This window comes from Sciurus vulgaris, assembly GCF_902686455.1.
Source record: "Sciurus vulgaris genome assembly, chromosome: 8".
In the NCBI taxonomy this organism is placed as follows: Eukaryota; Metazoa; Chordata; class Mammalia; order Rodentia; family Sciuridae; genus Sciurus; species Sciurus vulgaris.
In genome coordinates this window covers 137897969-138000846 of record NC_136468.1, presented here as the reverse complement: position 1 = coordinate 138000846, position 102878 = coordinate 137897969, and the positions used below count along the sequence as shown (strand labels likewise).

The 102878-nt window shown below is 42.9% G+C and overlaps 6 protein-coding genes across 10 annotated transcripts; 3 read left to right on the top strand and 3 right to left on the bottom strand.

Moving 5' to 3' along the window:
• The first annotated feature begins 21092 nt into the window (after window positions 1-21092).
• On the top strand, window positions 21093-23471 carry COX6A1 (cytochrome c oxidase subunit 6A1). The gene is made up of 3 exons (XM_079150426.1): window positions 21093-21250; window positions 21383-21525; window positions 23205-23471. The coding sequence occupies exons 1-3, from the start codon at window positions 21142-21144 to the stop codon at window positions 23286-23288; spliced, it is 336 nt and encodes a 111-aa protein (XP_079006552.1). The 5' UTR covers window positions 21093-21141; the 3' UTR covers window positions 23289-23471.
• A 2928-nt stretch (window positions 23472-26399) lies between these two features.
• On the bottom strand, window positions 26400-28525 carry TRIAP1 (TP53 regulated inhibitor of apoptosis 1; the record flags this gene model as incomplete). Its single annotated transcript, XM_079151469.1, has 2 exons — window positions 26400-27362; window positions 28316-28525. 2 exons carry the CDS (start codon window positions 28523-28525, stop codon window positions 27279-27281), a joined length of 294 nt encoding a protein of 97 aa, XP_079007595.1. The 3' UTR covers window positions 26400-27278.
• GATC (glutamyl-tRNA amidotransferase subunit C) lies at window positions 28521-35982 on the top strand. Its single transcript, XM_079151466.1, has 4 exons — window positions 28521-28644; window positions 28724-28896; window positions 34691-34794; window positions 35808-35982. Exons 1-4 carry the CDS (start codon window positions 28564-28566, stop codon window positions 35858-35860), a joined length of 411 nt encoding a protein of 136 aa, XP_079007592.1. The 5' UTR covers window positions 28521-28563; the 3' UTR covers window positions 35861-35982.
• A 1347-nt stretch (window positions 35983-37329) lies between these two features.
• Window positions 37330-44248, bottom strand: SRSF9 (serine and arginine rich splicing factor 9). Its single transcript, XM_079151454.1, has 4 exons — window positions 43939-44248; window positions 40940-41100; window positions 39321-39493; window positions 37330-37823 (listed from the first exon to the last, which is right to left on the bottom strand). Exons 1-4 carry the CDS (start codon window positions 44124-44126, stop codon window positions 37680-37682), a joined length of 666 nt encoding a protein of 221 aa, XP_079007580.1. The 5' UTR covers window positions 44127-44248; the 3' UTR covers window positions 37330-37679.
• A 255-nt stretch (window positions 44249-44503) lies between these two features.
• On the top strand, window positions 44504-76282 carry DYNLL1 (dynein light chain LC8-type 1). Of its 2 annotated transcripts, none has more exons than XM_079151471.1 (3): window positions 44504-44660; window positions 74122-74259; window positions 75957-76282. In XM_079151471.1, exons 2-3 carry the CDS (start codon window positions 74128-74130, stop codon window positions 76092-76094), a joined length of 270 nt encoding a protein of 89 aa, XP_079007597.1. In that variant the 5' UTR covers window positions 44504-44660; window positions 74122-74127; the 3' UTR covers window positions 76095-76282. The 2 variants fall into 2 exon arrangements, with proteins under 2 accessions (XP_079007597.1, XP_079007596.1); XM_079151470.1 differs by lacking the exon at window positions 44504-44660 and adding an exon at window positions 73775-73918.
• COQ5 (coenzyme Q5, methyltransferase) lies at window positions 76049-101263 on the bottom strand. Of its 4 annotated transcripts, XM_079151426.1 has the most exons (8): window positions 101032-101250; window positions 95662-95811; window positions 92272-92493; window positions 84887-84993; window positions 82229-82317; window positions 80579-80690; window positions 80456-80497; window positions 76280-76507 (listed from the first exon to the last, which is right to left on the bottom strand). In XM_079151426.1, the coding sequence occupies exons 1-8, from the start codon at window positions 101231-101233 to the stop codon at window positions 76490-76492; spliced, it is 942 nt and encodes a 313-aa protein (XP_079007552.1). In that variant the 5' UTR covers window positions 101234-101250; the 3' UTR covers window positions 76280-76489. The 4 variants fall into 4 exon arrangements, with proteins under 4 accessions (XP_079007553.1, XP_079007552.1, XP_079007554.1 ...); XM_079151428.1 differs by lacking the exon at window positions 76280-76507 and having other exon boundaries at window positions 79112-80497; window positions 101032-101263; XM_079151425.1 differs by lacking the exon at window positions 76280-76507 and having other exon boundaries at window positions 79112-80497; window positions 80579-80672.
• Between the last annotated feature and the right edge of the window lie 1615 nt (window positions 101264-102878).

Below are 102878 nucleotides of genomic sequence, written 5' to 3'. Positions count from 1 at the left end.
CCTGGCTGTGTCCCCGTCTTTGCCTTGAGCATGCTCTGCATTACTTGGGGCTGCGTGTCCTTCATTCAAGATTTCCGTGGTAGGGGCTGTATCTGTTTGTTCATCTCTATGCATTCTAATGCCTGCTACACAGCAGGTAGAACGTCTGATAAATGAATGAATTAATGCATTTATGATTCATGGTCTCAGGTCCTTAAGTGAATCATGCTGGTGTCAGCTGGGGATGGGTGAGGATCCCAGGCAGCAGAAACAGGCCAGGGAACAGAACCAGTAGATCCCTGTGCAAATTAGTTGAAAGGTCTGGCTTCTGTGACTTCTAGAACCCTGAAAACAATCCTGCTGTGAGTGACCCCCACGGGAAATTTGGGGTGAGGAGGTGGACAGTCGACTCTGAGGGCAGATGGTTTCGGGGGAGCACAGGGGAATGGGCATCACCCTGCATGTGTGTGAGGCTGGAGTGGAGTAGGGCACATGGGTCGGGTCCCAGGGCTGCAACTCCCAAGCTGTCATTCAGGCTCCCTACCTCTCAGTCTTCATAGGGCCGTATCATCACGTGAACTTCTACCCTGACACATTTAATAGGAGGGCAAAGGAACACGATGAGGTCAGAGTGCCTGCTAGAATTATTCTGGGGGGAGGCTGTGGGTACCAGGGATTGAACTCAGGGGCACTGGACCACTGAGCCACATCCCCAGTCCTATTTTGTATTTTATTTAGAGACAGGGTCTCACTGAGTTGCTTAGGGCCTCACTTTTGCTGAGGCTGGCTTTGAACTCATGGTCCTCCTGACTCAGCCTCCTGAGCCACTGGGATGACAGACCTGTGCCACAGTACCTGGCCCTGCTAAAATATTTTAACCCCCAAACGACTTGACCCTTTTCTTCCAGGTGTTTTTCACCTTAATTAGAGCTGCCACTCAAGAGTTTTCTTAAAAAAAAAAGTAACAATTCCTAACATAGTGGGTTCCTGTTGTGTGTCAGGCATTGTACTAGGTACTTTACACAAACCATCTCATTTAATCTTCAAAATTACTCTGTAAGACAGGCTTGTTGTTCTTTTTTTCTTTTCTTCCTTCTTTCTTTCTTTCTTTCTTTCTTTCTTTCTTTCTTTCTTTCTTTCTTTCTTTCTTTCTTTCTTCTTTTCTTTTTTTTTTCACCAGGGATTGAACCCAGGGCACTCAACCAGGAAGCCACGTCCCCAGCCCTATTTTGTATTTTACTTAGAGACAGGGTCTCACTGAGTTGCTTATCACCTTGCTTTTGTTGAGGCTAGCTTTGAACCTGCAATCTTCCTGCCTCAGCCTCCCGGGTCACTGGGTCACTGGGATGACAGGTGTGCACCACTGTGCCCAACTTTATTTTCTATTTTGAGACAGTCTCACCAAGTTTCTTAGGGCCTCTCTAAATTGCTGAGACTGGCCTCCAATTTGCAATCCTCTTACCTCAGCCTCCTGAGTCGCTGGGATTACAGGTGTGTGCCTCCACAACTGGCATATAATTCTCATTTTCCAGAGTCAAAACAGGTTCAGAGAGGTGCAGTGACTTGTTTGAGATCACAAAGCCTCTAAGTGGTAAGTCAGCCTGACCTGTGAACATCTATTAACTTGAGGGAGCACCAAAACCCTCTGGAGGGCTTGTTGGAACACACATGACTGGGCCCCACCCCCCAAAGTGTCTGAGGCAGCCGGTCTGGGGTGGAGTCCAAGAATTTACATTTCTAACAAATTCCCAGGTCATGTTGCTGCTGTTGGTCCTGGGGCACACTTCTGAACTCCACTGCTTAATACCAAGATTTCTCCACTGTCATTATCCCAATTAAGCATGCTATGTCATGTCCAGTCTATTACAATAGGCTTGATTCATGGAATTTGAAGTTTAGTATAGTCCATTTAGCACTTAGCATATATAGTCTTATAGTCTTCATTAAGTTGAAAGAAAACGAAAGAGAGAGAGAGAGTGAGAAAGGAAGGAAGCAAGCAAATACTTTCATCCAGTGGTAGAGTGAATGCTCTGGACTCTGTCCCTTGCAACAAAAAACAAGCAACAACAACAAACTTTCATCTATTTTAAAGTCGAAGAAAAAAAAAACTCTAAAAAATATAAAGGAGCAAGAAGAGGGCGGAATCAGCCAGAAATGGTTTCTGTTTTTGTTTTAAATATTTTTTAGTTGTAGATGGACACAAAAGCTTTATTTTATTTATGTATTTATATGTGGTGCTGAGGATTGAACTCAGGGCTTCACACATGGCAGGCAAGTGCTCTACCACTAAGCCACAATCCCAGCTCGGTTTTTGGTTTTGTTTTTTAATTGAGAGATGACTTCTTGTTGGTGTTGTTATATGCGATTGTATAGTAACATTTTCTGGCTTAACCAACTCACTAGATTAAGAATTTACTGGAAGTCTGGGGTTGTGGCTCAGTGATAGAGCACTTGCCTAGCACATGTGAGGCCCTGGGTTTGATCCTCAGCACCACATAAAGATAGATAAATAAAAACAAAGGTATTGTGTCCATCCACAACCACTAAAAAAAAAAAAAAAAAAAAAAAAAAAAAAAGAATTCACTGGAGCCAGGAACAGTGGTGCACACCTGTAATCCCAATAATTTGGGAGGCTGAGGCTGGAGGATTCCAAGTTTGAGGCCAACCTCACCAATTTACCAACACCCTCAGCAACTTAGTGAGATCCTGTCTTAACTAAAGAATTAAAAAAGGGACTGGGGTTGTAGCTCAGTGGTGAGAGTACTTGCTTAGCACGTGTGAGGTACTGGGTTCAATCCCCAGCACCACATATAAATAAATAAAGGTATTGTGTCCGTCTACAACTAAAATTTTTTAAAATTTTTTTTAGTTGTCAATGGACCTTTATTTTATTGATTGATTCATTTATATGTGGTGCTGAGAATTGAACCCAGCACCTCATGCATGCTAGGCAAGCACTCTACCACTGAGCCACAACCCCAGCCTACAACTAAAAGTTCAAAAAAAAAAAAAGAAAAAAGAATAAAAAGGGCTGGGTACGGTGGTGCACACCTGTAATCCCAGCGATTCAGAAGGCTGAGGCAGGAGGATTACAAGTTCAAAATAAACCTCAGCAGAGGATGTGGGGAAAAAGGTACACTCATACATTGCTGGTGGGGCTGCAAATTAGTGCAGCCACTCTGGAAAGCAGTGTGGAGATTCCTTAGAAAACTTGGAATGGACCTACCATTTGACCCAGCTATCCCACTCCTTGGCCTACACCCAAAGGACTTAAAATCAACATACTACAGAGATACAGCCACATCAATGTTCATAGCTGCTCAATTCACAATAGCCAGACTATGGAACCAACCTAGATGCCCTTCAATTGATGAATGGATAAAGAAACTGTGGTATATATATATATATATATATATATATATATATATATATATATATATACACACACACACAATGGAATATTACTCAGCCATAAAGAATAATAAAATTATGGCATTTGCAGGCAAATGGATGAAATTGGAGAATATCATGCTAAGTGAGATAAGCCAATCTAAAAAATCCAAAAGACGTATGATCTCACTGATAAGCAGATGATGACACATGATGGGGGGGTGGGAGGGGGGCAAGAATGGAGGAAGGAGGGACTGTATAGAGGGAAAAGAGGGGTGGGAGGGGTGGGGGGTAAGGAAAAAAATAACGGAATGAATCAAACATCATTACTCTATGTAAATGTATGAATATGCAAATGGTATGCTGTTACTCCATGTACAAACAGAAACAACATGTATCCCATTTGTTTACAATAAAAAATAAATTAATTAATTTTTAAAAAAATAAAAAAATAAACCTCAGCAGTTTAGCGAGCTCCTAAAGACTTAGGGAGACCCTGTATCAAAATAAAACATTAAAAAAGGACTGCAGATGTGACTCAGCAGTTAAGCACACCTGGGTTCAATCTCCAGGACTGGGAGGTGGGGAAGAACTCAGTAGTGATGGCTCACTGAAATAACCAAAGTTTTCTCACCTTGTCTCCTGCAAAATCCAGAATGAAACAATGCCCACAGCAGCTGATGGATTTGTCTCTAATGTGACTAGCTGCTAACTCCTCCCAAGGACTTCGGATGTGACTGTGTTACAGTCTCCAATCAGTCACTCTTGTTATTAAATCACATAATTGTATATGAAAAGTGGTGATCTGGGAATAGACTCAGTGATAGAGCACTTGCCTAGCATGCACTAGGGCCCTGGGTTCCAGTACCACCACCAAAAAAAAAAAAAAACAAAACAAAACAATGATTCGGACTGGGCATGGTGGAACATGCCTGCAATCCCAGACGCTTGGGAAGCTGAGGCAGGAGGATCGCAAGTTCAAAGCCAGCCTCAGCAGAAGCGAAGCACTAAGCTATGCAACTCAGGGAGACTCTGTCTCTAAATAAAATACGAAACTGGGCTGGGGATGTGGCTCAGTGGTTCAGTAACCCTGAGTTCAATCCCTGGTACCCCTACTGCACCCCACTCCCCGCCTCCCCCTGCAATAAAACCCTAATGATTCTACAAATGAAGTTCAATGCTTCGGAAAAAGTCTAAAAAGTTCATTGGCACGTGTCATTATACATTTGTCCAACCCCACAGAATGCACAACACGAACTAACCCTAAAGTAAACTACACTTGGGGTGATAATGATGTGACAACGTGGATTGGTTCATCAAATGTATTAAGTGTACCACTCTGGTGGGGGATGTTGATAATGGGGAAGGCTATACATGTGTGGGTACAGGGAGGATACGGAATATCCCGGTACTTCTGCTTAATATTGCTGTGAACCTGAAACTGTTCCCCCAAAGGTAAAGCTTATTAACCACACAGGCACAGTGACATAGCCTGTAATCCCAGCCACTTGGAAGGCTGAGGCAGAAGGATTGTAAGTCTGAGGCCGGAATGGGCAATTTAGCATAAGCGTACCTCCAAATAAGAAATAAAAAAAGTTGGGGTTATGACTCAGTAGTAGAGCACTCCTGGATTCAATCCCGGCACACAAACACCCGCGCATTCATTGAAACAGGAAATGAGTTAAAAAATTATGATTACAGTATTTTGCTGCTTGTGGTACTAGGGATTGAACCCAGGGCTTCACATATGCTAAGCGAGCGCTCTACCACTGAGCTATATCCGCAGCCCTTTTTATTTATTTATTTATTTTTGAGGTACTGAGGACTGAACCCAGAACTATACTTTACAACTGAGCTATATCCCCAGTTCTTTTCTACTTTTTATTTTGAGACAAGGTCTTATTAAATTGCTGAGGCTTTCACTGAGCTGCTGAAACTGGGCTGGAACTTGTGAACCTCTGACTCAACCTTCCAAGTTGCTGGAACTACAGGCATATACCACGGAGCCTGTCTTCAATGGATTTTTTTTTTTTTTTTTTTGGTACTGGGGATGGAACCCAGGGGCACTCACCCACTGAGTCACATCCCTAGCCCCTTTTGTATTTTTTTAGAGACAGCATCTTGCTGAGTTGCTTAGGGCCTCGCTGATGCTGAGGCTGGCTTTGAACTCCAGATTTCCAGATTTTCCTGCCTCAGTCTCCCAAGCTGCTGGAATTACAGGCGTGCACCACCACACCCACTTCAGTGGATTTTTTTCAACAAATTTACCAACTGCCTTTCTGATTAGGTTAGGTAAGAGAAATATTCTGCTATATTCTGCCACATTTTTTTTTTTAATTTAAAGAAGAGGGAATTGTACAGCTATCATTTATTTATTGATTTTAGTTTCGTCTCTCTCTAATCAATAATATGTAATGTTGGCTCAGCACTTTACAATTTATAAGGCACTTTAAAGTTTATAAAATACCATCAATTTATTCCATTGAATTCTTACCACTCTGGGCAGTGGGCATTACTGTCCCTTTTTCTATAGATCGAGAAACTGAGGCTCATGGGGGAAGTGAAGGCTCCAAGCAACCAACAAGTACAGCATTCAAGTGGGGCAGGAATTTAGATTTATTAATGAAGAGGTTAATGATCCCTAGGGTCATAACTACCCCCAGGACATAACTACCACCAGACCCCGACTGGAGAAGGAGGATACCTAGGGTCAAGAGGGAGGTAAGGAGTAGACACGAAGATAATGACTGTGTCTAGTTCATCTCTGAATCCGGACACACTGTAGGCCCTCAGGAAATATTTGGTTCTTGGTTGAATAAATGAGAAGTTGAATGAATGAATAAATGTAATGAAAAACTTGCCTTCTCTCTGTATTTTTTCTTTTTTTTAAGCAGTGCTGGGAATTGAACCCAGGGTCTCATATATGTTACTAGGTAAGTGCTCTACTACTGAGCTACCTCCCCAGACGGGTTTTATTTTGACCCACGGTCTCATGGAATTCCCCAGGTTGACCTTGAACTTGTGATTCCCCTGCTCAGCCTCCGGAGTAGCTGGGATTTATGGGCAGCGTGTGCCACCATTACAAGTTCCTATTAGAGGACTCTTATCAGCTGACTAAGGGTGGATGCAGGACCGAATCAAGCTCTAATCCGAATGTTGTTTTCACCTCCATTATCAACAGCTAAGTCTTTGTTTATCTGAAATAAATCCTTGTGCCCCAGCAGTAACCAGTGCTGGGAATTTAACCCAGGGTCTCTAGCACACTGAAGTACTTTGCCGCTGAGCTAAGTGTCCGGTTCAGGTAGTGACATTTAAATAAGTGAAGAATTCCTTTGTAATAGGACCAGGAAAACACCCAAGAATTTCAGGACCTCTTCACTTCTAGGAATTACCCTCCTGGCTACCAATGATGATTAATCTTTTGGGGAACAGGATAACTTGACAGCCTGGATTCAAATCCTGTCATGGCCATTTTCTAATTATCTGAACTTAGACATGTTTCCTCTTCTTCTCCTTCTTTTTCTTTTGTTGAGGGGCAAGCAGGGAGGGGACTCCAGACACTTTACCACTCAGCTCCATCCTCAGTTCTTTTTAACTTTTATTTTGAGACAAGAGTCTGGGCAAATTGCTGAAGATCTTTCTAAGTTGCCCAGGCTGACCTCGAACTTGTGATTCTCCTGCCTCAGCATTGCAAGAGTGAGCTCTTTGACTCCAGGCTATGTTACTAAGTGCTTCAATTTCCTTCTCTGGCAAAGGAAACTAATAATATACTTACTATCTCCAAAGAGTTATTTTGAGAATGAAGCACAATTTCTTATGAAAAGCTTAGAAGTAGTGCCTGGCACACAGTAATACCTTCCTAAAATTTTAGGAAGGGCTGGGGATGTGACTGAGTGGTAGAGCGCTTGCCTGGCATTGTGAGGCACTGGGTTCGATCCTCAGCACCACATGTAAATAAATGAATAAAATAAAGGTCTATCAACATCTAAAAAACTATTTTAGATGTTAGGTACCAGGAACTGTGCAAAGTCTCGGGGATACGACAAAGGACAAGTTAAAAGTCCTCTTGGAATTCAACATTTTTCTTTTTCTTTTTTTCTTCTTCTTTCCTTCCTTCTGTTTTTTTGTTTTGTTTTGTTTTGTTTTTGTTTTTAACCAGAGATTGAATCCAGGGACATTTATCACTGAGTCACATCCCCATCCCTTTTTATTTTTCATTTGTAGACAGGGTCTCACTAAGTTGCTCAGGGCCTTGCTAAATTATTGGGGCTGGGTTTGAATTTGTGATCCTCCTGCCTCAGCCTCCTGAGCCTGCTGGGATTACAGGTGTGCACCACCACCCTCTGCTGGAATTCAAAATCCAATGGGAGAGATGATCAAGAAAGTGAACTAAAAAACAGATAACAGGCTGGAGGTGTGGTTTCGTAATAGAGCACTTGCCTAACAAATACAAAGTCCTGGGTTCCAGCACCAAAGGAAAAAAAAAAATTAAAAGAGAAAAGAACTGAGAGAGAGTCAGGCACTGTGGTGCACAGCTGTAATCCCAGTGACTCGGGAGGCTGAAGCAGGAGAATGACAGGTTCAAGGCCAACCTCTGTAATTTAGTGAGGCCCTAAGCAACTCAGCAAGACCCTGTCTTAAAATAAAAGAGAAAGAAAGAAAGAAAGAAAGAAAGAAAGAAAGCAAGAAAGAAAGGAAGGAAGGATGGAAGGAAGGAAGGAAGGAAGGAAGGAAGGAAGGAAGGAAGGAAGGAAGGAAGGAAGGAAGGAAGGAAGGAAGAGGGCTGGGGATGTGGCTCAGTGGCAAAAATGTCCTTGTATTCAATCCTTACTACCAAAAGAAAAAGAAAGAAAAAAAGAAGAAGAAGAAGGAGTAACCATGGAAAGCCTCGCTGAGAAGTCTGATATTTAAGGGGACACATGTCAAGCAGAGGTACAGCAACAGCACGGGTCCTGAGGAGGGAATGAAGTTGGCTTGTTCAAGGAACCAACAAGAAGTGAATATGGCTGGAGTGTGATTCTTTCCTTACTGTCACCCTTTTGAGGACGAAGAGAGGTTTGGAGAAAGCCAATGAGTTGCCCAAGGGCACAAAAAAGTGATGCAAGATTTGACCCTGGGTTCAGTTTAACCACAAATACAATTTTTTTTTTTTTTTCCTAGTACCAGGAATTGAACCCAGGGGCATTTTACCACTGAGCTACATCCCCAGTCCTTTTTATTTTCTATTTTGAGACAAGATCTTACTAAGTGACTCAGGGCCTTACTTAAGTTGCTGAGACTGGCTTTGAACTTCACAAACATTTTTATTAGTTGTTGATGAACCTTTATTTATTTGTATGTGGTGCTGAGATTCGAACCTGGTGCCTCACACATGCGAGGCAAGTGCTCTACCACTGAGCCACAACCCCAGCCCACAATACAATTTTTAAGTGTTTTAATTTCACCATTTCTCAGCAGGGTTCAAGTCCAATCAATGTTCACAAACTTGAGTGGAGACCTAATGTCTGATTTAAGTCTGGGAATGGTCACTACAGGCAAGGCTTAAATCGAGCTCCTCAGGCTGGGGATGTAACTCAGTGCTAGAGGTTCTGGCTGGGGACACTCCGGGGGATAAAGCAATTTCAAAAGATGGAGCAGATAAAAGAAGCTGGGAAGAAAACAGGACCCAGAGTTCAGATACCAAGGTGGTTGGGTAAGGTGGGTAGAGGTAGCAGTGTTCCCAGGAGGTCCTGAAAGCTAACCCAAGGAATCAGGGAAGAGAAATGACTTCCAGTTCTAGAAGATAACATGGCCTTTCCTATGTTTGAGAGAGTCAGTATGAGTGTATGAAGGGCAATAAAATAAAAAGGACTAGAAATATAACTCAGTGGTAGAACACTGAGTTCAATCCCCAGAGTGGGGTGTGGTGAGAACATCTCTAGATGAACACATCAGAAATCTCTGGGTGGAGATTGGAACAGGGCAGAAAGGAATACTGAAAGACTCCCCTTCCTCCACCAGGGTCTGGAAGACAGAAAAAACAGGCTATCTTGAAAATCTTCATAAACGTAACTTGTAACTCACGAGGTGCTGCCCTTGGCAGTACAGAATGGAACAGAGTGACTGGAGGGAGGACAGGGATGGGGATAGGTTTTTCATCCTTTATCCTTTGTTGGTTTGTTTGTGATCATTTGAATAAGTAGTACGTAGGGATGTATTACCTATTGAAATAATTAAATAATACCTAAATAATTATTAAGAACAAAGCAGCCAGGCATGATGGTGTGTGCTTATAATCCTAGGGACTCAGGAAGCTGAGGCGGGAGGATTCCAAGTTCCAGGCCAGCCTGGGAAACTTAGCAAGACCCTGAATTAAAAAAAAATAATAATAAAAAATAAAAAAGGACTGGGGATGTAGCTCTGTAGTAAAGCACTACTGGGTTTAATCCCCAATATCATACAAACAACAACAACAAAAACAAAACCACCAACAACAACAACAAACACCATCCTGGCAGAAAGCACAGACTTTGAGGATTTTATTTTTGGCCCAGTCAAGTTTGGGTCAACTTTTGCTTCCTTGAGGCGGTTTCCTCCTGTAAAACGGGGATGATAGTCAAATCTTACTTTGAGGAGTTGTTGGAAGGATTAAATGAAATAATACGTGCCAAGTGCCATCATCACAGTAATGGTAGGTTAAATAGGTGTTATTTGCATTAGTAAGGAAGAGGGGCCTCTGCAGGGGTGGTCTCCGCTGGACCTACAGGGTGCTTCCAGGGCAGAGATTTGGAGTTAGGCACAGCAGAGGTCTGTCTAAGTGTCTATCTCCACGGGTCACAGTGACCCTCTCCTGCAAAATGGGCACACCTCCCGCCCTCCTAAGAGCAAAGGAGCTACTGGATGGGGACAATGAATGAACTAGTTAAGGGCGGCACCCTGTGACTTATGAGTTATGACGATGAAGGCTTTTCAGGATAGCCTCTCCCTTTTTCTCTCTCAGGCCCAGGACAGAGTTTTTCCAGTGTGTCCTCTTGCCCTCGACCCATGTGGGAAGGGAAGATTTCTCTTCTTGTTCCAACCCTGGGAAGGTGCAGACGTTTCAGAGGGAAGGCCCTAAGAAGGCGTCCCTGAAGCTCAGGCGGGTCTCCCACTAACGCTCCCAGAGGTTCCACTTCTCTCCTTCCTTCAAAAGGATCCTGAGACCAGACAGCCACGTTGAAGGTCGCAGGCGGGACTCCCAAGCCTGGCTGGTGGGCGGCGCCGGCACATGCGGAGTCTGCCACCCACCGGGCGAGCCTCGTACTGCAGGCGCGGGTGCAGAGACGCCCCACCAGCACCGTGCTGCAAACCTTGCTTCCTCGCCAGGCCCGGCGGGTCCCCGCCCTCAAGCGGCTTACAGTCTAACTACACAATCTGCCTCATTGGTGAAAGCCTTTGTTTTCACAACGCAAGTAATTTATTACTTGCAGAATTTTCTCTCTCTCTCTCTCTTTTTTTTTTTTTTTTTTTTTGTACCAGGGATTGAATCCAGGGGCGCTTAACCACTGAGCCACATCCCCAATCCTTTCTAATATATATATTTTTTTCATTTTGAAACAGGGCCTCCCTAAATTATTGAGGCTGGCCTTGAACTTGGGATCATTCTGCCTCAGCTTTCGGATTCGCTGGAATTACAGGCCAGCCCCATGGCAGAAGTTTTAAAAAGAAAATTAAAGGCCAGACATAACTTTTGCTAATATGCCCTTGCGGTATTTTCCTATGCAATTTACAAAAAAGAAAGCAGACATTTTGTAATATCCTGTAGCCTGTTTGTTTGGTTTATTTAAACAGTTTTATTGAGATCTAATGTGGGAGGGATCAGTGCTAACACATTTCAATATACCACCTTTTCACATATACATATCCACTTTTGTGTGTGTGGTGGGGGGGGGGGCACTGGGGATCGAACCCAGGAGCACTGAACGACATCCCCAGCCCTCTTTTATTTTATTTTATTTATTTGTTTTTTATACATACCAGGGATTGAACCCAGGGGCACTCAACCACTGAGCCACATACCCAGCCCTTTTTCGTATCTTATTTAGAGACAGGGTCTCATTGAGTTGCCTAATGTGTCGCTGTTGCTGAGTCTGGCTTTGAACTTGTGATTCTCCTGCCTCAGCCTCCCAAACTGCTGGGTTTGCAGGTGTGGGCCACTGCACCCGACTCCCAGTCCTCTTTATTTTTTATTTTGAGATGAGTTCTCCCTAAATTACTGAGGCTGGCTGGCCTCAAGTTTGTGATCCTCCTGCCTTTGTCCTCCCAAGTTGCTGGAATTACAAGCTTGTGCCTCTGTACTTGGTCATCCACGTTTGTTTTGTTTTGTTTTGTTTTCAGTGGATCTTTATTTTATTTACATGCAGTGCTGAGAATGGAACACAGTGCATCTCACATGCTCGGCAAGAGCTCTACCACTAAGCTACAACCCCAGGTCCTTTCACTTTGTTTTGGTTGTTTGTTTGTAATGGTTGATTAATAATACTAATGCAAGTTTGTGGTCCCAGCTATTCCAGAGTTTGAAGCAGGAAATTTGCTTAAGCCCAGGAATTCCAGGCCAGCCTGGGCAATCTAAAAAAATAATAATAATAATAAAATAATATTAATAGTACCAACCAGGCGTTGTGGTGCACACCTGTAATCCCAGTGGCTCCGGAAGCTGAGGCAGGAGGATCACGAGTTCAAAGCCAACCTCAGCAACTTAGTGAGACCCTAAGCAACTCAGTGAGACCCTGTCTTTAAATAAAATACAAAAAAGAACTGGGGATGTGGCTCAGTGGCTAAGTGCTCCTGGGTTCAAAACCTAGTACTATAAAAACAAAAAACAACAAATAGTAATAATACCAATTGTTTACTATTTGTTCATTCAAATGCCAAGTGCTTTACACAAAAGTTCATATTCAGTTCTCCCAATAATCTTAATAGTAGGTACTATTATTTTCCCCATTTGACGAATGAAAAAACAGGCACAGAAAGATGAAACCATTTGTAGAGAAAAACCAACAGAACCAGGAAGACTTCAATGCAGTTTTGTCTGTGCATGGTGGCTCCTGCCTGTCATTCCAGCGACTGGGGAGGCTGAGGCAGGAGGATTGCAAGTTCAAAGCCAGCCTCAACAATTTAGCAAGACTCCAAGCAATTTAGCAAGGACCTTGGCTCAAAAAAAAAAAAAAAAAAAAAAAAAAAAAAAAAAAATTAAAAATTAAAAAATAAAAAATAAAAAAAATGAAAAGTCCTGGGGATGTGGCTTGGAGGTTCAACACCTCTCAGTTCAATCCAATCCCTGGTACAAGAAGAAAAAGAAAAAAATAATCCAGCTTTGGGGACCTGAGTTCCTAACCATTTTGTTATGCCAGCTCTGTGCCAGCCCTCAAGGAAATTCAGAGGAATGGGAGCAGGGGGGACAGGATCTCTTGGAACTCAAAGTGAAAAGGAGAAAATGGAATAGTTTTAGTACAAGGTACATTGAGCTTAAACATCACTGTGGGGCCAGGGGCCAGCGGGCAGGAGGTAACCAGGAAAGGCTGCCTATGGGAGGTGAGGACTGGGTGGGAAGTGCCCACAGAGGTGAGGAATGGAATGTGAAGTGCATTTCCACCCAGGGGACCCACCTGAGCAAAGCCTTGGATTCACACAAGTGTATCCACACCAATGACCACCAGGACAAAGAGGTAATTGAGCACCAAGTTCTACTGGGTTACAGGGAGGGATGATCCTGGAGTCTCCTCCAAAAGGTGACAATCTAGGTAGGCAGAGGTTTGGGAGGTGAACTGTAGAAAAAAAGCAATAACCACACCTCCCTGTGCGCTCTCCGCGTTCCAAGCTCTCTGTCTACACTATCACGTTAAGCTCACAATATCCCTGGAAGATGGTCCGTTATGAGCCCCACTAATAAATGAAGGAAAGAAAGCTCAGAGAGGTAAAGTGGATTGATTGCCCCAGGACCTCCTGGTAGGAAGGGGTAGGGCCAAGTCTCAAAGCCACTTGGCCCAGGGTCTGAATCTAGTGCCCTATTCTGCCTGCCAGGATGAACTGCCTGCCTCCTGTCCCTAGAAAATAGACTCTCACATCCATCCCTCTCTGCAGACCTCTAGGTATGCACAGTCAGGGACCTTTCTAAATTTTAAAGCTGATCTCCTGCCTCCCTGCCTAAAACCAAGGCTTCTTAGTACCCTTTGGATAAGATCCTAACTCAGAGGGCTGGGGGCATGGCTCAGTGACAGAGCACTTGCCCAGCACACAGGAGGGACTATATTGGATCCCCATCAACACAAGAAACATAGAGATCCTCACTCAGCAAGGCCCACAGGCCCCTGTGAGTTCCAGTCCTTGAACCCTTCATCCCCTCACATCTCCAGCCTGAAGGCATTGGTTGGGATTCTAGATTTAGTATTCACATTTTTTTTTTTTTCTTTTTCTGATGGTGTTTACATGGAAAAACTCTATCTCCCTCCCAACCCAAACTTACCCCTGACTCCTTGACTCGTGTGTGTGTGTGTGTGTGTGTGTGTGTGTGTGTAAAAGAGAGTTAGATGTCACCTCCCACAGGAAGCCTTCCTGACTGCCTGCTTCAAAGTCCATACCAAATGCCCCTCTGCTTTGCTTCCATACACCCTGTACCTTCCTCCCTTGAGCATGACAATATCAAGAATTAACCTTTTTTTTTTTTTTTTGACATATTATATTCTCACTCTGTGACCTGGCTGTCCTTGAAATCCTGGGCTCAAGCGATCCTCCTGCCTAAGTCTCCCAAGTACTAGAACAGGCATGTGCCCCCATTCCCAGATCCAACAGTTAACAATTATTAAGTATTCCTTTTTTTTTTTTTTTTGATGGTACTGGGGATTGAACCCAAGGGTGCTTACTACTGGGCCTCCTCCCCAACCCTTTTTATTTTTCATTTTGAGACAGAGTCTCACTAAGTTGCTCAGGGCCTAACCAAGTTGCTGAGGCTGGTTTTGAACTTGTGATCCTCCTGCCTCAGCTTCCTGAGTCACTGGAATTACAAGCATGCACTAGTACACCAGGCTTTTTTTTTTTTTTCTACATTGCTGAGGCTGTCCTTGAACTTGCCATGCTCCTGCCTCAGCCTCCCAAGTAGCTGGGATTACAGGCCTATGCCACTGTGCCTGGCGAAACTTTCACTTTGTGCCAGGCATTGTTAAGGTCACTTGTCTTAACGAAGCAGTTTCTTATAGTGGTTAAATGTGCCACTGAATTTAAATTTTGACTGTGTCACTAATAGGGCAAAACTTAGGCAAATGATTAAATCTTTTTGTGCCTCAGCTGCCTCATCCCTAAAATGGGGATATGAATATCACCTATTTCAGCGAAGTGGTGGTACACAGCTATAATCCCAGCAACTCAGGAGTCTAAGGCAGGAGGACCACAAGTTTAAGGTCAGCCTCAGCAACTTAGCAAGACTCTGTCTCAAAATAAAAAAGACTCGGGATGCTAAATGGTAAAGCACCCCAGGATCAATCCCCAGTAACAACAATGAAAAAGAATAGCATCTATCTCATAAGAGTGCTGTATGACTAAATCAATACAGGTGAAGACCCCATTGCACAGTGAGAGCTAAATAAACGTAATATTGATTACCCCAAGTCCTCACATATTCCAATTCATAAATAAGGCTTTCACTTGACTTACTTCTATAACTAGCAGATCTGGCACTTGAACTTGATGCCATACCCATGCCATTCTGCCTCCCCATTGCAGAACCTATTGCACTGGTTATAACAAACTGTTCACATGCCAGTCTCTCCTTTTAGACTAGGTACTCAACCAGCTGAGCACAGTGGTGCACACATGTAATCCCAGCAGCTCAGGAGGCTGAGGCAGGAGGATCATGAGTGCAAAGCCAGCTTCAGCAACTTATTGAGTCCCTAAACAATTTAGTGAGACCCTGTCTCTCAATAAAATATTTTTAAAAAGAGGGCTGGGGATGTGGCTCAGTGGTTAAGCACCCCAGGGTTCAATCCCCAGTACCAAAAAAAAAAAAAAAAAAAAAAAAAAAAAAAATTGGGAACTCACTCCATAAAGGCCACTGGTGTGTCCCAAGTCTAGGCACACAGTGGAGACCCCTAATTGTATGAATCAAAGATGCTGAGCAGGTCAGATGGAGCTGAAGAAGTGGTTCTTGTTGGAGAGCATTCGACTAGCATGCACAAGGACTCCGGTTCAAATCCCCGGCCCCTCAGAGGGGAGGGGAAAAAAAAGAAAAAAGAAAGATACTCTGAGCAGGTCAGACAAGGTATGGAGAGGGTGGAGGTGGTGGCCACAACTCTCTGGCTTCCCCTGAGCCTGCTGGAAAGATGCCTCAGGACCAGCGCCTTTTCCTAGGATCAGTTGCTTGGTGGACAAATATTTATTGGTCCAGGAATGAAAGGTGCTCTTAGCTGGGAGAAACCAGAATAGAAGGAGCATGTGGGAAACCAGAAAAATGTCCCCTCCAATAAGCCCTGTCCTTGGCTGGACAGCCCCTCCCATCTCACCCCAGCACCTCCCTTCACCACCAGCAGCTGTCCCAGCGTGGAGGTGTTCACCGTCAGCTCCCTGTTTCAAGGAAATAGGGCATCAGAGACAGCCTGAGCGGCCTCAGCCTGAGTGTAAACATCACCAGCTGCCAGAGAGGATGACGTCAAATCCTGGCCTGGCTGGTTATGGCCTTGGAGAGTCTCCTTACACAGAGAGGCTGGGTGTCCTGGGGAGAGTGGCTGGTGTGTCTCAGTGAAAGGTAGCACGTGCCACCTCAGCACCCCAAGAACACATTTGATGGTTCCACCCATTCTTGAGGATGTCTTGAAGTGTTTCTGCTTTCAAAACCTACTGAGGTCAGAAATTTCTAAATAATTTTATTTTTATCAACTTGTATTAATTCTGTATATGAATAGGGATCTGAGTGACATTTTCACACATCCGCCCTCCCCACCAAACACACATCCTTCCCAACCTCTAGTAAGCACTCTTCTCCATTCAGTCAGGGAACCAGAAATTAAGTTGTTCTTTTTCTCACTGATTCCTATTTAGAGCATCAGATCAGCATGAGCTAGACAGGGTGACCTCTTGGAGTTGGTGTGGTTCCTAAACCAAACCCTGTATGATTCTGAGGCTAAGAGAACTAGCTGGAGTTCTCAACTGCGTGGGTCTGCCATTTGCCTAACCTTGAACACTTTCCAGCACATCTCTGATATTTGAAAAAAATGGGGAAAACAGAATCTACCTCATAGGATCATGGTTAGTATTAATATATACTCAGTGAATGCCTATCATGCACCATGTGCCAGTGAATGAAACTGAGTCCCCACCCCTGTGGGGTGTTTGGTGGAGGAAGGCAGACAATAATTCCATGAATATTTAATATAGCAGATGGTGGTGAGCATGATGAAGATGGATAAGGCACCGCAAGGCGGATAGAGTGTCAGGGTGGGGAGGGGCTATTTCTCTTCCATCAGGAAAGATCTCTCGATAAGATGAATTTTAAGCAGAGACTTGAGTGCAATAAGAGAGTAATTCATAGGGCTATCTGGAAAGAAAACTCTGCCAGGCGGAGAAATAAATGTGTGTAAAAATCCTAAGGCAAGAGCGTGCCTGATGTGTTCAAGGAAAGGCAAAAGGGCCAATGTAGCTGGAGAAATGAAGACAGCAGGTGGCGGGGGAGGATGGGATGACGTCAGAGAGGTGATTAGGCCCAGGTTGACAGGGCCTGGTAGCCCACTTTAAGGACTTATTGTTTACTCTGAGGGAGATGGGAGCCATTGAGGACTGCAAGGAGGCAGGGAGTTGACCTGACTTAAAGGAGTCCTCTGACTTTGATGTAGAGAATGGGCAGCAGGGATCTGTTAGGAGGCTGTTGCAATTGTCCAGGTGGGAGATGAGAATGCCTTTGACCAAATGGGCAGCAGTGGGTGGTAAGGAGTCAGATTCTGAGAACAGCTGAAGGAAGAGATGGCAGAATTTGTTGAGGGGTTAGATATGGTGTTTTTTGTTTGTTTGTTTTGCGGTGCTGGGGATTAGAACCCAGGGCCTTGTGCTTGCAAGGCAAGCACTCTACCAACTGAGCTATATCCCCAGCCCAGATATGGTATGTTTGTGGTTGTGTATGTGTGTGTGTCGGGGGTTAGTTAAAGACTCAGATTTGGGCACAAAATAAGTGCTCAATAAATATTCATATTTTCTCCTGATGATTTTGGTTTTCTGGACTATCTAAATTCAGTCATTCAAGACTTTGCAAGTGCTGAGTACACCTGGCAATAACATCACACTTGTTGGGCTGGGGAGATAGCTCAGCTGGTAGAGTGCTTGCCTGGCAAGCACAAGGCCCTGAGTTCGATCCCCAGTACCAAGAAAAAACAAAAACATTACACTTACCATACCTGAGTACGTACTGTGTGCTCCAGCATGTGATGTGATAGGCAGACTCTTTGCTTGACGGTGTGCCTGCAAGGTGTAGGAAAGCCCTATGAGAGAATGAATCTTTTTTTTTTTTTTTTTTTTTTTTTTTTTTTTTGTACAGGGGATTGAACCCAGGGGCGCTTAACCACTGAGCCACATCCCCAATCCCTTTTTTTTTTTTTTTATTGTAAACAAATGGGATACATGTTGTTTCTCTGTTTGTACATGGCATAAAGGCATACCATTTGTGTAATCATAAATTTACATAGGGTAATGTTGTTTGATTCATTCTGTTATTTTTTTCCCTTCCCCCCACCCCTCCAACCCCTCTTTTCCCTCTATACAGTCCTTCCTTCCTCCATTCTTGCCCCCCTCCCGAACCCTAATCCTAACCCTTTTTAATATTTTATTTAGACACAGGGTCTCACTGAGTTGTTGAGGACCTTGCTAAGTTGCTGAGGTTGGCTTTGAACTCATGATCCTCCTGCCTCAGCCCCCTGAGCCGCTGGGATTACAGACATGCACCCCTGCACCTGGTTAGGAGAATGAACACTTTTTGGCAGTGCTCAGGATAGAACCTAGAGCCTTGTGCATGCCAGGCAAGTGTTCTACCACCGAGCTACATTTCTAGCCCACTTGTTGAATTTTTAACAAAGGATATTTTTTATTTAAAACTGTCTTCTCTACTTCATGCAAGCTGCATGAGAGCGATAAGAGCTCTTGTGGACTTCTGCACACCCTAGCACATAGTAGGCACTTTAGTTAACACTAAATGAACACCCTCATTACGTTGAGTAACTTCCCCGGGGTCTTTCATTGGAGGGGTCTCACTAAGTTCCTCACGCGGATCTTTTTTTTTTTTTTTTTTTTTTAATTTTTTTTAGTTGTCAATGGATATTTATTTATTTATTTATTTATTTATTTATATGTGGTGCTGAGAATTGAACCCAGTGCCTCACACATGCCAGGCAAGCGCTCCACCACTGAGCCACAACCCCAGCCCCGCTCTTGCAGATTTTGAAGGTGCCATCCTCCTTCCTGAGTTGCTGGGAATACAGGTGTGCACTACTGTACCAGGTGGAGCTGGGTTTTAATAAATATTTGTTGGACGAAGGGATGAAGAAATGCATACTACAGTCCCATTTTAAAGAGGAAATGTAGTTGGCAGCTGAGAGACCAGCGATTTCAACCTAGGATTCCTGATCCCTTTTGCTTGGACCTGACCTATGGTCAGGCTCTGTGCTTCATACACTCTTTGAGTTTAAGGATACCTAGTGAGTTGATGATTCTGATTACACCATGAAACTTAAAAAGGAAAGATATAATTCTGGATCAGATGGTAAAGCTCTAGTAATATGATCTTAAATGTTTGGGTTCATGAAACTGCATGACTTGAAAGCATTGGTTTCATCTAACTTGCCCCAGGAGATCACATAGGCTATAAGGGAAAAGATGTGAGCTGAGTCTTTGAACACTAAGGGTTCCTGTTTGTCTCCTACCCCAGGGATTCTTAATCTGAAGCACAAATATTCTCAGGAGATCTCCAGATGTACCTTTCCCCCAACATTGCTAAAATGGTGTGTGCTTCCATGCAGGTTAATTTTTTAAAAATTCTTTTGTTTGTTTTTGTGATATTGGGGATTGAATTCAGGGCCTTGGACATGCTAGGCAAGTACTGTACCTAGCTTCTCAAGCTAGCTTCTTTTGTGTGTGTGTGTGAAAAAGCTTCAGAGCTTTCATTACATCCCTAAAGGAGCCTACAATCAAAAAGTTTGCATTGGGTGGGAGGGAGGCAAGAATGGAGGAAGGAGGGACTGTATAGAGGGAAAAGAGGGGTGGGAAGGGGGGGAGGGAAAAATAACAGAATGAATCAAACACCATTACCCTATGTAAATGTATGATTACACGAATGGTATGCCTCTACTTCATGTACAAACAGAGAAACAAGATGTACCCCATTTGCTTACAATAAAAAAAGTTTGCAGTCATCATATATATATATATATATATATATGTATCTTTTTTTTTTTTTTCAGTACGGGGGATCAAATCCAGCTTTGCTCCCATACTTGGCAAGTACTCTGCCACTAAGCCACATCCCCAGCCCCTATACATATATTTTTAAACTTTTATTATCTTATTTATTAAAATTTTTGAGGTGCTGGGGATTGAACCTAGGGCCTGGAGAATTCTAGGCAGTTGCTCTACCACTGAGCCACACCCCCAACCCTACATTTATTTATTTTTTTTAAGCTGCATTTTAAAAACTATATATTTTGGTTGTGGATGGACCTTTATTTTTATTTATTTATTTTTATGTGGTGCTGAGAATGGAACCCAGTGCCTCACACATGCTGGGCACAGCTCTACCACTGAGCTCCAGCCTCCCTACGTTTATTTATTTATTTAATTTTTTTTTTAAATTTTTTAAATTTTTTTTTTAGTTGTAGATGGACACAATATCTTCATTTTTTTAATGTGGTGCCGAGGATCAAACCCAGTGCCTCACACGTGCAAGGCAAGCGCTTCTACCACTGAGCTACAACCCCAGCCACCTACATTTATTTGTAGAAGTGTTTTAGACATGTAGGAGGAAGGAAAAAGATAGAAGGAAAAAAAATGGTCTCTACAATTTTTATTTCTAGAATTCTAAGGGAGAGAAAGCCAGCGTGACCGGAGGGCAGAAGTTGAGGCTGTTGAGCCGGGATTAGAATCCAGATTTCCTGGAACCGATTCTGGTTTCAATCGCTATTCATTCATTCATTCAGCAAATTGTACTCAGCACCTGCTACGTGCCAGGCACGACTCCACATGACACCATTTCCAGACAGAATTGTGAGAATGCGGCGATGGCAAACGCCCGATAACACAGAAGTTGGATTCCGACGGGGGCGGCGAGTCAGAGAAAACACTGCTACAACGATGACAGTGATGATGGTGTCAGGTGCCACGAAAAAAACGCAGTCAGAAGAAGGCGAGGAAGAGGAATGGCACGTTGGCTACGGTGGTGCGCGCTTGGAACTTCCACCGCTGTCCATGGACTTCCATCGAGGGAGCTCCAAAGAGTTGTCGGTGCCCCCAACCCAGGTGGGACCACACGGAGACTGGAGGCAACACGCATGCGCTGGAAGAGAGGGCGAAGCCGGGAGGAACCCGCAGAGCGCATGCTCCCTTTAGCTCGACGACTCGGAGGATTTTGACACGGACTCCTTCGGTCGGGATGATAGCGCGCAGGCTCCGCCGTCTCGTTAATGCTATTGAGAAGGCGTGGTCCAATGGGAACTTCTATTTCAGGTCCTGGTCCCGCCCTCAGAGCTCTTTTCCACTTCCGCTTCCGCCGCTCTGGTGGTCCAGGTCAAAATGGTGGCGGCGGCGGTGTCTGCGTCCCGTCTTTCTAGGCTGCTAGGTCGGTCCCGCCCACAGGTGGGGCGGCCCATGTCGAGCGGCGCCCACGGCGAGGAGGGCTCAGGTACTGGGGCTGGGGTCGGCGGGACGTGTCGCATCCCCACGCTAGCGAGGCGGGGCGGGACTGTGACCTTGGGGGAGGGAGAATGAGATGCGGCAGGTCTGCTGGGGCTGAGTGGTTGTGGCCCCTCTGCAGCTCGCATGTGGAGAGCCCTCACGTACTTCGTCGCGCTCCCGGGGGTGGGAGTGAGCATGCTGAATGTTTTCCTCAAGTCGCACCACGGAGAGCACGAGAGACCCGAGTTCATCGCCTATCCCCATCTCCGCATCAGAACCAAGGTACGCCCTTGCGGTCCTTACGATTGTCCGTTCCCTTTTCATTGTGTATGCCCTAGTCCAAGTTCTTCAAGCTCCAAATGCGTGGGTGCCAGGCGTGTACAGTTTCTTGTTTAAATTTTCGCAGTCGGAATATTTATATGCCCCCATTTCATGGAAGAGAAATACATTTGGGGTCGTATCTTTTTCCCCCCAAGGTCATAACAGTGAATGCCCTTCAGGTTTCCTTTTTTCTGATTCATCCAATGTTCTGCCTTGTGATGCAGTTTTGAAACAGTTGTTTATTGCTATAAAACTTGGGAGATTTGGGAAACCTTTATGGAGTGACATGATCTGAGCATTTGCCAGGTACTAGCTACATAAAGAAGAGAGTGACAGCTTCCTCTACTCCCCAAAATACCTATCTCCTTTTCCCTGTGGCTATTCAGGTATGATAATCATTTGTTTAGTATTATCCTTGGACTCTATCCACTAGGTGGCAGTACTGTCCCCCCACCCCACCCCACCCCAAATGTCTCCAAATACTACCTCATGTACCCTGGAGGGGCAGAAATCACCTTGGGCTGGAAATCATTGCCCTAGAGCAATGCTTTTCAAATGCAGTGAGAAAAGTAATTGAGGGTGGGTTGTAGTTTCCCAGTACAGAGAGTGTTTTAGGTCTGGGATAGAGCCTAAAATCTTATTTAAATGAGTATCTTCTCCACTGTGTTTACTGATACCATTCTGGTGTAGGCGGTTTGAGAATTACACTTTTTTCCTTCTTTACTTTTCTGCAGTGCTGAGGCTGAACCCACAGTCTCACACATACTAGACAAGTGCTCTACCACTGAGCTATATCCCCAACCTGACTCCCTACCACCTCCCCCGCCCAGAGATGGTCTTCACTGGATTGCCCAGGCTGCTCTTGAATTCATGGGCTCAAAAAATCTTCCTGGCTGATTCCATTGGTACAGTTGGTAATCCCAGCAATTTGGGAGGCTGAGGCAGGAGAATTGCAAGTTTGATGCAAGCCTCAACAATTTAGCAAGGCCCTGTCTCAAAATAAAAAATAAAAGGGCTGAGGGATGTCGTTCAGTGGTAACAAACTCCTGGGTTCCAAAAGAAAGAAAGGGAGTGAGAGAAACGAAAGGAAAGGAAGAAGGCTTCCTGCCTCAGCCTCCTTAGTAGTGGGGGGATTACAGGCATGTACCACCATGGCTGGTTTAAGGATTACACTTTCACAAATATAACACTAGATATACTAGTTACCAGGGAGAGTCTTGTGAGTAACAACTAACTTGAGCTTTCTTTTCCTACTTCTACTTTAAGAATGGCCCCTGGGCCAGTGTGGTGGTGCACGCTTAAAATCCCAGCTACTCGGGAGACTGAGGCAGGATGATCTCAGGTTGGTTAGTGGCCATCCTGGGCACCTTGGACCTTATTTCAAAATAAAAAATTTAAAAAGGCCTGGGAATATATTTCAGGGGTAAATCACCAATACTGAAGGAAAAAAAAGAATGGCCCCCCCGGAAGGTAGTTATAGGAGCTCCCTTAAATTATGGGAAGGTTGGAATATGCCAAAAAAAGGATTTAGTTTCCATTTTGCTTTTGTTTTTTTATATATTACCCTTTGTAAGCAGTTCATGGCAATGTTCTTTCTGAACCGTTTTCTGGAAGTATTAACTGACATCTTCATTCCACAGCCCTTTCCCTGGGGAGATGGTAACCATACTCTATTCCATAACCCTCATGTGAATCCACTTCCAACTGGCTATGAAGATGAATAGAGAATCTGGACCATTACCCAGGCACCAGGGACCACAGCACTGGTTTGGACCATTACTCTGCAAGAAGACCAGAAAAGTATACGGGACCTTAAACTCACCTTACTTGTATCAAATGATGACCATTATACTGATCTTCCATCTCTTTGTGGCAGGAGATGGCTTAAATAAATAACTTAAACTTAAGATTGCATTGAGCTGAAAGTTGCTTTTTTTTGAGCGGGGTCGGGGGGCTTACTGGGAATTGAACTCAGGGGCACTCAACCACTGAGCCACATCCCCAGCCCTTTTTTGTATTTTATTTAGAGACAGGGTTTTGCTGTGTTGCTTAGCACCTCACTGTTGCTGAGGCTGGCTTGGAACTCATGATCCTTTTGCCTTAGCCTTCCAAGCTGCTGGGATTACAGGTGTGTGCCACCATATCCGACTGAAAATTGCATTCTTTAGTGTATTTTTCCTTAGAAATTAACATCGTTATTTCTATTTCTGTACTGAAGGTCTGTGCTTTTTTATAGTATTTAAGGTCCACCTCACAGAAAAACTATAACAGATCCTTGGTTTCTTGTGTCTAGGATGGGTAAAGCCAAAGGACCAGAGTACAGAGCAACAGATCTAATTAAGTATTAAGAGAGGCCCCTGACAGACTTGGGGTGCCAAAGACATTGAAGATTGGCTGCCGTTTACACCTGAGATACCTGTGATTCTCAGTAAGAGGTGCTTCCTCTGGATTTCAACTTTCTCATGTCCTAGTCCAGAAGCTTTTGGTGCAGAATCCTCTGCATAGTTGGAAAATTTTCTCCAGAGGAGTCAAGTTTTTAATCTTGGGGTTAAGATTTAGCATCTTCAAGGTTGGCAAGAAAACTTTAGAGAAATAAAGGCAGTGGGACACATTTCTGCTTAATAGTCTTGGTTTTATTTGTTTCTGAAATCAAAATTATCCCATAGCCATTAAGAATTAGGAGAAACAGGGCTGAGATTATAGCTCAGTGATGGAGCGCTTGCCTAGCATGTGTGAGGCACTGATTCTATCCTTTCAGCACGGCATAAAAATAAATAAAGGTATTGTGTCCATCTACAACTAAAAAAAATATTTATTAAAAAAAAAGAATTAGGAGAAACAGTATTAGTTACAAAATTATCCTGAAAGGGTGATAAATTTGTCATTAAAATTGAAAACTTTTTGGTCTGGAGTGTAGCTCAGTGGTAGAGTGCTTGCCTAAAAGTGTGAGGCACTGGGTTCAATTCTCAAAATAAAAATAAACAAAAATAACACTATTTTTAAAAAATTGAAAACAAAGCTGAGCTAGTTGGAGTCACTTTCTAGAGAGGATGAAGTCAAAGTAGGATGAAGAACAGTTGACATTTAAAAAAAAATTTTTTTTGTGGTTGTAGATGGACAGCATGCTTTTATTTTATTTTTTATGTGGTGCTAAGAATCGAACCCAGTGCCTCACAAGTGCTAGGCAGGCAGCTCTGCCACTAAGCGACAGCCCCAGCCCTGAAATTATTTTTTGAGTATCAATTTTAAATAGTCTTTTTGCCAGGATGTGAGAAGTCTATTAATATGTGGCCTTTTTAGGCTTAACTATAATTTAAATATGGTAAGCTTTTGTGTTTTTTTTTTGTATGTGGTGCTGGGAATTGAACCCAGAGCCCTGTGCATATAAGGCAAGCATTCTACCAACTGAGGTATACCCCCAGTCCTGAATATAGTAAGCTTTTAAATTATACATCAGAGAGGTTTCTTGAGATGGGATCTCGCTATATTGCCCAGACTGGTCTCAAGTTCCTAGACTTAAACAACTCTGCCTCAGAATCCCAAGTGGATGGAACTATTGGCACATGCAACCACACCCTACTATTTGAAGGATTGTTTTGGGTTTTGTTTGCTTGTTTGTTTCTGATACCAGGAATTGAACCCAGGAATGCTTTACCACTGAGCCACATCCCCAGCCCTTTTAATTTTTTGAGAGGGTCTCTCTAAGTTGCTTAGGGCCTCACAATAAATTGCTGAGGCTGGCTTCAAACTTGTGATCCTTCTGCCTCAGCCTTCTATTCACAGGAATTACAGATGTGTGCCACCATGCCCAGCAAAGAATTTTTTGTTTTTTGGGAGGTGGGTACAAGGGATTGAACTCAGGGGCACTCGACCACTGAGCCACATCCCCAACCCTATTTTGTATTTTATTTAGAGACAGGGTCTCACCGAGTTGCTTAGAAGAAGGCTCGTGAGCCACTGGGATTATGGGTATGCACCACCACGTCTGACTAGCAAAGAATTCTTAACAGATCTGTTTTGGTCATCAGTGACAGTATGTGCAGTGGCACATAGCTGTAACCCCAGCTACTCAGGATGCCGAGGCAGAATTGTAAGTTTGAGGCCAGCCTAGGCAATTTAGTGAGACTTCTGTATCAAAATGAAAAATAAAAAGAGTCAGGTAATCACAGCGTCTCAGGAGGCTGAGGCAGGAGGATCACAAATTCAAAACCAGCCTCAGCAACTTAGTGAGGCCCTAAGCAACTTAGCAAGACCCTGTCTCAAAAAAGGGCTGAGATGTGGCTCAGTGGTTAAGCACCCCTGGATTTAATCTTCAGTACAAAAAAGAAAAAAATGGGCTGTGTATGTAGCTCAGTGATAAAGCACCCCTGGGTTCAATTTCCGGAACCCCCTCCCCCGAAAAAAATCTGTAGACTAAATGGATATAAATTTTAGGAAAAAGTCAGGTTTCTATACCTTACCTCTATATGGTTCTATACCATATTACCTACCTTAGACAAATCTTCACTTTTTCTTTTTTTCCACTATTGTGAATTCCATACAGGGCCTCACACATGCTAGGTAAGTGCTTTACCACTGAGTTACATCCCTATCCCTTATTTTTACTCAAACTGTCTCACTAAGTTGCTCAGGTTGGCCTCAAAATTGCGGCCCTCCTGCCTCAGCCTCCCAAGTAACTGGGATTATAGGCTGAGCCACACCACACCCAGATAATCTTCACTTTCTTTTCAGCCTTAAATTATAAAGCACAAACCTCTCTTCAGTATATATATAAGATTATGTGGGATAACAGGATAATAGGTATTCCATAAAGTAAACCAAGTTCCAGGGGCAAATAATGATAAAAATTAAATGTTAAAATTTATTCCATCATGATTACAGGCATTATAGGGCAGGGTGGGCAAACAAGGCAAATAAAGCAAGCACCTTTCCCCTCCATTTAACCAGATGCAGCATTTTGACTTTTTTTATTATATGCAGGTTGACTTAATTTATTAACTTGGGATGATAATTGGCAATAGCAAACTTTTTTGGTTTGGGATCTTTTGCCACAGCAACTCCAAGTAACGTAATTCCAGAACTATGCTGTGAGTTCTGAAATGGTGTTCATTTTAACATTCTTGAAGCTTCATATCTTAATTGGACAAGAAGGCAGGAAATTGCTAAAAAAAAGTCTTCCTCTTTGCTAACCCAGGCCACCAACAATCTTTGTGAGTTACTATATAAAAATAAATTAGATGAGACTGTTGTGCCTGGATCCCCTTTTAAAGCATTAGCTACCTGAGAGAAAAAAGAGGTCCTAACTGATTGTTTTCATGAACAATGACCCCAGTACAATGTACCTAATGTCTTTTGCAGCAAAAACCAAGAAGTCAGGCAACCCTGATCATCTTGACTAGTTTATCAATAATTTATATACAAGATATATTTAAAGCTGATTCTAGATCATGTATTGCAACCATAATCCCGAGAAACTGTTCAGTTTTAGCCCACTGAGGTTCTGGAAGATGCCAGATCAAGTGAGAAATCATCTCAAAGCAGAGCGGTGGTTCATCATCTTTTACAAGTGAGAGGAAAACATCAATAGAGAAGAAATAAAACAACTCCCTCCTAAATTCATTGAATCCCACAGCTATCTTCACAGCCTTAGTTGACAAAATCCAGAGTCCTCAATTTCCTGATATAGGAATCCATTTTCAAGGTGACAGTCAATATCAAGAAGAGTTTTCAGGCTTTTCTTTGCCATGGCCCATGAACTCCAGTCCTTCAATAGGAATCTCTTTCTCTTTTATTGCTTTCTGATGGAAAAAGAAAACACATTATAAAGCTGCACAGGAAGCTTAAAGTCAAAACTTTGCAAATAAAATGTGTTGGCACAAAAGTAAAATCAGATTGAACCATATAGACTCAGAACCCAAGATTCAAATGACATACTTTTTAACAGTACCATTATAAAGAAATCAAGTGTATGAACAGATTCAAAAAGGAGTTGCTAAAGGAACCATTAAAATTCAGAATTCAGAAGAGAAATCTGACAAAGGGCATCCCCACTACTTTAGTGATAACATGGGTTCAAATCTGGATTCCAAGGACTTACTGGCTTTGCCAGCCTTGCTGTCATCATCTGAAAATAGGGTAAAGACAGCAACTCCCTGGTGGAATACAGAAGGCTGTTTTAGGTTAACTCAGTGAAAGTGCTTTTCCCAGGACTGTTTGAGCCAGAATGAAACTTTACTAGCTCCATTTAGGAAACTGTTCGAGAAACAGGTCAATAAAAGAATTATAATGAAAATAATGGGACCGTTCACAGAGTGGAACAGGCCAGAGGATGGTAATCACCGGAATATCTAACAGTAATAGTGGAAAGGTGCACCACGGGCAAAAGAATCAAGGAAACCTAATACTACTGAGCTTAAACCAGTTAATTTGTTTCTGGGTGTCAGTTCTCCATGTATGAAATACGGATAACTGGCCACTTTGCAAGTTCAGGATGAGCACAAATAAATGAACCAAAGAATGTGCTGTGCTCCGTAAAAAGTAAAGCATTACAAAAATATTTAACTTTGTCAACCGGAAAGGCATCCAGGCGGCCTCAGTGGTAATGATAGGGGAAAGGACTCCTGCCACCGGCTTCACTGCGGTCTTCCTCCACCCTCCCGATCCCAACGTCCGCCAGACGCGACGCTTGTGGCTGGGAACACAGCGGAGAACGCGGGGCCTGGGGGTAGTCGGCGGCTCGGGTGCGGCTCACCTGAACGCACTGCTGGTAGCGCTTGAAGAGATCGGTGCACGGGTCCCCGGAGCCGTCTCCTTTGAGGAACTTCTCGGCAAACCAGCGATTGAAGCACTGGTCGTACTCGCGCTTCATGTCGGTGCATGCCTCCCCGACGCTGTTCATGGCTATGGCGGAGGCGACAAGGCGCACTCTGATGTCATCACTCTTAGGCGCGTCGCTCGGCATTTCGTTTGGCCGCACTACGGAGGCCGAAAAGGGAAGAAATGTGCGCACGGGCGGTGTGGCTGGCTTTTCGGGCCCCGCTGGGCGGGCGCCGGGGCTTCACCTGCCAGGCGGATTCTCAGGTAAAGGCCATGAGCGTCTAGGTGGGTGGCTGACAGTCGGCGTAGGCCTCTCCGCGATCCACGTCCCCTTTACCCCCAGGGAAGCGGTCGGATCACGGCCGAGGTGATCGAGCACCTGGAACGTCTAGCGCTGGTGGACTTCGGCAGCCGCGAGGCGGTGGTGCGGCTGGAGAAAGCCGTCGCCTTCGCTGACCGGCTCCGCGCGGTGAACACCGATGGGGTGGAGCCCATGGAGTCGGTACTGGAAGACAGGTAAAGTCGCTTTTGCGATTCCCAAAGCCCTGACTGTGGACCCTTCGCAGCGGTTTGTGTTGGCGACTGATGTACCGTTTCAGGGGGCGAAAAAGCTGTAGCATGGTTAGGAATTTGCCCAATGTCACCTCGCTGGTAAATGGTTTCATTCTTCTCTTTGTTCATTATGGATCGTGTTTAGAATCAACGAGTCCTCCCAGTGTACGCAGGAACAAAAGCCGAACTGCTTGTTAATCATCGCCTTTCAGGCCTTACTTTAGAGTCCTTGCCTAACCACGCAGACATACTATTCCCGCTCTACCCCCAGCCACACTTTATTTTTTGGTTTTGGGTACTACAGATTAAACGCAAGGGCGCTTAACCACTGAGCCGCACGCCCAGCCCTTTATTTTTTGAGACAGGGCCTTGCTAAATTGCTTAGGCGGTCTTTGAACTCCCGAGCCTCCTGCTTCAGCCTCCTGAGCTGCTGACTGTACAGCACAATGGCTTTCTTAATTGCTTCCCCCCTAAGTCAAGTTCATTCGGTCCCTAGGATTTTTGCATTTGCTGACTCCTTTTTCTTGCAGTCACCCTCCATATTGTTGCATAGCATTCTCCCTCTTGGCACTCAATTCTCTCCCCTCAGGACTGCAACTTCTGTCTCCTTTCAGTCACCAATCTTGTTTTCTTCACATTTTGTTTTGTATTGATTTATGTCTGTTATTACAATGTGAGCTCCTTTTCCGACTTGATTAGTGTTATTACTGTTTCAAAAATTTAATTGTACATATTTTCTGACCCAGTGTTTCCTTAGGGAAAGATATGTTGTGAAAGACCATCAAGATACGGACACAAGGAGTTGGGAGTCTAGCTCAGAGGTAGAGCACTTGGGAGGCCCTGGATTTAATCCCCAGTACTAGAGGGGGAAAAAAAAAAAAAAAGGAGGAGGAGGAGGAGGAGGAAAGAAAAATGCACAAGTGTCCACTGAAAAACTGTTTAGAACACCCAAACCAAGCCAAACCCAGAAATCACCTAAATAAATAACAAATATATCCTCATGCAATGGAATATTTGTTCTTCAAAATAATTTAACTAGCTGGGCAGAGTGATGCTTGCCTGAAATCTCAGTTACTTGGAAGAGTAAGGCAGGAGGGTCACAAGTTCTAGGCAAGCCTCGGCAACTTAGACCTTGTCTCAAAAAATAAGAGGCTGGGGATGTGGCTCAGTGGCCCTAGTACCAATAAATATATAAATATTAAAATAAGAAATAAAATAAATGGAAAGTTCAGTGTGGTGGCCAACACCTGAAGTCCCAGCTACTCCAGAGGCTAAGGCTGGAGGTTTGCTTGAACCCAGGAGTTCACAGCAAGCCTAGGTAACACAGGAGACTGGTCTCAAAAAAAAAAGTGGGAATGTGGAAGGAAACAACTTTTCATTGTATACCAGGGGCCCAAAACAAATGCCTAATGGGACAGAATATCTAGTAAAGTACTATAGTAAAATTGGAGGCATAGGTCACTGACAAACTAGCTTGTGAATACAAAAAGGGTACAGCCTCTACCCACCATTTGTTAATACAACTTTTAATCTTAATACAACTTTTTAAAAATGCTTTTATTTGTGTTTGGGGGGTACTGGAGATTTAACCCAGGGGTCCTATACCACTGAGCTACACTTGGGTTCAATCCCTGTACCAAAAGAAAGAAAGGTGTCAAGGCCACACCCCCAGTGATCTACTTCCTTCAACCACCCCCCAATTGCATAGTTACTATCCAGTAGTTCATTCAGCTTATTAATCCATTAATCTGAAGAGGCTACAGTTCTCATCATCCAATTTTTCTCCCAGAAGCCCTCTTATCCTTGCTGCATTGAGCAGCTCAGTGGTAAAGCAACCCCGGATTTAATCCCCAGTACCCCCCCCCCAAAAAAAAAAAAAACCATGAAATTTTTTGAGATAACAGTTCCAGATAAAAACCATGATAATGAGTTAGGTTCTTTTCCAGAACATGTGGCTCTCATGATGTTTGATAGAGCTGATAATCTACATGAAGGTTATTCCACTCCTCTTCTCATGCTCATCCAAGGAGCATGTTTGGTTTTGCTCATGTTGTTTTCAATGCCTAGCACTGAGCAGATACTCAGTCAATGTTTGCTGAATCAATTCTTTTTTGGTACTGGGGATTGAACCCCAGGGGCACTTTACCATGGAGCCACATCCTCAGCCCTTTTTGAGACATGGTCTTCCTAAGTTGCTTAGGGCCTTGCTAAATTGCTGAGATTGGCCTTGAATTTGTGATCCTCCTGTCTCAGCCTCCAGAGTTGCCTGGATTACAGGTGTGCACCACTGAGCCTGGCTGAATGAATGTTCTTTACTAATTTCCTTGATAAAAGAAAACAACAAATTAGTCAGGATATTCCAAGACATGTAGAGTGGAACTATAAAGAAATGTGTAGCAACTGGGAAGGAGGGGGCAGGGAGTAGATAAACAGTTTATTTCATTCCCATTACAAAGAGCTTGTGAAAAAAAATAAGGAAATTGGAGCTGGAATCTTAATTTGGCAGTAAGTGATCTGCACTCTTCCCATAAATCTTACATTGTTTGGGTTAATGATTCCTATTAATTATTCAATGTGATATTTGTAGGACCTGAATGTTTTGAATACACTGCCTGACTCAATATGAAAGAGAACCTAGTAAAGTGAAGACAGGTATTCACCAGGGTTTTGGGCAATAGTCATACTAGGTGTAAAAGTCCTGACTAGCCCACAGAAATCTCTTTGTCCACTAATAACATGTCATCGAGCTAAAAAGCATTAGCATGTTTAGTGTTAGGGATTAAGACTTTATACGCATTATCTCAGTTATCACAACCCTGGAAGACAAGATTATCTGATTTTAGATGTAAAGGCTCAGAATTTCATAGGTAGTAGAGAACCCAGGACTTGGGACTCAGACCCTCCTCTCAACTACTACTCTATATAAGCCAGCTAAAGTGAACCTCTAGGTGCACACCTATAATCCCAGTGGCTCAGAAGGCTGAAGTAAGATTGAGAGTTCAAAGCCAGCCTCAGCAATTTAAGCAAAGCCCTAAGCAATTTATAAGCTGCAACTCATTTTGAGAACCTGTCTCAAAATAAAAAGGGCTGAGGATGTACGTCAGTGGTAAAGTATCTCTGGGTTCAATCCTCAATACCACCCCATCCCACCTCTGGCAGAACTGGCCCATCAGCCAGTCCAAGGACCAGGGGAAGCACAAATGAGTCACTTTTCTTTTATTCTGTACTGGAACAGCACTTTCTGTGTTTTTTTAGGAGTTATTGTCCTCAGCTTCTGGTGACATCTTTGAGCTTTAGCGAGTGTATTTCTAGTTTCACAGCCTTAAGCCTTTCTCATCTGATCAGAATACAGAAAAAGTGAAGTATTTTCTTCAATTCTTCCAACGATAATACATAACTAATATTAGCCCAGATGCATACGAGATTGATTTATTCACAAAATGGGTGTCTCAGGAGTATTTATACTAACTTGTCTTGTAGAACTCTAATTGAGAAAGGAGGTGAAGTAGACCTTTGTCAACAATAACTGACCAGAGGCACAGCATGCAATCCCCAGCACTACAAAAACAGAAAACACCATAATAGCTCATCTTCTCCTGTTTTAAACAAGATTCTGAGGTACAGGAAAATTAAGCAACTTGCCATGTGAAGGGGTCTATTGTGCCACTATCAGAGACTCTGGGTTCATCAGCCCATGATGAAGAACATAGGGAGATGTGTATCTACTCTAGGAATAACGCCATTGTAAATAGTAATTAAGTGGAAATGTGTGGTATTTAAAGGTGTGAATTTTGTTTTCCTGGAAATCTCACTTATGTAGTTAACCTGTACCTAATGAGTGAACAAATCAATTACTATTAAGCCTGGCAGAACTGGCCCATCAGCCAGTCCAAGGGAAGCAATGGCTTTTAAGCCTGTTGTTGATAGCAGAATCTTTGTCAGAACATTCAAATACTTTGAATGAGTGGTGGAGACCAAGGCACAGTAGGGTATACTTGCTCTTTCTGAAAAATTAGTAAAATGAGTGTGCCATTCAGCACCCCTTTTACTGCAGGGAATGTGGGCCCACCATTATCAAATCTTATTCTTAATACCCTTATTATTTTTCATCTTCCCAGCAATCATATATGGCATTTTACATGGGTCAATCCCCAGTATGACAGCACCAAAAACTAACTAACTAACTAACTAACTAAATAAATAAATAAATAAATAGCAAAGACCAGTGGTTCCCTTTATGGGTGGTTTTAATTTTTGTTCTTCAAGTTGTCTTAAATGAAAGCATAATCCCATTAAAAATACCAACACAAAACTCCTTTTTTTTTTTTTTTTGAACAAATTTAGGGTCTGGTAAGATCATTCTTTAAGGCCACAGTTAAGATAGGTTAAGACCTGGAAGACTCCAACTCTCATAGCATGAATAAATATTTATTGTTTCTAGCTCTGGGCTGGATGCCAGGATTCTTTTAGTCCTTTCCTAAAAGAATCTTGTAACTGAGCCTTCAATGCAAGCAGCCTTTGCCCAGGTATTCACATTATTCCTGCCCCTCTGTGACATGACTCAAACCCCATTAGGGCAAGGCCCAGTAGCACACACCTGTAATCCCAGTGACTCAAGAGGCTGAGGCAGAAGCATCTCAAGTTTGAGGCCAGCCTCAGCAACTTTACAACACCCTGACTCCAAAAAAAAGGGTGGTCAGGGGAAGAGGTGGCTAAGGATGTAATTCAGTGGTATAGCACTTAGTAATCTTGAGCAAGTTTCCTTCTCCACCCGCTTAGGTATCCAGCTTCCTCTTCCATCCAAGCAGACCATATAGCAGCCTGATGAACTCCCTGTCCTCTGAATCTGCTGGGCTTTTGCACTAAGTTCCTTGCATCTGCATCTACCAGGAAATTCACTCTCCATCCTTTAACAGTGACATTACCTATTCTGAGTACATGAGTCTCACTCAGGCTGGGTTAGGTATCCTCTTGCTAGTCTGTTGGCAGGCTTTGCTTGTTAGATTTAATATGACTATATTGTAATTGCGTTCCCATGTCACCGCCAAAAGTAATCTAATCATAGTAAGCTTCCAAAAACATTTGTTAAATATAGCAATCCTAAGCTGGGTACAGTGGTACACACTTATAAGCATCATACTGGGGTGGCTGAGGAAAAAGGATCCCAAGTTCAAGGCCAGCCTCAGCAACTTACAAGACCCTATCTCTAAATGAAAATAAAAAAAGAAATGGGGATATAGTGATAGAGCACTTGCCTACTTTGTGTGAGACCCTGGGTTCAATTCCCAGTACCAGGAGCAAAGAAAAATAAATTCTGAAAAATAATTACCACTTACCTTATAGTTGTTGGGAGAATCTATAAACTGTAGATGAATATTTGGTCTACTCCTGACCATAGCTCCTCTATCCTGGAGCAGTGACCATAAATCAAGAATATGATTATGCTGTTCCCTTGTTCTCCCATTCTTTTTTTTGGGTGGAGGGTACCAGGGATTGAACTCAGGGGCACTTGACCACTGAGCCATATCGCCAGCCCTACTTTGTATTTTATTTAGAGACAGTATCACTGAGTTGCTTAATGCCTGGCTTTTGCAGAGGCTGGCTTTGAACTCGCAATTCTCCTGTCTCAGCCTCCCCAGATGCTGGGATTGTAGGCATGTGCCACAGCACCTGGCTTGTTCTCCCATTCTTGACCCTCTCCACTGCCTTAGAAGCCCCATTCTCTGAAAAAGTAATCTTGAGCTTCTGGGTTTTATAGATGCCTGTACTTGAGATCCGATAATGTAGCAGAAGGCAACTGTGCTGAAGAACTACTGCAAAACTCCCATTTCGTGGTGGAAGAGTATTTTGTGGCCCCCCCAGGTATGTGTTGCATTAGGAGGGCAGTAGAGTCCAGGTATCATACTTACTCTAGGGTCTAATCAGCAATGAAAGAGCAAAACAGGGCTGGGGGTTTATGGTGGGTGGCAAATCTGGAGCTCTGCCTAAGGGAGCAGCTGGCATTCAATGCCTCTTTTGAAGCCAACCAGGAATGTAAGCCCATTTTCCCAGAAAATGGGTATTTGGCATTTTGTGTGATACTTCCAAAATTTTAATTGTTGGCAATCAATTCAAATTAACAATAATAAAGCGCTGTGCAGGCCAAATCAAACATACCTGCAAGCCAGATGTAGTCTGGGAGCCATCAGTTTGCAATCCCCTCACTACAGTAGGAGTTTTAAAAGAACTCCAGGCCAATAAAATCCAGAACCTCGGGTAGGTTGAATGTTTTATCGCTGTGCATTTGGGTCAGTGCTCAGAGCTGCTGCACCCCTTGGCAATTGAGAATGGGGCTAACCAAAACTTTCAAAAGTTAATGCTTTTCAAGTGCCAGGTCTAGTCCAGGACATCTCTTGGGGGAGAAGCATTCAGACCAGCCTCAGCTCTGGTCAGTGCAGGAGTTACCTCTTCAAGATCATCCAGTTAAGACAACTCTGGTTAACACAAGGATGGGAAAGGAGGCTAGCAAACTTATGACAAAACTCTAAAACATGCCCCTGCAGAACCTGACAGTTGTCACTGCTTCAGCAAATGCCTACTGATCATATGTACTATCTCCCAAACAGAACCTTGTTTCAGACTGCTTATTGGGACAAAATGAGTGAAGTCTTAGTTTTCTTCTTCCACTCCTTCCTGCGCATAAATGGCTAATTAATCTATCTCTACTCCTTATTGAAGTGTACAATAACTGTAATTCTTTCAGATACTCAGGAAAACTGGAATGAAGCTATACTTACTTCCAGTGTTTTCCATGAAAACCAAGTGATTAGTTATATCAGCAGAGCAGATGGACAGCAGGCTCAGCTGTAACATTCTTTCCTATTATTTTCAAACAGGTAATATCTCTTTGCCAAGGCTGGGTGAACAAGAGCCTTCTCAACAGACCTGAGTAGCCATTCTGGGAAGGGGATACCCAGTGAGCATGTGGAAGAGCAATGATGGTATTTTGTTATTGTGAACCCTATCCCACTTGTTCAGTCACCTAAAAAAAAAAAAATGGATGTTTAGTCATTCCTTAGTAACTGACTCTTCTGAAGACAGAATTGGAAAAGATCTAACCAAAACAAGGCACTGAGTTCCTGATGCTAACGGAAAGCAAAAAGTCCGCTTCCAAGGAAATGAATCTAATATTTGCTTGCAAACCTGTTCAGTTTGGAAAACATTATTTCCCTCTAAAAAACTATCTACCAAACTACATAAGTGAACTTTTACATACATACCTGGTAGATAGTATCCGATCACTGTGAAAACCTGAGCTGTCATCTATCTTTACCTTATCGGTCAGAGCTGCATTTGTTCTTGGGTACCTATTCTACTCAGAGCAGCAAGAGGCCTAACTTTCTGCTCAGGTCTTAAAAGTGTTCAAAATAGCTGGGTGTGGTGGCACACACCTATAATCCTAGCCGCTTGAGAGGCTGAGGCATGAAGACCACAAGTTCAAGACCAGCCTCAGCAACTTAGTGAGGCCCTGTCTCAAAATAAATAAAAAGGGCTGAGCATGTAGCTCAGTGGCAAAGTGCTCCTGGGTTCAATACCCAGTACCAAAAAAAAAAAAGGGGGCGGGGGGGGCGGGGAGATTGTTCAAAGTAGACTAAAGCTTGAGAACTCCTTACCTAAAACCAACCTCCATCCCACAAAATGATTATATGCAAATGGGTTACTAGCCCCCACTTGTATTTTTCTCTTTCTGAAAAAAGAATTTATAAAAGTAGCCTTGGAGCAGGGCACAGTAGTGCCCACCTGTAATCTCAGCAGCTCAGGAGACTGAGGCAGGAGGATTCTGAGTTCAAAGGCAGCCTCAGCAACTTAGGGAGTTCCTGTCTCTAAAAAAGGGGGCGGGAGAGGTTTAGGGATGTGGCTCAGGGGTTAAGCACCCTGGGTTCAATACTGCTATCAAAAAAAAAAATCCCTAGGCATCTTATTCTCTTATTTGCAAGGCTCCCTTTTTCTTTTAGGTAATTTAATTTACAAGACTGGCCTTGAATTATAATAGAACTTTAAATCTGCACTTGAGGTTGAAGTTCTTAAATCACCATCAGATCAATTCTCATTATCCCCAAGCAAAATGATCCATCCCTATTCTTTACAAATTGGGTACAAGAGGATCCCAAGTTGAAGGCCAGCCTCAGCAATTTAGTAAGGCCCTAAGCAATTTGGTGAGATCTTGTCTTGAAATAAAAAATAAAAAGGGCTGGGGATGTGGCTTAGTGGTTAAGTGCCCCTGGGTTCAATCCCAGCATCAAAATACAAAAACAAGTTTAGTACAAAGTGCTACTATAACTCAGTGATTTTTTTTTTTTTAAACCAGTGTACCTCTTAGGTGAAATCTATGTACTTAATCAAGGACAACGACACATGTCAATTACTAAACGTTTAAAATATATTTCTAAACAGAATGGGCCGACTCAGTCACAGTAACTGCTGATCTCCATAGCAGACCAACCCACAAAGACATAGCACTGATTTTTTTCCCATAATCAGGGGTGAAAAATATACAACTTGTTTCTGAACCAAAACCACAATTTCTGCAGTTTAAACATTTCACTGCTAATATGGCCCTGGTAGAAATTATGTAGTTTCTTTTTTCCTTAAAAAAAAAATTAAAAAAATTTCCTAAGACACTAAATCATCAATCTGGAATGTAGATTCTGAGCACAAAGCAGCTCAGTTCTTCTAAAAAATAAAGAAAAAAATTCCCATCACCTGTCTCAGTAGGGCCTGAAAGGAGAGTAGTAGTGTGGGGAACCCCTGCTTTGGTATGGAGAGTCACGGCCCCTTGACCCAGACCGAGACCGTGAGTAGCCATAGCTGGTGCTTCTCTCAGGATAAACTCGGATGTAGGAAGTTTCACCCTGAAATTCAGAATTAAAAAAAAAAAATTAGAGCCAGAAGAATAAGCAAACCAAGATCTAATCAGCTGCCTAAAATAAGTATTAAGTCCTTAGCCCTTACTATATACCTGGCAGTGCTCTCATTAAACTTTCACAATGTTAAAGAGGTAAGTATTCTTCCTATCCCATTTCAAAAGGGAAGAAAATTAAGATTGACACAGTGTGACAATTTGACATTTTAAATGGGCATCTATAGAAGCTACCCTATATTTAATACCTCCTAGGTGTCAGGACCTAGGCTAGATGCTCTAGTTATCCTCCTAGATTAGTTTCCTGGTAAGTTTAGTAACCAGGCTATTATGAAGGTATTTTTCATATGGACAATCTAAGAAATTAATAACCAACAGAAGAATCATGTCTAGGCTGGACAATCTCCCAGCCCTCTGTCCTCAACCAGCAAAGCATCTGGCTTCTTTTACCTTAGTATCTTTGGATCTCACCTGAATCCAAAGATACTAAGGTAAAAGAAGCAAGATGTTTTGTTGCCTTAGATACAAGCCAGTCATTGGATTTACCCTCACTGAAGTCCTGCTTTGTAGGGAGAACCAGGTACTGTTCTGTTTCCAAATTCAAGTCATAAATGACAATCTGAGCAAAAGCATTATTAAGCCATGCAAGGACCAGCCTCCAAGCCATAAACTAGAGAATTACATGAATTCTCAGGGGGAAAAAAAAAAGCCTAGAGACCTATTTCCTCTAGATATCTCCAAACACCACAGCAACATAGGATAGATAATCAGGAAAAAGGTCAATGTCCAATTGATAGTCTGGTATCTGGGCAAAATGGTACCAAAGCACAGTCACCACCTGAATCAAATTGAGAGATCCAAAGCAGAAGCTGTCTTCCTGAAAGGAAGAACACCAAGAACTAAGCCCTAGGGATGAGATGGCCAACTACAAGATGATGTCAAGGTGGCTTAAGTTTCAAAGAGAAACCTGCACTACAATGGAAAAGGAAAAATGTAGTACAACTCAGTCCTGCCAGCAGTGCCAAGAAGGGAAGAGGTTGACCTGTAGAGCCCAGACTAGACCCAGAAGGGGAACAGTCATAACAGACATTGCTGTTTGCGCCAGTTGTATAAGGGGTAATATCACAGAGCAGTCTACCACATTATGACAGATTACACCAGTATTTTTTTCCAGGTTAAAAATATGAATGTAGGCCTGGTGATATAACTTAGTTGGTAGAGTACTTGCCTTGCATGCACAAGGCTCTGGATTTGATCTTCAGCACCATTACCACAAAAAAAAAAAAAAAAAAAGCACATTTCTCTCTCCCGTGGCTCTGCAAAGCTTAGACATGGCAAATTCTTGCTTTTTTCACTTAAAATAGATCTTTAATAGTATTATGAGACCATCAAACAAATGGCAAATGCATAACCTATTAGTACTACTGCTAGGTTAGAGTCAGATACAGTGACCTAGAAATAGATCACAAGAAGATAAGGAAGGACCTACCTCATGAGAGCGGAATTTGGTGTCATCCAGTTTACGCAGGGCATATTCCATGTCTTCTTTTCTGAGATATTCAACCATCCCCATTCCATCCTTCTGCACATCTGCATAACAGACATCTCCAGCTTCTCGCATGTGATCTTTCAGGTCCTGCCAGCTGCCTGAGGGAGGAAGTCCTAGGCACAAAAAACATAAGAAGAGCCCACATCCTTCAGCCATGTCTACAGCCCTGTTAAGAGTCAGCAATATCTATGGTCTCTTCTCTATGAATCACTTAATTCCTATGGGTCCCCAAATCACAAATATTGATAAGGGACACAAAGACAGAGAAAAGTACTGAGATATGTGTGGTAATTGAGAAGCTGGTCCTAGGCTTATCTTCTAGAGACCAAACCTTCCCAGCAGAGCAAAATTCATAGACTCTTTCTTTGTCCTTCATAGTCAATGTCAAACTCCCATAACTAACTCCAATTTTTCCCATTATGAAATTTATCAGTACCAATTATTTCTTGTTTGGAGATTTCCCAGGACATGAAATTTTGAAATAAGCCAACAAAATAACCAAAGTGTAGCTGAAGTTTAACAATAACAAAATCTAAAAAGTTCGCTTTCTTATAGGAGTGAGTGACTGACAAACCAGACAAAGTACCTCTTAAGAGATCACCAACATTCTCCACTACAGTGGGGGGAAAGGTAATACTCAGACGCTAAAACTAGTCGGGAGTCATACAACCCTACCTGGTGTCATGAAAGGGAAATGTGCTCCTGCTCTCAAAGGCTGTGTTTACCGCTCACAGCTCAGGACTGCAGCCATTTCCTAATAGTTTTCTAAGCAGGATTTCAGAGCAGCATGGAGAGAAAAAAAGATAATGTATGACATCCTGAAGGAGGGAATAGATTTCTAGGGTTAAAAAATTACAAAGGGAAACAAGATAGGCAGATACTGAGTATCACTCTTTTAAGCACATGGTTAACTGGCTGTGACTGTAGGACATTCACATCTTAAGAAGGCACCAGGTTCCTCAATACATTTCACTCCACTAGGGTTCTAAAATTTCCCTGCAATGTGTAGTAGGCCTTGGGTCTTTACCACTGTGTTAATATTTCAAAGACATATAAATCTCTGAGTTAAGCATTTTATCACATCAGACAGAAATGTTTCCTACTTTCCAACATAATCCACAAGATTCCAAGTTGTGGAGTTTTTTTTGGTTTGTTTTAATATAATTCCAAAATCACCACCAAAACTCGCCTTTTTTAAGGATCCAAGGCTGAGTAAGTTGTTCAAATCTGGCTCCTGTAATGTCTTTCTACCAAGTCTGACATCAGGCTATGTTCCTAGAGAAAACATCTTTAGATTTCAAGCTCAAAGGACTTTGACATCACCTTCCCTTTCACCACTAGGAAACTCCTTTAAAAGCAGGTTTATGTTCTACCAAGAGTAAACTACTGCAATTTCATTTGCAGGACACCTGCCTCACTGGCAAGCCAGAGCAGGGCTTCTGCACAGGTTATTGAAAAGAAAGTCCATGTATTCCATGCAGTGAAAAGTAACAGCTAACATTCCTTAGAAGTCAGACTCTAGTTTATGTATCATTTCATTAAGTCTGAAAGGAACATACCTGAAACAAGAACTCGGAAATCAGATCTTCTTGTAGGAGGGCCATTCCTCCCACCACGGGGCCACCCACCCCGACCTCCGTAAGTCCTGGGGAACTCCACACGAAGCCGACACTGGCCATAATCATAACCGTTCCTTCCATAAATTGCATCCTCAGCATCTCTGCAAAAAAAGGTTTGAAGTTAGTGCTGCCCAAGAAGCCGACTGACTTCCCAATGAAAGGCATGAATGAGTGTAAATGGAGAGTAAAGGGGAAAAAACAATAGGATCTTTTTAGGGATTGAACTCAGGGGTGCTCTGCCACTGAGCTACATGCACAGCCCCTTTTAATTTTTCATTTTGAAACAGGGTCTCACTAGGTTGTCCAGGCTTGCCTCTAACTTGTGATCCTTCTGCCTCAAACTCCTGTCACAGGGATTATAGGTGTGTCACTGTGCCCAGCACAAAACAGGATCTTGATGTACGTTTGCTCTGGTTGAAAACCTTTCATGGTACTGAATTAAACTTTACAGCTGTCACACATAGTCTTCTAGGTATGAAATGATAATGAACAATGAAATGATAATGAATAATGAAAAGGATAAATTATAAGAGGACTAATTTAGAGAAGACAAATTGTTGGCAGATGACCGATTTTGCCAATCATTCAGTTCCTCTAACCTCGATGAGCTGTTTCTCATGGGTTTTGTTTGTTTTTTAGAGTGGGTCTCATTATGTTGCCAGTCTTATCTTCAACTCCTGGCTCAACTGATACTCCTTCCTCAGCTTCCCAAAGAAGCTGAAACTACAGATGTGCACCACCACACCTTATGCAATTCCTCAAAATGCATACCAAACATTAGCCCATTGAAGTTATTCCACAAAGCCTACTGCTTAAAGACTACACAAAAAGCCAGGCATGGTGTCCCATGCCTGTAATCCTAACAACTCACAAGACAGGCAGGAGGATCACAAGTGCAAACTTAACACGGCCCAAAGCAACTTAGCAAGACCCTGTCTCAAAATAAATAAAAAGGGCTGGGGATGTAGCTCATAGGTTAAGTGCCTGTGGGTTCAATTCCCAGTTACCCCCACGCAAAAAAAAAAAAAAAAAAAAAAAAAAAAAAAAAAAAAAATCCAGGATTAAAAGCAACAAGGACCACATCACAGGGCAACCTGGATTACAATGCAATATGGGAGGGGCATAGCTGCTAGAGTTTAAGAGCAGATTTTGAATATAAATTGAAGTTGCACAGTGGTATATGCCTATAATCCCAGCTACTCAGGAGGTTCCCACATTGGAGGACAGCCTCAGCAATTTAGTGAGGCCCTGTTTCAAAATAAATAATAAAAAGGGGGGCTGGGGATATAGCTCAGTTAGTAGAGTGCTTGCCTGTCAAGCACAAGGCCCTGGGTTCAATCCCCAGCACCGCTAAATAAATAAAATAATAAAATAAAATAATAATAAAAGGGTTAGAGATGACTCTCAGTGGTAGAGTGCCTCTGGTTCAATCCCCAATCTGAAACAAAAAATTGACTTTAAATCATTCTGCTTCTTAGTAGTAATCACCCATGGTTAAATATAATCCAAGTTTTTACATCTCTAATGTGAGCAGTATGCTAATGTCACAGGGTTATTTTAAGGATAAAATGAGATATTAATGTGCAAAGTGTTTTGAAACTTCTCACACATTGATATCAGAATACAGCTTTTCTACTGTGAAAGGACTAAAGGAAGAAATGACAATGTAACATATCACACAGCAAGTATGTATTTTAAGGGCAGAACAAAGAGGGTCAAATTTTATTTTGAACCCTTACGAGCTTCTTTTATCAACAACTCTCCAAATCCTCATTTCCTCATCTATAAAATGTGGCTAACAGTATCTCCCCCATAGATTACTGAAAATGCTAAGTACACAGCATGGTACCTGACCCAGACACAGTGCAAAATACACAGTGGCACTGTTACTAATAACAGGTGCATAGCCCATTCCTGTTTAGGTGTAAAAAATGCCTCCTTCCACTTTTGAGGCAAATGGTAAGACATCAGGAACCAGCTCTGTCAGTCTTCAGCCATCAAAGCCTCAGGGTGCTTCCTGCCACCTCAACCTCAGATGGTGTCCTGGCCCAACCAATACTTGCACCACCGGCAGGCAGGACATTCCTGTCGTAAGGCAGAGAAGCCTTCCTCCAAGCGATGCTGGGGAAATGGGGCAGGCTCCTGTTTAACCCCAGTTAAATAGCAGTGACCAGTGCAGAGCAGTAGCTTCTAAGCACCAACCGCAGTTTTGAAAGTTCCTGGGCTTTTTCCGGCCAGAATGCCAACAATGTTTGCAAAATCACAAAGACCCCTTTTGAGCTGGTTTAGGGGTCTAAAGTTTCCACATCCTTGGGACCTTTAGCATCTAGTAAGGCCTCCCTCATCAGAGGGAAGGGAACCCTCAAGCTGTTGTAGAACTTCCCCCAAATCCCTGAATCCTTATCAGGACCGGGTTCTGGCCTTGTGGAGGGAGGCGCGCGCGGGCTGGAGATCGGTTCCATCACAGAGACCCCTTTACGACCTCCAAAAGCATCCACGTCCCCACAGTCTGTTCCCCACAACGGCGAGTTCTGGCCGCGGGGAGGGGAGGGCGACCGCCACTTCTGCTACAGGCGGGGTCTTCTCCCGGGCCAGTTCAGGCGCCCCGAGCTCTCCAAGCGCGGGTCCGCTTCCCCTTAGGGATGCCTCCCCAGCCGCGAAGGAGCGAATGCTAATTTTTACCATCCCCAAGGCCAGTTTGGGCGGGCTCGGGCCCTCCAAACGCACAGATTCGGTGTTTCTAAATAAAATAATAATAAAGGAAGTGACGACGGAGCAGAGGACGGCCCGAAGCCCGCGGCGAGAAGAGGCCGCCTCCTCCACCCGGGGGCGCCGCGAGGGGTCCGCGCTGAGGGGGAGGGGAGGCCCGCGGGGGGAGGGGAGCGGAGGGAAGGCAGGGGCGCGGGGCCTGCAGGCGGGCGGACCCGCGGGGGCCTCACCGGGGGTCCTCGAAGCGCACGAAGGCGAAAGGCACGAGGCCGTGCCGGTTCTTGAGCTCGATCTCGCGGATGCGGCCGTACTTGTAGAACAGGTCCTCCAGGTCCTTCTCGCGCACGTCGGTCGGAAGGTTCCCCACGTAGATGCGCCCGTCGCCCTCGCCGCCGCGCTCCTCCGCCCAGCCCGACATCCGCACCGCCCGACGCCGCGGGCCCGCCGCAGCCCACGTCGCGCCGCCGCCGCCTCAGCCCGGGCTCCCCGGCAGCGTCCCCGCGGGCTCCGAGGCGCTCAGCCGCACTGCATTGTGGGAACGCGGAGCGGAAGCAAAGGGGTCGGAGGCAAAAGGAATTTCTTAAAGGGGACGCGATCGCGATGATTGCGCATGCGCGACCGCGGGCGCCCCCTACAGGTGCAGGCGGGTTCCCGGGACGCCAAAGGTAGAGCAGTTAAGGGTTCAGTCCTCAATTGCAGTTTGCTCACCGCCTGCTTGGATTGAGCGAGCGACTCCGGCTCCTAGAGCTTGGGTTTCTCCCCCTGTAGCGCCGCCTACCTCACAGGCCTTTGTGAGCACTCACTGAGGTGACGCGGGCACGCTCGGGATCGGGGCGCGGCTGTCACTCTGCGTGCAGGGCGCCGGAGGGAAGGATCCAGGTCCGGTCGCAGGCCGACCCGCAGCGAGCCGAACGAGTCCCCAGCGGTGGGCTGTCGCGGCCCTCAGCCTCAGGTCAGTAGCCCTCTGGCCCACCCTGTCCTCATAATTGCTTAGACTGATGGTGTAAACCTGAAGTGGTCGTCAGATCTTGGATTTGTGGTGACGTGGGTGTAAAAGATTACATAATATCCATCACAGCCATCATTTTTAGAATGTTATCTGGTGATCTGGGCTTTTATTCCTTACCCAGGAAGGAGAGACGCCTGAGTTACAGGGGAGAAAACTGAAGTCTCAGAATGGAGTCAGAATTAGAACCTAGAGCCATGCCCCCACCGTCCTGAGTGCGAAGTACAGAACCCAGCTAGATTCCCACCTTGCACTTTCCCACATTCAAACCCTTTAGAGCATTGTAACCCGGGAGATTACAATTGAGGATTTGTGCCGGACGTGGTGGCGCATGCCTGTAATCCCAGCAAGTGAGGAGGCTTGGGCAGGAGGATCTCAAATCGGAAGCCAACCTCAGCAATTTAGCAAGTCCCTAAGCAATTTAGGGAGACCCTGTCTCAAAAAATAAAAAGGACTGGGGGTGTGACCCCAGTACCAAACAAAAAAAACAAAAACAAAACTCAACTGGGGCCGTTCAATTGGTAAAGCATGCACAAAGCCCTGAGTTTGATCACCAAAGAAAAAAGAAACTTCCATGGCTTGATGGATGGACAAAATAGTAGAATGTTAACTGTAGACTCTAGCTAGTGAGTATGTGGGTGTTCACTGTATCCTTCTCTCAACCTTTCTTTAAAAATTTTCATAATAAAATGTTAAAGGAAATGTGAAATTTTTTCTTCCTCTCTCCTTCTTTCTCTCTCTGTATCTGTGGTACTGGGGTTGAACTCAGGGATGCTCTACCACTGAACTACACCCTCGGCCCTACTTTGTTTTATTTATTTATTTTTTTTTTTGAGACACGGTTTTGCTAAATTGCCCAGGCTGTTCTTGAACTTGTGATCCTTCTGCCTCAGCCTTCCAGGTAGCTGGGATTACAGGATTACAGGTGTGGGTCACTTTCCCTGGTTGGGGAATGAAATTTCTTAAAAACAAACTCCATTAACGCTACAGTAGCAAGGGAATAAAACCAAACATTTAGTAGAAGGCAGTTGGTTTCTGGTTATGCCACTGAGCCTCTTTAAAAAAGCTGAGCACTGTGGCACACGCCTGTAATCCCAGAAACTCAGAGGTATGAGGTGGGAGAATCACAAATTCAATTCTCAGCCATTTAGGAGACCTGTCTGGAAATAAAAAACAGAATGGGCTGAGGGTGTAACTCAGTGGTACAGTGCCTCTGGGTTCAGTCTCTGTTACCATAAAAACAAAACAAACAACTAAAATAAGTCACCCACAAAATAACTACTGAATGATGTATAGTTTTTTTTGTTTTTTTTTTCATGAGAGCAAATATGTTTTTCTTTTTAACCTCATTTTATTTATTATGTGGTGCTGAGAATCAAACCCAGTGCCTCACCTGTGCCAGGCAAGCTCTTGACTGAGCCAAGACCAAGACCTAGTTTTTTTTTTTTTTTTTTTTGGTGGTGCTGAGGATCGAACCCAGGGCTTTAGGCTTGCAAGGCAAGCACTCTACCGACTGAGCTATCTCCGGAGCCCACGACTTGGTATTTTTGCAAGACAAGTTAATAGTGTACATCAGGCCCTGGTAATATACATATACCTTTATTTATTTAATTTATTTTTTAAAAAAATTTTTGGGGGGTACAAGAGATTGAACCTAGGAGTGATTAACCACTGAGTGATTAACCCCTTTTTATTTTTTATTTTGAGACACAGTCTTGCTAAGTTGCTAAAGCTGGCTTTGAACTTGGGATCCTCCTGCTTCAACCTTCTAAACCACTAGAATTACAGGTGTGCACCACCACACCCGGCTTATATATGCCTTTTGATCTTTCTATTCTGCTGGGAGGATTTTATCATAAAAATAATTCACACAATAAATTATGTATGTTTATTATTGTATTTTGTGCAATTAAAAAAATTAAACTCCTGATAATAAGGGAGTGGTTCAACACAATAACATCAAATGTTGTGCAGTTATTAAGCCATATTTTTTGCTTTTTGTTTTTGGTACCAGGGATTGAACCCAGGGGTACTTAACTACTGAGCCACATCCCCAACCTTTTTTTTTTTTAATTTGGAGACAAGTTCTCACCAAGTTGCTTAGGGCCTCACTAAGCTTCTGAGGCTGTCTTTGAACTTGCAGTCCTCCTGCCTTGGTCTCCCCAGCCGCTGGGATTGTAGGCATGCACTACCACACCTGGCTCAACCATGTGTTAACATATTAGTGTCACACTAATTTTAGTTACAATTAAAATGAATTAAAAATTGTATTTAAGCTGGCAATGGTGACGCACGCCTGTAATCCCAGCAATTTGGGAGACTGAGGGGGGAGAATTGCAAATTCACAGCCAGTTTCTGCAACTTAACAAGGCCCTAAGCAAATTGGTGAGACCCTGTCTTAAAAAATAAAAAGGGCTGGGAATGTGAATCAGTGGTTAAGTGCCCCTGGGTTCAATCCCCAGTAGCCCCCCCCCCCCAAAAAAAAGGTATTGAATATGTATACTTGTAAGTATACATTCTGAAGGGATCTTGTACTGGTTGACACCAGTTGTCTATAAAAAAAAAATCCAACAGTGGAGGGCTAAGCATGTAGCTTAGTGGTAAAGATTTGCCCAGCGTGTATAAGGCCATGGGTTCAGTTCCCACAACAAACAAGAAAACCAAAAAGCATGCCACTGTGGAAACTTTTCACTTTATTTTGTATGTGTAGTATCAGAGATTAAACCAGAGGTCCTCTATCTCTGAACCACACCCTACCTTTTTTTTTTTTTTTTTTTTTTTTTTTTTTCAATGCTAGGGATTGAACCCAGGGTCTTGTGCTTGACAGCCCCAATCCTACCCTACCCTACCCTTTCTACTTGATTTTTTTTTTTTTTGGGGGGGGGGGGCTGAGGATTGAACCCAGGGCCTTGTGCTTACAAGGCAAGCACTTTACCGACTGAGCTATCTCCCTAGCCCCTCTACCTGATTTTTACACAAGGTCTTGCTAAGTTTCCCAGGCTGGTTTAGAACTTGCAATCCTCCTGAGTTGCTGGGATGACAAGCAATGTGCCACCACTACTGGTTGAAACTTTTCACCTTAGATGACATACATTTCTGTAGCCTTTTTTTTTTTTTTTTTTTTTTTTTTTTTTTGAGCAGTGCTGGGAATCGAACCCAGGGCCTTGTACTTGACAAGCAAGCACTCTACCAGCTGAGCTATCTCCCCAGGCCCCCATTTCTGTAGCTTTTAAGATGACTGCAACTATATAGAAGAAAATAACCTTCCAAATATGTGTGGACATGTCTTTCTTTTTCTTTTCCTTTTTTTTTTTAATTTGTGGAGAAGTCAGGCACAGTGGCACCACCTGTAATCTCAGAAACTTGGGAGGCTAAGGCAGAAGGATCACAAGTTTGAAGCCAGCTGCAGCAACTTAAGGAGACTGTCTCAAAACATAAAAAGACCTGGGGATGTAGCACAGTGATAAAGCACCCCTAGGTTCAATCTCTAGTACCAAAAATAAATTAGTAAATTTGTGGAGCTAACTCTTGATGGCATTGATTTCTCTTAATTTTATACTGTTGTGTATCAAATTTTATCTAACATGTACTACCTTTAAATTTGAAATAAAAATAAATGATTTCTAAAATAAAACATCAGACTGTGTGTTGTATCGTGGATTATGTAATGCCTCTAGCTGCTCTCTACTGGGCTTCAGAAGGCAAGCAGGAAAGATCCCTAGCCAAATATGACTATGTATGTGTGTGTGTGTGTGTGTGTGTGTGTGTGTGCATGCACACGTGTATGCCTGCATGCATGTGCTACTGGATATTGAACTCAGGGCCTCACACATGCTGGGCAAGTGCTCTACCACTGAACACTACCCCCAGCCCATTTTTTAATTTTATTTTTGAGACGGATTCTCACCAAGTTGCCCAGCCTAACCTAACCTAACCTGCTCAGTTTCCTGAGTAGCTGGGATTACAGATGTGCATCACCATGCCCACCCCAAATATCATCCTAAATCTAAGTATGCAATCTTATAGGAACTTACATATCCTAAAGGCATCCCAAAGTCCATATGCCTCCTCATTTTTAGGGGTGTGCATAGGTGTGTTAATACCATTCTCAGGCTTACCACTCCTTTTTTGTTGCTGGTAAAGATTTTTTTTTTTTTTTAAAGTGCTGTTGGAGACAACTGGGCAGTTCCCTAGGGGGAGAGGGAGCCAACTAAATGACCTCCTAGGTCTCGAGGTGGAAAACGGACTACTGAGTACACTGTATTGTGCAAAATCTTCCAAAGGGGTTTGATTACCTAGTATAGCAGATGCAGGATTTCTTGGATTAGAAAGAGAACAGCCAAATTTGTTAAGAGGCATTTATGGTCACTCATGAAACTCCAGAGGTGAATTTTGTTCTTCTGAATCCAGATACTGACTTTCAGGTTAGAACACAATTGAGTATAAAATTATGACTTCATGCACAAAGGGTTCAGGGCTCTGTTCTTTGCTAAAACCACAGAGCATCATCTGTGCATCTAGTTATTCAATATCTTTGAATACCAACTATTATTAGTTCCTGTTTGAGATCCAGGACATGCAGTAATTAAACTCTGTTCTCAAGTTCTGTATATAATGTACTATTCAAAGTCATGTAGAATACAGTTGTGATAAGGGTAAACTGCTTGAGACCACATTAGAAGGCCATCTGGCACTGTCTTAGAGATCCTAAGGAAAAATCCCAGGAGAAAATGTGTAGGCTGAGTCTTTTTTTTTTTTTTTTTTTTTTTTTGTACTAAACATTGAACCCAGGGCTGGGGTTGTGGCTCAGTTGTAGAGTGCTTGCCTGGCACGCTTGAGCCACTGAGTTCTATCCCCAGCACCACTTAAAAAATAAATAAATAAATAAATAAACAAATAAAGGTATTGTGTCTATCTACAACTAAAATAAATAAATAAAAATAATTGAACCCAGAGGTGCTTTACCATTGAACCACATCCTCAGCTCTTTTTTATTTTGAGACAGGATCTCACTAAGTTGCTTAGGGTCTTGGAAATTGCTGAGGCTGGTCTCGGCCTCATGATCCTCCTGCTTCAGCCTCCCAAATTGCTCGAATTACAGGTGTGTGCCACCACCACCAGCTTAGACTGAGTCCTAAAGGACTAGTAGGGGTTAACCAGAGGGAAAAGGGAAGGGCATTTCAGACAAAAGGATAGCATGAGTGATCACCCAGATAGAAGAATATATGGCAGGCCAGGTAAAATCCCTACCACCCTATACTGTGGCTAACTCCAGGAGGTCAAGCAAGGAAGTGAGGAAAGGAGCAGAGGCTGAGGCTTACAAGGTCTAGTGGATTGTATGGAATTTGGAGGCTGGGAATATAGCTCAGTGGTCAAGTGCCTGCCTTGCATTCATAAGGCCCTGGGTTCAAGCACCAGTCCAAAAAAAGAATTTGGAAGAGATTCTCAATGAGGAGTGGCAGCTAAGAGGGTTGGAGAAGTAGAGTAGCTGAGGAGACTGGGAGCTAACTTGACTGGAGGGCAGCTACAGGATAGCAGAGGAAGGGAATGGAGTGAGGGGAGATGTGGCTGCAGCTGGCATTATGGGGGAATGGTTTAGGGGACAGCATAGGAAGTACACTGTGTATTAATAGTGTGAATTTCCCTCCTGTGACTTCAGAGATACTTTTGTTTATAATTCTCTACATTCTCTATGAATGATTTTAGATTTGGATTCTTAGTGCTCTCAGGGATACTCCAGTGTGCTCGGGTTAACCAAAAGGTGAATATAGGGTAAGTCAGGGAGAGCCCCAGATGGCCCACTGACTAGCAGGTTACTCAGGAAAGTACCAGGGTGGAGTGAAAGACACGGGAGTGGTTACAGGGAGACCGTGGCTGACTTCCAGGCATGCCCATGGCCTGATGTCAGATGATGACAGATGATGACACAGGCGCCATGGCCTACACCTGTTGTCCCTGCCACTTGGGAGACTGACGCAGGAGGATCATAAGTTTGAGGACAGGCTGGGAAACTTAGTGACACCCTGTCTCAAAATAAAAAGAATAAAAAGGGGCTGGGGATGTAGTTTAGGAATAGAGTGTCCCTGGTGGGTTCCATCCCCAGTACATGCCCCCTAAAAAAAAGTGATGGAGGTAAAGAGATACTACGGAGATTAGAGATCTCAGACGAAATCCCAGGACTTGGAGATGAATTGGACATGGGGACTGAGAACGGAAGAAAAGTCTAAGTTGATTCTCAGGCTCCTGGCTTGACGAACTGGTTGGGCAATGGTAACATTCTAAGGTGGAGAATAAAGTAGAGGAATTGATCTGCAATGGGGGAATTGATCTGCGGGGGGGAAGCGATCGGCAACGGGGGAGCTGATCTGCAGGGATGGATAATGATGAGTTCAGATGCATGTGGCGAACATAAGGAATGACGGGAGGTTCAGTGCTGAACCCAACTACTATGTATAACCATAAACTTCTAATAAATAAAAAAAAAGAAAACATAAGTTCAGATATAAAACCTAATGATGGTGCCAGGCATATCTTGATATAGGGAAAAGCCTTCACTTAAAATGCATGGAAGTTTAATAAATATTCATCATTCCTATTAAGATAATAGGAAAGGTACCCATGGGCTTGTTCTCAGATTGAACCCTGGCCTACTGTTAAGAGTCAGTAACAGGCAGGGGTTGTGGCTCAGGGGTTAAGCACTTGTCAGCATGTTTGAGGCACTGGGTTCCATCCTCAGCACCACATAAAAATAAATAAATAAAATCAAGGTACCGTGTCCATCTACTACTATAAAAAATATTTAAAAAAAAACACTCGGGAGACTGAGGAAGGATGATCTCAAGTCAGCCTCAAGTCAGTAACTTAGTAAGGACCTAGGCAAGTTAATGAGACCCCGTTTCAAAATAAAAAGTAAAAGGACTGGGGATGTAGCTCAGTGGTAAAATGCCCCTGGGTTCAATCCCCAGCACTAAAACAAACAGAGTCAATAATTGCTGGAGTAATAACACACACCTGTAAGCCTAGCGACTGGAGAGGCTGAGGCAGGAGGATAAGTTTTAGGCCAGCCTCAGAAACTTAGTAAGACCCTAAGCAATTTAGAGAGACCCTGTCTTAAAATTAAAAATTAAAAAACAAAACAAAACAAAACAACAACAAAAAAAACACAAATGGTTAAGGATTTAGTTCAGTGGTAAAGGGCCCCAGCAGTCAATCCCTAGTACCCACCCTCTACTCCCCACCAAAAAAAAAAAAAAAGACACTTTCCAGAGCCAATCATTTACTGTCTACCAGAGAGTAGGGCAGTGCCCATTTAAAAACAAAAACAAAAAATAATTTACTCCTGGGTTAAAACATCTTTCAAACCGGCCCATCTGGTTTTCTCTCTTTCCTTGTGACATCAGTCTCCTCTGGCAACCCAGCAAAATGTGTCCTTCTGTGCTAGGCTCAGTGATGAGCTTCTTCCAGATCTTGGCCCTTGGCAACAGTAGGCAGAAGGGGAAGTGATAAGGAGTATAGACCATCATTGAGAAAATGAGTCATCTCAGAGAAACTGGTCCAGGCTGGCAGGGAAAGCAGTGGACCAGGTCACTGTGGAATGTGTTCCTGATCACAGCAGCCTGGGAGCTTGTTCTCTGTCATGTGCCACTATATTTGTGAGATGGGCTAAAATAAAACATTTCTGGGCCAGGCATGGTGGTGCCCGCCCATGATCTCAGCAGCTTGAGAAGCTGAGGCAGGAGGAAGCCAGCCTCAGCCAAAGTAAGGTGCTAAGCGACTCAGTAAGACCCTTTCTTTAAATAAAATACAAAATAGGACTGGGGAGGTGGCTCAGTGGTTGAGTGCTCCCAAGTTCAATCCCCGGTACTCAAAAAAAGGCAGGGGCTGGGGATGTGACTTTGTGGGTGAGCGCCCCTCGGTCCAACCCCTGATAACAAAAAAAAAAAAAAAAAAAAAAAAATCTGGGCTGAGGGTGTGGCTCAGTCATAGAGTGCTTGCCTGTGTGTGTGTGTCTGTGTGTGTGTGTGTATGTGTGTGTGAAGCCCTCAATTTAATCCCCAGTATTGCAAAAGAAGATAATGATAAATAAAATATTTCTGGAGAGCTACATAATAAGTGAGCTATTCAGGGGAAGAAAGGAAGAAGCAGAATTGGAGAGTTGGTGAGTTTGGAATGGGGGAGCAGAGAGCTCTAGGGAAGCATGTGCCAGGCGTGGGAGGATGAGGAGACAGAGATGGGAAAGATGATTCAAGAAGATTTGCAATGTGCTGTGAAAATGATTCTCCTTTGGTGGTTTCTTAAGAGACTGCAGAAAATCTTCAACATTGTTTTCCAATTATTTTTAGATAATGAAGGAAATGATTTTCCTTTGAATGTGGCCAAACAGGTGGGAAGACAAGGGCCTGGTTTTGTATGAGGTTATTTAAAGCAGTGAGCATACTGAATTTGTAGCAGCTTGGTTGCTTTATTTTTGCAAACTTGTTATATTCTGAGATGTTTTCAACTAGCTTTTTATCCCCCTTCTTTTTCCTCCCTTTATTTATTTATATATGTATTTATTTTCAAACAAGTTTTTATATCTGGGCTTCTTTTCCTTGGGAACATGAGTTTCAAAGATCAGTGACCCACTATCTCCCTGCTCTCCTGACCTCTACCCCCTTTACTCCTGACCCTGCAAAATTATAGAAGTTATATGGAAAATAATGTACTGGAACAGGAAAGTCTTTTCATTCTGGGGAGAATATCCATGCAGGCTGGCCAGTAGAACCCTCTGAAATGTTCTGAGTTTTCCATGGTAACCATTATAGCCTTTAGGCACTTAAAATGTGGCTACTGCAAATCAGGCATGGTGGTGCACACCTGTAATCCCAGCTACTGGGGGGCTGAGGCAGGAGGATCACAGATTCATGTCCAGTCTCAGCAACTTAGTGAGACCCTCAACTACTTAACAAGACACTGTCTCAAAATAAAAAATAAAGAGGACTGGGGATGTAGCTCGGTGGTAAAGCACCTGGGTTCAATCCCCAGTACCCAAATAAAACAAACAAAAGTGGCTACTACAACCAAAAAACTTAATTTTAAAATTATATTTAATTGTACTTACTTAATTTGAATTTAATAGCTAAATTAATGGTCTAGTGACTACCATTAGGACAATATAGGAGCTCATTCTCAACTGTGTGTGTGTGTGTGTGTGTGTGTGTGTGTGTGTGTGTGTGTGTGTACACGTGCACAGGCACTGGAGATTGAACCCAGGGCCTTACGCCTGCTAAGCACACACTCTACCACTTGAACTTACCTGGAATTCATTATCAAAAGTCTATAAACTATACAACCACCACCCTTAAGAAAAGGCCAAGAGGCCAAGAATTACTAGGAGCAACTACTGTACTGGCAGGAATTTGAGACAGGAATTTGGGGATAAAAGAGAAAAGAAAAGAAAAGATATACTGAGTTCCAAAGAATACAAACAGGAACCATTGCTATGCAGGAAGCACCCATGAACCATTGAAATGCAGAAAGTGCCCATGAACAGTTGAAACTCTTGAGTGACCCAAGCCATGCCCTTGGACTTTGACCTTGACCTGAAAAAAAGAAAAGAAACAGCAATGTGCAAATGCAAGGAAAACTGGCCTGACATTGTGTGACTCTGCCCTGACCCCACTTCAAGTCCAGTCCCTAGCAATTGTCCCTCTATAAATTTTAACACCCCACAACTACTACAGTTTGCTGTCTCTCCCTCTGGAGATGGCCAGCCTTCTCCCCTGAATAGGTAACTACTTTCCTATGCCTGTTTATACTTTGGACTGGCATGTGCCTCAACTCTTTTCAGTTATACAGGCTGGTCCTGCACTCTTTTGTGGGGGTACTGGGAATTTAACCCAGGGGTGCTTAACCATTGTTAACCACTGATCCATATCCCCAGCCCTATTTATTTTTTATTTTGAGATAGGTTCTTACAGAGTTGCTTAGTGCCTCCCTAAATTGCTGAGGCTGGCCTTGAATTTGCAATCCCCCTGCCTCACCCTATTTGGCAGCTGGGATTATAGGCCTATGCCATTGCCCCCAGCCCGGCCCCTCTTTGGAGATATCTCTTCTCCCCTGGCAATAGTAAGTGCTTAATAGCCTGGAGCAGTGGTACCCTCCTTGTAATTCCAGCGGCTCAGGAGGCTGAGGCAGTAGGATCCTAAGTTCAAAGCCAACCTCAGCAAGCAAGGCCCTAAGCAACTTGGTGAGCCCCTATCTCTAAGTCAAATATGAAAGAAGGTTGGAGATGTGACTCAGTGGTAGAAGTGTCCCTGGGGTCTATCCCTGGTAGCAAAAATAAATAAATGAAGTAAATTTTAAAAATTAGGTACTTATTAAACACTTGTTGATTTTATTAAGTAGTACATAAAGAAGTTACTTTAGTTCCAGAAAGAGGGAGCTGAAGTACAAAATGGAAAATGGGTTCCTCACATTCACTGACTTTCACTTTTTTCTTTTCAAATGTTATTTTCTAAGCCCCATATTCCTCGCCCTCAACCCAAAACTTTTCCCTACATGTACTCCATTCTATTCCATAACTTGGAGACTTAACCATGTGACACAGCAAACCAGAAACACAAGCAAAAGCTAGAAGGGGTGCAAAAAGATAAACAGCAATGCTAAACTTTTTTTCCTGGCACTGGGGATTAAACCCAGGACCTCATACGCTAAGCAAATGCTCTACCACAAAGATAAATCCTCAACCCTTTATAAAATTTTATTTTGACGCAGGGTCTCACCAAGTTGCCCAGCTGACTTCAAACTTGTGATCCTCTTGCCTCAGCCTCAGGAGTAGCTGGGATTTACAGGTGTGCACCACAGCACCTGGCTAAGACCGTTTCTTGATGCAGCATTTATTTAATAAAATCCTAATTTTTTTGGACCCAAATCAATTTCCTACTAAGTAGATTTTTAATGAACTGTATCAATATAATTTGGTAATGGCAACTCTAAGTCAAACATATTCTTTAAATGTAAAAAACAAATGTGAACTCTCTGGAGGTTTTGTTTTGCTTTGTTATTTTTGGTTCTGGGGATTGAACCCAGGGGTGCTCTATCACTGAGCTACACCGCCCACCCCCACCACCCCCCAAAAAAAAAAAAAAAAAAAGAAAGAGAGAGAGAGGAAAAGAACAAACTGAGAGGCCACCTCCCACCCCACAGGGCTCGCACTTGCAGGATGACTGAATTTTCTGCATGTCTAGCTGAGGCTGGCTCTCCCCACCTGGTCCTGAACAAGGACAAGGCTTCTGTGACTGTCCCAGTGACAAATATTCCCTGGAGCTAGGCAGCTGGGGACCAGTTTACTTTGTTGTTCTGATCATCTTTTAGCTGCCAGTTTATCTTGCTGAGGCACACTCCTTGAAAACGGCGGCAGGAGACCACGATATGCTTTGACCCCAACTCCAAGAGTTCAAAGTCATGAATATGGTATCCAGGACCTTGGCAGCTTCCTCACTCTGCCTGGTTCTGTAGTGGATGCTGAGTGCTGACTCAGCGACAGTGACTAAGACCCAAAGAGCCCTCGCTCCATTCACAGACAACTAAAAGGACAATTATAACAAAGTGAGATAGGTGCTGTGAGAAATATAGAGTAAGACAGACATGGTGGTGCACACCTGTAATTCCAGCAACTCAGGAGGCTGAGGCAGGAGGATCACAAGTTCAAGACCAGCCTCAGCAACTAAAGGAGGTCCTAAGCAACTTGGCAAGGCTCTGTCTCAAATAAAAAATAAAAAGGGAGCCGGGTGCTGTGGCGCACACCTTTAATCCCAGCAGTTTGGGAGGCTGAGGCAGGAGGATTGTGAGTTCAAAGCCAGCCAACAGTTTAGCAAGGCCCTGAGCAACTCAGTGAGACCCTGTCTCCAGATAAAATACAAAAAAGGGCTGGGAATGTGACTCAGTGATTAAGTGCCTCTAGATTCACTCTCCAGTACTCCCCCCAAAATTAATTAAATAAAAATAAAAAAGGCTGGGGGTGTGGCTCAGCGATTAAGCACCCTTGGGTTCAATTCCCTGGTACCAAAAAGAAATTTTAAAGACATTAAAAAAAAAAAAAAAAAAAAGGACTGGGGATGTGGCTCAGTGGTTAAGCATTCCTGGCTTCAATTCCCTGTACCAAAGAGTGGCAGGGAGGGAGAGAGGGAGGGAGGGAGGGAGGGAAGAAGGAAGGAAGGAAGGAGGGGAGGGAGGGAGGGAGGGAGAAATAAATTCAGGGATTGTTTCTCGGAGGGCATAGCTTCTAACCTGAGACCTGAAGAGAGAAGAGAAACATTCCAGAAAGACAGAAAAGCATGTGGAAAGAAAGCTGGGAGGACAGAAGAGAGCTTGGTGCTTTGAGGAAGCTAAATAGTTCTGCACCATCAGGCCATGGGGTGGGGGTAGGAAGTTCTTTTTTACTCTAGAGCCACAGTGACTTATGGTGAGAATACCCTAATGTAAATTAGACCCCGGCTAGGTTAGATTATAAGTATTTTGGCTGCTCAATAGAAATCAGTGTGAGTTGCCTCTACCATACAAATGTTTAGTGTGTATCTCTGAATATGATGATTATAAATGGGACTTGATACTCAGTCTGGGGGTGGAAGATACCTTAGAGGAGTATGGTCTCAGTCTTCAAAGGGGAGATGTCAAGACCAAAAACGTGCTTATTTGGAAGGCAGAAGGGAGAGCAGAATGGGACTGATGGAAAGATCCCTCCTGACCTGAGGAAGAAGGGTCTCAGGGGTAGCTGAATTCAGAATGCTAGAATTTTTACTAATAACTAGGATCCTGCCCAAACTGAAGGCAACCTGAGGGTCCATCCAGAGGTGGCTCATCAAATGGAAAATGTACAGTTCTAGTTCTGAATACTAAAACTTTGCTAAGTTGTGTAGACCTTTAAAAGACCAAGACCAAGACCAGCCAGGTGTGGTAGCGCACATCTGTAACCCCAGCAACTCGGGATGCTGAGGTAAGAGGATCACAAGTTCAAAGCCAGCCTCAGCAACTTAGCAAGGCCCTAAGCAACTCAGTGAACCCTGTCTCAAAATAAAACACCAAAAAGGGCTGGGGAAGTAACTTAGTGGTTAAGTCCTCCTGGGTTCAATGCCAGATTTAAAAAAAAAAAAAAGAACCAAGACCATAGCCAGGCACAATGGCACTTGCACAGCTGCTGGGGAGGCCCAAGCAGGAGGATCTCAAGTTCAGGGCTTGTTGCTAAGTTCAGTAACTTAGTGAGACCCTATCTAAAAATAAAATAGATAAATAGAAAGGGCTGGGAATGTAGCTCAGTGGTAAAGCACCCTTGGGGGAAAAAAAAGACCAATACCATGTGTGCTGATATGAAAAGATCTTCAAGATATCCGCGGAATGCCTCTCATGTGCACTGTGCTAGATACTAGGGACCCAGAAGAGGCTCTGTTCCCTGGAGAGGGCCCCATCTGTCTCCACACCCTTACCTTGGCCTTCATGATTTGCCTCCAGCAGCTTCTCCTTTCTGAGTGCCACTCCCCTGCCAGGTTCTGTAAGATCTGCTGGAAGCCCGTGCCTCCCTTCCTCTGAGCCTTTGCCTGGCCTAGTTCCCCTCCCTAGAACCTGTTTCTTTCTCTGCCTCTGCCTCCCCAGTCTGCCTTTCCAAGCTCTCCTGGGCTTCACTTAGCAAGGCCCTAAGCAACTCAGTGAACCCTGTCTCAAAATAAAACACAAAAAAGGGCTGGGGAAGTAGCTCAGTGGTTAAGTCCTCTTGGGTTCAATGCCAGATACCTTTGACCAATCTAGAACCTTTCCCTCAGTTTGTACCTCCAAAAGGCCTGTGTAAAAGGCCTGTGTACCCCAATGTTCCTTTATTATCTTCAGAGTATTTTTGCCTGTTGACTTTTATAAACACAATCTAAAATCATTTTATTCAGTCTGTATGGCAGCTGGTTGGCATTTTAATTAGAACAGTATTAAATTTATAAATTTAGACAGGGAATGATTTTCCATGTTTGCAATATTTGACCATGCCGTCCAGCAAGTTGGTATCATGTTCCATTTACTCACATAGTCAAAAAAAAATTTTTTTTTGATTTAGCAATTTTTGAGGGGGGGTATCAGGCATTGAATCCAGGAGTGTTTAACCACTAAGCTACATCCCCAGCCCTTTTTATTTTTTATTTTGAGATAGGGTCTCCCTAAGTTGCTTAGGGCCTTGCTAGGTTGCTGAAGTTGGCTTTGAACTTGCAATCCTCCTGGCTCAGCCTCCCGAGTTGCTCGTCATAGGATTAGCACCACCATACCTGGCCTTGATTTAACAGTCTTCATTGGCTTAAGCACAATGGTTATTTCAAAGTTATTTTCCTGGTAAGGTGGGGGACAGAGAGACAGAACAATAGCAAAATAACTAGTTAACATCAGGTTACTTTTCATAATTTTTTTTCTACTAATTATTATTGTTATTATTTATTTATTTTTTTTTTTTTGCAAGGTTGGAGATGGAACCCAGGGCCTTGTACATGCTAGGTAAATGCTTTACCACTGAGCTATACCCATTTTTAAAAAATATTTTTAGCAGTAGATGGACACAATATCTTCATTTTATTTATTTGGGTTTTTTTTACATGGTGCTGAGAATCAAACCCAGTGCCTCACACATGCTAGGCGAGTGCTCTACCACTGAGCCACAACCCCAGCCCTGAGCTATATAGCCATTTCGATTTTTAGTGTGTTCTGCTTGGGCCCAGTGCAGGAATGTGGTCCAAAACAGTTTTTTATATAACAGATATGAGGTTGAGGAACATATAGGAGTCAAGGAAAACTTCTGGATTTCTTTCCTGAGTAGAAATGGAGCAGAAGAACGGATTGCTACTTACAATGAGGAATACTGCAGGATCAGCAGGTTTGGGATTGAAGCAGGTCTTTTCTGGGTGTGTTAGGTTTGAGATGCTTATTAGACATCTTGGAGCTATTTCAAATAGGATTTAGAAATATGGAATGGTCATTTAGGGAAGAAGTTTGGGGTGGAAATACAAAATGTGGGAGTCGTGAACATAGGATGGTATTTAAAGTTCTGGAGACTACCCAGGGAGAGAGTTTAAACAGAGAAGTGACCCAGGACAGGAAGACCCAGGACACTCCTTACTTTTGGTCACAGGGAGAAGAGGTGGAAGAATTGGGAGACTGAGAAGGCACAGCTAGTAAGTTAGGGGAACTGAGATTGGAGGAGTGGGGGTCCCAGAAACCAGGGAAGGACCCCAGTAAGCTTCAGAGAGGAGGAAAACAACCATGACAAGATGTCGATGAAGGGCACTGAAAATGGCCAGTGTGCTTAGCAGCATGGAGCTCACTGGTGGCCTAGATGAACTGTTTTGGTGCAGTGGGCAAAAGGAAGAATAGGAGGAGCCAGGTGGCGGCAAACTCCTGTAATCCCAGTGACTCTGCAGGCTGAGGCAAGAGGATCTCAAGTTTGCAGGCAGTTTCAGCAATTTAGCAAGACCCTGTCTCAAACTAAAATATAAAAAAGGCTGGGAATGTAGCTTAGTGCCCTTGGATTGAATTCCTAGTACAAAAAACCAACAAAGTAATACTATGGGTATACACACACACACACACACACGTGTGTGTGTGTGTACATATATATATATATATATGCACATATATATGGGATAGTATATATATGCATATACATGCATAGAAAAATATTGATGTATTTAGGGCAAAATTTTTTTTCTTTTTTTTATTAAAAAAAAAAAAAAAACTTTATTTTATTCATTTATTTATATGTGGTGCTGAGAATCGAACCCAGTGCCTAACATATACTAGGCAAGTGCTGTACCACTGAGCCACAACCCCAGCCCATAGGGCAAAATATTAACAACTGTTATTCTGTATAGTTAATATTTGTAATTTATTCTTTGTGTTCTTCTGTATCTTCTACTATTACATTTATTATTTTAATAAAAAATGTTTATCAAGGAACTGGAGGTTTAGCTTGGTGGTAGAGCCCTTGCCTATCTTGCACAAGGCCCTGGATTTAATTCCCAACACCAAAAAAAAAAAAAAAAAAAGATATCAGGAAAAAAAAAAAAATGATTGGTTAAGACATCTGTAAATATTCCACATGTAGATTGGCCATGACATCAAGTCTAGGAATGGCTGCAGTTGGTTGCACTAATTACATTATTTTACTTTATTTCCTGGCAATAAAGGGCCCATAAATCCAAGGGGAAGCTGATTTATATGAATTCAAATGGAAAACGGTCAGAGAGGCTCTGTCCAGAACCACCTGGCATCCTGCTAATGAAAAATGCAGCACCTTTGGAAGCTTCTCCAGGGAAGAAAGTTCTGGAAGAAACACATTTTTATTTCCAGTTCTGGCTTTGTGATCCCCAGATGACAAGTTCAGGGTTACCAGGAGTTCTGCTTTTACTGAGAACTTCATGCGCCCCACCCCCCACCCCAAGAGAACAGGCTGGCACACAGATGTGTACAGTGGAGGAGCTGCCAGACTGAAGCAAGGACCTCCTCACTGGAGTCTTGCTGGGCCCTGCGGACCCACCCTCCTCAGTGGCCCTCTGATTACGTGGGCCCCACCTAAAACCGTAGGGCCACTGGTGGCTCAGGATGAAGTCCTTGTGCCTTAAACAGGCTCACAAGACCCAAAAGGCCTCACTGTGGGGCCACCCCTCCGGCCTCATCTCTCCCACACTCCCCTCACAACTTCTCTGTAGCCCAGGTGGCCTCTTCTGCTGCCAACCTCCTTCCAGCTTCAGGCCTTTGAACAGTGTTCCTCCCTGCCCTTCCCCTCAGCCGAGTTTCCTGCTCTCACAGCTCAAGTGTGACTTCCTAGAAAAGCCTTCCCTGACTCCCAGGCCAGAGCAGAGGCCCCAGCAACAGCAGCCTTTGTTGCCTCTGGCCCAGCTGTAATCATGTCCTGTGAACTTCCTGGTTCAAGGGCTGCCTCATCCACGAGGACATATGTGACTTGTTCCTTACCATGTCCCTAGTACCCACATGGGGACTTTATATCAAGGAGATGCTCAATAAATGTTGAAAAAAATGAGCGAGTGACTAAACAGCAGGGCACAAACTCTAAAAGCTACATCCGCTAAATGGCTCAAGCATTTAGGCAGGAAAACAGTCGGTTAGCAATGGGACTCCTCTTGGGAAGATGCGCAGGGAAGTGCATCCGTACCTTGCACCTCACTCAGGGCCTGGCCCACAGTAAATGCTCAGAGAATATTGTGAGCTGAATAAGCACTGCCTCTTCCGTCTGCACGTACTCCTCCCTCAGTGGTGATCTCATCCAGTCCCGTAACTTTAAATGCCATCTATAAGATGATGACTCCCCGAATTATAGCTCTAGCCTGGACCTCTTCCCAGAACTTGGATAGCCAACTGCATATTTGACACCTCCAGTTGGAATGTCTAAGGGACATCTCAAATTAAACATGGCCAAAACAGAACTCTTTGTTTCTCCTGTCAGTCTTCCCTGTCCCAGTCTGTCCTTCTCATTGTTCAGGCCACACCATCTGTGACCACTCTCTTTCCCTCATATTCTGCATTCAGTTTATATGTCGATTCAACTTTCAGAATACAGTCAGAGTCTGACCACCTCTTATCCCACCTCTGTGACTACCATCCTCCTCCAAGTCACCATCACCTCTCACCTGGGCATTGCTATGGCCTGTAACTGGCCTCTGTTCCTACCGGCTTCCCCAGACTCTGCCCTCCACCTAGTAGCCAGGTCATCACAATCCTGGCTCAAATGGCACTTTCTCAGAGAAGCCTTCCTGAAAATTGTATTCAAAACAAGACTCCTCACTCGGTAATCCTTGGTTCTCTTGTTCTACTTTGTTTTTATTCATTGCACTTAGGGGTCTGAATTTTTTTTAATTTTTTTTGAAATTTTAAAATTTGTTCTGATTAGTTATTCTCCTGCTAGAATATGTATTCCAATAAGAAGGAACTTGACGTGTGTGTGTGTGTGTGTGTCAGTACTGGAAATGGAACCCAGGACCTTGCACATGCTAGGAAAGCACTCTACCACTGAACCACATCCCAAGCCTGACTGTTATGTTTTCTTGTGTTTCTATAGCACCTAGAATAGTACATGACACCAAGTTGTCACTCACATCTTTCTCAGTCATCCTGAATAAGGTCTGAAGGAACTCTTCAGTTCTGGAGAGTCAGATTTTGTCCTGGTGAATCAGAATGGAGATGCCTTTCTCAGATACCAACTACCTGTTCCTTTGTTTGGAGCCCTAGAATAATTGAGAGTTAACTGGGGACCGCTTTGCATGTAATTGAAGAGTGACACTGAGGTCATCTACTGAGTCAAAGGAGTCGCCATAGCTCCTGGAACAGACTGCAGATCCTGCCTCGTATTCTATACAGGAGCTAGCCTGATCTGTAATTACTGGACATCCCATCCCTTCATCTCTAAATGGGCCTGCCAATCTGTGGCTTTTACATGGGGTTGTGAGCGTGAAATCTGTAACATCAGATTCAGTCCAGATTGTTTGGGGTGGTGGTTATTAACTGGGGGTGAATGATTTCACTCTCCAGAGGACATCTGCCACCATCTGGAGACATTTTCTGTTGTTGATACTGGGAGTGCAGTGGGACTGGTATCTGGTGGGTGGAGGCCAACATCCTCCAATGCATAGTGTAGCTCCCCCAACAACAAAAAACCCTTCTGGTCAAAAAAAATTTTTGGTACTGGAGATTGAATCCAGTGGTCTTTTACCACTGAGTTATATCCCCGCCTCTTTTTATTTTTTAAGACAGTCTCACTAAGTTGCTGAGACTGGCCCCAAACTTGCAACCTCTTGAGTTGCTGAGATTACAGGCGTGCACCACCATGCCTGGCTGGTCCAAAATGTTAACAGTGCCAAAGTTAAGAAATCCTGATTTATGCTAATAATAATTAGTAGTAAGCGTCATCGACCTTTGACATATGCCAAATACTATACCTACATAGTAAACTGGGACCATCTCAATCTCTACATTGTCCCTGAGAAACAAGAAATATTGGGGCTGGGGATGTAGCTCAGTTGGTAGAGTGCTTGCATCCCAAGCATAAGGCCCTGAGTTCAATCCCTAGCACCACAAAAAAATTAAAAAATAAAAAAAGAAGAAGCATCAAAATCCTTTTTACAGATGAGGTTTAGAGCGGTGGACTCACTTGCCTAAGGTCACACTAACATGGGTAGAGTTGGGAGGTGTACTTGAGGTCATCTGGTCTCAAAGTCTTTTCACCTCTGCTCCAGATTGCTCTGTTAGGTCTTTCTAGATGCACTTGACTTATCTGCTGCCTCCATGGACAGCAGAGTATCTGTCCACTCAGGCCATGCTTGGTTATTGGCCAGAGGGGGGATTCTTCCCTGAGTTTTCTCAGCCAGTCTGGCCTCACTCTCTGCACTGCAGCACAAACCTTGGCTCCAAAGCTCAGTTTCCCTGCCAGCCCCAGACTAGTGCCAACCCTTCTCCACAGGGAGGAAGCTTCCAGATTCAGACCTAGACCTTGTCGTCTGTCCCCTGGAGACCCTCCTTTCCAGAAAGGGTGCCTAAATCAACTCTGGAGCTACAAGGTCACCTCACACTTCCTTTCAGATTAGGGAGGATTTGAGCTGCAAGATTGGTCACAGGGTTCAAGATCCCAGAAAGCTTGAAAAGTGAGTGCTGGTCACAGTGGAGAACACAGCTCTGCTGGGGCAGTGGTGGGGTGAAGGTGAGGCAGAACACTGCCCTTTCTAGCCTCGTTTGTGAGTGGGTAGAGGTGTAAGCCCTGCAAGGAATCCCTTAGCCTGTTGGTGAGTAACAATTCTGAAGAGCTCCCTGGGAGCCGTGGGAAAGTCTGATGGTCAAAAGGGAAAGGAACCTCTGTCCAAAGAAGATCAGGAAGTAAAGGACCAATCAGGGTCAAGTTTGTGGTATGTGTTGCTGAGAAAGCAATGCAGAATTAGGTAGAAATATTCATCCGTGAGGGCTGGGGATGTAGCTCAGTGGCAGGGAGCCTGCCTAGCATGTGTGAGGTCCTTGGATCCCCAGCACCACGGAAGGAAAGAGGAAGGAAGGAAGGAAAGAAGGAAAAAAATCCATCCTTTCTTCCATCCGTCCATTCATCTGCCCAACATATATTAGGGAGCTCCCACAGGGACCAGGGATGCTCTGAGTCTGCAGGGACATTACCCTCTTCTGAAGCCTCAGCCTGGTTATCTAGGAAGGTGATGTAGCTCACGGTTCCTCCGGCAGTACTTCAGTATGGGACTCTGGAGTCAGACATACCAGGATTCAAATCCCATCCCTGTCACTTTCTAGTAGTGTGACTTTAGGTGAGGGACTTCACCTCTCTGAACTTTATTTTCCTTATCTGCATCGTGGAGAGACCAACAGTTCTTATCTCATAGAGATTTTTTAAAATTTTATTTTATTTTGAGATACGGTCTTCTTGAATTTCTGAGAGCCTTGCTAAATTGCCCAGGCTGGCCTCAAACTTGTGATCCTCCTGCCTCAGCCTCCTGAGTCACTGGGATGATAGGCATGTGCCATCATGCCCAATTTGGCTACATCTCTCCATGCATTATTTAATATAAATCTTGCCACCACCCTTTGAGGAAGATGTAAAAAATTAGGAACCTACACATGGGAGAGGTTAACTAACTTGAGGATCACAGTTTAGGTTTACCCCAGGTCTGATTTCCAAATCTTGTGTTCTTAGTAATCTTTCCTCTCTCTAAATTATAATTTCCTGGGTTGAGATTGAAAAATGCAGTCAGTGGCACATGCCTGAAATCCCAGCAGCTAGGGAGGCTGAGGCAGGAGGATGGCAAGTTTGAAGCCAGCCTCAGCAACTTAGTGAAACCCAAACAATTTCATGAGACTCTGTCTTAAAACTAAAAATAAAAAGGGCTGGAGATGTAGCTCAGTGGTAAAGTGCCTCTGGGTTCAATTCCCAGTACAAAAAGAAAAGGAAAAAACTTAAATGCAAGTTTTCAGGCAAATTTAGCAGTCAGGAGTGAAACAGAGTTACCAAAATATGTGATGGGCCAATTCAGTGGCACCTGGTGAAGCAATCTGGCACTCATCCCAGGATTCTGGATTGTTCTAGAATAGGTGTTTTCAATACTCCTCAGGCTCTGAATCCCTTTATAAATCTGATGGAAGTTAGGGCTCCTCTGCCTGTAAAAATGCCTTGGAACCCAGCACACATTTTTGTGCACAATTCCAGGGGTCTTCTGAAACCTTTGAAAGCCATCCATGGACACCATGTTAGAATCCTCCTTAGCTGGGTGTGGTGGTGCACACCTGTAATCCCAGCGGCTCAGGAGGCTGAGGCGGGAAGATTGCAAAGTTCCAAGCCAGCCTCAGCAATTTAGCAAAGCCCTGAGCAACTGAGGGAGACCCTGTTTCAAAATTTAAAAAAGGACTGAGGATGTAGCTCAGTGGTTAAGCACCGCAGGGTTCAATCACCTAAACTAAAAATAAAATGAAATAAAATAAAATTTCATTTATTGGATCAGGGATGTATGTCAATGGTAGAGTGCTTGCTTAGCTTGTCAGAATCTGGGTTTGATCTCTAGAAAATTTTTTAAATTTCAAAAATTAAAAAAAAATTAATAAAAGTACACTTATTCAGTCAATGAAATTGAAACAAAATGTAAATGTGACTTTCCCTCTGGAGATAGCCCGCATTCTCCCTTGAATGTATAGACCTTGCTTTACTTCAAAGGGGTCTCTCTCTTGAGACTACCCTCCTCCCTTTAGTATGTGTGTGTGTGTGTGTGTGTGTGTGTGTGTGTGTTGCTTGGAATTGAAGCCAGGGGCTCATTTGTGCTAACAAATCATTCGTGCTAGGTTGTCATTAACCTATATCCCCAGCCCCTCATTCGCCTTTGAATATGTGTCCACTTTCCTAAATAAACCTCTATCTATACCTTTGGGTGGGAAAAAAAAAACCAACAACAAAATATAAAGGGAGTTTAAAGAAAAATATTAAATATTATATAAAATACTATTAGTAAACCATAATTATATTACAAATAAAATTTTAAAATAAAAATATTAAGTAAATAATAATAGAGGGTAGTATATGGATATAAAAAATCATAAGGATGATTTAGGAAATCTCTCTGGCATTTTTTTGTCTTTGTTTCTTTGTGGTACCCTGAATTTAACCCAGAGGTACTTAACCACTGACCTACCTCCCCAGTCCTCTTTTTATATTTAATTTAGAGACAAGGTCTCACTAAGTTGCCCAAGCTGGCTTCAAATGTGTGATCCTCCTGCCTCAGCCTCCTGAGTTGCTGGAGTGACAGGCAAGTTCCAGTCACACTAGGCCTCTCTGGCATTTCTACTTGGTAGAATCAAAGAAGCTTTAGTTTAGCATCAGCAGCACTTCCAGGGGACGCTGGAAATGACCTAGTCTTGTTTTTTTCTGAATCAAATGGGGTGGTTCTTATCAACCAAAGACAGACCACTTTTTTCCTGTTTTCCTGTGCAATTCCCCTACTGTCCACAATGAACGGAATCTTCTTGATGCCAGTAAAAACTGCACTAGATACTGCCTTCATGCCGCTCTGAGTGCAGGCATTTTGCTGCTACACCCATTCATTCAGGATTCATTCAGCAAACATCATGTGCCAAGTTATGGAGTCCATGTTCCACGTATCCCCAGGAAGTATGCAATCCCTGGTTCCCAAGGATAAATGAATCCATCTGATTACAATGGAAAAAGAACTAGATTTGGAATTAAGCTGAACAAGAGGTTGCTAACTGGAATTCCTCAAGCCATATTTAGACTGTACCGTGTTTTAACAAACGAAGTTGTAATCTACTTTTTTTTTTTTTTTTGGTGATAGGGATTGAATCCAAGGACATTTAACCACTGAGCTTCATCTCCAGCCCTTTTTGTTTTCTGTTTTTTTTCCCAAGATGTTGGGGATTGAACCCAGGGCCTTGTGCTTACAAGGCAAGCACTCTGCCGACTGAGCTATCTCCCCCGCCCCTTGTTTTCTGTTTTGAAACAGGGTCTTGCTAAGTTGCTGAGGCTGGCTTTGAACTTGCAATCCTCCTGCCTCAGCCTCCTGAGCCACTGGGAGTGGTGCAATCATGCCTGGATTCCTAACCTACATTTTAAAATGGGGTATTTCCCCTTAACTGTCAATACCACACCTGATAGAACACAAGGACTTCAGGTCACTTCTCCCAAGGTGGCCTCTCTCAGCAGGAAGCAGCTTGGAGACGTTGTTCTCGCCCATTTTCCATAGAAATGGAATGTAGAAATTGACAGTGGGGAAACATAACCGTGGTCCAATTTATGCTTTGATTATAACACTTGCTGCTCTGCCACTGTGACTTGTTTTTAAAATGGACATGTTCTTTTCTCTTCCTTTCTCCACCTCCCTTCCTAACCCTGCCCCATCCCTAATCTCAGGGGAAACAGAATTGCCTTTCTTCCCTATCCTAGGCAGAGATATCTGTCTTTGAGCATACACCCACCACAGGAACAAGTAATTCAGACTTTGGGGATGGCACCAGAGATCTAAGAAATGACAGTCTCCCAAATTAACAAGGGAATTACAACTCCAGACAGAGAACACCCTTTGAATCATCTCTTTAAATCACTCACCCTATCCCAAGTGGGCGGGGTGGTGTACACCTGTAATCCCAGCAGCTCAGGAGGCTGAAGCAGGAGGATGGAGAGTTCAAAGCCACCCTCAGCAATTTAGTGAGGCCCTATCTCTAAATTAAATATAAAAAGGGTGGGGATGTGGCCTTGTGGTTAAGCTCCCCCTGGGTTCAATCCCCAGTACCAAAAAAACAAAACTAAAAAAACCCTGTCCCTCGTGATGGGCAGAATCACCTCTGGGTCTGGAGGCCCTTGTGTTTTTTCTTTTTGCTAGCAAAGCTTCTTTTTACTTTTTCTCAAAAATAAATAAGCAGGGGCTAGGGAGATAGCTCAGTCAGTAGTGTGCTTGCCTTGTAAGCACAAGGCCCTGGGTTTGATCCCCAACACCAAAAAATAAATAAATAAATAAATAAACAAACAAATAAAAAGGGGTATTTACCTGGGCCCAGTGGCAAATGCCTATAATCCCAGTGACTCAGGAGGCCAAGGCAGGAGGACTGCAAGTTCAAGACCAGCCTCAACAAGTTAGTGAGGCCCTAAGCAACTTATTGTGACCCTGTCTCAAAATCTGAAAATAAAAAGGGTTGGGGATGTGGCTCAGTCCCTGGGTTCAATCCCCAGTATCAAAATAAAATAAAATGGAGTATTTCCCATGAAAATAATCCAGGGAAATTATCTCTCTCTAAAATCAGAAGAAGTAGCAACTGGGCCAGCATTCCAAAATGGCAACATATACCTTGTACCTTTAAAAGGGATTTTTCAACTTACCACACTCCCCACCACTCCCTGTTGTGCCACCTGCCTTTCTTATTACTGTTACCTCCTGAATCCTGTATTTCTAAGATTTCTTAAAACATCCAAAACCTAAGATACTAAAAGGATTAATTTGTTGTTGACTAGAAGCTCCTAAGAGTGGATTGTGACTGATTCTAGATACAAATTTTAAGCATTCAAATGCAGCACAGTGATTTTTTTCTGATAATTGGGTTATTTACTGCCCGTCTTTCTCTGAATGAGTAGATAGATATTAAACGGATCTACAGAAGTGATTGATAAAGGAATGAAAAAGGCAGAAAGGTCTTTAATTCCCAGAAACAATTCCCCGCAAAGGATCTTGGGGGTTAAACAGGCCAAGAAGGCATTGGTTTCTGATGGCACCTTCTTTCAGGTTTAGAGCTGGTTGAGATGAGCATTATAAACACAGAGATGTCAGGGAGGGGTAGGAGTCACAGATGAGAAATACCTATCATCCTTTATGAGATGAAATCCTGTTATGTTTTAGAAAACCTTACCATCATTCCATTTCAAACTCCTTCAAAGTCATAAATAAGAAAAAGGCAAACTGCCTACTCTGCTAAATGTATGAATATAATGCCCAAGTTTAGAGAATGAATTTTAGGGTAATCCAGACATGCAACTTCATTTATTAACAGCATGTCCTTGGAAATCAATTTTCTAATATGTAAGATGGGGACATAAGATCTGGTAATTCTTAAATTCAGTCATTTATTGAGTACCTGTTATGTGCCAGAAACTAAGTTTTTTCTTGTTTTTCCAGAGCTAGGGATTAGAACCCAGAGCCTTGAGCATGCTAGGTAAGATCTCTACCACTGAACTCCGTCCCTGGTCTTAAGACACAGAATTAGATGCTAAAGATGGAGTAGTGAACACAACAGACAGGGGCAGATGGACAATAACCAGGCAATTGATACATGAGGTAATTCCTCTGAAAGAATAATGAAGCAAGTACAGTGGAGGAAATAACAGGAGTTGTAGAGCTGGGCCCAGGGGCGCACACGTAATCCCTGCAATTTGGGAAGCTGAGACAGGAGAATCACAAGTTCAAGGCCAGCCTCAGCAATTTAGTAATGACCCTCTCTCAAAATAAAAACAAATGGGATGTGGCTCAGGGGTAAAGCACCCCTGGGGTTCAATTCTCAATATCTACCCACCAAAAAAAGTGTTTTAGAGGAGTTAGGAATGTAGCTCAGTGGTAGAGTAACATGCATGGGGCCCTAGATTGGAACCTACCACACATACACACACACGTGTTGTAGAGAGTAACTGAAAGCTGGTGGTGTGGACAGTAGAGAGGGGAGTTCGGGGAAGGTGACCTTTGAGCTGATATCCACATGAGGAGACAGCTTTGCCAAGAGGGAGGTAAGAGGAAAGGGGTCTCCGGCAGAGCTGCCGTGAGGAGTGACAGTGGGAGCAAATGGTGCACTGGGTGCTAAGCAGTCACTCAGTGAACAGCTGCTATTATTACCTCATCCGTGTTAAATACTCTGAGCTCCTCTATCTGAAGAGGGCAAGGTTGGTTAAGTCACGGTTGAGAGGGAGAAACCCACACAGATCGCCCAAGAGAGGTTCAGGTTCTGGCATCAGCAGCAGATCCACCGCTCACAGGCCAAGCCGGTAGAGGCACTAACCCAGCTCACTGGACAGCTCTGTTTCTTCCTCAGGACAGACACCATGTAGAAATATCCTCAGATTCGTAATCCCACCATTAGAAACATAGAACTGGAAAAAAAGGCTTTTAAATTTGATTAACACATATGTTTAACCAAGAAAATCTCATTATCCACATCTTTTTCTCTTTGGATCATATCTCTGATCAAATTGACATAAGGAACTCTGGGCTATGAGAGTAGGTGGTCAAGAGAAAAATGCAGAAATGTAAACGGTCAGGTGTGATGGCACACTGGTGTAATTCCAGCCACTTGAGAGGCTGCAGGAGGATCACAACCTCAAGGACAGTCTGCCAGTTTAAAAACACCCTGTCTCAAAACAAGTTAAAAGCATCCAGGATGTAGCTCACTGGCAGAATTACCCCTGGTTCAATCCCCCGTACCAGAAGGAAAAAAAAAAAAAAAAAAGAAAGAAAGAAAGAAAAAGAAAAAACTAAACACTTCTTATTGTATGATTAACCTGAAACTCATTTAAGGAATTTCAAATACACTTTATAGGGCTGGGGGCAATGGCAAAACATGTAATCCCAGCTGTTCAGGAGGCTGAGGCAGGAGGATTACAAATTCGAGGCTAACCTGGGTAATGTAGAAGAACCTCTTTCAAATTAAAACAAAAACAAAACCAACAAAAACCTTATAGGCAATAAAAGGTTGATTGTTCAAAACATTGACCCTGTTGGGCATGGTGGCACACCCTCATAATCCCAGTGGCTCAGTAGGCTGATGCAGGAGGTCAAAGTCACTTTAGCAATTTAGTAAGGCCCTAAGCAACGTAGCAAGACCTTGTCTCAAAATAAAAAATTAAAAGGACTGGGGATGTATCTCAGTGGGTAAGTGCCCCTAGGTTCAATCCCTGGCACCACAAAAAAAGAAAAAAAAAAAAAAAAAAACAAACAACAACAACAAAAAACCCTTGGCTTTACTGCAAAACTACATCCTCAGCCCTTTTAATTATTTTTATCTTTAAGTCAGGTTCTTTTTTTTTTTATTGTAAACAAATGGGATACATGTTGTTTCTCTGTTTGTACATGGCATAAAGGCATACCATTTGTGTAATCATAAATTTACATAGAGCAATGTTGTTTGATTCATTCTGTTATTTTTTCCCTTCCCCCCACCCCTCCCACCCCTAAGTCAGGTTCTTGATAAATTGCTTAGGTCCTCCCTACATGGCTGAGGCTGACCTCAAACCCCAATCCTCCTTCCTCAGCCTCTTGCCCTGTGCCACCGTGCTGGACTGGGGCTGTTTCTTAAACTGACGATAATTTCTAAGGCTAATTAGGCACTTATTATGTGCCACATGTGGTGCTGAGAATTTTAAAGCGTTAGTTCATTTAATAATGCAAACATGCCTATGAAGTGGTTTCCTTTCACATCTAGTTTCCACTTACAGATTTGAACAAACTGAGGTTGAGACAGTGCTGAAATTTATTTTTATTGGTGCATTAAAATTATACCTAAAGCAGTGCTGGGCTTTAGATCCAGATTTGACCACTTTCTCTAAATCCTTGCTATCTATCTATCTATCTATCTATCTATCTATCTATCTATTTATTTATTTATTTATTTTCTACTAGGGATTGAGCCCGGGGTGCTTTACCACGAAGGTACATTCCCAGCCCTTTTTATTTATTTAATTTTATTTTTTGAAACAGGATCTTGGTAAGTTACTGAGGGTCTCCTTAAGATAATAAAGTGGGTCTTGAACTTTCGATCCTGCCTCAACCTCCTGAGTTACTGGGATTAGAGACGTGGGCCACCACACCTGGTTCCTTATTTTTATTTTGAGGTCTCCATAAATTGCTGACTCTGGCCTCTAATCTGCCATCCTCCTTGGCTCAGGCTCCCTGCTGGGATTACTGGTGTGGACCACCACCCTGGTTTGGCCTCAGATCTTCTAAATTGTTGGGATTTAGAAATCTGCTGGGTTTTCTTTTTGCCGCGTGGGTTATCGAATTCAGGACTCTATCACTGAACTATATTCCCAGCCCAAGACTTTTCTTTTTCCTTAGTGCTCAATCTCCCTAAACCAAGAGACATCTCTGAGGACCCTGTTCTTGTCCATTAGGGTCCGACCCTGCTCTGGGAACACCCCAAGGCTCAACACTCCCAAAACCACCTGGAGCTTCCTCCCTCCCTCTTTTTATTGCAGTATGGGGGCCCTGGCTTCACAAATGCTAGACAAGTGCTCTACCACTGAGTTGCATCCCAGCCCTCCCAAATCCACCTTGAGTCCCTGAAATTAAGTCTGCATTGCCTGGCAGAGACACCCCACTCCCGAGGAAAATTCCTTAATTCAGAAGGAAACTCATTTCCTTCCTGAAACTCTCCTTCAATTCTGAGAATGTCCCCCAATCCTGCCCTATGCAACGAATATTTCAGAGCAGGACCGACCAAGTAGCGGGCCAAGTGCAAAATGAACATGTGGGGCCCCTTGTTAAAAAATCGGATTTCAAGAATGAGACAGCAGAGTATTAAACCAAGCCGGAGAACCTCTTCTGTGCGACTGCACTGGTGGCTTGCCCAAGAAGCTGGCCCTGCTTCAGAGATATCGGTTCAGTGAAGGGGAGGCCACCTCAGTCAAAATTCGTAAATTCTGATCTGGGATGGGTGGGGGTGGGAGGTACATGGGGAGGTAGCCACCCAAGTTCCAGAGGCTGTCGTTCGACAAGACCTCCGTGAATTTTGAATCACTTCGTTTGGCTAGGGCAAAAAGCTCCCCTGGCGGCTCTCCAGACAGCTGGTAGTCCTCTCCACCCAGCCCAGGCTCCACCTTCCGGGTGTGTGGGCCTCACCTCGTGCGCCAGCCCATTGCCAGGGCAACCGACGCCGTGAGCGGTGCATTGTGGTCTGCAACAAAATGCAGGAGAAAGATCCTGAGGGAACCATTGAGTCCATGGGCCAATGGGAGAATTCTGGGGGCTGCCTTAAGCCAATAGGGACGTGCGGTGGGGGCGGGGCCGGCGGGAGCAGGGCGGGGCCTGAGCACTAGGCGGCGGCGGCTGGCGTGGGGCTGCTTAGATGCGCCACGGCTTCGGTAGCGATAGCAACTCTCTCTGGGCTTGAGCTGCGCCAGCACCTCCCTCAGGAGACCGTTGCAGTCGCCCAGCCACTGCCCCACGGTGAGACTCAGGCGTCCTCGCTACTTGGCTTCACCCCCACCCTCTGGACTTATCTTACTGTGCGAACCGCGCGATCCGCTTCCTGAAAAAGTGGGGTGGGGGCGGCGTCCCGGGATGGCGCGAGCCGGGGGTGGGGAACCGGCGCCTCAGAGGCTCTCCGGGAACCCCATTCCCTGACCCCTTTTCCCGGCCTCGTCCCCCAGGTAACCATGTGCGACCGAAAGGCGGTGATAAAAAATGCGGACATGTCAGAAGAGATGCAACAGGATTCGGTGGAGTGCGCTACTCAGGCGTTGGAGAAATATAACATAGAAAAGGATATTGCGGCCCACATCAAGAAGGTGAGGCCCTGCGCGCGTCATAACTTAGTTCCTTCTCCCCGATCCTACGTCCCCAAGGCGCCTAGCAGAGATTCTTAGGGCTCGGGGCATAGAGATTTCTAGAAAGAACGCAAATGGATTTTGCGCTTCTCTTGGGAAGACCTGACCCTCGGAGCCCTAAGTTTTTTTTTTTTTTTTAATTACCCATCTCCTTGGAAGAAAGCGCCACCTAGCAACGGTTTCCAAGATCAGGGAGCAGCGAGCGGTCCCCCCTTCTGTAGGATTCCTGCACCGGGGATCCATCTGGGTGTTCCGGAGGGAGGAGCTGCGTGGGTGCTTGCAGCCGGGCCAGAGGGAGATCTTGCCAGCCTTCCAGGGGGGATTAGTCGGCAGTTAAGGGAAAGTGGGTGGTGGTAGTGGTTGGCGCTAGGGGTAGGGGCTTGGTACGTGGTAGTCCGCAGAATCCTGCCAGGACTCCCGACTTCTCGATCTACGTTTGCTGGAAGAGAAGGAAGCTAGCAGCCTCAGCCGTGGGAAGATTCCTTCCAGTGGAGAGTGGAGGATGAAAGACTCAAGATGGAACAGAAATCAGCCCCTTTCTTAACAAACGCAGCAGTATGTGCGAATAGCTTGTAGGACAGATATCCTCCTTCTGTTTTAAAAAAACTTGGTAGTTGTAGATGGATAGAATACCTTTATTTGTTTATTTTTATGTGGTGTAATGGATCGAACCCAGTGCCGCACACATGCCAGGCAAGGGCTCTAGCACTGAGCTACAGCCCAGCCCCAGATATTCCCCTTAATAGAGCTAACAGGTTTTCACACTACACGTAATATAAGCTAAATTTTGTGTGACCTACCATAAAAAGAATTGTAAGAATTGATTTTATAGAGATTATCTTTGGCCTCTGCCTACACATTCATTTAGTGAAGCAGTTGACACAGTTGGCACAGGTTTTCTAGTCCCAGTGCCTTTTGGAGTGGGAGAAATAGGGAAGAGTTGCCAACCTTGAGGACCAGGTAGTAGGTTTAGCACTGTATAGATGTGGAAAGGAGTCTTGGTTTTTTTTCTTTTTTTTTTTTTTGGTGAGGGGGTTTAAATTATAATTAAAGATAAAATTTGACCAGCTTCCAACATTCTTTTCATAGGAACAATGGTGTACCTAGGGTCTTATCCCCTTAAATCTAAATTTTGGTCTATACTTGTTTGGTCTAGTTGCTAATTGAAGCTTTGTCCTTTGGCAGTCTTGTTTATAGTAGTGCAGGCGTGCAGTTCAGATCCTTGTGATGTGAAACTGGCTCAATTTTCAAGGTTTTTGGTTTTTTTTTTTTTGAGGCATGACATATAGTGGGAGGACAATTTAGTTCTGTTTATCCAGACGAATATAATAAACTACAACTGTTGATGTCACCTGCTGTCAATGAGTTAAGAATATCATAGAAGATAGGAAGGTGTAATCACCATTATGACAAAGCACCCTGTCTTTGAGGCTGACCTTTCTGACTTTGGCCGCCTCAGCTCCCATTCCCATCTCAGCTCAGACTGCAAGCATGTTTGCATTAATGGACTATGTGGGCGAATTGGAGCTAGAGAACATTCATTCTTTCATTCTAAGAATTTGCAGATGCCGTTGTTCCTACTTTCTGCTCCTACAGGTTCTGGTTTAGAACTAAAATGCTAGTTTTTTTTCTTTCTTTCTTTCTTTCTTTTTTCCCAGGAGTTTGACAAGAAGTACAACCCCACCTGGCACTGCATTGTGGGGAGGAACTTCGGTAGTTATGTGACACACGAAACCAAACACTTCATCTACTTCTACCTGGGCCAGGTGGCCATTCTTCTGTTCAAATCTGGTTAAAAGCATGGACTGTGCCACACACCCAGTGATCCATCCAAAAATAAGGACTGCAGCCTAAATTCCAAATACCAGAGACTGAAATCTTTAGCCTTGCTAAGGGAACAGCTTGATCTTTGAACATTTATTGTGTTTTGTACAGGGAATTCTCTGTACTAGTTTGTTGTGGTTATAAAACAATTAGCAAAACAGCTTACATTTGTATTTATTTTCTATTCCATACTTCTGTGCCCCATGTTTTTTTCTCTCAATCCATTCCTTTAAAAATAAATCTGTTGGAGATGTATATGTGTGTGTGTGTGAAGTACAATTTATTCAAATAACAAGGTTGAAGATGAGGTTGGTGAGAGTCTTCAAAGTTGTTTCTATGGAACCACCCATTAGGGTACTGAGTCTTCTCATCCATCCTGCAACAACTGTGCATGTTAAATGCATGGCAGAGAAGTTTGAGATTGTCTTAGTCCTAATCCGAAGAAATGGCATTTAAGCATAGTATTCTTTCAAAAGTATTGCTATAGAATATTCTGGGCTTCAGGCCCCAGTGGTGCTGATGGATGGATGCACGGTGTTCCTTTTAAGGTTTTTTTTTTTTTTTTTCATTTTTTTGGGTTGGGTACCGGGGATTGAACCCCGGGGCACTTGACAACAGCTACATCTCCAGCATTCTATTTTTTGAGACAGTCTCGCTAAATGGCTGAGGTTGGCCTCCAAGCTAGGATTACAGGCATGTGCCACTGTACTCAGCCTTCTTTAAGCTTTCTATGACTGTAAAATGGGAATATCTCGTAGCAGAGTTGGGAAATGAACTGTATTGCTAGACTGTAGGCTATCCCCCTGCCCCTACCCTATGCCCTCAAAGGCTATGCTTAACGATAGAAGTTGGTTTGATTTGGTTTTGATGGTACCAGGGACTGATGACAAGTGCATTCTACCACTGGGCTATATCCCCAGCTCTTTGAGACAGGGTCTTATTAAATGGTCCAGCCCCTCCTTGAATTTGGGACCCTCATGCCTCAGCCTCCCAGGTAGCTGGGATTAACACACGTGCCACCCTGCCTGGCTAGAAGGTAGTCTATTTTTGCTGGAATTTGAACCCAGGGCTTGGCATATACTAGGTAAGCATTCTTCTGTTAAGCTACATCCCCAGCTCTGGAAGGTGGTCTTAAAAAGGGAAAAGAAAAGTTTCTGAGCAGTCATCCTTCATGTTTATTTAATAAAGGCTGAGGTTGTGGCTCAGTGGTAAAGCATTGGCCTCACACCGCATAAAAATGAATAAAATCAAGGACCATCAACAATTAAAAAAATACAAAATACTTGTAAAAAAATAAAGCCCTTGCAGGAATTTTAAACTTTCTGTACTCAACTGTGTTTTAACTAGCTGTAGTCAAACTTTAACAAATGTGAATTGAAACTTTTTTTTTGGGTGCTGGGGATCGAACCCAGGGCCTGGTGCTTATAAGGCAAGCACTCTACTGACTGACCTATCCAGCCCCTGAAACTTTTTTTTTGTTTTTTTAATTGTAAACAAATGGGATACATGTTGTTTCTCTGTTTGTACATGGCGTAAAGGCATACCATTTGTGTAATTATAAATTTACATAGAGCAATGTTGTTTGATTCATTCTGTTATTTTTTCCCTTCCCCCCACCCCTCCCACCCCCCCCTGAAACTTTTTGATAAGCTCAAAGTTGTGGACAAGTAACCATTGCCAGGTATGATGCACATTTGTAATCCCAGTGACTTGGGAGGCCGAGGCAGGAGGGTTGCAAGTTCAAGGTCAGCCTCTGCAATTTAGGGTCACCCTATCTCAAAAAGGATTAGGAATGTAGCTTAGAGATGAATGCCCCTGGTTTCCATTCCCAGTACCAAAACAAGTAACTATCAAAGGTTTCCTCCCAGTTTTATGGAGACTATAGTCTTATGAAGAAAAGCATATATGAGAGATATAGCTTTATTTTTTGATACCAGGGATTGAACTTGGGTGCTCTACCAGAGTCTCATCCTCATTTTTTTTTTTTTTTTTTTTTTTTTTAGACAAGCTCTCACTAAGTTGCTGACACTGGCCTAGAACTTGGATCCTCCAACTTCAACCTCCCAAGTTGCCTTAATTACGGGTGTGTGTCTGAGTGCCAAGGCTTTGAGACTTGGCTTTTGTAGGTAGCAGGGGAAAACGTGGGTCTGGGTGGTGCATGTGCAATTGCAATCTCAGGCACTCTGGAAGCTGAAGCAGGAAATCCCAACTTCCACAGCCACAGCACCTTAGTCACTGTTTCAAAATTTTAAAAAAGGGTTAGGGATTTTGTTTGTGGTAAAGTGCCCTGGGTTCAAACCCTAAAACCACACCAAGAAAACTAGAGCTGAGATAACCCATACCTATCTTGAGAAATTTCAAGAATAATCTTGACTTCTAGGTTTCCTACATAATTTGCACATGAGATAAAGCTTTTTGTTTCAGACTGAGATCTAGAAGATGAAAGGTCTGTAAGACATCTATGATCTACATCCCCAGGGTTTTGCTAAATTGCTTAGCACCTCACTAAGTTGCTGAGGCTTGCTTTGAACTTGCTTGCAATCCTCCTGCCTCAGCCTCCTGAGCCACTGGGATTACAGGTATGTGCCACCATGGCCAGCTGGTCTTGTTTTTTCTTAGCAAGGCCTCCTAGCCTTAAGCTTCAAGCTCTAAATATTTTGTCATGTCAGATGGGTAATGTGCCCATGAGGAAACAGGGGAGGTGCGCCTCACAATATTGTGAACACCCAGTCATCACATTTATGAGCCCCAAGGGATTCACACAAAAATATATTTCTGGCCTCCCCCCTCCCCCCTTTTTTTTTTTGAGACATGGTCTTGCTAAGTTGCGTAGTATGGCCTTAAAGTGGTGACCTTCCTGCCTAAGTCTTTGGAGTCAATACGATGTGTGCCCAGTTTTTATGGCCTCTTTTAACAAACAATGAACTGTAGTAAGTAGATGAGCTCTATTCGGATCCCTCCCAGAGTACTGCAGTGGGGGGTTAGGCTACATAAATAGTTTTCGAACTTTTTTTTTTTTTTTTTTTTTTCTATAAAGCCCTTTCTTCAAATGTATTTGGACCAAGAATACATTTATAAGACATGAAAATAGAACTTTGCTAGTATATTTAATATATCAACAAGGATTCAGTAGTGAATGATTTTATTTTTTGTTTTTTGTTTTTGTGAACCAGGGCTTCTTGTGTGCTCTACCAATGAGGTACACCCCTAGCCCTGTTGTTTTATTCTTTCTTTCTTTACTAGTAGTGGGGATTAAACCCTGGGGCACTTTACCACCGAGCCACATTCTCAGCCCTTTTTACTTTTTACAGCTAAGTTGCCCAGGCAATCCTCTTGCCTCAGTGTTCCAAGTTGATGGGATTACAGATGTATGCCCCGATGTCAGGCTTGTTTTGTATTTATTTTGAGATGTGGTCTCACCAAGTTGCCCAGGCTGGCTTCAAACTCGCCATCCTCCTGCCTCAGGCTCCTGAGTAGCTGGGATTACGGGTGTGTGCCATCACACCAGGCTGAGTCCTTTCCTTTCTGACAGACACTGAGTATACAATAGTGGCTTTTGGTAGAAGAGGATTGAAAGAATTATAAAAAAATGTATTTTCCTAATCACCCAAATTGTAAACTCATTTACTGGTTCAGCATACAATTCAAGGTGGGTTGTTTTTTTTTTTTTTTTTAATTTTGGAGGTGGGGGTGAAGGTGGGGGGTGGGAATGCTGAGCATAGAGCTCAGGGTCTTACAAGTGCCAAGCACATAATCTACCACTGAGCTATATACCCCCAGCCCAAAATTTGAGTATTGATTATTAGCCCTCTGACTTGGGCTTTGGCTGCTGGCCCCAGATTCAGTCCTAGGCTGAAAGGTGATTGAGGTGCAATTAAGTTTTCTGACTCATATCATCATTGGGTTCAAATGATCCATTATTCCTCCAGGAGGCAGCACTGTTAGAAAGCTACAAAGGTGCCTTAAAACTCTGCTTTAGCGCCCAGTGCTGGTTTTACCTGAACCCAACAATGCACAGCTAAGAGAAGTTGGCAGGAGTTGAACCAGAAAACAGACCAATGCCTTTGAGAGAAGGCCTGAGCAGCTTCTAATGAAAGCTGCAAAAAATGACAGAATTTGTTTCTTCCATTTTGAGACTGGTCGACTCAGAACTTGAGTCCAAGGTGCTTATCCTTAAGAGGAGATGCTCAGCTGCTTCCTCATAGGCCAGATTATCCTTCAGCTCCAGGTTTTAACAGGTATGACTGGTTCATGTTCCAGGATAGAAAAGGAGTTAAAGTTTGAAGCCAGAATGAATGGCCACAATGCCTGAAGTTAGGCTTTCGTAAGTCACCTTCTGAAAACCTGCATCTTCTATCATCTCCTTGAATGCTTCCTAAAACAGAAGGAAAGGCACAGCAAGAATTATCTGGATTTCAACTTCAGGCTTTTGTTGTAAGCTACAGAAATACTGTACCTGAGATGGGAACTTTCGGATGCTCTCTACAAGGTACTGATAGGACTTCCAATCTCCTGCAACGACCTCTCCTAGTACAGGAATGACCTGAAAGCTATACAGATCATAAAGCCTAAGCAAACAAAAAAGGCGAGAGATTAAGAGTAGAACATGCTTGGGGTTCATTCCTTGGACCCTCCATCAAAAATTCTTTTAAAAAAGAGAAAAAAGTGCCCTGAATTCTTCCCTTGAAGCAAGGTTCTGTGGGGGTGTATGGAGTCAGGGGTGTGGCTCACGCATGTAATCCCAGCAACTCAGGAGGCTGATACAGAAGGATCTCCAGTTCAAGATCAGCCTCAGCGACATAGTGAGGCCCTCAGAACTTCGCAAGACCCTGTCTCTAAAGAAAAAAAGAGGGCACGGGGAGGGGCACTGGGGATGTAGCTCAGAGATAAAGTGGTTCAATCTTTTTTTGGTACTAACCAAAAAAAAAAAAAAAAAAAAAAAAAAAAGCAAGTCAGACTCAGATCACAAGTCCTCTAATGTCTATAGGGGATCAAGCAAATACCTGAAATAAGGGAAGTAGGGGAGAATTACAAACTCTGGGATAGGAGTCCCCTGTGTTTCTTCTTTGCTAGCAAAAAATACAATTTCTTTTTCCTTTTTCTCAAAAAATTAAGCAAAGTGGGTCAGGTGTAAGACCAAGAGGTGAGGTATAGTGACTAGGTTCAGTTAGGAAGCACCATAAAAGCGAGAAGAGGCAGTGAATACTCAGCTCTGACTACTGCATGTGGGAAGACGGGCCTACCAGGGTTGCCACAAGGCAGCTGATTTCCCAAGAGAAGCTGAACTCCTGATTGTCACATTAAACTTTCATTTTTTAAATTTAAATTTTGAACTGGAGATTGTGAGATTGTTTCAGGGGGCACTTTACTATTGAGCAACATTCTCAGTCCTTTTTAAAATTTTTTACTGGGAGACAGGGTCTCACTAAGTTGCTGGGGCTGGCCTCCAACTTTGGTACTAGGGATTTAACCCAGGGGTGCTTTACCACTGAGCCATCTCCCCACTGCCCCCGCTTTTTTTTGTTTATTTGTTTGTTTAAGTTATAGGTGGACAATACTTTTATTTTATTTTTTTATTTTCTGTGGTATTCAGGATTGAACCCAGTGCCTCACACAGGCTAGGCAAAAGCTTTTCCAATGAGCTACAACCCAAACCCCTCCCTAGCCCTTTTTATTTTATTTTTTTAAATTTTGAGACAAGTCTTACGAAGTTGCTTAGGGCTTCGCTAAGTTGCTGAGGCTATCCTTGAACTAGCAATCCTCCTGCCTCAGAATTGCTCCTGCCTCCTGAATTGCTGAGGTTACAGGCATGCACCACTATGCCTGGCATAAAATTTCCATATTTTTGAGTCAATTTCTTAAAATACCATATGAGTCAAACGAAATATATAATGTGGGCCACCTTGGATCTCTGGATACTGGTTTGAGATTCTTCTGGCCTAAATATTGTCACTCACAACTAGCTGACCTCTGAGGTCTTTCAGGGCCTCTGGTACTCTAAAAATATACTTTTATCATTATAGCTTACTGGCTATTTTCTATACCTTTTGGGGTGGGAAACCCTTTGAATAGACAATGAAGATAAAGCTCTGTTATTAATACCTACCTGGATATGAGGGGGTTGTTCACTTGGCTAAACTCCAGACAAAGAAACCTCCCTCCTGGTTTCAGGACCCGATGGGCTTCTTGGAGAGCCTATGAAAGACAAGAATAGGACACACACTTCAATAATCTCACTCAGTTCCATGTGGCTGAGACATCATTAGCTTTGCAGGCATTATAAATGTTAATTCCTACAAATCCCTTATTTATTCTCAGTTGGACAATGATAACAGCAGAGATAATCCTACATATCCTAAATGCTGCCCATAACTAGAGAAGGTTACTGACCACAGATTGGTAAAACTCCATGAAGAGCAAGTTTAGAATTAGGGATCAAAATCAATGGATATTCTCTTTTTTTTTTTTTGGTACTGGAGATTGAACAAAGGAGCACTCCATCACTCCATCACTGAGCTACATCCCCAGTCCTTTTTATTTTAGATTTTGAGATGGGGTCTTGCTAAATTGCTAAAGCTGACCTCTAAACTGTGATCCTCCTGCCTCAGTCTCCTGAGTCATTGGGATTACAGGTGTGTACCATCCACCTGGCTGGATATCCTCTTCAATATAACAATTTTACTTTAAGTAATCTATCTTACAGAATGCTTCTGCTGTGGAAATGACAGGTATATGGGTAATTTGCTATTTGAACAGCACATGATTAGAAGCATTTTAAATTAGCCATTAATGAGAGCCTAATTAAATTAGGGAATAGCGACACAAAAGGAATCTATTCAGCTATTTTAAAAAGGAGAAATCAGCCAGTCCTGGTGGTGTATGACTGTACCCCCAATAACTTGGGAGGTTAAGGCAGGAGGATTCCAAGTCTCAGGCCAGCCTTATCAACTTAGCAAGGCTCTCAGCAACTTAGCAAGACCCTGTCTCAAAATAAAAAATAAGAGTCAGTGACAGTGGTGCACACCTGTAATCCCAGCGGTTCAGGAGGCTGAAAAAGAGGACCAAGAGTTCAAAGTCAGCCTCAGTAAAAGTGAGGCACTAAGCAACTCTGTGAGACCCTGTCTCTAAATAAAATACAAAGTAGGTCTGGAGATGTGGTTCAATGGCTGACTGCTCCTGAGTTCAAACCCCAGTATCACCCCCAAAAATAAATAAAAATATAAATAAAAAATAAAAAATAGGATTGGGCACAGTGGCACATGCCTGTAATCCCAGCAACTCAGAAGGCTAAGGCAGGATAACGGCAAGGTTGAGGCCAGCCTCGACAATTTAGCAAGAACCTGTCTAAAAAAAAAAAAAAAAAAAAAATATATATATATATATATACATATATATATATATGTATATATATATATATATATATATATATATATACACACACAAGATTGGGAATGTAGCTCAATGGTGAAGCACCCCTGGGTTCAATCATCAGTACAAAACAAACAAATAGGAGGAACCAGTGTTCTTTATGTATTAATGTGGAAAAATATATAGATACTATGTTACCTATATATTTTAATATATCTATATATTAGTATATGTGTTATTTATAATAAACATTTATTATTTATAATATAAAAATCACATACACACATCACTTTTTTTCTTGTACTGGGAATTGAACCTAGGGACACTTTAAGACTGAGCTATATCCCCAGTCCTTTTAATTTTTGATTTTGAGATAGGGTCTTGCCAAATTGCTAAAGATTTTGCAAAAGATGCTAAGGCTTGCCTTGAATTTATAATTCTCCTGCCTCAGCCTCCCAAATTGCTAGGATTACAGGCATGCACTACTATACTCAGCTAGTAAATGTTTTGAACAAAATGTTAAAATAGAAATAAAGAAGAACTGAATCAGATTAAGAGATGGACATTCCATTCTCCCTGTAGAGGAACCATGGATCTATGGATCTACCTTCTGCCAAAGTAGTACCTAAGTGTATTTTTCAGTGTCAGTCTCTGACCACACCTCTGATCTTCTGTAAGCTCAGATAGTTTCTTAAAGCGAGAAGAAACAGATGAAATGCCAGGGCAAGACTAACCATCCCAAAGACGTAAATATCAACCCAAGCAACGAATACTTCTATGGGAGCTGCTCTGTGATTTTTGTCCTTTTCAATTTTATGACTAGGTAAATTGGCTTTTTTTTTTTGTACTGGGGATTGAACTCAGGGGGCACTTAACCACTGAGCCATATCCCCAGTCCTTTTCCAAATTTTGGGACAGGGTCTCACTAAGTTGCTTAGGGCCTGAGTTGCCAAGGCTGGCTTTGAACTTGTGATCCTCCTGCCTCAGCCTCCTGCTGGGATTACAAGTGTGCACCACCATGCACTATGAAAACTGGCAATTTTAAGGAAGTAGCCTCTAAGCTTAAAATATTCACACCACTCAAGTGCTGAACCCAGAGTAGAATCTCTTCCCTCACTTGCTGTGGATGCACGCCAGGAGAACTGATGTTCTTTTTTATCTTCCTTCAGTACCGGAGATTAAACCCAGGGGCGTTCTACCACTGAACTACATCTCCAGTCCTTTCTATTCTTTAAAATTTTGAAACAGGGCTCTTTAAATTGCCCATGCTGGCCTTGGACCTGCAATGCTCCTGCCTCAGCCTCCAGAGTTTCTGGAATTACAGGCATGCACCATTTTGCCTGGTAAGAACTGATATTCTGAGAGTCACACAAGCTCAGAATGCAGGCATCCATACCCGATCAATGTGTGTGACATTCCGGATCCCAAAGGCAATGGTGTAAACATCAAACTTGTCATCATCAAAGGGCAGTTCTTCAGCATCTCCCAGTACCCATGCAAGTCCTGGAAGATAAAATCAGTTTTGTGTCTCAGTTTGGGTAGCTATCTCCCCTGCACCCAGTGAATTACTGAACCTGAGGAATTTGTAGTCTGCCAGGCAGAATTGTGAGTAGCCTAGGCTAGCCAATTTATGACTAGCATCTGAAATGGAAGCAATCTTGGGGTACTGGGCCCTTAAACCTGTGGAGTATGATACAAACTTGGTACTGTCAGAACTGAACTGAATTGAGTTGTTGGACACCTACTAGGTATCAGCAAACTAAAGAACTGCTTGGTGTTTGGAACACACCACACATCTGGGGTCAGAAGTGATGTCGGAAAACACTACAAAACCTGCTTTCTCCATTTGATTCTGGCCATTGTCTTCACGGTCCTTCAATCTTAAGAAGATTTTTTGTTTTTTTTTTTGTTTTTGTTTTTGTTTTGGCCTGGGGATTGAACCCAGGGCTGTTTTATCACTGAGCTATACCCCCAGGCTTAGTTTTTAATTTGAGATAGGGTCTCCCTAAGTTGCCCAGGCTGGCCTTGAATTTGTGATCCTCCTGCCTTAGCCTCGAAAATCCGCTATAACTATGGGCATGTGCCCCCATGTTCGGCTCTATCTTAAACACTTGAAACTGGTATCCTTGTAGTTTAGCAGGATCTTAGTTCCTCCTCCTAGGGTTTCAGAGTATGACTTGATGTTTACTTAGTTATGTCTACCCTCAGCAATTATTTTTAAAAAACCATGCTAAGGATTGAACTCACACATGCTAGGCAAAGTGTTCTACCACATATCCAGCTTCACCCTCAAACAATTGTATCCAACTAAGAGTTCTGGGTAGAACATGTGGTTAAGAGTCCTGCTCCTAAGGTTAGACTGCTTGGACTCTAATACCAGATTTGTCATTAGTTGTATATTCTCTTTTTTGTAGTGCTGGGCATCCAACTCAGAGCCTCAAGCATGCTAATCAAGCATCTATCATTGATCCTTACTTTCAGCTTTAGCTGTGTGTATTTATATTTGGAACTGGGGGTTAGATTTAGGGGCACTGTACAAATGAGCTACAGCCCTAGTCCTTTCTATGTTTTATTTTGAGATAGGGTCTCACTAAGTTGCCAAGGGTCTTGCTAAATTGCTGAGGCTGATCTCAAACTTGCAATCCTCCTTCTAAGTTGCTGGTATTGCATGTGCCACCACTCCTGGCCCTAGTGCTACATTCTTTTTTTATTTTTATTTTTTTTAGTTGTCAATGGACCTTTATTTTATTTATATGTGGTGCTGAGAATCGAACCGACGGCCTCACACCTACTAGGTAAGCGCTCCACCACTGAACTACAACCCCAGCCCCTAGTGGTACATTCTTGAATAAACTACTTCATTTCAGTTGTTTCATTTATAAAATGGAGTTAATAATAGTACAAATTTCATAGAGTTATTGCAACTATTAAATTAGTTACTCTACAGAATTTAGCATAGTTATATAGTTGGCTTCCCGATCCACAGGTTCCCCATCCAATCATTCAACCAAACTCAGATCAAAACTATTTGGAGGGGCCAGGTGTGGTGGCATATGCCTATAATCCCCAAGGGCCTCGGAGGCTGAGGCAGAAGGATCACAAGTTCAAAGCCAGCCTCAGCAACTTAGCAAGACTTAGTGAGGCACTGAGCAATTTAGGGAGACCCTGTCTCAATATAAAAAAATTTAAAAACAGGTTGGGGATGTGGTTCAGTGGTTAAGTGCCTCTGGGTTCAATCCCTGGTACCAAAAAAAAAAAATAGAAGGAGCCGGAGGTGGCGCTCAGCAGTAGAGCACATGCTGAGCATGCATAAGGCCTAGGTTCAATCCCACGCACCAAAAAAAGGGGAAAAGAATATGTTTGAAAAAAAATTCTCTATGTATTGAACATGTACAGACCCTCTTCTTGTCATTTCCAAAACAATACTGTATAACAATAATTCTCATCATATTAGGTATTATAAGTAATTCAAAGATGCTATAAAGTATATAGGAGGAAGCCAGGTATGGTGGCACATGCCTGTAATCCCAGCACCTCAAGAGACTGAGGCAGATGGATCACAAGTTCAAAGTCAGACTCAGCAATTTGGCAAGGTACTAAGACTTAGTGAAGCACTAAGCAATTTAGTGAGCCCCTGTCTCAAAATAAAAAATAAAATTGGCTGGGGATGTGGCACAGTGGTTAAGTATCCCTGTGCTCAATTCCTGGTACTGGGGAAACAAAAAGATATGGAGCTGGGCACAGTGGAACATTCGTGTGATCCCAAGGGCTCAGGAGGCTGAGACAGGAGGACTGTTGAGTTCAGAGCCACCTCAGCAACTTAGGAGGATATGTAGAGTCTGTGCAACAAGGGGGTTTGAGCATCTGCAGATTATGATATCAGAGGGAGTTCTTAAAACAAATTCTTTGTGGCTATTGAAGAATGACTGTATTGGTTCTATTGGAGTCATAGAGAAAGTGTCTAGACCCCAAGCATGGTCCTGAATTCAGAAGCACCCTATCTCCTCTAAGGACACGATTTGACTTTAACACCATTAAATAAAAATTACAGGATGATATTATTTTGGAGTTCCTGCACTAAGTCCCAATGGACCAGTCTAAAAATAAAAATGGAGTCACTCACACTAAAGTTCTACATCACCAAGCTGAAAATAAGCTGTTTATCTGACCTTCTGAGAAACCGGGAGAAATGAAAAATAACAGCCAAATTTCTCATACAGTCTAGTTTTGTTTTGTTCTTTTGGGACTGGGAATTGAATCCAGCGGCACTTTACTACTGAGTCACATCTCCAGCCCTTTTTAATATTTTTCTTAGAGACAGGGTCTTGCTGAGTTGCTTAGGGCTCTCTAAGTTGCTGAGGTGGGCTTTGAACTCACAATCCCCCTGCCTCAGCCTCCCATGATGCTGGAATTACAGGCATTACATGCCTGGCTCCTTCTTTTTTTTTTTTTTGTAATTTTGAGACAGGATTTTAACTGCTTAGGGCCTCACTAAGTTGCTGAGGCTGACCTCCATCTCGCAATCCCTCTGCCTCAGCTTCCCAAGTCACTGGTACTACAGGTGTGTACAATAGTGCCTGGCTCCAACAGTCTAGTTTCAATCAGCATGGTCATGAAGTTTTCTCTGACTTTAATCCTAACAAAGAAATAATCTGAAGTAATCTGATGTTGATCAGTCATTTTTCTATTGCTTTGGCCTCATTTTACAAGTAGAGTAACTTCAGTTGGGCACTATGGTGCATACCTATAATCCCAGCAATTTGAGAGGCTGATTCAGGAGGATGGCAAGTTCAAGGCCAACCTCAGTTACAAAGAAAGTAACTTTGTGGTACTGGGGATTGAACCCAGGAGTGCTTTACCATTGAGCTACCTCCTAGCACTATATATATATATATATATATATATGTATATATATATAAATATACATATATATTTATATATATACGTATATATATTTATAACATATTAATTTATATACATATATAATTTATATGTATATATAAATATATATATGTGTATGTATATAAATATACAAAAAATATATGTATATATATATTTTTTTAAACTGTGAATTGGACTCAGGGGTGCTTAACCACTGAACCACAGAGTCATATCCCTAGCCTTTTTATTTTGTATTTTAAAACAGGGCCTTGCTAAGTTGCTGGGGCTGGTTTGACCTTTTGATCCTCCTACCTCAGCCTCTGAAGTCCCCGGTATTACAGATGTAAGCTACTGAGTCTAGTGAAAAGTAACTCTGAAATAACCAATCTACTTTTTGTACTCATTTCTACTTTCTTTAGCCTTTATCTGTTTATGAAACCAACATCCTGCCAGGCAGGGTGGTGCATGCCTGCAATCCCAGCTACTAGGGAGTCTGAAGCAGGAAGATCACAAATTTGAGGACAGCCTGGGCAATTTATCAAGATTCTGTCTCAAAATAAAAAATAAAAAGGACCCAGTCCCCAGATATGGCTTGGTGGTAGAGCTCCCCTGAGTATAATCCCAGTACCACAAAAAAACAATAAAACAACAATAAAAAAATTAACCTCTAATTCTCTTTTATGGAATGAAGTGTTGCCCAAGTACAGAATTGCAAATGACACCAATTAAGATCTTTTAAGGCTGAGGAGATAGCTCAGTTGGTAGAGTGCTTACCTTGTAAACACAGACCCTGGGTTCAATCCCCAGTACCACAAAAAGAAAAAAAAAAAGAGATCTTTTAATCAAACTGTTATAATTTTGTCCTTTTCATCTTGTATCCAATCACACATAAAATATAAAAAGAGGGCTAGAGGAAATCAAGTGAAAACAAACCATCCAGAAAACAAATAAGCAATATCTAACTAGAGCTAGAACTTTTTTCAAAACTTTTTTTTTTAGTTGTAGATGGACACAATACTTTTATTTTATTTATTTATTTTATGTAGTACTAAGGATCGAACCCAGTGCCTCACACGTGCTAGGCAAATGCTCTACCACTGCGCTACGCATGACCCCAGCCCAGGAGCTTTTTTTTTTTTGGTGCCAGGGATTGAATTTGCTCCCCAGGGTGTGCATGGGTGAGAACATGCACACACACACACATGTACACAATATATGTATATGTACCTATAAAATATATAATAGTATTAGATAGGGGTTAGGGCTTTAGATCAGTGGTAGAGTGCTTGCCTAGCATGTGTGAGGCACTGGGTTTGATCCTTAGTAAATAAAAATAAAATAAAGGTTAAAAAAATAGTATTAGACATATAAAATTTCCTTCAATATTAACTTTTACATCTGTTAAATAACTCCTAAGATCCCCTTCCTTAGCTTCAACTTGTTTTTGCATGAAATGTTTTGCAAAAGCATTATTGGATATTACTAAAACAAAAAGGAAAGAAACCATTCCTTTGCAGTGCATTTGTCTTGGCTGTTAGGGGAGCCTAAAGGGCAAGCTACTACTGAAGAGATGATTCCATAAATGGAATGTTACCTCTCATTTCAATATCTTCGTTCTCCATTCCTTATGGGTGAACACCAGAGAGACAGGAACATGGTTATCAGTAGGAGTTAGAAAACAGTGCCTTTGTCTAAAAACACTAGTGACTGTCTGCCTTCTGGTTAGTGTGGATGGTTAACAAAAGAGTCCTTCATCTTGGGGGCCAAGTGGGCTACAGTTCGTTTAGGCAGCTCCTTCTGGAGGCGGAAGGAGAAGGAGGAAGAAGAATTGGGCTAAAATAACCACAGACACTCAGGGTGGGGGAGGGGAAGGGACAAGTGCTGATGTTGACTTGAGGGACTCTCTTCTTTGTTGCATACTATTGCCTCTCTGTGGCTGCCTGCAGTGCCTGGCCAGCTGAGAAGAGGGCAGTGCAGTGGCCCTGAAAAGCTGGGTCGACAGGGTACAGCTACCAATTTGAAAAAACTGGGGGCAGAAACACTTCAAAATATTAAAATAAATGGAAAGGCAAATGTAAAATTTATGTTTTTTTTTTTTTTGGTTTGTTGCAGTGCTGGGATTGTACCCAGCCTAGCATATGCTCTACCACTGAGCTACACCCCCAGCTCCCCTAAAATTTATATTTCATGCTGCAGCCCAGCTGCTCCATTTTGAGCTTGCAGTGGGATCCTGCAGTCACCAACTTACCTGGTCTACTAAAGTAAAGAAGCTGTTGTTCTGGTGCTAGGGACTGAAACCAGGGACATTCTACCACTGAGATATATCCCTAGTCCTTTTGTGTCTTTTTGTTACTGGGGATAGACAGGGTCTCACTAAGTTGCTTAGGAGCTCACTAAATTGTTGAGACTGGTTTTGAACTTGCAATCTTTCTGCCTCAGCCTCCTGAGCCACTGGGATTACACGTGCACACCACTGCGCCAGGCTCATCTCTAGCTCTTTTTATTTTTTATATTGAGACAAGATCTTGCTAAGTTGCTGAGGCTGGCCTTGAATTTGTAATCCTCCTGTCTTAGCCTCCTAAATTGCTGGGATTACAGGTATATGCTAAAGTAAGAAAGTTTGAGGAGTACTTTATGGATGTTTCTCTGGGTCACTGTGACCTCTGAGAAATAGATATCCAAACAGAAGAAAGAGTAAAAAGATCTGTTTTCATTTTTTGCTTTTCTGGTGGTGGCACGGGGGACTATTTAGGGAAGTTAAAAGGTGAGATAGCAAGATGAAGCAGGAAAAAGTCTTTAGACCTTGATGCAGCTGTGATGAGGTCTCAGTCTACCCAGTAGGGATATCTGAAGCAAAGATAGCTGTTAAGAGTCCTGCTTGGGGACTACTTGGTAGAGTGCTTGCCTCTCATGCAAAAGGCCCTGGGTTCAATCCCTAGCACCACAAAAAGAGTTCCACTTGGGAAATGTGCAGGCCCTGGACACTTCAAAGTGTTCAGTCATGGCCTGGGGGCTGTCAGGAAAGAACTTGGTCTTGCTTGAAGCTGAGGGAGGGAATGAATTACTAGTAGGGAAGGGGCTAACTAAGTGTAGACCTTGAGGTTGAAGGGCAAGTTCTGTCTTCACAGGAAATCTGAACAGTTTGCTCATGTTCCACATAAATCAAGCCACCATCCTACTACTGATAGGGAATGGAATGAATCAAGAATAGGAATGATATGCTGAGGTCATCCTGGAGCTGCTGAGAATTGGAAGCAAAACTTCCATTTTAGGGTCCAAGAGCTGAGAGCCAAAGATTCAGCTCCAATTTAGGATATGCCACTAAGTTTTGTGACTTGAGTAACAACCTTAACCCTTTTGGGCTCTGGTTATATTCCCTGTCACATAGGGCTGATCATTTAGCTCAGTGGGTTGTGCAAATAAATGTATAAAGTATATAATGCCATATTAAGGTGGAATCAGTCACACAAATGATTTTCAACTCCCTCCTAACTACAAGTTTCTGAAACCTGGAATAAAAAGCATTTGAAGAACCGGGTGCGGTGGCACATGCCTGTAATCCCAGGAACTTAGGAGGCTGACATGGGAGTATCACAAATTGGAGGCCAGCCTTGGCAACTTAGTAAGACCCTGTTTGAAAATGAAAAATAAAAAGGGTTGGGGGTGTAGTTCTGTGGTAGAGTGTCCCTGGGTTAAATCCCTAATACCAAAAAATTGGAGGGGGAAAAAAAGGCATTTCAGTATGAATATGTAACAACAACTTTCACCAATATGCACCAACAAAAAAATGTGAAAAAAATAAAATAGTATATTATATTTTTTTAAAAAAGCATTTCAATGTTTTATGTAATCCACTTAATTCTATAAACATACTTTGTGTCAACTTTCTGTAGGACTCACCAGCTTTATATCCTCGGTCAAAGGCTTTCTGCTTTCCAACCTTTAGCATCTCTCTGTTGATGTCACAAACCATGACAAGGGAACCACCCAAAGAATCCTCTTCATTCTGGTACTTTTTGGCAATTTCTTCCCAGGATAAATTTTGTTGGGCCCTTAACTGCTTCTTCTGCTTTCCTTGATGCTGTGCCTGAACATAATTAAGGAACCGGAATGCAATGTCACCTGTGGGAAGCCAACGGGAGGAAAGATACAAACAGAAACAGAAAAAAAAAAAAGCATTTCCTAAACCCAAAGGGAGTAACAAAAGGAACGAATGAGTGCATGAAATAGAAGTTTCTATTTTTTTCAATGGTAACCTTTTCTTCAAACAACTTTTGTTTTGTGAGTTACATCCCCAGCCCTTTTTATTTTTATATTTTTTGGTACTGGGGATTGAACATAGGGACACTTAAACACTGAACCACATTCCCAGTTCTTTTTATTTTTCATTTTGAGATAGGGCCTCACTAAATTGCTGAAGCTGGCTCTGAACCTGTGATCCTCTTGCCTCAGTCTCCTGAGTCGCTGGGATTACAGGTGTGCACCACCACACCTGGCCCATAAAATAGTTTTTATAACAGAAACTAAGTATATACAAATGGCCTTCTGTATTTGCAGATTCTGCATCCAAAGACTGAATCAACCATGGATCAAAAATACAGTTAGTCAGGCATGGTGGCACACATCTGTAACCCCCTGTGGCTTGGGAGGCTGTAACCCCAGTGATTGAGTGGCCCTGAGTTCAATTCCTGGTACCCAAAAAAAAAAAAAAAAAAAAAAAAAAAAAAAATGCAGTTAAAGGGCTGGGGTGTGGCTCAGTGGTAGGGCACTTGTCCAGCATGTGTGAGGCACTGGGTTCGATTCTCAGCACTGCATGTAAATAAATAAAATACAGGTTCACTGACAACTAAAAAATATTTTTAAAAAAATGCAGTTAGGGGCTGGGAGATAGCTCAGTCGGTAGAGTGCTTGCCTTGCAAGCACAAGGCCCTGGGTTCGATCCCCAGCACCCAAAAAAAAAAAAAAAAAAAAAAAATGCAGTTAGAGGGCTGGGGTTGTAGCTCAGAGCATTTGCCTAGCATGGGTGAAGCACTGGGTCAATCCACAGCACCACATAAGCACAAATAAATAAAACAAAGGTTAAATTATTTCTCTTTTTTCAGGGGAGGTATGGGGGATTGAACTCAGGGGCACTCAACCACTGAGTCACATCCCTAGCCCTATTTTGTACTCTTTTGTATTTTATTTAGAGACAGGGTCTCACTGTATTGCTTAGTGCCTCACCACTGCTGAGGCTGGCTTTGAACTCGAGATCCTCCTGCCTCAGCCTCCCAAGCTGCTGATATTACAGGTATATGCCACTGCACCTGGCTCCCCAGCCCTTTTTTATACTTTATTTAGAGACAGGGCCTTGCTGTGTTACTTAGGGCCTTGCTAAATTGATAAGGCTGGCTTTGGACTCAAAATCCTCCTACCTTAGCCTCCTGAGCTGCTGGGATTATAGGTCTGTGTCACTGGGCCTGGTTAAGGTTAAATTCTTTAAAAAAAAAAAAAAATGCAGGTAAGAGTCAGGTACAGTGGTGCATGCCTGTAATCCCAGTGACTGGGGAAGTTGTGGCTGGGTGGACTATAATTTTGAAGCCAGCTAGGGCTACTTAGTGAGACCCTGTCTTAAAATGAAAAAGTAAAAAGGGTTGGATATGTAGTTCAGTGACAGAGTCCCCTTGAGTTCAAGCCCTAGTACCAAAAAAATGCAGTTAACACTGGATGTGGTAGTACACACTTGCAATCCTAACTAAGGAGACTGAGGCAGGAGGACAGCAAGTTAGAGAGATAGCCTGGGCAATTCTGTGTGACTCTGTGGGACTCTGCCTAGGGTGGGACACAGCTGAGTGGTACAGTGCTTACCCATCATGCATGAGCACAGGGTTCAATCCCCAGTACCCAAAACCAAAATTAACAAAATATAGTAGGCCTATGATGGTTTTGACTGTGCTGAGTATGTGCAGATTTTCCCCCCTGTCATTATTCCCTAAACAATTCAGTATAATAACCATTTAAATTGTACTAGATTTCTACTTTGCAATGCTAGGGATCAAACCTGTGGCCTTACTGCATGCTAGTCATCAACATGTGTTTTAGAAACCCTGGACATTTTTCTCCCCAGATGCCCAATGTGCAACAATTACAAAGGACCGTGCACAACAATTTAGCTTTTGACAACTGATGTGATTAGGCAGAAAGGGCTACCTAGAAAGCTTAAGCAATGTGATAAAAGGCTTTCCCCCCGAATGGGGAGGAAAAGTGGGTTGAGGGCTAAAAAGAAAATAACAGGTCCGGGTATAGCTCAGAGGTAGAGCACTGGCTCAGTATGTTCAAGGTCCTGGGTTCTGACCCACGTACCAGAAAAAAAGAGAAAGATTAACCTGTCATCATTTAGATGGGAAAAGTGTCTGGAATAAAAAATTGGTCATTTTACTTTTCTACTTTTTTTTTTATTTTCAAAGAAAAGTGACAGGCACAAAACTGCTCTCTCTCTCTCTTTTTTTTCCAGTACTGGGGATTGAACCCAGGACCTCCAACGTGCTAGGCATATGGTCTATCACTGAGCTAGACCCCCAGCCTTTACTGTTTTTTTGAGACAGGGTCTTAACTAAATTGCCCCAGCTGGCCTTGAACTTGCAATCCTTCTGTCTCAGCCTCCTCAGTAGCTGGGATTATAAGTGTGTGCCACTGTGCCCAGTTTAAAGCTGCTTTTGACTAATATTTTTGCAAACCATTCTCAGACACTTTAAGTATTCAGATTTTCAGTTACCACCTTCAGCCTAATGGCAGGTATTATGGTTTAGATGTGGTATCCCTCAAAAGCTCATATGTGAGACGATGTAAGAAGGTTCAGAGAAATGATTAGATTGTAAGAGTCTTAACCCAATCACTGAATTAATCCCTTGATAGGGATTAGAGTGGTAACTGAAGTGGAAGGGTGCGGTTGGAGGAGGTGGGAATTAGGGCGTAACTTTGGGGTATATATTTGTATCTGGCCATTGGAGTCTCTCTCTCTCTCTGCTTCCTGACCATCCTGTGGGCTACTTCCCTCTGCCACAGTCTCCTGCCATGATGTTCCCCCTCACCTAGAGCTCCAAGGAACGGAGCTGGACTTCTATGGATTAAGATCTCTGGAACCATGAGCCCCAAATAAACTTTTCCTCTTCTACAATTGTTCTGGTGGGTGTTTTAATATCATGGTGGCGAAAAAGCTGGCTAAAACAGTAGGTGAATTAGTCTGATAAGAGAAGCTAATTTCCACAACACATGCTCAATGGTACCTAAGGACACCAAATCCAATATTACCTGTGCCTCCAGCAACATCGAGCAGTTGGGTCCCAGGTAGTGGGTGCATCTTCCTGAGTAACAAATCCTTCCAAACACGATGGATACCAAGACTCATCATATCATTCATTACATCATACTTCTTGGCCACACTTTCAAACACCTGATAGACTGATATGGGAGAAACACACAATAGCTATTAGTAGGATTAACTTGAGAAAATCTTAACTGGAAAAGAGGAAGCTTCTCCCACTCCCCTGAAATTGCCTGTCTTTGAAAGGTGAAGTTAAATCATAGTGCTTGATGCCCAAATCTATACCTTAAGCTGGGTGTGGTGGTGCACATTTGTAATCCCAGTGATTTGGGAAGCTAAGGCAAGAGGATTGCAATTTCAAGGCAAACCTTAGCAATTTAGTGAGATCCTCAGTAACTTAGTGAGAACCTGTGTTAATATAAAAAATAGCCAGGTGCAGTAGCACACACCTGAAATTGCAGTGGCTTGGGAGCTGAGGCAGGAGGATCACCAGTTCAAAGACTGCCTCAGCAATTTAGCAAGGCCCTAAGGAACTCAATGAGACCCTGCCTCTAAATAAAAAAAAAAAATGGCTGGGGATGTGGCTCAGTGGTTGACTGTCCCTAGGTTCAATCTCTGGTACCAAAAAATAAATAAAAAATAAAAGGAGCAGGTGTGTACCCTCAGTGATAAGATGCCCATGGGTTAAATCCCTAGTATCAAAAACAAAACCTAAATCCCACCTTAACATTACCTCTTTATAAGGAGGCTTGAAAGTACTTCTTTGAAGAAATCAATTTCTTTTTTGCTGTCTTATTTTTTTTTTTTTTCTTTTCTTTCTTTGGTGCTAGGGATGGAACTCAGGGGTGCTTTACCACTGAGCTACATCCCCAGCCCCTTTACTTTTTGTTTTGAGACAGGGTCTCACTAAGTTGCTGAGGCTGACCTGGAACTTGCGATCCTCCTGCCTAAGCCTCCCAACTCTCTGGGATCACAGGTGTGTGCCACCACATCCAGCTAGTTATCTCTATCTAGAACTACTATCTTATAATAACACTATGTACCTATTTGGTGCCAAACAGGTATTTGTTTCTTAGAGGATGGGGCTAAGGGATTTGAAATTTTTCTTTCTTCTTCCTTTTTATTTTGTTTTCTTTTTTTGCTATGCTGGGGATTGAACCCAGGGCCTCATCCATCTCATGCATGCTAGGCAAACACTATATCTTTGGGCCACATCCCTAGCACAGGAATTGGAATTTTTCTAATTGCTATTATAATAAGACAAAAAAAAAGTTAGATAGATGTATGATTAAAGGATGGGAAGACCTCCACTCATCTCCTGTCTGCATCATGAAGAACTTGAGGAACAATTTGGTGGGTAGATGGATAACAGGATGTGAATCAAGTCCAAGTCACACTGTAGATCATCATGAATTTCTTGCATAGGATCAAGACAGAATGTGGAATCTAGGATAGCCAGAGAGAGGAACCTACTATCCAAACACTCAGAACAGTGTCCCTTTAAAGGTACATTTAATTTCTTTGCACTCTAGTTTCTCTGCCCATAAAATGAGAATATCAGTGTTAGCTCCCTGCCTCTCTAACTATGATGCTGAATTAGATAATGAAGAAGAGATGCTTTGAGTTCCTCAGATGAAATGTAATGCATACATGGAAAACATTACTGTCCTCTGCTGAATCAGACTGGAGTCTCCCTTTTACTGAATCTGGTTTTTTTATTTTTGTACTATGGATTGAACCCAGGGGTGCTTAACACTAAGTCACATCCCCAATCCTTTTTATATTTTATTTTGAGACAGGATTTTATGAAGTTTCTTAGGGCCTTGCTAAGTTGTTGAGCCTTCCTTTGAACGTGGGATCCTTCTGCCTCAGCCTCCTGAGTCACTGGAGTTACAGGTGTGTGCTACCACGCCCGGCACCTCTAAATGAATCTTGAATGTTTATTCTCAATTTTGTAATCTCCAATCTTGCTGTTTTCTTTGGAGCATATTTTGGGGTAACTGAGAGCCAACAGGGTTCAACTCGTGAAGTATAACTATGCTTGCATGAATTTCAGTTATTGTTGTTATTGTTGCCAATCCCCCAACATCACCATTCAAATACAATGGTATATTAGCTGGAACTGCATGAAGTACAAACTTCACTAGCAGAGTTCTTCAATCCAGTAATTATCATGTAAATAACAGATATGCATTATTATCAGTGACCAATTGTATCACTTCTTGCACAGACAGGTGACTTGCCACTTTGAATCAGTTCTTCAGTTCTAACACAGCAAAGCCTCTTGTCTCTCAGTAATAAACCTATGTGGCATAACTGGATACATGAAAGAAATAACTGGGCATCAAAAATAAAAGTGCAGGGCTTGGGTTGTGGCTCAGTGGTAGAGCGCTTGCCTAGCGTGTGTCAGGCATTGGATTTGATTCTCAGCTCCACATAAAAATAAATGAATAAAATAAAGGTCCATCAACAACTAACTAACTAAATAAATAAATAATGAAAGTGTAGGGGCTGGCATTATAGCTCAGAGGTAGAGTGCTCGCCTTGCACGGGTGAGGAACAGGGTTTGATCCTCAGCACCACATAAAAATAAATAAATAAAATAAAGATATTGTGTCTATCTACAATTAAATAAATTTAAAAAAAACAAACAAACAAAAATTCACAGGACTGTTCAGGTAGATCAGTCGTGGAGAACTTGCCCAGCATGTATAAGGTCCTGGGTTTGATACCCAGCACCATAAAACAAAACAAAACCAGCTGTGGTATCACATGCCTGTAATCCCAGTACTGGGGAGGCTGAGGTGGAAGGATCACAAGTTCAAGGATAGCCTCAGAAATTTAGCAAGACTCTTTATCTCAAAATAAAATGAAAAGGGCTGAGGATGTACTTGGGTGGTAGAGCAACCCTGGGTTCTAGCTCCATTACTGCCAAAAAATTTAAAAAGACAAAAATGAAAGGCCACATGGAAATGGAGTGATAAAGGTGGAACTGAAATTGGAATCAAATTTCAGTGGTGTCTTGGGAGAAATACATGACCATGTTGACACTCTTGCTAATGGAGGAACTCAAGATACACAGTTAATTACATTAGTTAAATTAAAACTAAATCAATTATTATTTTTTTAGTACTGGGATTGAATCCAGGGGCACTCTACCATTGAGCTGTATCCCCAGTCCTTTTATTTTTATTTTTTATTTTTGCACAGGGTATTACTAAATTGCCCAGATTGGCCTCAAACTTATGATACTCCTGTCTCAAGTTCCTGAGTAGCTGGGGTTACTGGCAGGTGCCATTGCTCTCAGCTTAATTTTAAATTACAGAGTACTAAATAAATATTAGCTCTATTGTTTTTTTAATTTCCTTATACCTTTATCACTGACACAAATGTTAAATTTTTGGGGGGAGGGTTGTTTCTGGGAATTGAACAAATGGGGCAGAGCATGCTCTGCCACTGAACTATGCTTCCAGGCTATAGTTTTTTTTTTTTTTTGCTTTTTTTTTTTTGTACCAGGGATTGAACTCAGGGGCACTCAACCACTGAAACACATCCCCAGCCCTTTTTGTATTTTATTTAGAGACAGGGTCTCACTGAGTGGCATAGCACCTGGATAAGTTGCTGAGGCTTTGAACTCACTATCCTCCTGCTTCAGCTTCCTGAGCTGGGATTATAGGCATGCACCACTGTACATAGCCAGGCTCAACAATTTTTAAATATTATGAAATAATTGTAATTTCTCCATCAGTTATTAAGATCATTATGCATGATTTCAGCTTAGTGGCTATTTTTAAAGTCTTATATGACTACATAAGATGAAGTCTGCCTGTACTTCAACCTCAAGTCCCAGTTTGGAATGCATATTTAGTTCGGATTGTAAGTCTTCCCTTGTGTGCTGTTGTGGGAAATAATTTTTAAAAAATTTTTGTTTTTAGTTGTAGATGGACAGAATACCTTTTTGTATTTATTTATGTGGTGCTAAGGATCGAACTCAGTGCCTCACACACGCAAGGCAAGCACTCTAACACAGAGCTACAACCTCAGCCCTGGGAAATATTGATTATACATTGTAAAGAACAATACAGAAGCTAGGTATTGTTATTATTGCTATTAAACAATGGGTAAGAGCACATGCTTTGGGAGCGATGCACCTAAATTCAAATCCCATTCTGCCACTTATTAGTAGAATCTTGGGGAAGTGACTTGATATCTTTGTTTCACAGTTTCTTCATTTATAAAGCTAGGCTATCAATTCTACCTCATAGGACAATATTTATCACAATTAAAGTACTTAAAATGTTTCAGACCCTCAATAAATGTTCACTATCATTTTACTTGGGTCCTCTTATTCCACTTCACGAATAGTTATGAAGTTTTTAATGTGCATCAGGTACTAAGGACACAAAAATGAAGGAGCCATTGTTCTAGCTTTCAGGGCATTTACAGTTCTGTGCAATAAATGATAATTTCAATTCAATGTCTGAAGAATTCCAGTAGAACTATATATTTAGTAAGGGTGAGGTGAGAGGTAATACAATGTACTCCTTAAAAGGATGGGAAATTCCACTGTGGTTTCTTTTCTTATTGTCCGAGTGACCTTACCTTTTAGAACTTTACCTTTTCCATCGGTAAAATAGGCATAATACCTTACTCATTATAAATAAATGTAATAGTTGTAGTTTAAAAACTGTCCTTTTTCCTTTCCCATGTGTGGCACAGTGTTAACATAAAGAAACTGCTCAACAATATCTAACATTAATTGAGCATTACTAAGTGCCAGGATCTGTTCAAAGCACTTTAATGTATGAAGTAATCTCATATTCGCAGGAACTCTGAGAACGGTTGCTACTATTCCTATTTGGCAAATACGGAAGACAAGACACAAAGAAGATTGTTTCTTTTCTTCTTTCTAGAAAAAAAAAAAAAATGGGCTCTCTTTTAAGCAGAGGCTAAAAATGTGGCCTCTGAAGTCAGACCAAACTGGGTTGGAATGTACACTGGTTCAGTCACTTACTAGCTGTTAAATTAAGAGAACTTCTTGCTTAACCTTTAAATCTCATCATAACGAGACTTCCTCATATGTAACATAGGGATAGCAATACCGACCATCCGAAAGCTGAAATGAGAATCGGAAGAAATGTCTACACGGTCGATTGATGGTTTAGTGGTAATTACTCTGCTTAAATGGAGGCTGGCGTCTAAGCTCTGCGGGTACGGCAGTGGGATACTCCTTGGATGTCAGGACTTTACAGAAAACAGAACGGGAGTTAACAGGAGTTAAATCAATCCTTAGTTGAGCAGAAGAAACCAGAGCGCGGACTGACAGATCCCTCCATTCGCCCTCTCGCCCCTTTCACCTTTGCCCCCCTTCTCCTCTTCCGACACAGTCTCAAACCCGAAATGTGTTTCCGTTGCTCGCTTCTCTTGGGACAAAAGCCGCGCCCCCAGCGGGCCCCAGAGCGAAGAACTACGAAGCCCTGGAAGCCCGCAGCTCCGCTTCGCTCGCGACAACCCACGGCCGCAGTAACTCCATAGACCACAGGTCCTGGGGGCCGCCATCTTGACAGCCGGGCGACAGGAGCCGGAGCGTACGTCGTGTTGCGTCACCAGATGCGCGACGGCTGCCGGCTGGAGACATTATTTATTCGAACGCGTCCTGAAACCAGGTGTTAAGGAGGCATGAGTGATCTCTGGAACTCAGAGGCTACTCTTTGAATATCCGAAAGCCCTTCCTCTTTCTTTTCGCAGATTGAATTTAGAATTCATCAGGAATGAGGAGAGCTCAGGGTGAGCCTTCAATCACCTCTTAGCAGAGATGCCTTTTTTTTTTTTAGTTGTAGATGGACATAATACCTTTATTTATTTTTATGTGGTGCTGAGGATCGAGCTCAGTGTTTCACACTTGCTAGGCAAGCGCTTTAGCACTGAGCCACAACCCCAGCCCCAATTCTGACAAACGGTATACCGGGACCAACTTGCAAGATAATTAGTAATTCTTTTTTTTTTCTTTCTGGTGCAAAAGGGGAAAACAGAGGCATGGTGTAGTTAAAAAACCAAGATCACGAGGTCAATTCCTGCAAACTTCGGTCTAAGAATCACCTCGTTGGAGCTTTTTTTATTGGTACCGGGGATTGAACCCAAGGATACTCAGCCACAGGCCTTTTTATATTTAGAGGCAGGATCTGGCTAACTTGCGATCCTTCTGCCTCCTGAGTCGCTGGATTACAGGCCTGCCTGGGTCATTTGAACTTTAAAATGCAGATTGCTGGACCCCACTACCAGAGATTTTTAAATCAGTATATCTGGTATGCATCCCTAGAGTGTGAGTGTGAGTGTGTGTGTGTGTGTGTGTTGGGGATGGAATCCAGGTACTTGGGCATGCTAGGCATGCATGTGTGTGTGTGTTGGGGATGGAATCCAGGGCCTTGGGCATGCTAGGCATGCATGGAATCTTTATTTGAATAAACTTCTCTGATAAATATGATGGAAGGAATTTACAAACCATTTTTTTTTTTTTTGTACTGTGGATGGAACTCAGGGACACTGTACCACCAAAATACATCCCCAGCCCTTTTTATTTTTTGAGACTAGTATTGGTGAATTGCCCACATTGGCCTCCAATTTGCAATCCTCCTGCTTTAGCCTCTCAAGTTGCTGGGATTACAGTCCTTCACAACCTTGCCTGGCTTGCACACCATTCTGGAAAAACATTGAAAAATAAGACTGTTCTTTGGCCTGTGCATTTTATGAACCTAGGAAGTTCTAATGGAAATGAAAACTTTGGTATCATTTTAGAAAGCTAGAACCAAAAACTATGCACATTTTGTTTCCTGCTGATACAATCTGCATTTGTAGCTTCAACTGGTATGTCCTGGGTGTTTTACTTAAACCCCATATTTTCAGTCTTTTTTTTTTATGGAAAGGATAATGTAGACCATCTTGCACAAAAAAGAACGTAGGTTGTTGTTTTACTTGAATTTCTGTATGTTTCTGCTTCAATTCCCTGTTTAAATGTATATTTTCTGTAAATATTTTAGAAGGAGAAAGTGCCAAGGATCCTAAGAAACTATTTCGAAATGAAAAGACTCTTCCTGGTTTAATATAGCCTGACAGATGGACACCTACTACACTGTGATTTCCTTCTCTTTTATTTTTATGAATGATAGAAGGAAGAAATGATTCATCCATGCACTCAGAATTTTCA

Excerpts from the sequence above, each read along its gene's own strand:
- COX6A1 (XM_079150426.1), top strand. The coding sequence starts at position 21,142 with ATGGTGGCGGCGGCGGTGTCTGCGTCCCGTCTTTCTAGGCTGCTAGGT. Across the intron at positions 21,251-21,382 it reads CCACGGCGAGGAGGGCTCAG|CTCGCATGTGGAGAGCCCTC; the intron begins GTACTGGGGCTG and ends GCCCCTCTGCAG. Across the intron at positions 21,526-23,204 it reads ATCTCCGCATCAGAACCAAG|CCCTTTCCCTGGGGAGATGG; the intron begins GTACGCCCTTGC and ends TTCATTCCACAG.
- GATC (XM_079151466.1), top strand. The coding sequence starts at position 28,564 with ATGTGCGCACGGGCGGTGTGGCTGGCTTTTCGGGCCCCGCTGGGCGGG. Across the intron at positions 28,897-34,690 it reads GAGTCGGTACTGGAAGACAG|ATGCCTGTACTTGAGATCCG; the intron begins GTAAAGTCGCTT and ends TGGGTTTTATAG. Across the intron at positions 34,795-35,807 it reads GTATTTTGTGGCCCCCCCAG|GTAATATCTCTTTGCCAAGG; the intron begins GTATGTGTTGCA and ends ATTTTCAAACAG.
- SRSF9 (XM_079151454.1), bottom strand. The coding sequence starts at position 44,126 with ATGTCGGGCTGGGCGGAGGAGCGCGGCGGCGAGGGCGACGGGCGCATC. Across the intron at positions 41,101-43,938 it reads GTGCGCTTCGAGGACCCCCG|AGATGCTGAGGATGCAATTT; the intron begins GTGAGGCCCCCG and ends CTTTTTTTGCAG. Across the intron at positions 37,824-39,320 it reads CCAAATTCCGCTCTCATGAG|GGTGAAACTTCCTACATCCG; the intron begins GTAGGTCCTTCC and ends TCTGAATTTCAG.
- DYNLL1 (XM_079151471.1), top strand. The coding sequence starts at position 74,128 with ATGTGCGACCGAAAGGCGGTGATAAAAAATGCGGACATGTCAGAAGAG. Across the intron at positions 74,260-75,956 it reads TTGCGGCCCACATCAAGAAG|GAGTTTGACAAGAAGTACAA; the intron begins GTGAGGCCCTGC and ends CTTTTTTCCCAG.
- COQ5 (XM_079151428.1), bottom strand. The coding sequence starts at position 101,233 with ATGGCGGCCCCCAGGACCTGTGGTCTATGGAGTTACTGCGGCCGTGGG. Across the intron at positions 82,318-84,886 it reads ATGTCACACACATTGATCGG|GCTCTCCAAGAAGCCCATCG; the intron begins GTATGGATGCCT and ends TGTCTTTCATAG. Across the intron at positions 80,691-82,228 it reads AACAACCCCCTCATATCCAG|GCTTTATGATCTGTATAGCT; the intron begins GTAGGTATTAAT and ends TTGTTTGCTTAG.